The sequence below is a fragment of the Schistocerca serialis genome, chromosome 4, assembly GCF_023864345.2.
Source record: "Schistocerca serialis cubense isolate TAMUIC-IGC-003099 chromosome 4, iqSchSeri2.2, whole genome shotgun sequence".
Classification (NCBI taxonomy): domain Eukaryota; kingdom Metazoa; phylum Arthropoda; class Insecta; order Orthoptera; family Acrididae; genus Schistocerca; species Schistocerca serialis.
In genome coordinates this window covers 812,113,007-812,256,680 of record NC_064641.1, presented here as the reverse complement: position 1 = coordinate 812,256,680, position 143,674 = coordinate 812,113,007, and the positions used below count along the sequence as shown (strand labels likewise).

At 41.8% G+C, this 143,674-nt stretch overlaps 1 protein-coding gene and 1 non-coding gene across 2 annotated transcripts; both read left to right on the top strand.

Moving 5' to 3' along the window:
• The first annotated feature begins 24,672 nt into the window (after positions 1 to 24,672).
• On the top strand, positions 24,673 to 136,413 carry LOC126474789 (solute carrier family 22 member 7-like). The gene is made up of 9 exons (XM_050102264.1): positions 24,673 to 24,849; positions 29,035 to 29,294; positions 34,099 to 34,347; positions 52,576 to 52,733; positions 78,120 to 78,243; positions 81,498 to 81,719; positions 93,930 to 94,144; positions 119,659 to 119,846; positions 136,225 to 136,413. Exons 1-9 carry the CDS (start codon positions 24,673 to 24,675, stop codon positions 136,411 to 136,413), a joined length of 1,782 nt encoding a protein of 593 aa, XP_049958221.1.
• On the top strand, positions 120,746 to 120,820 carry Trnap-cgg (transfer RNA proline (anticodon CGG)). The gene has a single exon. It is a non-coding gene; the product is annotated as a tRNA-Pro (tRNA).
• Positions 136,414 to 143,674: the final 7,261 nt, after the last annotated feature.

Genomic DNA, 143,674 nt, shown 5'->3' with positions numbered 1-143,674 from the left:
CTTGCTTAAAACGTACATTCACAGCCTGTGTTTAGCCAGTGATTTTACATTTTTATGATTTTTATGATGTCCAGTGTGGGGACATGCACCATTTAACTAGTAATTATTCTTGACACGCATTTCATGTTGAAATGTCGATTGAGTGCTGTTGAGAGGTACTCAGTCGTTTCATAACTAGGCAAAACTGACTCTGCATTTGTGACGCAGTAATTGCTACATCTGTTCGACGATTAGAAAACATTTAGGCTAAAATACTCGTCAGACGATATTCCATACACATGCGTCGCTTACACTAAACCGTGTGCCGGATCCTATCGACACTTGATGACCACGGTCGAGGACTGTGTTATTTCACCGCGTCTGGTAAACTTCTCCACGGTTGTAACATCGCACGACGGACGGGGACAAGTTCTTGCTCGGCAGGTCTTCCACTGGATCTCTTTTTTGGTACACCACCTTGTGTGGAAGAGGAAAGACAAGCCACACACTGCAGTGGACAGTTGATACCGGCTGCTTACCAGGGTGCGAGGCGTATTAATGAGCGGTGTTACTGAACAGTTTCGTCCGGCAGTGTTTTGCGTCGCTTGCATTGAAGATTTCTGCCAGGAAAGGCTTTAAACCCGTCGACAGGTTGCGGAGACAGTTTCAGTGGTGATTTACGGCCATCTCGTGTACGAAGCAGGATTATGTTGAATCTGGAATGCCTTAATTTGTTAATATGATGCAGGTTGTCTTGCTCTTGGCGATACCTGGTTTAACTATTTTGACAATGTCAGCACTTGGGCGACAATTGAAATATTTCTGTTGAACATGGTTTCAATTGCCTTCCTTGCGGTGGAATCAGTTTGTGTTCTGGTTAGTTTCCAGAACTGTATTAACGTAAAGTACGAACCAGCTGCGTAAACTGGTAACATTTGTGCCTTCACATTATGATGTCCACTGTGGGGCAACGCACAACTTAGCTAATAATTACACCCACTGATTGGTTATTTCTCTCACATATCGAAGTGTATGCCACGTGCGTAACTTTCCTTTCTGTGTAATGTAGTCAAGTGAGACACTGGGGTTAGTAGCTCTTGTAACTTCTAAGGCACACGCATACCACCTGTATGGAGGGAGCTTACTTGGTGTATTAATTAGGCGCTCCTGCTATAAAGGAACAGATTGTGAATTGATATTACCTGTGACACGTGTCTGTCCGTCGTTCCTGCCAGTATCCATGTATTTAAAGCTGTTATCGAAATTCCATGTCGGCCGGGGTGGCCGAGCGGTTCTAGGCGCTACCCTCTGGAACCGCGCGACCGCTACTGTCGCAGGTTCGAATCATGCTTCGGGCGTGGATGTGTATGATGTCCTTAGGTTAGTTAGGTTTAAGTAGTTCTAAGTTCTAGGGGACTGATGACCTCGGAAGTTAAGTCTCATAGTGCTCAGAGCCATTTGAACCATTTGATTTGAAACTCCTCTTGCTGTAATCTTAATTGTCATGAACTGTACTTTAATTTCGATTGGCTGTTGATTCAGAGTGTTAAATTAACTGGAATCTATGTTTTAAAAAAAATTATACAAATTTTCCTCTTTGAACAGCTCTGGAAAATTAAAGCAATAATGGTATTAAAACTTTATTGTACTGCAGTTCAAGACCTTCCATTCCCCTTCTCCATGCAGGTGCTACCATTATAATTATCTTTGCTTGCATAATAGGAAATACGAAGGACGTTTGGCCAACTTTGGAAATTAGGTTCGTTGAGTTTTGTTGTTTGGTACTGTTCATTGGGTAGTGTTACAGATTATTCTGCTATGAAGCAAGGAGAACGCGCAAGTGATTGTCATCTCCTATTCAAAATAGGAATTTGTCCAACATCGAAGACTTTCAACTTTCAAATCTCTGAGGGGTGCGAGACGGAACTAGCACAGTGTTTGTGAAGCGTTTTGGACTGCCTGTTACAGCTGAGTAAACAGGACGTAAACGAGGTAGGTTCGGCTCCTCATCTGTGCTCAGAATACCTGTCCACTTTGCTAGCTAGTATTGAGTTTTTGCAGGACAACTGCTCTTGCTGTTAGCACGTTTTTCATATTTAAGCTCAGTTAGGCCTCTTGACTAATCATGTCCAATATCTGCTTCGTATTAATACGGCGTATGTGCGTATTCTCATTGGAGAGAAATAGTAGGGGGGAGAGAGACTGATGGAACTTCATAAATAGACCAATGGCTTGCTGGAAGCGTCGGTAAACGGTGTTAATCTAAATGTAGACAGCAGGGTTCTGGCGAAATGGGGTGATCAGGGAGTGGAGCATTGCTTTGACATGCTTCGAAACCTGACAGAGAGGAGTACGCTGTTTTTGTGGTTAACACTTAGGTCACAGCGTCAAGCTGACGTCTTTCAATTATCGCATCTGCTCATATTTCGAGTGATTTACGCTCTTGCTAGTGGTCGATCGAGCAGACTTGCTGAGTAAAGTATTCGCAAGCAGGGATCTCTGGACAGATTGCGTTGAATGATTTTTCACTGAAACCTCTCGAGCAGATGCAAGAATGAGTGAAATAATAAGTATTATATTAGAGTTATAGGAAGGAATGAAAATTTTATTCATTGGTTGGAAAATATCCGAGGACCTAGGCCTGCGCTGTGTTTAGCAATTGTAGAAAGTGATAACAAAATTGTGAGAGGCATGCAGCCAGAGTGCAGCTTACGAAGGTTTCGTGAGTCAGTGGTCTCTCTGGGGAGTTTTCGTGCGTAGGTGGACAGTGGATGACGATAGAGTTTGAATATGCAATGTCTAGGCCGGTGAATCTTGGGTGGAACGAAGCAGGCTAGGCCTTTTCGCACGGATAATTGTTGTCGATGCAGCTTTCGGAGGCATACACCTAACGATTGTAAATTTTGCAGAAGGCATCGGCAAAGCAGTGGGCCACCGATGTGTTGTAATAAGCTATTCGATTTGAATCCCGCCTTCCCTTGCTTTGCGCTACTATCAAATACGTCCATAGTTTATTGCATTCGGGGAATAGGTGTTCCTTAATGGATTATCATTCGTAATAAAGACAAAGGTCTATATGAAACTTCCAACTTTCGCAATCTGTTAATAAGAAATTAAAATAGGGGATGACATCAGAAAAAGACCCTAATCAGACCGTCTTAAATCGCAGAAGGCCCAGGAGACGTTAAATTTGTTGGATCAATTACCTGACGTTTACTGGCTAGCAGTCACAAACAAGAGTGAATATGACATTCAATTAACGGATCAGGTGTCAGTACGGCAGTCGCCTAAGAGTCTATCCCCACTGGAGTTGAAGCAGATTATCAACCAGGTATTAGGGAATGAAGTCATTAAATCACGTTCTTTGCTTTATGAGCCTTATACGCTTTTATTTCCTATAGGAGAAAGCCAGGCATACTGACCGGTAGTAGGTTATCGGGTATTGAATCAGTTGTATAGCCGGATTTACACAACTGCATTCCTTGGTTTATTTCATACTACTGGATTTGAATCAAGCTCCTCATCACACATCTATAACCCAAATATTTAATCCCCGAATAGCTTTCAGTACTGTCTAGTCTGTTAGAATTTACTAGACACATTTGACTTGACAAGTGCCTCTGCAGTGCTATCCTGTTTACTGGATTCCATCTTGGAAGATTGAAAATTTATTTCGATGACGTGGTATTTTAAACTCGGACATCTTCAGTGCATCCAAATCACTTAAGGCGGATTTGCGAGCTCCTAAGCGAGGCCAGTCTCACAGTAAAGCCAACTAGCACTGATTTAGCTCGTCTGTAAATTTCTTGCCTGGGAAATTTGGTTTCAAAACGAGACATTAAAATCACTGAAGAGTGAAATGCATGATAGAGCAGCCAAGAAAAATAAAGAGGGAGTAGCTCGATTTATCAGGATGATTAACGTCTTTCACAAATTCTTCACAGGGTGCACACAACCATCGGCACCGTCAGTGATATCTGTAGGAAAGGAAAGATTCTTTGTTTGTTTGAGAGCCGTCAGGCGGCGTTTGGAAAGATAAATCTGGCTTTAACAATGAGCCAGTCCTACTGGATTTTGGGAAGGAATTTGTTCTACAAACAGAAGCATTCGGTGCCTGGGTCGCTGCAATTCTGTTTCAGGATCAAGAGGGACAACGTCCGTCAATTGCGTATGGAGCTAGGTCCTTGTCCATTCATGAACTGCAATACTCCGTTTACGAACAGGAAGCTCTCAGTTATTTGGATTATAGAAATTTCAGTTTTGTCTCGAGCATCTTTGCTTCATATTTGAGACCGATAACCAAGTACGAGTGCTGGCGATACCCCAGAAAACAGGAACGGTAACCCATATGTTTGTTTTTGAGCTTTCAGTGAGAAAACCGAGAAGACAGTCCGTTTGTCAGATCTCATGTTTGCATTTAAGTTTTCATTTTGGCATATTAAAGGTTCTGATAATCAAGTGGCCGATGCTTGAAGTCGTATGATCGAAATTGTACGAACAGTTACTGACGTACCGGGAAAAAGAGAACAGGTTTCATCGAATTTTGTGAGCCTAACAGAGATCCACTCCTTGTTCGAAAATATATAGGAAAAACAGGATTAAGATGAGGTTTTAGGGGCATTTGGAGGCAATTGAAGGAAGGCAGCTCGTTAAGTGGATAATAACTCATTAGAAGATTCTTGTGCAAGCTGAAGATTTTTTTAACACAAGCAGCTTGTTGCAGCAGATTTAAGTATTTCTATCGGTCAATGTGTGGGGGACACTTACGGAACCATTACAAAAATTAAGTAGCGTCTGTTGTGGGCCACATTGAAACCTGATGTGGTACAATTAGTTGCTCAATGTTCGGAAAGTAAAGAGGCAAAAAGGAACCCAAACATCTTTAGAAGGTTCTTGAGTTCTAAGCGGGAACAGATATCCATAGAAAAGTTGTTCGTCGACTACTTCGGGCCGTTTCCCCAGACCAGGAATGGGAATCTGGGTCGTGGTAGACGCCTTTAGCCATGTTCTCCGTATTCCTCCTAACAGGGGAAAAACCACTGCTAAAATTATTTCCTGTTTTAGCCCACCAATGATGCCGGTGTGTGATAACGCCCCTACGTTTACTTCTAGGGAGTTCCCCAAATTTTGGATTGGCAATGTGATATGCATGTCACCACAATTCCCTACTACCCACAACCCTTGTCTGCAGAGTGGGTCAATCATAAATTAAAATCTCTACTGATCATATTCCACAGAAAGCTGGGAACTGCTTGGGATATGTCTTTGCCATGCATTCGGCGGTCTATGTGACCCACAAGACTATTCCATCAGGTCTGATGTTCACGAATCCGTTTAACTCTACGTTAAAATGTAAGTGGAATATGAATTATACGATTCCGAAGATCACTGATGCTGCAATATTACAACAACTGGTCTAGGCCAGTCAGAAACATTCGGCTTCCACTCTAGAGAGAGGCTCCATATTACAATCAGATGAGACAATCTGCCCCGGTATTATTCGGAGATTTACTTTGGATCAAAGTTCTTATGACCAAAGTAAGGGTGGCGAAAAAGTTCAAGCGAAACCACTTCCGAATATTGTTGGTTACTATTAAAATTTCAAGGTCGTTACAAGTATTACCTTTGGGTGTAAAGCACGGTTGTGGGAAAGATACAAAGAGTTCATTTAAGACTAGCTAAAGAAGGAAGAATTCAGACTTAGAAGGCGTTTATACTGATGTCGTCCCCCACGTATCACACTAGGATGGGAAGGCTGAGCCACGCACTGGCGCCTATCGATACCTGATGAGACAAAAATCGTGTTGAAACTTGCTGGCAGATTAAAACTGTGTTCCGGACCGAGACTCGAAAGTCTGAAAAGTAGGAGACGAGGTACTGGCGGAAGTAACGCTGTGAGGACGAGTCGTGAGTCATGCTTGGGTAGCTCAGTTGGTAGAGCATTTGCCCACGAAAGGGAAAGGTCCCAAGTTTGAGTCTCGGCCGGGCACACAGTTTCATTCTGCCAGGAAGTTTTATATCAGCGCACACTCCGCTGCAGAGTGAAAATCTCACTCTCAAAAGTCGTGTTGCTGAACAAGGCATGTTGGTATTCGACGCGGTTCCATACGAGAAGCTTGAAGAGGAAAAGTGTGAATTTAATGCTGCACAACAGAGGGAGAGAGAGGTAATGCTATCCGGGTTTTCAGCTACAGCTGTTGTTTGCTACGCTGCCTGGTGTGAAGGACAACACAGGCGACTCGCACTGCAGCGGAGGAGTTGTACCAGATGCTCATCGGGGAGTGATGCAGAGAGAGAAATGACGTCATCGAGCAGTTTCGTGCCACAGCGCGTTGCATCGTTTGCATTGAAGATTTCTGCCGGACAATTCTTCGAACTGGGCGGCATGTTGTGGAGACCTACTCGCTGGTGATTTACAGTGCTCTCAGCTGTCCACCAGGATTGTGTTGAATTTTGTGAACCTTCATTTGTTAATCTGGCCCAGTGCATTGTGTTCTGTAGGAGATCTGTTTGAATTTTACCGCCCGTGTCCGCATTTTGCCGATATTACAAGTATTTCTGTTGAACACTAAGTGGCTTTCTTGCATGAAACCAGTTTGCAACCTGTTTACCCTCTAGAAGTTTATTAATGTAAAAAACGACCCAACTAGGAATTGAAGTTACATAAATTGATGGTATTTGTGTCATCGGATTTTCAAGCATAGTGTCCTTCCATATATAGTGTAACTAGTGATTATTATTGACACACGTTTCATGTATTGATACCTAAGAGTGGTTATGTTTTTCACGGGCTGAAGTGTATAGCATGTGCGTAACAGTCTTCTCTTTATGCCCCAGTTAATGGCCCCATTGGTGATGGTGGATTTCGTAGCTAGTAAGGCAAACATGACACCTGTTGAGAGCCGAGTTTCTTTGGTGTATTAACTAGGTACTCTTGCTACAGAGGGGCTCATTAAAACTTGCTATTACCTTTAGACCCTGCGATCTATGAATGTTGACGCTAAACAAGTATTTTTAAGATATGAATGAAGAGCTTTACTTGGTCCTTTACTACAACAGTGCTTCGATGATTATAACAGCGTTGATAAATCTCCACACATAATGGTCGTGATGTTTAAAACTATTTTTACTTAATTTCAATGTGAATTTGATTCACAATGCTTTGTTTGAACTATATTAAATTAACTGGAATGTGTCATTTAAGAGACTGTGCCAGATTTCCTCAGTGAAGACCTCTGGAAAAGAAGGAGTATTGTTTGAAGTGCTTACTCTACTGTCGCTCACTACCTGTATCTCCGTACAGATACAGTTGCTACAATCGTAATTATCCTTCAGTAAATCATACACCCTACACTTTCATACCTTATCATCAAGTCACCTACATTCACCTGAAAGAACATTTCAAACCTGTGTTTATCTACTTCTTACAAGGTTGTTAGTGTGTCAAGAGATAAAGTTCCCTCATTTTAGCTGCTTACACCACAAGTTATGCGTACGATTCGTGCCGTAGTCGTGCGTTTCTGATATGTCTTTCACTTCAGCAACTGTGAGTGGTTCTCCCTGCGTCGAGGAGCACGAGATGGAGGTATGAACAAACATTAATATCAGAAACGGTGTCTATTTCCTTTATTTACGTATACTTCTGCTCATTAACTTTCGAATTCCACGGAGAATTTACAGTAACCAACTGTTACTTATTGTCAATATCCATACGACTATTATAAAGCAAAAGCAACTCTGTCTGTTACGATTTCAAGACCAAACCGCCCAGCCCATTTCTAGGAAATTTTGTGCAGAGTTAGCGTGAACCCAGTGGGAGAAGACAGACCACTTTATAAAGTGTTTAGTACAAGATATTTACTGCTTTGAAGAATATTGCGCCAATTAGGGATAAATATGTACATTTTGAAAATTCCATTTTATCTGTGGAATTGGAACTTAATGATTTTGGTCAAGCTTCTTTTGTTTATATGTTCTACGCAGAATGATTCGACATAAATAGCACAATTCTTATACAGTGCCGACCGTGTTTAAACCTTGTTTCCATAGTAATATTACTAAATGGGAACGAACCGTTCTGTGTTATGTTTTCACAACTAAACCGCTGAATCCATTTTTAAGAAAATTTATGTGGAGACAGATTGAAACATCAGAAAGAACTTAGGCTAGATTATAAAGTAAAGGAAAAAAATCGACCCCCGAGAGGGTCAAGTTTGGAATGGAATATTTTGTTTTAAATCAGTGAACATAACCCATGTTAAATGGTTATTAAGTGTCTTGCATAATGCGCACATTATGTAATGTGTAGGTGCTTCAATAACACGATGACAACCGAGCGCTTCTAACCCGCCGCCCCGCCTCCCCGCTCCCACACTATGAGTTATGCTCACCCCAGCAGGAAGATAGGAGCTGATGTTATTGCATATGCAGTAGCTTATTTACTGACCATCACTCATCATAACGTATCTAGATATATAAGAGCAAAGCGGGTAACAGCTAGTAGTAGTATAACTAGTAGGACGAAAACATTGCAGAATTTGTTGGTGGTCTGAGGGTATACAAGGTGCAAAATTGCAACTGTTACCTCTGTATCTACAGATCTACATAAATATTTCACTCGTCAATGTGTAGTTCATGGTGGAGGGTGCATCGCACCGTAGTTGCGAACTTCATATCCTATTCTGTTTGTGTACTGAGCGAGGGAAGAGTGACTGCGTAATATGTATGTAAGCGAACTAATACCGCGTATCTTTTGCTCACAATCACTACAGCATGTATACGTTGGTGACACTCTAATTGTAGCACATTCACAATGAAAACGTGCTTTTGAATTATTTCAAAGTCTGTTTCTGCGGCTACTCCAAAAAAGAGAACAATATTCTAGAAGTGGTTTCACTAGCTTCATTGATGCAATTTTCTTTACAGATTCACCATACATTCCAAGAAAACGTTCGTAAGAGTCTAACTCATCCGTTCTTTGCCCTAATATTGATTTACCGGTTTCATTTCATTTCATACCACTTCCTAGTCATACAATGTGACCAGCTCAAGACGTTCACCACTTAGCTATACCGTTCTATGTCTTTGTCATAGGCGTTATGTTACACATATCCCCCTTTATAAAGAGCTGCCATTAGTTAAATCAGGTGCAACTTCTGTCGAAGTTATTCCGCAATTCCTTACGACGGTGATAATTTTCCGGGTCACAACTCCATTGTCACCGGTACTTCAGTCTTACCGTGTGTTATACTCATATGCGACAGTAAGATGTGCTTACATTGCGCTAAGGACAGAACAGTATGTGTAAATGAATACATGAATGGAATCTATGATCTTTGAAACTCCAAGCAATTTTACGGTCTACTCGGAGAACATATAATCGACCTTTGTGATTTGTCATATGGAATGAGCATGCATGTCTGAATGGCAAGCACTTTACCACGCTAACTTGATATACACGGTGAACATTAATAAAACCAACAAGCGGCGAATCGAGTAAGAAAGGTTCTCTGAACATCTGTCGAGAAATGCATAGTTGCCACACTAGATGGAGCTTACCTACAACAGTTCCTCTGACCACGTGCCTTGGGTTCATCACGTGATAGCGGCTATGTGACTGACACACAGTACTGCATGCTGCACAATGGTCCGGCATTCACGTCGGGAACAAGACGAGGTGGTGTACGGCCAAGCAAATGGAAACGGTCGAGAGGCAGTATGGCTATTACAAAACAAGTACGCTCACAGATACCAGACACATCGCACAACAGTTCAAGCCTTTTTGTAGTTTGCGTGATCATGAGTCCTTTCAGACAAACGAACATGCAGGGAGATGGTGGACTGCATCCACACGATATTGAGACGAATTCTAGTACAAGCTCCAGACGAGTAGCCCACCAACATGGTGTAAGCCAATGTACGATTATCTGTATCCAGCATGACAACTGCAACTATCTGTATCACCTACAATCTCATGCAGGCCACCCTGAACATTTGTTGTCATGTGGATGAGATTCAGATCCCCACTGGGTTCCTCGACGATTTCTTGTTGTTGTTGAATGAACACATCCAATTGAAAACACACGTTCGTGTGACCTTTCTTCTCTATTTCCAGTCAGGAATCCGTCAGTGCAGTTTGTCGTATTTATTAATGTATAAGGTGTACAGCAATAACGTTAGACATAATATGACAGGCAGCAAGATGTATTGGAGTGTCCATTCCACTTTTCACCTGGCAAGCTATAATGCATGCGGCCAATGGTCTTGTCGCAGTGGTTAATCAGGTTCGCGTCAGATCACTGAAAATAAGCGATCTCGGGGTTGGTTATCACTTGGATGGGTGACCGTGTGTCCGTCGAGCGGTGTTGACAAGCCAGCTGAGAAGTTATTTTGTTGAAAAACAGCTGCTCCGGTCTCGAAAACAGATAAGACCAGGAGAGCGGTGATATGATTACTCGCCCCTCCATACTGAAATCCGGTTATCGGCTGAGGATGACACGGCGATGGGACGGTAAAACTGGGCCTTCTGAGGCGTATTGAGACGGAGTTTATATAGCATGAAGAAAATAGGAAAAAGTTTATGCAGTTTTGTAGAAACTTGTGCTTACGGAAGCTTTTCTTTTGACATTACCCATCGTTTCTGCTGAAAGCAGAATACTGGAATACTGATTAAAGCTCGTCGTTGAAACTACGTCCAGTTTAGAAACTGAACACAATGGCCTGTAAGTAGACGCGTCATTAGACAGGAATTTAAAAATAACACGGGAATTAAAACAATTTGTAGGTGCTACAATGAAGTTTGTGATAATTTTGACACAATCCAAAACAAATGAGTACAGTGGTCCCGGTGTGGACCTTGTGATGTACAAGCGGTCCATTAGAGAAAGAATTGAACAGTCAGAAACTCCAGATACATCAGAATATATGAACATATTTAAATAAACGAGAGTATGATATAGTCAGTATACATAATGTACCGATAAACTAATGAAAAATCGATACTGTACCATGCCCATCGATAGCTAACTGCTACACTGGATAATGGATGTTAAGTTTGAGCATGAGCAAAGGCTCATTTATCATTCTGGAAATTCTACAGGCATATTCATGCCTAGCTGCAAAATGCTGCTCTCACACTTGCCACACATTACTTTAGGTCGTTGCGTGAATAGCTAACAGAAAGTAACGTCAAAGGAAGCTGCCATAATAGTAGTCAATAGCAACAACGTGGAAGGACCAGCTAAGAATACCATCGATCCAGAGCAACTCACAGAAAGCTGACTGCAAACAGTTAGGAAGAGAAAGGTTAGTGACTGAATCGACAGGGCTCACGTACATAACGAGCGGCCCTCGCAGGCTCCAAAGCATAATGAACGATGTGTTCGCGATGTCCTGTCCCAGTGGGAGCCACAATGCAGTTTTATTCGCCATCGCTCCGTAGGGATAATATGGAACAGTAGCTAATGTAACGTTCAGTTTAAGCGCGCCTTACGTGATTCGATTAGAAACCTAAAATCCGCTGCTTTCTTTCCAGGTATGGCGCCTAACCATCTGGATCGTCTAAGGGGTACAAGGCGCCAAAAAATCCTGTTAGTTGCACACGAGTATTTTATTTAAAAGTGTAGTAAAACGTATGTCCATTTTCTACAGTTTCTCCAGAAAAAATTCGGGACAATGTTTTTAGACAAGGAGAGACCATTGACCCAGATAAGACAAGACCTGTTAAAACATTCTGCCCAGTGGACTGGGAAAATTAATTAAACAGGATCGAGACACTACGGGATGCATGTCCCGCCCCCTTCCCCAGCACAGGTGCTCTTATGTAAGGATTCGATTTATATTATGCACCGCCGCGCGTATTAACACTGTGAGTATGAGTCGCCAGCACAGATGATGGTGATGTTTAGTTTGTGGGGCACTCAACTGCGCGGTCATCAGCGTCCGTACAAAGTCCCAATTTTTACAGAGTCCTATCTAGCCACTGTCACAGGTAATGATGATGATGGTGATCTAATGTAAGACAAACACCCGGGCAGAGGAAATCTCCAAATCGGCCGGGAATGGAACCAGGGATCCAGTGATCCAGCCATTAGACCACGAGATGCGGCCCTAACACAAATGCAACTAGAGCCTGAGAGTATGAGTCATGGCAGTACGTCGATCGTCAACAGACTTCGAGTGACCTGTGCAGACGTTTCTACAACTCAGATGACGTTAGGATGTACAGGAGATCGCCTGTCTCTGGATTAAGCGATTTTCAGTTAATTTATCGCGAAGCAGAAAGTGTTGCGTGGGCAGCTGCACGAATTTATAGAGGACGCTTCCTGATGTGTTGGCAAATGTGCCAACACCTTGTAGATATAGGAGGCCGAAATGCACGCTATCTAACGCAGACGGGCGTGAAATCTGGAACAGGATAAGGAGTGAATGCTAATAAGAAAAGTATGCAGCTCCTCGAATACTTAACTTTATATCGTCCTTGTGGTGGCGCTCGGTCTGCGATCACACATTGGCGACACGCGGGTCCGACATGTGCTAAATGGACCGCGGCCGATTTAAGCTACCACCTAGCACGTGTGGTGTCTGGCGGTGACACCACACTTCCAACAGTTCGCACGATCGACATTTGTTTCTGTTTCCCAAAGTTTCTGGTTTCACTCGATTATTTTTCAATTCATTTGTTACTAAGTACATTAGTTATCTTTATCTTTTTACATTTAATTCTGTATGCGAAATATATTGTCTATTCTGATATGCTTTTATTTTATTATGAAATAAAATCACCATGGATTACAACTTGCGACTTCGTATTTAACTCGCATACATTCAGAGATATTGACTGTTTACTGCCCTACGCAGAAGACAGAGGCGCATTACGTGAAGAACATACCATGGAAGCTGAGAAAACAATTCCGGACAGCATCACGAAAGTACCACGCACAGTCATCACCCGCCAAGTGAGTGCCTCGGACACTGTGGTTTATCGCCCTTTGAGAGAGAACTGTCTGCGGCCTTACCACTTTCAATTTATTTATTTTATTTATCGTATGGCAATATAGACACATAAGAAACAAACAGACAAATCACTAATATAACAAACGTTAATAATTGCCAACCAACATTACTAATATAACAAAGTTTACGGATTACAAAGAAACATCAAGTCTATTAATAAAATCTATCGACTCTGGAGTTGCGAGCAGGAAGTCGTCGGGGCTCCCATTATAGGCTCTTCTGGAACACTCTTCAACAATGTGGCTGATGGTCTGACTTTCTCCGCAGTCACACTGAGGGGATGGTATTTTACCCCATTTATACAGGGAGTAAGCACATCTGCCATGACGAGTTCTAATCCTATTTAGAGTGGACCACGTTTTGCGTGGTAGGTCAAAACCAGGTGGCTTTTGTGTGATGCAAGTATGTTATGATTTTTCCATGCGTTCCATTTTTCAGACCATGCGTTTGTGGTACAGAAACCTTCTTGTACACAGGTCCTTGCTGTTCTGGTTGGCGGGTTCCTAGATCGAAGCCTATTAGTGTTTGCAACCTCAATGTCTTGGTGGATTGGCAGGCCTCGATTTCCCATGATGTTTTTTTATTCACGTACAAGGGCGTCAGTATGTCGCAGGTGTGGCGGCGGGATGTGGCTTAATATTGGGAGCCATTGCGTTGGAGTGGGTTTAATTACTCCAGAAATCATCCTTAGGGAGTTATGCAACTGGACATCCACCTTTTTTACATGTGGGCTATTTAGCCAAATCGGAGCACAGTATTCGGCAGCCGAGAATACAATTGCTAAAGCGGAGGTGCGGAGAGTGGAGGCCGTTGCTCCCCAGGTAGTACCACAGAGCTTTTGAATAATGTTGTTTCTTGTCTTTAATTTTTCGGCAGTCTTTGTTAGGTGCTCTTTAAAAGATAGTGTTCTGTCCAGCGTCATGCCCAAGTACTTCGGAGTTTTATTATGCCTGAGAACGGTGTTTTCAAAACGAATATTGAGTTCCTTTCCAGCGAGTTTGTTGTTGAGACGGAAGCAACTAACCTCTGTTTTGGAAGCATTTGGTTGAAGTCTCCACTTACGGAAATATTCACCCAATATCTTCAGGTCTTTCGTTAGGATATCCTCAGATGCTTCAATTGAGCTACATCTTGTAGCGAGGGCCCAATCGTAAGCATACCCGATCTTTCTTGATTGTGTTTCTGGCAGTTCTGCAATGTAGAGGCTAAACAGCAGTGGTGCAAGCACTGATCCTTGTGGTTAGCCATTCTTTAGTTTTTTGATGGAGCTGTAGTCAGTGCCCATACTTATTTGGAACACCCTATCTTTGATTATGCTGTCTATTAAGCGTTCTATAGATTTGCAAGAAATTACTCGCAGAATTTTGTACATGATGCCTTCTCTCCACACAGTGTCGTAAGCTGCTGAGAGGTCAATAAAGGCGACTGATGTTTTCAATTTTCTCAGGAATCCCGCTTCAATGTAAGTACTGAGTGACAACACCTGGTCAGTACAACTTCTTCCTGGCTGAAAGCCTGCCTGTTCAACTGGGATCGCCCTGAACACTTCTGGGCTAATTCTGTTGTATATAAGCCTCTCTAGTAATTTGTAAATTACAGACAGCAGGGCAATTGGTCTTTAGCTTTTTAGGTTGTCAGGTGGCTTCTCAGGCTTTAGAATAGCTATTACCTTAGATCGTTTGAGTTCTTGTGGGATGTTGCCAGTTTGCATTATGATTGTGAAAAATCGAGCCAGCCATACTTTTGTATACTTGCCACAGTTTATTATGAATTCAGAGTGAACGTTGTCGAACCCTCGTGCCTTTGTTGGTTTGACATCTTTCAGAGCTTTTTCTATGACTTCTCTAGAGAAAGGGCGAGAGAGTTCAGTTTCTGTGGCTTCATGTTTTAAGATTTTGAGTTCTCTCTTCACTTGGATTGTATGAGTTTTATCCTTTGGTGTCCTAGACGTGTTAACTAGATGTGCAGCTATAGAATTTGGTCTTACAGCTGCTTTTTGTCGTTGTGCTAATGGTCTGCTACCTAGTTTTCTCAGCAGTGACCATGCTTGCCTGCTAGATGTTTGGAAATTGAGGCTTTCAGCAGTTTCCGTCCACTTTCGTCTTCTGGCAGCATCCGAGCTGTGAAGCAGTTCATCCGCTATTTCCTGATCCCCGGATTCAAGGTAGCTCTGGTTTAGTTCTTCGCAGGATTGGGACCATCCAGGGATGTATTCTTTGCGGTAACCTCTTTGTATGTGCTTCTTGGCAGTGCTTCTCATGGCACCAACAAATCTTTGGTAATTTTTGATAGTAGTTTGTATCCATCCCAAACATTTGTCCAGATCTGTGGAGAACCCAGTCCAGTTGGCTTCTTTAAAATTCCATCGTGGGCGAGGAACAGAGGTAATTAGGGGAATTTGAGTTCCTACCTCTACTATTATTGGACGGTGTTGACTGTGCGGAAAGTCGGACAGAGCTCTTCGCAAGACCTTGAGAGGTTTGTCTCTGTTGTTGGACGAGACGAAACACAGGTCAGGGTTGTATTCCTGTCTCCAGGCAGCTGATCTAAACGTAAATCGATCCTTAGCATCGAATGCATGGTATAAGTATTCGTCTTCTGACATTTTGCTAGTGCTTCACCATTTGCATCGCTGTCTTTATACTTCCACTGTTCATGATGACTATTGAAATCCCCAACGTATGCAGCAGGATGTGGCTGAGTTTGAAGGGCGTGGGCTGGCCAAGGTGTAGCAGGTTGCTTATAAATTTTGGAGACAGTAATGCTTCCGATTTTTGTGACAACGTTATGAATGTCTTCGTTTGTGGATGTAGAAATTAGGAAAGTGTTTTCAATATCTTGTTTGACATATGTGGCTACTCCATAAGACGTATGATAGGTCGCTCCCAACATTTCATAGCCTGGTATTTTGCCCCTTTTATTTAGTTGTTGCACTGTATCACAATGGGTTTCCTGTATAGCAACCAAGTCAATGTTGTCATTTTTTAATTGTTTTGATAGAAACTGGCACTTAGAATAGCTTATGCCTTCTATGTTTATGTGACAAATTCGAACCACAGGTCCGAGTTTCCTGGTCAGAGGGACCTGAGAAGGGCCGTTTGGTCTAACTGGTTACATAACTCTTACTGAAAGTGTCTTATAGTCAGGAGATCCTCAGATTATCTGACTGCCAGTTTGTGCTAGTTCATTTACCGTTACCCAGGGTGCACGTGTAGTGTTACATTACGGACACGAACTAGTTTTACACCCCACCACTTTCAATGCATGCAACCGTTGGAAGAGCCTAATCTCCATCCGCAACGAGGATTCTCACAGTGATTTTATTGCAAAGTGCGCAGCAGGATTTTGTAAGCAAAATACTCATCACAGATGAAGCGTGTTTCACTCGCACTGGAATAACTAATTTCCATTACATGCCCTCATGGAATGTACACAATTAGAGACAACACATTTTCAGCACCGCTTTTCTGAGAATATCATGGAGTGGTATAATTGTTGATTACATTATTGCGCCTCGTGTTACCTGCACGAGTGACTTGTCACAATTACCGAACATAACTAGAGACTACATTGTTATAATTTTTTTTAGAAAATATTCCGTTGTCTGTGCGTCATAACATGTGATTCCCCTATGATGATCAAAGATTATGAAGATGTTTGAACAGACAATTTCCAGGACGATGAATAGGACGCTATGGACCACGTCGGCGGTCAGCAACCAGTCTTGATTAAAACCAATGGATTTTTACTTTTGGAGCAATATGAAGGATTTATTTGCTCTCATCACGTAAGAAAATAATGGACAAACTTACGCAGAGGATTTTCGATGCTCCCATTCAAAACAAATGTGTATGTGTGAACTAGTGCGATGAAATTGGATTCGCCGTAAATTCGGTTCGACCCTTTGCTGTACTATTGTATAAACACAGTATTGCCTCGTAGCGTAGCGGTAGCGTTACTGCATACCAAGCAGGGGACTGGGTGCTGTGTGTCCTTCATCATCATTTTCAGCATCATTGACTTGCAAGTCGACGAAGTGGCGTCAACTAAAGAGGACTTGCAATACGGCGGCCGAACTCCCCCGAATGGGGCCTCCCGGCCAACAATGCAATACGAACATTTCGTTTCATATTTCTTACAAAAGGAAAATAATCTCAATTCAGTTTTGTTATGGTATGTTGTAATAAGAGAAAAATGTTGGTTATAGTTAATGTACAACGAATTACGAAGTATTTGGTTGATTTTCTGCCCCTCATGATATCAAAAACACAGCATCATACAAATGAAAATTGCTTTTGTTATATAAGACTTAAAATTAATAGGCTCGGTTGGATACTTACCGTATGTCGTTGCTACAGTAATTGACACAGTAACCGAGCGGTTCTAGCCGCTACAGTCTGGAACCGCACGACTGTTACGGTCGCAGGTTCGAATCCAGCTTCGGGCATGGATGTTTGTGATGTCCTTAGGTTAGTTAGGTTTAAGTAGTTTTAAGTTCTAGGGGTTGATGACCTCAGCAGTTAAGTCCCATAGTGCTCAGACCCCTTTTTTGACACAGTTGCAGAACCTATATCGTCACACCTAGTAGACACGTCTTTACTTGAGTAATCAAAGAGAGTGACACATTAATGTGGAGTGTCAAGATTCAGAACCCGCGGAATAAGGCGAATTTAAAAGTGGACATTTTAACGAACACCTTTCACAGTTTTATAGTGCTCATGAACATGTCGTATATTGAAAAATCGTGGGCCTACTAAGCTACGATTTAGTACACCGTACGTTACTATCGTTTACGTGAAATATTCGCCGCCAACTGAAGCGTACTGCCTTTTGTTAAGAACATAATATTTTCGGGGCTTAGATTAGGTTTTATCATCCTGAACTTCATGCACATCAGTGATATTTGCCTATAACTCTTTGCATCGCTCCTACTTCAGTTTCAGATGCCAAGAATGAGTGTACTTTTTCAGTCACACATGCACCGATCAGCCAAAGCAGTAGGATCCTGGATACAGCCTGGTGGCGTCTGGAGCACGTGACGCTGTAACAAAATTATGTAAGCTGAGCGGACAAGGACGGGGGTCACACTAGAGAGGACGTGGGTTTCAAATAAGGAAATTCATTAAGATAAGCGATTTTTGCAAAGGGAAGTTTTTACTACGCAGTCCTGTGAACGAATATCTCTAAAACGGCCAAGGTGGTCGAATGTTCATCCGCTACTGTCGTAAGCATCTACGGCAAGAGGTAGAAGGACAGTGAAAATGCCACTGTGCGCTAAATGGTTGGACGCCCACGGATCTTCACTGAAGGAAGGGTTTGGATGCATATCTGCTCTGAAGAGTGGGCTCAATGGTCATCTGTGGCATCTCTTCCTAAAGAGCACAGTACTGGTGCACTCACAAGTATTTCGGTGCGAACTATTTATCGTACATTGGCGAACATGGAGCTCTGAAGCAAGCCACTCCTATGTGTTCATATGTTGACCCCAGGACGTCGTCAGTTACAATTGCAGTGGGCACCGGACCATCGGGGTTCGACCGTCGATCAGCGGAAACCTCTCAACGCTTAGGGTGAATCAGATTTTATCTGCAGTAGGTCGATGGTCGTCAGAACAAACACCATCGCCGACCGGTGTGGCCGTGCGGTTAAAGGCGCTTCAGTCTGGAACCGCGTGACCGCTACGGTCGCAGGTTCGAATCCTGCCTCGGGCATGGATGTGTGTGATGTCCTTAGGTTAGTTAGGTTTAATTAGTTCTAAGTTCTAGGCGACTGATGACTTCAGAAGTTAAGTCGCATAGTGCTCAGAGCCATTTGAACAAACACCATCATCGATGTGAACGGCTGCTCGAAACGTGCAACGCGCTACAGACGCAGGCTGGTGGGAGCAATTATCATGTTATGTGGGACATTCTGCTACACTTGCGTTGGACCTGTGAAGGAGTAATCGAAGACACAGCTGCTAACCATCTGATGTCTTCCCCGACGTCATCTTTCAGCAGCATGAAAGTCCATGTCTCGGAGCCAAGTGGTTTGAGCAGCATTATAGCGAACTCACGTTGATGTCTCGGTGACCCAGTTCGCCTGGTGTAAATCCTACGGAACCCATCTGGGTCGCTATCGGGTGCCATCATCGCCTACGCAAATCAGTGGCTCGTTATTTACGCGAATTATATGACCTGTGCGTAGACATCTAATGTTACATACCTACACAAACCTATCAACAAACTGTCGGATCCCTGATACGCTGAATCAGTGAAGTATTTCGTTACCAAGACTGACAAACAAACTACCAAGCAAGTGGTCATCATAATTAGGGTCATCAGTGTAGCTGTTAGTTGCGCAAGCGTTTCTCGATAATTATGAGCTACGAAAGGAGCCAGTTCTGTCGTGTATTTTGTGAAAGATATAACCATAAATCCATCACAATCACGTGCCTTTTTCGCTTTCAGTTTTTTGATTGTCTTTCAATGCCAGGTGCTAATATCGATATGGCTAGTTTGAGGGTCTGTGAGGCGGTCGAATATTGCTACTATAGTATCGTCTTGCATGTATATGTTTTTAAAGGTGGAATCTAAAACTTACACTTTCTGTGTTTAGTTTCAACGTCTGATCGATCCACGAGATATTAAAGGAACGGTTTAATCCTATTTACTGACTTCACATACAACCTGAATTTTTTAGAACTTCTTCACTGTCGAAATTATTGTAGTCTTCGTGCCTGACAGACTTCACGGAGGAATGAGCTGCTATTAGCATTCCTTCTGTCGGCATTCTTACAATGTCTCTTACAGCAAGAGTATAGTAGCGTCTGGTTTCAAAACACGTTCTAATCCTACCACGGAATCAGTGTGGTTCTTCACCGTCTTTTATTAATTTACGTGGAACTCACCCATGGCGTGACTTATTCTGTCTTTCCACTTTGAGCACAGTTTTTCTGAATTTACCAAATCTGTAATAAATGTTGCTATTTATGCAAAATAGTTTGATTATAAATCTCCGTCATATCGACCAAAGGCAAATACCGATTTCGCTCTTTTGCTCAGCTTTCTCCCTTTCGCAGTCATTGTTCCTATGAAAGCATCATTGTCGTTGATTTATCTCTCTTTGATGATATTCTCGAAAAGGACGGGTCTCTTGGTAACTGGTAAGTATAGAACATTTCTTGCACTCATGGGTTGTAGGGAACGTTGTTCAAGGCAGCTGATGGACAGGACTCTATACAGATGACATACGTACAGTTTTCCAAGTCATTAACGCACAAGATATAGTTATCACCAACTGCTGTCGTATGCACGGGATATTTCAGTGCTCATGTGACTGCAACTCGTGTCTCTAGAAACACACAATCATTAACCCAAGTGAACTCAAGTCAAAGAACCACGGTGTTTCTCGCGCTTACTTATTCTCAATCGGACATCACTAGAATTAATGCTTCTCCTTGTCGCCAAAAAATGTTTCAATTCATTAAAATGTTTCTCTATTTAGTGCTGCGACATCTTATAAAATACTTAAAAAGTTAAAATACTAAAACGAATCGACGTTTCATCATTGTTGCAGTGCTCATCCTCAGGAAAGAGGCTAATTTGCTGATGAGCGGGTGCTTCATTACAGCACAAACGGTGTTACTAGACTAACGACAATACATATGTGATACTTTACACAGGTGCATTTGTGGGTGCTAGAAAAGAGACACAGAAAGAGAGATAAGGGATTGCTGGCAGTTGGTAACTCGCGACGAATCAACGAGAAGCGCATGCAAGCCCTGTTTTACTAAGGTTAATAGAGCAGAAACGACGCCAGTTGCTCATATGCCCCGCGGTCACTAGAGGATTTGATTTCTGAGAGCCAGGACGGAGGGACGCCGAATCAGTTTTTCTTGTTGATGTGATCAGCCTGATTCAGGATTTCGATTGCCTCTCCTGTTTTGCGTGCCTTCCGGTTTCCTCAGTGAAGGCGGCGCATCACGCACACTGGATATTGTGTACGACAGCGGCGTTGGCAACATTTTCTGTATCATTAGTGGTCCCTACCGAATCCTGTATTCTGCCAACACTGTCCTAAACTTTTCATTCGTACCAGACCACTGTTGCCCTTAACGTAAGGTAAGTGCACCACCAGTAGCTGATGGATTTGTTTAGTACCTCTTCTTGTGGAAATCTCAGTTTGGAAACCTCTTCTTGTTGTTCTGTTGTGTCTGTGGCCTCGGAAAATGTTATTTTCCTTTTGAAATTCTTATTTGATACATTGTTCATAATTGATTTAGTGGGCTCGAGAGGTCAGCGTGTGATTGACTGAAAACTTCTGGGTCGGGTGGTGGCGGGTTGGTTTCCTGCAGGAATTTTGTCCCACATTTCTGTTGGAAGTTCTCCAGATTTCCGCATCCAGGAATGGAACTGCGCACTTACTGTTGGTTCAAGATTGAACTGGTTCATCTTAGGAAAGCTCTGCTACTTCAAGTAAATAAGGGAAGTGTCATTTACACGTCGCAACCAACAGCGTTGGTGGAACCGCACGGAGCCAAAGGTAGTTGACCCAATGCTTGCTTGAAGATGTCTCATGCATTTGGAGAGAGGTGGGATCACATTTCTATTTCGCTGTTTGCACATTTATTTAGAACGTCAGGTGAAATAACTTAACTATGAGCGTAACAGCACCGGATGACAGATATCAGGTGGTATTCGTTCCTGAATGAGTCCGCAGCTCGTGGTTGTGCGGTAGCGTTCTCACTTCCCGCGCCCTGGTTCCCGGGTTCGATTCCCGGCGCGGTCAGGGATTTTCTCTGCCTCGGGATGACTGGGTGTTGTGTGCTGTCCTTAGGTTAGTTAGGTTTAAGTAGTTCTAAGTTCTAGGGGACTGATGACCATAGCTGTTAAGTCCCATAGTGCTCAGAGCCATTTGAAACCTTTTCGTTCCTGAATGACGCCGATTGTATCACGACAGAGTTGAAAAATATATTAATCTACTGTACATGCTGCTCCTGCATAAGTGAAACGAAATAAATAGGAGCCTTCGCATATGATTCCCATGTGTCCCATTTTGATCGAAATTATCTAGCAAGACACTTCTCCAGATAGCGGCTACGTGCGTCGGTCCCCTTAACAATAGGCTTGAGGGGTCAGCTTCCGTTATGAATCGTTGGTGGCTTAGAAATTATTGAAGACACTGCGACTGTGGTGATAAGTCTACTACTGTATCATGAACGTTGCTGGAGTGCTAGATTAAGGTTCGTGTCTTCTTAAAAATCTGTGTCGTTCTATCACTCCCACAATCCGATAAATAATTTCGCCAGATTACAACATACCCTTATAGGATACGCAAGAAATTTTGCTTCGTACTAGGCTCCGAAGTACAAAGACAAACCATGTGGCACTGTATGAGATGGTCGACATTACGAGCAGATGCTAAAAAAAATGGACTTAGTTCTTTAACAGCCAATAGCGCGGAAACTGTGTCCTTCGTGCATTGTCTATAATGCAACAGTTTACTTTGAAGAGACGTTAGTGCAGCTTATGCGTCGCATTTTGAGGCTCTGTTTCTCTGTAGCCGTCACCAAAGGACCGAAAATTAGTCATGCCGCGATGTCTAAATTAATGGGGAGATCAATGTCATTTGTATAAATGTGAATGACACGCTAAATTGGTTAAAAACGTGGTCGACTTTAACAATGCGCTGCACTCACGTCGCTTCTTGTGTAACTTAGTGAAAAATTAAAAGAAAAGGAATGCTTTATGGATATTGCATGAAGGACAACGGTTCTCTGTATTCGGATGTGAAAGAACTAAGGCCAATTCTTTTACAGTATCTGTGTTACCTATCACGCTTTCACTTAGCAGACTGTACTTATCCTACTGAAATCAGAAGAAAACTATCGACAATCAACGAAAATGAAAAATACGAGCGGCAACTCCTTTGTTAGCATACATAGAGACACTGTTGTCATTAATTCCTTACTGAACGAGGTGGCAAGATGGCGCAGTGGCTAGCGCACTGGAGTCGCATTCGGGAGGACGACGGCTAAATCCCGCTTCCGGCCATCCTGATATAGGTTTTTCGTGATTTCCCTAAATCGCTCCAGACAAATGTCCTGATGATTCCTTCGAAAGGGCACGGCCGACTTCTTTTCCGGTCCTTCCCTGAGCCGATGAGACCGATGATCTCACTGTCTGGTCTCCTCCCCCAAACAACCCAACACCAACCCAACTAATTCCTTGAAAGCAATATTCCCTCGATAGTTCAGAACTGATATGCTACTTTAACATCAGAGAAGGATAGAAGAAGATGTGGAGCACCCCTAAACATGTGAAGGATTGCCACACGCGAAGCCTCAGCCAATAAGGATGAGGCATTCAACTTTTGCAGAAATCTTGAATGGCCGTGAGACAGCTGAGAGTAGAAACGTGCCGATAACATTGAGATGTAAAGAGTACATCAGAATCCCCTGTAAAGGTGTGGAGAGGTGGAGTAACCTGTACTGAAGAGAATCATATAATATATATCATAAAAATATGGTAGATGCGTCCACTTCTGAGTATGTAATCTCGGTTGCACGAGTGCAGGGATAGGTAGGGTAAGGGTGTCATAAAGTCATTGAATCCTCTGCTGAGATAAGCTGGCCCTTAGTTATTGCAACTGCCTTTGATATGCTGTAGACTGAGCCTGGGACGAAGATAGCGTGTGAGCTCGTCCCACAGGTGTTCTGTCGGGGACACATCTGATCTTGTTGGCCGTTGGAGCACCTCATAACACGCAGACAGTTCATAGACACACTTATCACGTGTGAATGAGCATTGTTCTGTTGAAAAATGTCTCCAAGAAACAGACTCTTGGCAGTTCACGCCGGAGTATGTTCGTGACAAACAGCTATACCCAAGGAATAACATCGCTATGCCTCTTCACATCATTGAAAGACTGAAACTTCTTCCTAGGTCACCGCAATACTCTCAGGATTAGTGTAGAAAGATGATTCATCGCTGATCAAAACACGACACCATTCATCAGCATGTCCGTACACTCCCTTCGCGGGATTACTCCGAACACAGCCATCTGCCTTGTAGTGTTATTTGAGGCCTATGGATGAGACAGTAAAACAGACTAGTCCGACCAATGGCGCGGCATGACAGGGAATGTTGCGGGAAGTCCGCTACTTGTTATCGGTGGTGCATATTAGAACAATAGTCTTCTCTTGTGGTCAGACGTGCCTGATCAGGAACTTCAGAAAGACTGTGCCAGCCCTCGCATTCCCATGCAGCCTAACATCAGGTCACTGCCACAACTAACTACTCGACAAGTCTGGATATTGTATCATTTAACCAGCCTGTCAACTGGAATCCCACAAAAACGGCTCTTTCAAACAAAACACGTTGTCTCTCACAGGTATGCGATACATACGTGTGCTTCACAGAGATCACTCAACATCTGACGCTATTAACGCCACCAAGAGGTCTGGTGACAACACCAACAACACCAATGCACCTTTGGTGGACATTTTACTCGCCAAAGAGTGTTTCAACTCAAATCATTCACGTATGCGCCGCTGGTTTGTATGTGAACAATGTTACGTTTGAGCCGTAGTTGTGTCCGGCTCTTCGAAAAGCGCGCCAGGCAGAGTGCTTTCTCTTTGCGTCTAGTGTTTGCGGTGGCGCTTTCGGTCTGGCGCGCTGTTTGGATCGCTACCGCCCTATGGCGGGACGGGTTGAGCAAGTGTACGGTCGCGTGACGATCGAGGAGCTCGTACTGGGCGGTGACCGAGAGAGGTGGTGGCGCGAGCGGGGCCCTGTTGTTGGGGGTCGTCAACTGCTCGTCACGTGCTTTGCCCGACCACTTGGTTGTCAGGGGCTAAGTCTGCCTTACCCGCATGTACGTGGCTTGCGAAGCTTAGAAGCCGTGGTGCATGAGATCAGCGCGTGAGACCGTATGTCTTCTTATCGGCCGTTGAAACCACTGGCAGCGGTTGGCTCTGACGAGCATTTGGAAGTGCAACGTGTTCCCGGCGCTGTGGTGGAGTGTGAGAAGTTGAGTACTGGTTTTAGGTAAAAGGGGTTTTTCAAGTTCTAGTAAAGTGTATGAGTTTCTTCACCAGTGGTTTTGTTGGGGTCTTCCCACCACAGTTTTCGTTTGCCTGTCCGCGGGATTGTAATTGCTTCTTAGTCGGGCCGTTTCATTCACACTTCGATTTGGTGGTTTATGGTCGGTGTCGCGTGTCTCTGTGCTTCGGAGCCTGTGCAGGCACCGCCCTTGCTGCATCTTCTGGTTTTGGGTAACTCGCGGAGGTGGTGGTTTGTGTTGGAAGTTTTGGGGCTGATCTGCTGTGGCCCTGTAGACCACAAATAACTATTCCGCGTATTGTGACTTGGGCCCCTTTACACGTGTCACTCCCTCACCGAGCTGCCTATAACGTGAAGCTTTGTGTGCTGGCTTATTCACATTTATCTTGTAACAACTGACAGGTGTAATACAAGTTACTTAACTGTCGAGATACAACTTGTGGTGTCACCGCCAGACACCACACTTGCTAGGTGGTAGTTTTAAATCGGCCGCGGTCCATTAGTACATGTCGGACCCGCGTGTCGCCACTGTGTGATCGCAGACCGAGCGCCACCACAAGGCAGGTCTCGAGATACGGACTAGCACTCGCCCCAGTTGTAAGGACGACGTAGCTAGCGATGCACACTGACGAAGCCTCGCTCATTTGCCGAGCAGATAGTTAGAATAGCCTTCAGCTAAGTCAATGGCTACGACCTAGCAAGGCGCCATTAGTAACATTGCATGTATCTAAAGAGTCTCACTTGTATCGCCACAATCTCCAGATGTACCAAAAGGACGGATTCAAGTTAAGTATTCCAGAAGCTACGTAATTTTCTTTATAGCATTCATTACGTATCCTGTTTCAGACCTCCCGCCATCCTGTTTTAACTTAGCGCGTGCCTTTCGGCTTCCTCTCATTGTGTCTAGGCTGTCTTTTCTAGACACAACACAACTATTTTAGCTTTAGTACAAACTAGCTACGTAAAGGTGTTTTTTAAGGGAATTGCTCTCTTCCATATATATATGTGAAAAGTGTAAAATCGTATTATTGGGAAGTTGTTAACGTCATACATTGCAATATCCTTTACATAGAAAAAATTTGCCAGCTATTTTAAAGAGTTTTTTTTTAAACTTTTGTCTTTTATATATATGTCAAGCTTAAAATCTTATTACTGGGAGGTTGTTAATGTCATACCTTGCAATCTTCTTTTCACAAAGAAAATTTGTCAGCTATTGGAAATTGTTTTGAAATCGTTTTCTTAAAAAATTCCTGACTTTAAAATTTATTATTGAGAATGTCTTTTAAAATAAAAGGGTATGATCAGCCGTGTGTGTTATTTCACCAGCACTTCCTGGCCCCTACTTCCACGGTAACGTTTTGGTATAACATGTGTACCTGAGTTGTTGTTTGTGAACCGCCCTAATTAATGGTTCAAGGTTGATATCCCACCACGTCTGCCGGATGCTTCATTTTCGTGACAACCATTTTATGAACAGTAAATTTTGCGATGACAGTGTTTACAGTGCGTTTAAAATAAGTTACGACTTTTACAGGGGAGCGTAGTTGCCAGCGTGTGCTGGATGCGTTAGCAGACGACCAAAATAGAATGGTAGGCCTACTCGGCACGGAATCTGGCTAACTAGCTTGACTGCGTAAACAGCAAGCCCCACGATCTTTCTCAAGCGATGTTAGAGAAACGAGTTGGTTATAAACTTTCTACCTCGCACATCGTATAGCTGAATTCGTTACCTTCACGATGAACGACCAATCGTTACAAATGGTTCAAATGGCTCTAAGCACTATAGGACTTAACATCTGAGGTCATCAGTCCCCTAGATTTAGAACCACTTAAACCTAACTAACCTAAGGACATAACACTCATCCATGCCCGAGGCCGTATTCGAACCGGCGACCGTAGCAGCAGCGCGCTTCCGGACTGAAGCGCCTAGAACCACTCGGCCACAGTGGCCGGCGCCCATCGATTCGTAAATGGTCGTAGTTACTGTGATATTTTGATAGTAGGTAACATCTCAGTTTGCAGTGAAAAACATGTGTCGCTTTGGATTTGTATTTCGTGCGTGTTAGGTTACATGTTGCTGGGAATTAAATGTAGATAATATATTAAAGTAGTCTTTAAACTTGGAACGGTATCGCTGCCTGTTTTCAGTCTCGAGAAAATGGAATTTGTGAAACCTCTCCGTCAAGAATTCGTGCGTGAGTGAAAAAACTAGGATGAAATATTCATAAATTCCTCGTCTCTCATTAATGATATGAGATATCGAAACGAGATTCTGGTAAATGATAGCGCGCCGAGACGAGAGTGTTTTGCCATATGATTAATAAGCGAAACTTCCTGATCTACAACGATGTTCAAGAGACTACAGATTTTTTCAGGTAAATAATGTAATTATTGAAGACCATCAGTAGCTGTTGAAACGAGAACTGCTCTGGGTCTCGTAACAATATACGTGAAGAAGTGAAGAAGTTACAAGTTTATTTTTGAGCTGAGAATGTACTGCATCATAAATTATTGACTTGACTTGCACTCAGTTCTTAGCTTAATAATGCACTGTTTTAGAATTTTGTCACAACTTCAACTGCATTAGAACATTAGGGAGATGAATAGTTCTAAGGTCTTCTATGTTTTGACAAAAGAAGCGGATTTTAACATACGAACAAGAGAAGTTACGTATTCGTCAAGACTCGTCACAGTCTACGAATCAAAGTCTTCTTAACTAAGCTGTTGGTATGGCCGACAACTCGAGACCAGTGCCGTTAAGTAACATTTGCAGTGGCGTCTTATGTCAGCATTTCTGCCTCAATGAGTGTAAACTTCAGTTTCTTTTTGTTGTTGTCACATTACCTTTCACTTGGGTGTATATATTCTAGGTCGGATTTAATGAGCATCATACGTAGGAAGCCTGATAAAAATATGCCCTTTACCATTAGGCAGTTCGTCGACCTGGTATAATGAAATGTTGGCTTGTACAGCACTACACTTTCCATTAACTTCGTCTTATACGTGCTAGGCTCAACTTCTTCTTAAGGAATATTTCATTGTATCCAGAGCAAAATATCCGCTTTCCCGCACTGTATTGTAAGAGCTTTATGCATCACAGCACAGTCGTTTGGAGTTCTATCCATTACTAGATTCCGGAGAATAAAACTTTTATCCGTTCTGGATTCATGTTTGGCAGCAGAACGAACATTCGCACGCGCCTATTTCAGTTCCTTAGCACTGAAAAGCAAGCCCCTCGGAAATGCTTAAGAGTTGCTCGGGATAGGAAGCAAATAGGTCGCGATATATCGTTATTTAAATGCAGAAATAATAAATATTGTGACGGCACAAATAGGGCCATTACTGAAAGTAAACTACTTGGAGTCTGAGTTTTGACTCGAAATCAGGCGTTATGTAATTCTAAACTACAGTTTCTACGACGGGAGGAGTAAATCGAAAGGGTGTGTAGCAATTCTCGACACGTACATGCGATTCCGAATTTACTTACGTACTTCACGTATTAGGTTGGCACCTGAACGGATAGAAATGTAAGGTGAACAGGAACGTTGCTAACTACAATACATTCTGAAATTTTAAACATATATCACTGCAGATACTGATATTGACGTCAGATTTATATGGCTTTATACAACGATCTGCACAATACTGACAGACGTGTGAAACAAAATGCGAAGCTTAGTTCTATTCGAGCAGTTGTTGGCCATTTACTATAACGACTTTGTAACTGGTAAGTAGGAGGATAATTTTATTTCTTATTCGTATAACAGGTCAGCCTCAGTGGTTGAACTGGAATAACGGAGTCTTTTAAAATGATGAGTGCAAACTCACTTCTTTCCAGTGTTTGGTGAGGCAATGGAGGTAAAGCTTGAAACTTTTTTGTCATCAGCTTTGAATCTTTCTTCATGTTAGTAGGTATATTTACACATTATAAAACTGACAAATATATAACTAATAAACATTATTATTGTGAGTCTATAGACGTGCTGTTTGATTACAGGAAAACGGGGAAATTTCCTCGAACAGAAGGAACCCCAAAGTCGCGCCAGCATTTGAGGAAGTGCTGGACTCCATCGGGTCGAGAGGAAAATTTCAGACAAGGCTCAATATTGTTTTCAACTGCGTCGGCCCATGTCTCAATATGTTGAGTGTAAATATTTTCTTTCTAGCAATGCAGACGCCCGATCACTGGTGCCATGTTCCTGGCAGGGAACGTACCAACCTGTCGCTGGAGGAGTGGAAGAATTTTACAATTCCGAGGTGAGACTCACTTCAAAATGTGCGTCATAGCATTATAAACACCACATATATCACACTCTGTACTGCAATAGTAATGGAGGTTTAACTTGCCATTCTTTCTGAGCGTTCCAATCACTTCTCTCCTTCCTAAAAATACGACTCTCATTCCTGTCTCTTTCTTATTTCTGGTAACTCCATGTATTTTCCCAAGTCGACACTTCCGCACATCAGGTAGCACATACTCATAGTTTCCATATCTCTGTGACCCAGGATTAAGGAGGGAAAATGATTACCATTCTGGTGATGATCACTCTTTCCACGTGAACTGTCATATCAAAACTCCTGTAATAAGCTTCGGAACTCTTCGAGATTATCTTTAGTCGTTCAGCAAGAATGGTTTCATGCAGCTACATGAACGATATTTCATAACACAAATGCCAATAAGTTTAGTAGTACCGTAGGAATTGCACCAGAACAGATCCTTCAGCACCATACACACATAAAAGTGTCCAGGATTTCTAAAGTTGGTCTGGCTAAAATTTTTCGTGATTAGTCTACTGTACTTTTAATCACATTATTCTACTTCAAACAATTACGCTGGTATAAATAGACGTCGAATTTCTTAAGATATTTTGCATGTATGACGTGAGGCACACATTTGCGATACATTTCACTATCAAAATAACCACACAGATTCAAGCTTAAAATTACAAGCCCTCATTGGGGGAAGTTGAGATTGCTCTAGTCAAGTCTGAGGATGAATGCCGTTAGTTAAATTTCTAAATACTTGAACTTTCTTGAGAGATAGGAAATGACTGTCATCAAAATGTCATAATTCCTCAAGAATGTAAATACCACCACCATTAACCCCAAAAGTTCTCTTAACGTCTTCCTTAATGTCTAATCATCCTTCTCAATATTGACCATAATCTCTTCGAAATTCTTTTGTATGCCCAGTAGTAATGTAGCATGACTTGAAACTGGTGCATTGATTTAAGTAACCTCCTCCTGACGAGTTATCACTTCTAGCGCTTCTGAGAAAGTTTTATTCCACTCACATTCTTCCCTTAAATGCTGAAAATTATTTTGCAAATTGATTATCTCATAAAAAAAACTTATACTGACTCTTCCCTCTCTCAACAGTAGTAAATTTATCTTCAACAGTAGGCAGTATGTTATAAGACTCCCCAGTTAACTCTGCACTTAACTGTGTACACATTTCAGTAAGGTTCCCGCTTAACGTCTTTGCTAGTAGACTTTAGGCTCTGTGTCTGCACTTGTCTTGCACTAATATTGGATTGCTGCTCCTATGAAACACTTTCGCCCCGTTCCCCCAACTTACATGTACATGCTTTCTCTTACACTCTCTTTTCTTTTGTAAATCCTTAATCAATTCATTATTACCGTTTACTAATTTTACAAATTACGCTTGTTGATTTGCTATGAGATTGAAAGAGCATCAGTTTCTCTTGGGATATTCCTTAGTTGCATGTCACAGTCCGGCTGTTTCCATTGAGAATAAGATAAATTTGTACTAATAGAAATTAATGTTCCACACTAAGACAGACTAAGGCAGAAGTCAGCTGATCATGTTACACGTGTAGCGGTCTAATAAAGGAATACTGAAGTCACCCAATTTCATTGTATAGGCTTCAATGTAACCATCGCAGACGATGTTTCTACCCTATTAATAATGCATCGCATTACTATCCTACAGGATTATGCTTATTTCTTCCACATGTAGTTATTTATTTACGAGGGTTGAATGAAAAGTAATGCCTCCATCTTCGTTAACTGGGTATGGGTGGGAACAGTTTCATAAATCAAACAAAGAAATAATCCTTAGAATGTGATCTTTAATTACCAATATTGACTTTTCCACGTAATCACCTGCTAACTGAATACATTTCTGCCAACGATGAACAAGTTTTTTGAAGTCGTCACGGAAGAAGTCGACACTCTGTTTCCGCAACCACAGTCTCACAGTCTTCATCAGAAGCATAGTCATGTTATCACAGATCGTCTTTCAATATCGGGAAGAGATGGAAGTCAGACAGTTCTAGATCTGGACTGTTTGGATGATGCCGTACAGTGGTGAGAATGAGTCTATGAAGTTCTGCTGTGGTGGCACGTGAAGTGTGTGGTTTGGTATTGTCATGCAGTAGTGTGACCCACACGTTCTTGTGAAATGCCGATTGTGCTTCCAGTTTCTCTCTGAGTGATACGACGATCGTCCTGAATCAACCTGCCAACATTTTGCTTGTCAAACTCAGTGGTTGCCGTCACAGGACGTCCAACTCTTTATTTGTCATGCAGGTTGTTGCCTCAACATCTTTAAACTTACTCGCCCAACGACGCACAGGACTCACATCAACACAATCACCATAAACTGCTTTCATTCTCTGATGAATCTCCTTTGCGGTGACACCCTCAGCTGTCAAGAATTCAATGACTGCACGTCGCTTAAATCGCATTGACCGACCGTCTGCGCTGGGTACCACTTTGTAAGAACACAGCTGTTCACGACAACTGGAGCTGTAGAGAAGACGCTACGTAAGATGCCAGTACCTGCCACATACCAATGCTGCCAACTGTTGAAGAGTTACGAAGGTGGAGACATTACTTTTCAGTGAACCATCGTATTTCATACTTTGATTTCATCAACTTGTTCTTCCATATGAATGTTTGATGAATACCTGTTATGAGATGTGGGATTCAAAGCGACGGCCCACTGCCATTCCCGAATGGCTTCAGCGGGCTATGCTGAAATTTGAGTTACCCACACCAACGTCTCACAATAACTACTACTGCTATTCATTATTACTCTAATTTTGAAAAAAAGGATACTTATGCCATCAACTGTACAATTGTATGATTTTTCTCTAACGGTTTCATTGTTACAACCATCTTCACTGGAGAAAAACTGTTCATCAGTGGTTCAAAATGAAAAATAGACATGACTGTTCAATTACTCTAGTTGTCCTACGGTACAGAACTCTTATATCGAGTGTGTTCAGACAGACCCTTACGACAGTTCGTAAATTCTACTCTAGATTGGGTGATATTTGACAAAAATGTATTTTTAACCCATTGATACACACTGTCTCTCTTGTGTGAAGATACTTGTAATAACTGCAGGTAGAGGATAGATGTACAGTTGTGCAGCTGATGGCACAAATATGCTTCTCTTTTTAATTAATAGCCATAGACAGTCACCAACGAAAAGTTTAATGTCATAATTATGTTGCTTCTACTAATTACTACTTCCTGCAGGAATGCAGCATCGAAATTATGATCATTTAAGAACTTTCCCTAAGACTTATCATTTGGACGAGGTGGTGATAACCAAGATACGATCGTAAAAAGTCTATCGATCTTTATATGTGAATTGATTTTTTAAGCAGGGACTAAATTTCCAGTTACAAAGGAAGCAATCATTTGCTCCGCAGCCGCTTGTAGCATGTCACTGAAGTTTTCTGGCATACAAAAAAAAAATAAATCCGTATGAGTTCATAATACTCTCCTTTTTATGTTTTCTGATATTCGGTACAGATGTTTGCATTTCGTTTCTCAGCTTTCACTCGTTTTGAATTGTCCGTTTTGAATGCGGTAGTGTTGTTGTTTTGTAATTTGCAGTGAAGAGGTTGAAGACTGTCGTAGAGAAGTAGAGGTTTTCTTATTGCCACCATCTTCGAAGGATTTTTACAGTATGGTGATTACATATGGCATTCTCAAAACAGCATGTTCTAATCTCCCTGACATTTTATTCGCTTTCATGAACGCTTGCTGCAATTTCTTCATGCCCTTCCACTTTCGTAAGCTTCTTCTGACGCGCCTCTTCACGTGCGTCATCAGTGATACAAGTTCATCGATTAATTAATTGTGAGAATCATCGTCCTCCGTTCCACTCGCTGGCTCTTCGGTGATAATTTCATTAACATCTTCATTCACATTTTTCTTCCGACAGGGCTCTGATGCTCGTATCTAATGTGGGGTCAGTCAACCTTACACAACAGCTGCATACATGTGTATGTTAGTAATACTGTGCTAACCGTAAGTATGATTAAATTTTGAATAATCGTTAGTGTTCCTCACTATTCCCTCAAACACTTGGTTCTCTGTACATTTAGCATATACACAATTCGCAGTATATTACATTTGGGGACCTGTCACTTCTTTATTAAGCAACTTAACAGCGCAGCGAGGCGAGTAGGCTCTCCTTTGAGAACCAAATTTTTAAATTTTTCTCCTCAAGGAAAACATGTTACTTACAGTTCACGTGACATTGCACATCAACCTAAATAACATTCCGCAGTAAACACATGCTCGAATTCACAAAGCCCCTATCACTCCTAGAATAACTTCGCTCAATCACGTCATTCAACTCTGACAATGTACACTAACGAAAAAAAAAGTATCATCGTGGTTCATTACCCACGTTGAACTGTCGGTCCTCTACAGCTGGCTATGTTAAGTCATCTCCACAGTCTGATGAAGGCAACGGCATACCGACTCCAGTAGAACGATGCCTAGTAAATCACATACAATCCAAAATGATGTACGAGCTGATGATAGTTTCGCGTTTTTTATGGTTGGTTTTGTGTAACAGTTTGTACGAATTCATAGATTCATATGTAAGTGGATTCTGTTAGCCCACAGTTGGTACTAGGAAATTGCCTGATTCATAGGAAATATTTGTTTAGAAATTTTATGCTTCAGTTATCATTCGCTAAGATTTCATTTTAACTGTTTTCGCTTTGATTGCAGTGTTGTTATTTTAGAGCCTTCTACACTACTTGATTCAAAAATATCTGACGTCACACAGGGCAGGCAATTCGTTCAGCAAGTGCCTGATGTACAACCAGAGCGATGGTATCAATGGCGTCAACTGGAACAGTTCAGAACCCGTCAAGTGTCAGCACGGCTGGGATTACGACGACACGTGGTTCTCTCTGACCGTCCCCTCCCAGATGAACTGGGTCTGCGACAACGAGCAGTCCGCCAATGACGTCTTGTTCTACGCACAAAACATCGGAGTGGCTCTGAGCCTGCTATTCGGATACATAGGCGACATGTAAGCAATCAGTCTATGAGATTATAGCCGTCTTATTCATTTTACCTTTATAATGCAATATACCAGCAACGGACAAATATTTTAAGTTCATCACTTTGTGGGTATTAAGTTATTAATGATTTTCGCTGTGTTATGTATGCCTCAGAAATTAATGACGAAAGAATTTTATATTAACGTAAGTTATATCTGTATATAAAATAAAAGTTAGATGATAGTAAATTATAGATTACGGTAACGTATTTGTCAGTCTCAGATCAAACAGATACTTCAGTAACCGGATGAAGTCATTTTACATATTTTTATTACGTCTGGTTCCGTAGGACCAAACATAGGGGCATATCTCCATGTACAGGTAACGCCTCTGCACCTGTGATTAATATAAATAAAATATATTGCAGATAAACCCAATTCAGATCAGAAGTTGCGTGTGTGCTGGATGTTGACTAATGTCTGGGAAATCTCTGTGGAATAGGCAGAGTACGTAAAAAGAAGCAGATATACATATAGTCAATTATCTGTATTTTATTATTTAGAGGCACTTTTTCTCTTCTTTCATGATTGTTTCGTTTCTGGCTTTTCAGTTTTCCAGTGTTGTCCGGTAAAATATCTACTAGGAAATGTTTCAGCATACAGCTGCCTGGCTTCAGACTCACTGCCATTCCATAGATCAGGTGCCTGCCCGTCATGTACATATCAGAATGAATTTTAGTTAGAAATATACAGTACACACCAGTCCGATAAGAATGTGGCCGAGCAGGCGTCACGCCAATGACTGGAAATCAGGCTCAACAAGTTTCTCTCCAGCTGAGGTCGCTAACACAGGCTTATTCGGTTGTGCGTCTCTCGGAAATAGTCCGTTAGAGTAGGAATAATATTCAGTATACACTAAAAACTATCCAATAATAACAACAGAGCAAGTTTCGACTACTGATTGTGTTCTCAATACTAAACGGATTTGCGTAATTACTAGTACCATGGCAACTAAGGGGATAACGTGAAAACCTCAAAACAAACAACATTTAAAAATTATTAATACATGTTAAAGGACGCTAAAATTTAGAAAACATGAAGGATACAAACGAGGCAAACATGCAAAAATGTGTCTCTCATTAAGAAAAAAAAAAGAGTATTTATCTGTATTTTTCTGCTCCACTGTAAATCTTCTACCCATTCCCACATAATGGTGAACGCCCAGTATATTGTCATAATCAATTATGTAATACAGGAATTAGATAAATTTATCTATAAACTCTCCCACAGAGCAGAATAAGTGATCCTGAGGAAATTCTTCAAAATTGGTTCAAATGGCTCTGAGCACTATGGGACTTAACATCTAAAGGTCATCAGTCCCCTAGAACTTAGAACTACTTAAACTTAACTAACCTAAGAACATCAACACGCATCCATGCCCGAGGAAGGATTAGAACCTGCGACCGTAGCAGTCGTGGGGTTCCGGACTGAAGCGCCTAGAACCGCACGGCCACCACGGCCGGCAGGAAATTCTTCACCTTAGCATTTAATGTGCGAGATTTGCTCCTAAGACTTATTAATTCCTGTTGTAAGCTACTGAAGAGGGATGCTGCAGAATACTGCTCGCCTGTCTGTACAAGAATCAAGGAAGTGCGACCCGAATGTAGACTGGTTTCCTGCCTTGCGTTAACTGAGTGGAAGCTACTAAATCTTGGGAAGAAGGTTTTATAGTCAACAGCTAACCACACAAAATAAAATGCATTTTGAGGGGCCAGTATCAGAATTCCTAGACTACTGAACAGAGGTCGACAAGTGTTTGACGAACTGAGGCCACATTTTGCTGAAACTGCGTGTTTTTGAGCCAAAAATTCCTTTTGTGAATAGGAACATTTACCAGGTACTATAACGCAATATGAAATAAGCAAATGATAATATGCAAAGTAGACTAAATTTCGTGTTGCACGACCACTTACCGCAGAAAATGCTCCAACGGTAAATATACAAGCAATCAGTCCTTGAACAAAGTCCTGTTCATTGGCTTCCATGACAGTTTACTATGCATCTAGGAAACTGAACTGTTCGGAATTACTAGTCGTACGTCCGTTCTGTTTAATGAAAATGTCAGTTTTAGTTGAGCTGTAGAAACTGATTCCTGCCGAGACTGAGCAAAAGTTTATTTTCCACAAGCCATCAACGTATATCTTGAACTTCATTATGTCATTCATTGCCTATGTTGTACTCAATAGCATTCACAGCCAACCTTGTATCACCAGAAAACAGAATTATTATAGAAGCAACTGTCTCATCAGAAATCATAACGTTTGGATACAGGAGTTAGTGTCATCAGCAAACAGTATTAATTTAGAAGATATCATATTAGAAGGCATAACATTTATATGAAAAACAAACCGCAGCTGTCTCAGTATCGATACTTGGCGAGCCGTCCATTGAACAGTTCTCCAATCAGATGCCACCTCACTGATGTTCTTATAAAACTGGAGAGTGATGTTTTGCTGCTTGTTCTTCATGTATGAGAAGGACCAGTTGTGAGCTACTCCTCTTATTCCATTATACTCTGTGGTAACGTTTTGTAATCCACGCTTTGAAAAAGAACGTGCCTTTTCTACGCAACTTTTTGTCGAATTCGTTCGACGTCTAACTGATAAAAGGGTATATATCGTTTCCAGTGGTTAAGCCTCTTCTGAAGCTAGACTGTCCTTTTGATAGTAAACTGAGTGAACTGTGATGATAAATTACCCTTACTTATTCAGCCTTTTCAAAACCGTTTTCGAACACTAATGGCATAGAAATAGGTCTAAAGGTACCTATATTATCCATTTCTCATTTGTATAAATTGTTTTTGCTATCCGGTGGTTCAAGAAACTGAGCATTCTTAAAGAAAAAAAGAATACTAATGTAACTGCCATATGCAGCACAGTACTTTACTATTCCTCTAAATACCACATTATACGCATTTGAATTCTTGATCTTCAACACCGTAAATATTGACTCAGTCTCATCGTTTCCAGTATCACAGAGTTGTATTTCAGACTGTGGTCTTGGAAATCCATTCTCTCTGATAGTTACAGAGGGTGAGTCACTAACTATTGTCAACAAGAATAATTCCGAAATTACGATAGGAACTTAGAAGTTTCTGCGACAAAAGTTGCGTAGGACAACGGTGGGCATAATATGGCATTGGTTTTTTGTTGCTAGGTGGGGTTGCTTCAGAGATATGAAGGTTTACTTTGTTTTCTTTTTTTTAAATGGTATGCTATAATTTGGTACTTATTTTCTGATAGTGGCTATTGAGACGAATAAAATAAGCCCACTCTAGGTCAACGAAGGTCAACGAAGGTCACAAAGGTGGCATTAACGTCCGTTATTCAAGGTGTTCGAAGTGATCACCATTGGTAACAATGTAGTGCTGAAATCTTGTTATCATGGACTGAGTGGTATTTCATATCAGTTCACCACTTATCGAAGCACATGCTCTGACAATTCTCGCTCGTATATAGTGCTAATAATAAATATTCGCCGAATTCGGCGTATCCATCTAATGTGCCATTGACATGTAAACACCATTGGATGGTTTCGCAATACAACACTAATAGGACCGGTAAGACTAGCATCTTCGAATCAGGCGAATGTGAATGACGTATTCCTTCGAAGAACAAGTCGAAGTTCTTCTCATTTTCGGAGAATGCCAACAAAATTCGGTGAGAGCTGCAGACTTATACGCTGAAAGATATCCTCAACGTACTCACTGAACACGTCGTACATTTAAATATGTGTATGATAAACTGACAACAACTTGACCTTTAATGCATCGGAAACATATCCAGCTAATAAAAGTACTGTGTACTTTACACTTTGATCTGAAAATCCTGTTTAGTTTATACAAATAAGTACAGTTCTGTGTTTTTCATTACATTTGCAATAAGTTAAAATTCAATTGTGGTCACGTTACAGACTAGAAAAGTACTATAAGGGCAAACAATAATCAATTTGCTGAGACAGATTTCATTCCACAGCTTCACAAAGCTATAAAATACATCTCACACGTGCATCACGTAATTCAGCAAAAGAGGAAACAAATCTTTGTAAAGCCATTCATGCTAATTACTCAACAAATATAACCACATAATCACTCTCATGTCCTAATATTTGAAAACAATTGTGTTATCTGTAGTTGCTGATATTTCATACAGGCAAAAGTTCATTGTTATCTAGTGTTTGCAATGTACATAGCAGGTATGATTGGTATCAGAACTGCAGTTCGTATTCTTTCCATAAAAGATAGCTCCATAAATTCATCATTTGCATGCACAACTCTGAAATTATCTCTCATCAAGATACTTTATAAATAGCATGACAGGCACTATTCAGAATCGTTCTTAGTTAAGTTACTGTCCATCAGATATAGCTTCCTCAATTCATAACTTTTACACAAGCGCTTACCCAAATTACAATTAGCAGCTACCTATATCCCTAAAATTCATAATGTACTTCACAAAATACGTACCTGCAGAAAAAAACATCTCATGCAGTTTCCTGAAAAATAGCACAGTATTCTGTCTGGCGAAGGTAAGCAAAAATACACTCCACAAACATCACATGAAATTTCATTATATGGGCAAACTATCTTCCCAGATAAATGATTATCTTAGAACCTCCTTCATAAACACCCAAAATCCTAAATCCGATACCTGGTCCAGATTCCTTGATGACACCTTTGCGATCTGAATCGAGGGTGATAAACGCTAGAACTGAAAAACTTCTGCCTCATTTGCTTGACTTGGTCCTTCCTACTCAACCTAGCAAGCCACCTTCCTAGATGTTGATCTACACCTCAGTGATGGCTTCATCAGTACCTCCATCAATATTAACTACCAGCAATATCTCCACTTCGACAGCTGCCACCCATTCCATACCAAGAACTCCCTTCCACGCAGGTTAGGCACCCATGGTCGTTTCATTTAGAGTGATTAGCAGTCCCTCTCGAAATACACCGAGGTCTCACTGAAGACTTCAAAGGCCATAATTATTTTCCCACCCTTGTACACGACCATATCTCTCATGCCTTATCTTCCCTGTCTCCCACCATCTCCCAAAGCTTCACTGTCCCGCCACGGAGGAGCATTCCCTTCGTCACTCATTACGACACAGAACTGAGCAACTGAATTACGTTATCCCCCAGGGTTTTGACTACCTCTCGTTGTGCCCTTAAATGAGAAATGGCCTACCCACTCTTCTTCCCACCCCTTCCATAGTGGTATTCCGCTGTCCACCGAACGTACATAACACACTCGCCCGTCGCTAGCCAACCCCTGCTCCCGACCCCTTATCTCATGGCTCATACCCCCGCAATATACCTTGATGCAATACCTGCCCCATGCATCCTCCCTCGACCGCTACTCCAGTCTGGTCACAGACATTATTTATTAAAGGTATTGCTGTCTGTGAAACCAGTCATGTGAACTACAGGCTTAGCTGCAACCACTGTGCTGCATTCTCTGTCAGTATGATAACCAAAAAGCTCTTGGGTCATGCATTCCGCATGAATGGCCTCCAAGAAACTGAGACCACAAAACAAGTGGACCACCCTTTTGATGAGCACGCTGCCAAACATACGTCCTTCATTTCAATGACTGCTTCATAGCTCGTGCCAATGGATCCTTTCAAAACACCAGCGTTTCTGAATTACACAACTGGGAACATTCCATGCTGTATATCCTACTTTCTCGTAGCACTTCTGGCCTCAGGCATCGTTGGCCATTGTCACCAATCTAGCCCCTTCCCTGTTCCCATTCCAGCATTACATAGCCCTCATTTCAATATCGTACCCAGTATTCTTACTTCTCTCCTTTACCGCTACTGTACTCATTCCCACCTCTCCCCAACCCTACGCCTTACATCGTGACGGCACATAGCTGCCCACCCCTCTCCCCACGTCGTCCGTGCCCACTCCACAGCAACAGTGCACGGTCTGCCACCCCAACCCAAACATCCCTCCTGATCCTCTCTCCAGCCTCCTCACCACCACCACCACTCAGTCGCTACTGCCCTCATGCACTTGTGCTGCTGCTATCAGTGTGGCTTCAGTTATCTCAGACAGCTGTCATATTGAGAATTATCCATTAAGTTTTTACTTACTTGTACAGAAATAACTGAGAAGGTGAAACTTCTAAATTTAATTCTGAAACTGCTCAGTGAAATTGTATCAAGCGAATGTGCTTAAACTGCTGAGTGAATGTACTTGTGTTTATTATTTAATATGTGACCTACAGAAATATACCTGACAAATACAACTCAAACGCAATCTGACTGCTCAAAAAATTAACACAAATGGATATCCCTGCATCAGCAGAAGCCCTAACAATAACCGACATATTTCATAAAACACTTAACTCACAAAAAATCTTCATTACACGAACTACAGCGATACAGCGAGCATCAATACAGCCAGCTAAATAAAAGATTCTGACTACGGTAGGCTCTACCTACTAATAGGCATGTGGCTAGCTAATGTTACCTTAATAATGTAACATCCAGTTCAAAAAATTGTATAATCGTCCATGACATCCAGTTCCAAAAAATTATGTAATCATCAACAATCTTACATTTCAATGATGAACAGACGTCCATACCTACTGCTCACGCTATCACTTTAAACTTCTAACCTCCATCACTGCTAATTATTAGCTTCCAACCTCCATCATTGCTGATTATACACTCCCAACTGCGAGTTTGACCAGCCACAGAGAGACTCTTACAGAGAATGCACAGTTCTGTCAGAGTTATTAATGAAGTCTATCGCTCTGCCAACAACAAAATTTATAAATTGGCTACTCACAAAGCCCCCCCCCCCCACCTGCTCCTCTCTAAAAATTATACAAAGTTTTCTGGGCAGTGGCTAAGACTATTTTCTTAAATTTTATATTAACAATATCAAACAGATCAGATGCACACAATTAGTAATTTACTGTTGGTCAATAAAGCAAAAATTTTCCTCACTCTCCATAAAGGCGGTCTTAATCATTCATCCAAAGAGTAGTATATGACAGTATTATGCATAGAGTCTAAGCAATAAAAGGAATTGCACACGTAAGTAGTGGACATCCATGCACTCTTGAGGAAACAGTGTTGTCCTCCCAACAGAGACACAGTAATGACTCTTGACATGAAAACATGAGGATTGGTAATGGGCGACAACGGAGCACACCCACAGCAGAGTCTGTAGAAGTCTTGAAGAATATTGGTAGAATTGGTAGGTCACCAGAGAGCAGACCCACAGTATTCCTTGTAGAGATTGAGGTAGTAATGGGTCACCAAAGGTGCAGACCCACTGTACTCCTTGTACAGATGATCAGCAGCCATCCGTTGCAATGGTGCGGGTGCACAATCACAATTCAATAGTTTTGATGACAGTATAGCAAGTCCACAAACCAGCACTTGTGGCTCACTAAGTGCTTTGCAGTATCTTTATATCCAGCAATGGTGTTAACCAGTCCCTTGCTGAATTATCAGCACTCATGCAAGTACTAGCTCAGTCATATATCCTCTGACTTATCCATATACTATGACCAACACACAAATGTGGTCAGTAAAATGTATCCTCACTATTTACTTAACTTGGAGAACAGATGTGTACACAATTTCAGTTTTACAGCAAACAAATTCAGTCACAAATGTAAAGAAAACATCAGTAAAGCAAAGGACATGATAATACAGATAACATTTGTAGTAATACAGGCTTCACAAGAAGAATAGAAATAAAAACATACATGAGTATCACAAGAATTATGACGTAAGTAACTAAATGAAAAATGAGAATGCCTTAAGAAATATTAACTTGACACATGAGCATTAAAGAAAACAGAACAGAATAAATAATGTGTGAACGTCTTTTCAAAGAAAAAAACAGGTTAGATTTGAGGATGACAGTATTCGTCATCATCGTGAACGCAGCTTAGTATTAGAAAAAAATTTTGCAAATTTATCTTGTCAGGTAAACACACAGACAGTAAAAACACAAACACACAAGGGTACGCATAAACACCTAGCGGCATAAAAGAAAATGAAAGGACAGGGTCTGTTTCAGTGTAACATCTGATACTGCAGTACTTGTGGTTACACCATTTCCAACCAAAACTTCACTTTATTCTTGGAAAACTCGCTAAGTTTAACATTTGTTCCCAAAAAAATCCTGTCTGTCTCTATTTATACTTTAATATATTTCTTACCTCATCACTTGCTTCCAAGAAAATCATACTTAACAAAATAATTGTTCCTCATTATACAATACTCTTTGGCCAAACCTTTTCCTTATAGCTTCTCAATGCATTTCTTCCCAACTCACCACAGCTCATTTTCTTATACGGCATACCTCCTCTTAAACTAAATTAAATCTATTGAGCTCAGATACATAAACTAGAGAATGAGGCAATGCAGCAGCACAAAACAGTTCACAGAAAAATATTCAAATGTGTGTGAAATCTTATGGGACTACACTGCTAAGGTCATCAGTCCCTAAGCTTACACACTACTTAACCTAACTAGGACAAACACACACACACCCATGCACGAGGGAGGACTCGAACCTCCGCCGGGATCAGCCGCCCAGTCCATGACAGTTGACACCAACAACAACAACATAAAATGCAAACTGGCAAAGCAAGCAGCAGTATACTTAAATTAGCAAAAATAATGCAACAATATAACTAATATAAGGCAATATGCAGCATACAAGAAAAACAAATCAGTGGTAAAACTGGGTTATCAGTGTAATACAATGTAAAATTTAGTAGGACAATGCCAGACAAATAGTAGCAGCAAATGCAATAACTTGCACCTAAGCATGACAAAGCATAAGGAGGAAAAAATATTACAGTAAAGTAAGCAACGCAGATAAGGGAAATGCCTATTCACATCCTAATGTCTACGTCACATCTTAACACTAGAGTGGTGCACCACAACAACTTATTCTATAAAAAAAATAATCAAGTCCTTGGAAAGAAGATTATGTATGCTATTCCTGGTACTAGTCACTTTGCCTTTTTTAATATACTTTGCATCTTTCCTTTGCTAGTGCTCTTTTTTTAACAATGTGGATCATAAAATTATTATTTAATAGATCTGTAAACAGAAATAATTTACAATAGCATATGTATTAAATTTTTTTTTATTTTGTAAAACCAATACTGCAGGGCAACTAGACACTACATATTAAATAAAATGAGCAAATAAGCCGGTCGCAGTGGCCGAGCGGTTCTAGGCGTTTCAGTCTGGCACTGCGCTGTTGCTACAGACACAGGTTCGAATCCTGCCTCAGGCATGGATGTGTGTGATGTCTTAGGTTAGTTAGGTTTAAGTAGTTCTAAATGTAGGGGACTGATGACCTCAGACGTTAATTCCCATAGTGCTTAGAGCCGTTTGAAGTAAGCAAATAAGTAAAAAGCAAAGTATAAAAACATCATTCACTAGCCACATGGCATTTCGTAAGTCAGTAAAAATTCTCGCAATTCTTGTCATAATCGGGTATGTAGAGCCAAGAATATTTTTCATCACTTCATAAACATTTCAGTAAGTAGCACAAAGTACAAACTCCAAAGTGTAATAATATGTTTACAAGTCATAGTGGGTCGTGTTTATAGTGCGTTCTGCATAGAAATGTTAGTACCGAGGTCAACGGCCACTCTTTTCTAGAGCTTTGCGAGCACTTGCAGGAATGCAGCGAGCTTCAAAGTCGGTGAAGAGACACCAGTAAAGTTGAAAGGCAATACAACAATGGGTATATTTCAAAGATGCTAGCTCACAGCCCAGCACAACAGAGCATTACCTCAAGGTCACATAGACTGTCTACGAAAATATTTACGATAATAGCTGCAGCTACAATGACAGTTTCACACAAATAAAAAAAATTCACAGTTTGAAAATTTGTGTTGGAAGTGTATAGAAACAGAAGCTTATAAATAATAGTGTCCAAAAATTTCTGTCAGCATTGTGGTACTAACAGTCACATATATACTCACTTTTCATAGTGATCATAATCATATGTCGATTTCAAAATATACATCGTCGTCGTAAAAAAAAAATCGTCCTAACATATTAATCAAATTTCAAAATCGTCAGAGCTTCCTCTAATAACTTCAAAATCTCTAAAAATTGCTCTCTTGCTGGTTTCAATAGTGTCATCTACCTCAAACATACTTCAAAAATCATGATCACATACAAAATACATCTCTCAAGGCGATTGCAGTATCACAATTGTTCCAAAAATATATGTGAGCAGTTCACAAAATGCAGACAAAATACAATTTCATAAGTGTGAAGTAATCCAACTGCGTAGTTTGCTAGACATGTGTCAGCCATGTAGTAAAAAAATTTCCATTTCCCACTGCTAAATGACCAGATAGCTGTGTAATTCTGCAATAGAGAAATGTGGTACCGACGTGTGAAACTGTATAAGCAAATACCATATTAGCTAGCGCTCCTTGTGCTTGCCACATGCATGGTACACAAACTAGGCATACCCTCATTAGGGAAGATGTAATTATACCTTCAGATGCTACAGATTAAAATTTCGGAATGAAATGAATCACCGAAAACCTTCTCTGTATCATAATCATAATCTAAAATATTTCCTAAAACTGTTCCAAGTATAAAGAGTAACAATTGAAATGCGTGTCATATAGCACTAAACTATAGTTCTTGCTGAATTTCTGTCGTAGCTTAGCGGCAAAAATGTGCCAAGTGTCGTAGTTATCGTCGTCCTTAAGCATACTTCTCCATAAAGTAAAGTGTTATGCGTATACATGTCGTAGTTACTACGTTCATTGCCGTCACCTTGAATGTACTGTACTGTAACGTATTGTTGTGTTACGAAAATAACTGTGTTACTGTAGACATGCCATAAAAGTGATTACTAAAACATGTTTTACTTTTTAGAAGTCCGCAGAAATACTTTGCAGACATAAAACAGATACAGAGCAAAAGATATGATAAAAATATGTCACTCATAAGTAGCGTCGTAGTATAATCGTGTAGATGTCAAACATACCAAATACTGTGTCGTCTGTGACCTCTCAGAAAGTACTTCAAATAAAAATTTCTCTTCATGTAAATCAAAATGTTGCAGCAACACTTCATTAGTATTATTTGATTCAAGAATGTGGAATTTATAGTCATGACGTAATGGTGCAACTAACAAGTGAAAATGTACACACAATGAGACTGTAAGGTCTGTTCCCCATGAAAGTGAACTCGTAATATTACTGTCTTTATAAGTTCCATAGGTTGTTGACTAGATAGGTGAATTCAAAACATTGCTGCATTAGAATGTGACAAAACGTACTAATAACTTGAAATGAAAAATTTAATGTCAAAGAATAAGTCAGAAAGCAAACTATTTCTCAATAAGCGGTTTTACATGAGATATGTGGTGTAATCCTTTACTTTTCGTACTGCTCAGAGTTTAAACATCAACGCAATTATCATGTGGTATATGTCAGATCCTGTAACATCCATTGTAAAACAGAAAGAATTTGTGACTCAAATGTTTCTTCTTATGTGACAATGAATGGGCTTTAATGAGAAGTTTTTGACCAATGTGTAGTTTCTTTGCATTTGTCTTACCATGTAGTTATCTACTTTTGTATGCAGCAGAATTTATATCTTTAATAGCTAAATCAATTACGTCTTTATGTCGAAGTTTACGTTTATTCTGAAAAGGTACAAGCTCTCTGATTCTGTTCGGTGGTTCCTCATTCTTCAGTATAAGAATAGTTGCTAAAGCAGTGGAGTCACGAGCCATTTCATTCAGTACATTTAGAAATAAGTGTAAGTATCTGTCCCAGTAGTGATGCTTTCTGTGACAACAAAGTCTGCAAAGCTTATTGATTTATTTCAGACGGGTTACAATGTGGAGAGTGGAACGAAATAAAAAACAGACATGCTTTTTCGATTCTGAAGCATGAGTGAGGAAACAGCAGATCTGAAATTTGGTCTGTTATCTGAAATGATTTTGGCAACGTGTCCAACTTAACGCAAGAAATTTTTAACAGAGGTGTTGGATACAAACCGTCCAGTGGCTTTGCGTAACGGTGTGAAGGAAACAAATTTTGAAGTAAGTTCATCAGCTACTAGAACGTATGAAAATCCCTTCAATTTTTTGACAAGGGTCTCAAGAAGAGAAACTGTAGCAAATTCTTTTAAGTTAGTAGCAATGATAGGAAACAATGGAGTACGGGTGTGAGATAGTAGATGGTTTAGCTTTTTGACAAAGTTTACAAATAAACAAGACTCTCCTAAACCTCTTTTCCATGTTGTTAAAATAACAAGTCGTCTGAGGAACGTGATACCATTTTCGTGGACGAAAATATGCGTAGCTGAAATGAGTGTACCAGATGAGCTTATTAAGAAAATCGTCCGGAATACAAAGTACCTATAGCTCCTCATCAAACAGTAAAACGTTTGAAGAGTATGTTGTTTCTAACCAGACCATAATAACGAAACAGCCTGTGTTCCTTCATGCCATTTGCTTTTGCTATCTTTCGAAATCAGATCCTTGCTTTGTTCATAAGCGATGTCATTTAAAGATGTAGTAACGAAGTTTTCAAAGCCTTCTTTTTGAATGTAAAGAATACTGAAATTTTTCTCACGGTTTGCTTCTGTGTCGCTTTTCACAACGCCAGCCGGTGCGCGTGACAGTGCGTCCGCAACATTGTTTTCCTTGCTGGGAATGTACACTGATAGCTAAGGCTTCCAGTTCAGTGACGGAATAATTTATTTCAGATTTCGTTAGCACACGGCTAGCAAACGCGATGGTTTTCTAAACAGTAATGTCATTTTCTATGGCTTCTTGAAATAAATAGGCACCAAGTCCACCTTCAGAGGAATCTGTGCTAAGGCAGAAATCTTGTGACAGATCTGGGTGAGCTAAGATTGGCGCGTGAACTAGCGCTTCTCTCAAAGAATCAAATTCCAAATGTGCCTATTCGTCCCAGTTCCTAATAGTGTTTTTGACACTGAGAGAACAAAATTTTGGTGATACAAGAATTTTCATATTCAGGAAACGACGGTATGTTTTCGAGAGACCTAGAAAACTGACAAATTGTTTTTTTGTGGATGGAACTGGAATGGCTCTCACTGCTTCCAACTTTTCTGGATCTGGCTGAATGTCATCAGAAGAAATAATGTGTCCCAAAAACTTCACCTTTGTCCTACAGAATTTAGATTTTTCCAAGTAAACTGTAATTCCAGATTCTGCGAAAAGACATAACACGCTGTTGAGGATAGGATTATGTTGTTCCCAAGAGGCTTGTACTATTAAAATATAGTCCCCATATGACGTGAACTGTCGTTTTAAGAACTCAGGTAATATGGAATTTAGTCCACGAATGAATGCTATGGAAGAAATTTTCAAACCAAAAGAAAGTTTCCAAAATTGGTAACAAACACAGTTACAAAGAAAAGCCGCATATTTTCTACATTCTGTATGAAGTCCAATTTGATAAAGCTGGATATGCGATCAATAGAGGACAACAGTTTTACGGCATTGAAATTCTGAAGAAGTTCTTCCAAGTTTTGCGGTCTGTCGGCTTCAGGATTGATGATAGTGTTTAATTGTCTCAAATCTAAGACAAGCCTTATCGATCCATTATTCTTCTCAACAATGTATAATAGATTATAGGATGAGCTTACTGCTGGTTCAGTAATGACCTCGTCAAGCATAGGTTGTACTTCTGTTCTAACATGGCCTCTGTAATGTCCCGGAATTACATATGGTCTGAAGCAAAATTTAGTATGCTCAAGAACACGAAACTGGTAATGAAATCCTTTGATTGTTTCTGTTTTGTATTAGAAAACAGTGGAATGTGCTTGTAAAACGTAAAAAATATCCTGCCTATCAGTATCATTACAGTTCTCAACTGTTCCAATTTTTTCTCTGAATTAAAACTTTAATATTTAATACGTCATCAATATCATCTCACTCAGTACTTGCAAAGTGATTATTAGTGTCAAGTTGCGTCGAAGGTTCCAAACAAAAGGTAAGGCCGATTGATTTCCTAGTCATAATTGTTCTGGTTCCTATATTGTCTGTTTCTACAGTTATCTCTGCCATAATCATTACCACGGAGTGGTGACCATTCCTTGTAACTATTGGTATTCTGCCAACTGTTGTCATACGGGATTGTCTGTTTTGGTCACGATTTACGTTATAATAATAGCCTTTTCATGTTGGGTTATTATTTCTGTCGTCTAGGAAATGTGATGGATGTGAACTGCAATTGTTGTTGTTTTCCTGTTTTTGCATCATGCAACTCTCTGTATCAATATCCAGTTTTTGCAACAGTCCCTCAAAAGTTTCTATGTTATCTTTACAGAGTCCCACTAAAGTAATAGGTCTTTAATGTTCGGCAATTTAATTAAGCAAATGTGGATGAGTTCCAAGGGTCTGTAAAGGTTTGACAAATACTGGTTCTTGTACAACATATCGTCAGAATATTTTACCGAGCTAAAAAATTCAGACTTTCCGAAATGTTTCATCATTATAATGCTGTGTTTTACTTGATCTTGAGTAGCCTGAGAACAGTATATAGAGAGGAAGGCATGGCAGAAATCTTCTTCACTGTGACAGTCGCGAATAACCGATCTCATTCTTACAGCTGGTTCATTCCCTAAACAGCCACACATAGATTCTAATCTATATTCTGATGACCAATTAGGAGGAAATCAATGAGCAAACTGATGAAACCAAGCTTGTGGATTCTTCAATGTTTTAAATTTACGCATAGTGACGAAGAGCTTATAGTCAAAGCCTTCATGACGGCGAGTTGCAAATTGCTCATTGTTACGTCGTGTCGGCGGTTCCATCTCAAGGCTCGGTGCACCTTGCCAACTCCTTTCAAAATCTCCGTAATACCCAGTGTCTTTAGTTTGTTACTCTTCAGTATTTCTAAATCCCACTTCCCCTGTCGTAGCGCGAGTATCCTCGGAAATATGAAACTCCCGTATCATGTGTGCCAACTGATCTCATACTTCCTGCATTTCTCTTTTATGTTGCATATTGATTTTTTTCTGACTTAGTTTCAATATCCCAATTTCTTCATACTCCTCTGTATCAGTAAGGGCTACCGGTCTTGTATCATTCAGGTCATCATCTACCTTCGTATATAAATTTGTTAACTGATCCGAAAGTTCGGCTCCTTTTCCCAATATTGAGCTAATTTACTCCGTTAGTTTTTCTGAACCAAATTTTAGATTGTTCATTTGTGTCGAAATCGTATCTACTGTGTCCTTTAAGTATTCCTGATTATTCGCAGGTTGATAACCATATCGATAAATGAAACTAAGTCAGTTTTGGTCTACAAGGTGTCATGATTTTTGTGAACAATGACTCCAGTTCTTCTATGGCTGCTTCATGATTCTCTAATGTGTTTTCATGTTGCGAAAAAATAGGCTGAAAATGTTCGCAAAAATTCTGTTAGTACACCTTCAGAAATCTTTTGATGTTTCGATTCGATTCTGAGTAGCTCAGCAGTAAAATCTTCACGTATTTGTTCAAGCGTTGTGTCTAACTTTTGAAGCTTTAGTTCCATTGAGTCTAACTTTTGAAGCTGTAGCTGTGTTCGCTCCTCATTTTGTTCCATTGCGTCTAACGTTTGAAGATTTTGTTTCATTGTGTCTAACTTTTGAAGCTTTTGCTTCATTTGTCGCATTAATTGGAATAACATTGTATTAGTGACTGAAACATGTTTCTCCCTGCTTTTCGGCAGTGCATTTGCGGTGGCAATATTCGTATTTTTAAAAGCAGAGAAGGTGCCTTGGCTTAATTGAGAAAAGAGTGATGACTCAAAACCTGAATCAACGATATTTGCAAGATTTTGTTCTGTCATTTCCCATTCTAGACGCGATCTGTTACTGACCGATCGATCGACAATACTTTCCTGTTCACAGATTGTTTCAATGTATATACCGTGATTACTGAGTGGTCCTGTCCTTATGGACTATTACCAAATTACTGTCTTGAACATTTGTCAGTTCGTAACTAGGCGGTGCTAACAAAATACGATATTCACTGCCATTTCACAGTTTGCTGTGGAGCCTAGTTTTGAGTTTTTCACACGCCATTATTATCACAGTGTTTCATATGATAACACACTACAAACAATTTGAAAGGCAAAAATGAGGACACACTAAAAGAACACTGAAAATAATATATATCTAATTAATATCAAAAGCGAAACCTCCTGGCAGATTAAAACTGTGTGCCGGACCGAGACTCGAAATCGGGACCTTTGCCATTCACGGGCAAGTGCTCTACCAACTGAGCTAGCCAAGCACGACTCACGCTCCGTCCTCACAGCTTTACTTCTGCCAGTACCTCGTCTCCTACCTCCCAAACTTAACAGAAGCTCTCCTGCGAACCATGCAGAACTAGCACTCCTGATACAAATGATATTGCGGAGACATGGCTTAGTCACAGCCTGGGGGATGTTTTTAGAATGAAATTTTCCCTCTACAGCGGAGTGTGCGCTGATATGAAACTTCCTGGCAGATTACAACTGTGTGCCGGACCGAGACTCGAACTCGGGACTTTTGCGCCCCCATTCCCCCAACTCACCATATCAGAACTAGGTCGAACACGTCTTGGATGTGACTGAACGTGGCATCAGAGCTACAGCTTCCAGGAATTTAAGGGAATTTTGAGACTTGTGGGTGCAGATATGATGCCACTTCCCTCCAGCGTCCTACGAAGGCCTCACTGCTTCCATGCCACGACGCGTTGCCGCTGTTATGCGTGCCAGAGGTGGACGTACCGGCTACTAGGTAATTTGCCATAACGTTCTGGCTGGTCAGTGTATATCTTTCTCCGCCATGCATGAAAACTAATAACATTATTACAGAATCACAAACTGTATTCAGTGCATGTAATAATAATTAATTTAAAATCGTTTAATATTCAAGTAGTTAAGCATTTAAACGCACCTTTATGTTTTACATAAACTTTTCTCTATTTCTGAACAACGTATGTTCATCATTGTTGTAAACATCATACTCAAGACTCACACATAATTGAATTACGGTTTAACAATACCGCTATTAAATAAATCCAACATTGAGGTTATATGTTAATTACAAAAATTATTACAAACATTAAGCTTTTTTTAAATTGCACACTTGCCCAGCCCTTATCAGTCTTCTGCAGCACGTCTGCTTGTATTATCTTCTCAGCATATTCGCTTCTCAGCGCGGATACCAAGTGAGCAATGGAAATAATTACGCCATTTACCGTTCTATTAATCAAAGTTAATTAAATATCTTCTATTAAAATTATCTTGAGATGACGTGTTGCAGTTGGAATTACCAGTTATCTGTTATGGCATGACTGAGTGCAGCTATATAATTAAATGCTAAGCTGAAACCCGGCCGTCTGCTTTTATGTAATTCGTTATTTATCCTTTAACAACGTAGTACTGTCAAGTCATCCTTGTCACTCCGTATAGCGTTGTTAGCTCCATGCAGCACCTGCTGCGATGTAGGGATGTCTACTGAGGAACTCCATTCGACGCACGCTACCCGCAGAGTACCTGTACGTCAAACAAATATTGTAACATAAAACAAATATTTAGACATTTGCAAGGTATCACCTGTCAATATCTTTCTGTACTATTTGATTATTATACATGTGATAAGAAAATTATCTGTACATGGGCTTGCTCATGTAAAGATGAGGAGGATACAGAGAATTTCGCACCTGTAACGCTTATGGGACAATTTCCGAATTTAATTGAGCCAAATTCTGCAACTTCACAGTTACTGCTCTCTTTAATCTTGACTCTGCTACGCGGTTTTTACATATCAGTTCATGTTAATTCATATCTCGCAATAGCTCGCCAATATCAGAGCAGGTTCAGCAGAACCTTACTTACGCGACCCATTGGCCATCAGCAACTTATGCCGGGGATGCTGACACGAAGCGTTAGCGTGTCAAAGATACTTGCGAACTGAGGCAAGTTACTGAGATTACTAGGCCTCTGTAACCCCATAGTATGGTCCTTCCTCCGTAGCTAGAATCCTTAATCGACAATGGAGCTGCTCGCAGTGCAATACACCCTGATAGAACAGCAGAATGGTAATTACTTATCCTGAATCCCTTGAAGGGATTAGTAATCACAGTATGAGTGCCTTAATAAGTACGAAATCACCCTCCTGATGCTGAACAACGTCGTTCACTTTCGTTTACGATTGTAGGTACGGACGGCAGCTCCTGCAGTTCCTCTGCCTGGTGGCCCACGCGATCAGCAGACTGCTGCTTGTCCTCACACTAGACTTCCTGGTGCTGTTCATCCTGGCACAGTCCCTCGTATCAGCAGCGGCCGGACCTATGCATGAATCTGCCTTGTCTGTTGGTAAGTGCATCAATACACGCAGCTGCTGTCATAACATTAACGTTGTAGCACTATGGTTTACATACTAACTGTTCTCAGAACTTCAGGAGATAGAAATAACACCAAAAAGTCACCGTAATGGCACCCGCAAATTTATGGAAGACGTATGAGGATAGGTCTCGTCAACAAATGAAGTTATATGTTATCCCATCAGCACATTCAAAGGCAACAAAATGGAGATATCGTAGCTCCTATAAGTTTCGAAATCGAACTGCCCATGTTGTGATCCTGACGTTCGCTTGCGTGGAGTCTCACACTCAGTCCAATGCTATATCCGTAAGTGTTTCCTAGGAGACTTGATGGGCCTTCCAAACGGAGTAGAATATCAGGACAGGAAACACGAGTGTCAAGACCAGGGAGCAGCTGACATAAAACGTTCCTATTACAGAAACAAGATATTTGCGATCAGAATGTCGTAGCTTCTCAATTTACGGCTGGAAGATTGCAATATTTATTTCTGAAAAATTAATAAACCGTTTACGTTCCAGACAGTAATAAATGCTGTATAATTGTCAACCCTTTTGTCAGCTTCCGAGTTTATAACTCCACAGGATGCGCTATTTTGGAATATTCGAAAATGTCGAAAATGCTCAGTCATTCCTATTTAGAATAAAATTTACGTTGTACCTACACTGAGAACTATCTGCGTTCTTGTCGGCTGTCTTCGAAATGTAGGGAAATCGGCAGTAGACCGTAATTAAACGTATTTAGGAATCCCTAGGTAATGCACAGTTTACAAGTTGTCACGAGAATCTACCTCGCCAGTATAAAAGGAGGTGGGGCGTATTATATTGGCAGTTGGACGGCAGTAATGGGAAATGGGATTGGTCAGGATATCTCAGTGACTTCGAACATGGCCTGATCATTGGATTTATCCCATTCATCAACGTATCTGGGATATTACAAGTGCTTTAAAACAGGCCACATCGACTGTTTGTGATGTGACTGTGATGTAGGAACGCGAAGATCAACCACAGCTAACCCAAAATCGCGCCAACATCGCGTACAGATGCACACGAGAATTAAGCATTGCGGTGGGAGGCTACAAATAACCGAAAGGGAATCGCCCATGGGTTGAATGGTGCTACCAGAAGCCCAGCTAACACAGTGAGTAGTGGGTACAGTGGCCAAGCACCTCCTCATAAGCCAAATATTTCTGAAGCAGTGCCTTGCTGATCTTATAGTGCTATAAAGAGTGATAACACTGGACAGCGGATGACTAGAATCGAGTGGTTAGGAGCCACTAATCAGGTGCAAATCTGATGGAAGTGTTTGGGTATGGCAATGCCTGGCGAACGTTATCTTATAATGACAAGAGCGAAGTATGCATGAGGGTGTGTTACAGAGTGGGTCCCCATATCATGCTAAGAAAATGGTAACTGATTAAGATATAAGCACATTTTACTCAATATAGTGTTCTGCATTCGTTAGAGAAACAGTTCGGAGACGTTGTTGGTATGAGCATGACATTTCAACCAGTCGTAAAGCAGCGTCTGTGAATCAACGATTTGTGAAAACCAGCATTCCTGTAATGGACTGACCTGCCCCGATAACTGATTCGAACACAATGGATCATCTTTGGGATGAGACAGAACGTCGGCAAGTTGACCTAAATTTTGAGAAAAAATTATAAACTATATGGAAATACGTGTATTAATAAATATGTACACAAGTGCTCGGATTAGAAGATTGTAAGACGAGGATGAAGTGTTTCGCTCCTGTTTTTCAATTCATACATCGAAGAAGCAATGTCGAAAATAAATGAAAGGTACTAGATTGGGATTAAAATTCAAGGTGAACGGATATCAATGTTAAATTTCGCTGATGACGTTGCTATCCTCACTGAAAGTAAAGAAGTCTAATAACTACGGAATAGTAACTGAGAGTGAACTGGAGAAAGACAAGAGTAGTTACAAGTAATGTAAATGAGAACTGTGTGACACTAAACATCAATCTTGGTGATAATAGGGTAGAGTAGACGAGGTTAAAGATTTGTTGTTTCTTGGAAGCAAATAACCTATGACGTTAGATGCAAAGGAGGACATAGTAAACAGATTGATGCAACGAGGATGTAGAAAACATGGTACTACAAACAAGAAGGTATTCCTGTACAAATTGTAGTTTCGTTCATAAAACGTAACGTTTCTTCACTAATTCACCAGCAACCTCAAGATTGTGTGTTAGTTGAACATTAAGAATTCTATTAATAATTCATCAGTAACTTGGGTTATTTCGGTTTTTGGTGAAATATCTAGGTAACCTATATCAATAAAATTTTAGCTGCCTTATTATTTTGTAGTCCTAAGCCTGATGCAGCTACTATTATGTTCACAAACAACAACAGAAATATCATCATTCAAATAGAATTAAAATTAATATACTACATAAAGTTTGTTTTGTTTACAATTTAATTTAATCATGAATACAAACTACGAACTTGAGGTACTATTAATTTTTTGTGAAACTAATATAAAATATTTCTCTTAAATGGAAACAATTGTAGATCTGTTCAACAACAAGGTTATATGCAACAACAAACAAGTTTTCACGATTAATAATGAAGAAAGTAATCCATGGTTTAAAGCAAAAGATGTGGCACAGATATTAGAGAATAATGACACAGATGATGCAATTAGAAAACACGTTGATATTGATGACAAAGTAACATATGAAAATGTATCTAAACTAGTTAAATTACCAGGGTTAAAAGGTAATGAAAAATCTTCCATATTTATCAATGAATCTGGATTATATTCATTAATCGTATCTTCTAAGAAAGAAGGAGCTGAACAATTTACAAGCATGGTTACTCATGAAATTTTACCATCAATTAGAAAACATGGTGAATATAAGATTAGAAAAGATACGATTGATGCGTATAAATATCAAATAAAAGACAAAGATAATTATATACAACAACTACCAGAATTGAATAAATTAAACACAAAAATAATATAATTAATGCATGATAGAATTAAAATAAAAGATGATCATATTCAAAATTTTTAGAGAATCAGTTAATATTGCTTCAGAAATAATAGGTATAAGAAATGATGAAAGAAATAAAACTTCCTGGCAGATTAAAACTGTGTGCCCAACCGAAACTCGAACTCGGGACCTTTGCCTTTCGTGGGCAAGTGCTCCACCAACTGAGCTACCGAAGCACTACTCACGCCCGGTACTCACAGCTTTACTTCTGCCAGTACCTCGTCTCCTACCTTCCAAACTTTACAGAAGCTCTCCTGCGAACCTTGCAGAACTAGCACTCCTGAAAGAAAGGATATTGCGGAGACATGGCTTAGCCACAGCCTGGGGGATGTTTCCAGAATAAGATTTTCACTCTGCAGCGGAGTGTGCGCTGATATGAAACTTCCTGGCAGATTAAAACTGTGTGCCCGACCGAGACTCGAACTCGGGACCTTTGCCTTTCGCGGGCAAAAGCTCTACCAACTGTGCTATCGAAGCACGACTCACGCCCGGTACTCACAGCTTTACTTCTGCCAGTACCTCGTCTCCTACCTTCCAAACTTTACAGAAGCTCTCCTGCGAACCTTGCAGAACTAGCACTCCTGAAAGAAAGGATATTGCGGAGACATGGCTTAGCCACAGCCTGAGGGATGTTTCCAGAATGAGATTTTCACTCTGCAGCGGAGTGTGCGCTGATATGAAACTTCCTGGCAGATTAAAACTGTGTGCCCGACCGAGACTCGAACTCGGGACCTTTGCCTTTCGCGGGCAAGTGCTCTACCAACTGAGCTACCGAAGCACGACTCACGCCCGGTACTCACAGCTTTACTTCTGCCAGTACCTCGTCTCCTACCTTCCAAACTTTACAGAAGCTCTCCTGCGAACCTTGCAGAACTGGCACTCCTGAAAGAAAGGATATTGCGGAGACATGGCTTAGCCACAGCCTGGGGGATGTTTCCAGAATGAGATTTTCACTCTGCAGCGGAGTGTGCGCTGATATGAAACTTCCTGGCAGATTAAAACTGTGTGCCCGACCGAGACTCGAACTCGGGACCTTTGCCTATCGCGGGCAAGTGCTCTACCAACTGAGCTACCGAAGCACGACTCACGCCCGGTACTCACAGCTTTACTTCTGCCAGTCCCGAGTTCGAGTCTCGGTCGGGCACACAGTTTTAATCTGCCAGGAAGTTTCATATCAGCGCACACTCCGCTGCAGAGTGAAAATCTCATTCTGGAAACATCCCCCAGGCTGTGGCTAAGCCATGTCTCCGCAATATCCTTCCTTTCAGGAGTGCTAGTTCTGCAAGGTTCGCAGGAGAGCTTCTGTAAAGTTTGGAAGGTAGGAGACGAGGTACTGGCAGAAGTAAAGCTGTGAGTACCAGGCGTGAGTCGTGCTTCGGTAGCTCAGTTGGTAGAGCACTTGCCCGCGAAAGGCAAAGGTCCCGAGTTCGAGTCTCGGTCGGGTACACAGTTTTAATCTGCCAGGAAGTTTCATATCAGCGCACACTCCGATGCAGAGTGAAAATCTCATTCTGGAAACATCCACCAGGCTGTGGCTAAGCCATGTCTCCGCAATATCCTTTCTTTCAGGAGTGCTAGTTCTGCAAGGTTCGCAGGAGAGCTTCTGTAAAGTTTGGAAGGTAGGAGACGAGGCACTGGCAGAAGTAAAGCTGTGAGTAACGGGCGTGAGTCGTGCTTCGGTAGCTCAGTTGGTAGAGCACTTGCCCGCGAAAGGCAAAGGTCCCGAGTTCGAGTCTCGGTCGGGCACACAGTTTTAATCTGCCAGGAAGTTTCATATCAGCGCACACTCCGCTGCAGAGTGAAAATCTCATTCTGGAAACATCCCCCAGGCTGTGGCTAAGCCATGTCTCCGCAATATCCTTTCTTTCAGGAGTGGTAGTTCTGCAAGGTTCGCAGGAGAGCTTCTGCAAAGTTTGGAAGGTAGGAGACGAGGTACTGGCAGAAGTAAAGCTGTGAGTACCGGGCGTGAGTCGTGCTTCGGTAGCTCAGTTGGTAGAGCACTTGCCCACGAAAGGCAAAGGTCCCGAGTTCGAGTCTCGGTCGGGCACACAGTTTTAATCTGCCAGGAACTTTCATATCAGCGCACACTCCGCTGCAGAGTGAAAATCTCATTCTGGAAACATCCCCCAGGCTGTGGCTAAGCCATGTCTCCGCAATATCCTTTCTTTCAGGAGTGGTAGTTCTGCAAGGTTCGCAGGAGAGCTTCTGTAAAGTTTGGAAGGTAGGAGACGAGGTACTGGCAGAAGTAAAGCTGTGAGTACCGGGCGTGAGTCGTGCTTCGGTAGCTCAGTTGGTAGAGCACTTGCCCGCGAAAGGCAAAGGTCCCGAGTTCGTGTCTCGGTCGGGCACACAGTTTTAATCTGCCAGGAAGTTTCATATCAGCGCACACTCCGCTGCAGAGTGAAAATCTCATTCTGGAAACATCCCCCAGGCTGTGGCTAAGCCATGTCTCCGCAATATCCTTTCTTTCAGGAGTGCTAGTTCTGCAAGGTTCGCAGGAGAGCTTCTGTAAAGTTTGGAAGGTAGGAGACGAGGTACTGGCAGAAGTAAAGCTGTGAGTACCAGGCGTGAGTCGTGCTTCGGTAGCTCAGTTGGTAGAGCACTTGCCCGCGAAAGGCAAAGGTCCCGAGTTCGTGTCTCGGTCGGGCACACAGTTTTAATCTGCCAGGAAGTTTCATATCAGCGCACACTCCGCTGCAGAGTGAAAATCTCATTCATGAAAGAAATAGTTTCGTACCACATGTAGTAAAACAAATGATGAGGTTTAAGACCAACATATATTCTTTTAAAATTATTTGATGATATATGTTAATATAACTATTATGTCAATAGAATGCAACAAAAAAATTACCCAAGCACCTATATAAAAACCGAAGATAGACATCCAAATTATGAAGAAATGTTAAGATTGGACTATAGTCCTAATTCAATAATTCTATATCAATGAATGAAACAAAATTTAAGTATTGTCTGTCATCTGGTCATTTTCACTATTTTGAATAATTATACACAAGAACAATTGATTAATGACTTAATTAGTCTTCATCATAAAACTGAAATTTTATAATATAACTTTATCTTTATTTACCCAACTGTAATGTGATTATAGAAACCAAACCATTTAACATAAACTTTATTACCTTTTTTTAATTATTTTTCAACTAAGTATACATCTGGATATTTCGTTGTTGTAATTCTTGTTCATAAAAATGTCCTTTTATATCTTTTTATTTATATGTAATTGGATTAGAATAAATAACATCTTCAATATCAACTATTTCAGTTGTTCAATTAGCTGCATAGCCTTTTTCAAAAAGACCGTTAAATTTACTAATTTTCACTTTATCACCTTTTTTATATTAAGCATCATCTTAAGCAGACTTTAGTCTCTGACTAGATACAGTGTTAATTATTTTTAAGTTTCTTTCATTTACTTCTTTTGGTTTCGTTCTTATTGTAGAATGTTTTGTATTATTATATTCATCTCCTATATACTTAACTAAGTTTAACCATTTATAATTCCCTTGTAAAGAAAATGACTTCCACATTTCACTTTAAGTGTTCTGTTAAATCGTTCAACAAATGACAATTTTAATTCTGAAAAATTAGAATCATGATTAATGATATATTTTTCATTAATTCTTTAAATTCTTTGTTATAGAATTCTTTACCATTATCTGTTTGTAAATTATATAGTTTTCTATAAAATTATTTTGAAAAGCATGAACTATATTTTTATGTTCATCTTTAATAAGAACAGCAATTGCAAATTTTGAAAAAACATCTATTATGGTCAATAAATATTTATAACCTTTGTTTATTCAAGAAATTCCTTTTAAATTACCTAAAGCCATTCCAACTAAATCAGCTTACTGCAAATCATCTATACCAAAAGAAACCAAATTTCTTGTTATAAAATTTTTTCTCAATGGTTTATGTAATTAATTAATTAGTTCTTCACGAATATCATTACATAATTATGTAACAAATTTTCTCTTTTCATGTTTTCATATTGTACAGAGACCTTCGATACTTCTTTCATTTTTACTTGTTACTCTATGTGAATTATGTCTATCAGTAAACTTTTTGCACTTTAAACAATAAATATGATAATCATATGAAGTAAGATTTTCCAATTATACATATAAAAAAATTTAATAAAGTTAAAATTAATCTGACTTTTCCAATACTTCTAGATCTTTAGCTACTTTTTCGTCTAAGCTACTTTTAATTTCTGATTCTAATGATTTAACATAAATTTATACTGAACCAATTTCATTCAATGCATTAATAAGATTTCTTTTTGTGTCGTTTATTTCTTTATTATTATGTTCCAAAATACCATCTATAATACAATTTCTTTGGTTTGACTCTGAAAGAATCTTGTTATAATCTTCTTTATTAACATAGTTATGCAAAGATATTTCTGTTTCCTATTTTGTAAAAAAATTCTTAATTGTGTTGTTATCTTGATGAATATGATTAATTTCTTCATTAAACTGTGTATTGTTGACATAGTTATTAAATTGGGTTAAAATGCTTGTGTATTCAGGTTTTGTAATATATTCCTTTTCTAAGTATTGTTTAGTTACAGCATCATAACCACTAATTGGAACTTTTAAATCTACTAATCATTTACTTTGAAAATCAACATATGATTTAGTTACTTTAAAAACTGCATGTAATTCTTTCTTAAGTTGTTTCATAACACTTTCTATTTTGTGATCAAGTTTTGCATATATTTGTTTATTAATAACACTCTCTAGTGGTCCAGTGAAGTCTGACAATACATTTCCATCACTTTTAGGCCACAGCTAGTTTCCAAAATCTCCAGTTCTTCTGTATCAAAAATACTTAATGCATCAATTACTTATTGGAAATTTTTTCTTTGTTTCCTTTATTCCATTACCAGCAGTTTTTTTCTTAATTTCTAAGTTATGTCTTTTTTGTTCTTCTAATTCTTTATCAGCTTTCTTTTATTTAATAATATGTTTGCTATAGCTGCAGATCCCACAACTAAAGAACAAACTGTTGCTATATAAAGCAATGCAGCTAATAATAATGGTAAACATTGGCCTTCATGTTGTGTCAATCCTTTACAATCTCTCTTTTTTTTAGATATTCAATAATTTTTTTGACTTCAGGAACAGCTAATGTAATAAGTAAAATTCCGTCAACTTTCTTTCCCTTCTTCCTTTTTTGAAAATCTGTAAAATGGTTCAATTGCATTTAATTGTTCATTATTTAACTTTAATTTAATTGACTTTGGTTTAGTTTTACCATTAGGTACAAAGTATAATCAATTGCAAAGTTTCTCATGTATAAAATTGAAATTAAAATTTTAATAAGGATTTTTTATATAGTTAAAAATGTATGAAGACTTTTAAAATTTATAATCCCCAACCATTTTCATCAACTTTAATTCCCATACCTAATTTTTGTTTTCCGTACATTATTCCTCTAACTCCTGTTGCTGATACTTTTTGACAAAATGAAGCATAATTTGCTTACATTCTTCCTTTTGCAGCTTATTGAAGTTATTTGTCAGCTAAATGTCCTTTTTCTAAATCTCTATTTTCTCTATAAGAAATATAATGTTTTACACATGCTTCATCTAATGGATATATACCTTTATCACCTTTAAAGTTTTGAAAGGCCAAAGGTCTTATCTTAAAACAGTTCTTGTAATTAGGTAAAAGGCCCAAACAATCTCACACCATAAGGGCAAAAGAATCTTACTATAAAAATTGGCTAGAAGCCATACAAATACAAACAAAAAGAACAAATAAGAAAAGGCAGTACACCCAATGGCGGCCAGAAGTTTCCGAGGGTCTGCCTGGAATTCAAACACTAATGCTCGCTTAGGTGAGACAGGCAGTCAGACCAACCATTCCCGATCTGACAACAGCCCTACTCATAGACAGTCAACATACCAACCGACAAGAAAACTTCTGCTCCACCCGACCAGCACACAACAGGGAGTTCAATAGAACACCGTAGAAAGTAATGGAGCCTACAATCAATTGCACATTGAGCTGTCAAACTACACACCATGCTGGACAGTGACTACATGATGAGGACTGTACAATGCCTGAATTCGCGTCAACAGCCAGCGTAGGTAATGTTGGAATGTTAACGGCCACAAGACAGATGATTCCGCTGGTGCACTTGAATTCAAAATAACCAAGTACAGTTAAACTCCACTGGAGGTTGGCTAAAATTTGCCAACTTGAAAACACACATTGTGTGTCCAGGATCGGTGAGCCACAGACCTCGTAGCAATTGGAACAGCATCACACACTCTAACCGCATGTAGACGCTACCAGTGGCCCTTGCCTAACAACGGGCTGCTGAGATTTCCTCACTGCTCCACGCCAACAGACCAACAACTCAGCCCTGGAAGCGGTGAAATAACCAAATATACGTCGGTGATGAGATGACCAACTGAACAACCAACCAACGGTCGTCCGACTCCAATCTCCCTCGGTAGTCGGACCGTTCATGTGTGTCATCAGCGGTCGGCGATCACTGGCTGTCGGCGCCTCACCAGTGCTCCGTCCCCGACGTCACTGCTGCTGTGTCGCGACTGCACTGCTGGTTTGTCCCATACTGACTGCCAGATACTTGACGACCTGGAAATACTATGGGGCGCTGCAGAGGTGATACGACAGCGCACTTATTGATACGCGCTGCTGCTGCCGCTCACGGGCAAGTAAGGCAGGAAGTTAGTGACGCCAGTAAATGGAATAAGAAAACGAGGCTTCAGTACCGCAATAGAAGGTGATAAACAATGAATGGGATAAACGCGAGTCGTGCGTGACTCAATAAGGAGGTAAGAGAAAGGCACAGTACTGGGAGAAACATCAATAATTATTATATTTCAGTATTTGGGCATGCTGATGACTCTGTTGTTTTCTGTGAAAATGAAGTAGAATGCCAGAACTTGAATGGAATGATCTATTAAGTGCTGAATGTAGCTTGAGAGTAAGCAGAAAAAGGAGCAACAGAAATGGTGGTTGTGAATATCTGTATGTTAAAATAGGTGATCACTTTGTTGCTGCAGCGAAAGCAAAACAAATATTGGCAGGCGAAACAACAACATAAAAATTTGAAGGGCAAAGAGAGCGCTCGTCGCTAAAAGTTGTCTACAGTGATTAAATGTGGACCTACTACTGAGGAAGGTACTTCTAAGAATTCACCCTTAGAGGATACCATTGTTGCAACTATGTCATAGGTCGTAAAGACACCTGAAAATTGTATAATATATGTGTCTGACACGCTGATGTTACACGAAAAGGTGCATCGGATCAAATGGACTGACAAGTCTGATAAATTCCCTCCCGCACTTGTGAAAGAAGAACAATGTGGAAAACTGTAACTAGAAGAGAGTAATGAATACACTCGTCAACTACTTCCATTCAGTTAGTGGATGCTACAAGGAGTATAAGCTTTGGCTGCCAGTGACACCAAAGCAGTCAGGAGACGCATGAGCAAATAAATGGAACCATAAACGATCTCATATCGTAAGGCTCTTACCACCACACTACTACTGGGAAACACACGCACACACACACACACACACACACACACACACACACACATATATATATATATATATATATATATATATATATATATATATATATATATATATATGCCAGGTGATCAAAAAGTCGGTATAAATTTGAAAACTGAATAATTCACGTAATAATGTTGATACAGAGTACAAATGTACACACGTGCTTGGGATGACATGGGGTTTTATTAGAACCACAAAAATATGAAAGTTCAAAAAATGTCCGACAGATGGCGCTTCATCTGATCAGGATAGCAGTAATTAGCATAACAAAGTAAGCCAAAGCAAAGATGATGCTCTTTACAGGAAATGGTCAATATATGCACCATCATTACTTAACAATAGCTGTAGTCGAGGAGGTATGTTGTGAACAGCACTGTAAAGCATGTCCGGAGTTAAGGTGAGGCATTGGCGTCGGATGTTGTCTTTCAGCATTCCTAGAGATGTCGGTCGATCACGATACACTTGCGACTTCAGGTTTCCCCAAAGTCAATAATCGCACGGACTGAGGTCTGGGGACCTGGGAGGCTAAGCATGACGAAAGAGGCGGCTGAGCACACGACTATCACCAAACGACGCGCGCAAGAGATCTGTCACGCGTCTAGCAATATGGGGTGGAGCGCCATCCTTCATAAACATCGTACGTTCAAGCAGGTGTTTATCAGCCAGGCTGGGGATGATGCGATTCTGTAACGTATCGGCGTACCTCTCACCTATCACAGTAGCAGTCACTGACGTTTTACTCTCCAGCGCCATCTGTCGGACATCCTGTGAACTTGGTTTCTTTTTTTTTTTTGTTCTAATAGAACCCCATGTCATTCCAGGCATGTGTGTCAATTATTACCTCTCTATCTACATTATTCCGTGGTTTATTAAGTTTTACAATTTATACTGACTTTTTGATCACCCTGTATATCATGAAATCAGCGACAAGCGAAGAATACTACAAAGAACGAAACTCGTCTAGCTTGAAGGGGGAAACCAGATGGCTCTATGTTTTGCCCGCTAGATGGCGCTGCCATAGGTCAAACGGATATCAACTGCGTTTTTTTTTTTTTTTTTAAATAGGAACCCCCATTTTTATTACATATTCGTGTAGTACGTATGAATGTTTTCGTTGGACCAATTTTTTCGCTTTCTGATAGATGGCACTGTAATAGTCACAAACGTATAAGTACGTGGTATCACGTAACATTCCGCCAGTGCGGACGGTATTTGCTTCGTGATACATTACTCGTGTTAAAATGGACCGTTTACCAATTTTACAAAAAGTCGATATCGTGTTGTTGTCTGGCTATTGTGATCAAAATGCCCAACGGGCATGTGCTATGTATGCAGCTCGGTACACTGGACGACATCGGCCAAGAGTCCCGACCGTTCGACGGATGGTTACGTTATTTAAGGAAACAGGAAGTGTTCAGCCACATGTGAAACGTCGATCACGACCTGCAACAAATGATTATGCACAAGTAGGTGTTTTAGCTGCTGTCGCGGCTAATCCGCATATCAGTAGCAGGCAAATTGAGCGAGAATCGGGAATCTCAAAAACGTCGTTGTTGAGAATGCTACATCAACATCGATTGTATCCGTACCATATTTCTATGCACCAGGAATTGCATGGTGACGACTTTGAACGTTGTGTACAGTTCCGCCACTGAGCACAAGAGATATCACGGAACAATGACAAATTTTTTGCACGCGTTCTATTTAGTGACTAGGCGTCATTCACCAACAGCGGTAACGTAAACCAGCATAATATGCACTATTGGGCAACGGAAAATCCACGATGGCTGCACCAAGTGGAACATCAGCACCCTTGGTGGGTTAATGTATGGTGCGGCGTAGTGGGAATAAGGATAATTGCCCCCATTTTATCGATGCCAATCTAAATGGTGTAATTTATGCTGATTTCCTACGTAATGTTCTACCAATCTTATTCCAAGATGTTTCACTGCATGACAGAATGGCGATGTACTTCCAACATGATGGATGTCCGGCATATAGCTCGCGTGCGGTTGAAGCAGTATTGAATAGCATATTTCATGACAGGTGGATTGGTCGTCGAAGCACCATACGATGCCCCCACTCTCACTGGGTCTGACGTCCCCAGATTTCTTTCTGTGGGGAGAGTTGAAGGATATTTGCTATCGTGATCCACTGACAACGCCTGACAACATGCGCCAGCTCATTGTCAATGCATGTGCGAACATTACGGAAGGCGAACTACTCGCTGTTGAGAGGAATGTCGTTACAAGTATTGCCAAATGCATTGAGGTTGACGGACATCATTTTGAGGACTTATTGTAACAGCATGCGTTCTCAGAAATGATAAGTTCACAAAGGTACATGTATCAAAAGGGCCCAACCGAAATAAAATGTTCAAACGTACCTACGTTCTGTATATTAATTTAAAAAACCTACCTGTTACCAACTGTTCGTCTAAAATTGTGAGCCATATGTTTGTGACTATTACAGCGCCATCTATCACAAAGCGAAAAAAGTGGTCCAACTAAAACATTCATACCTCTTTACGTACTGCAAGAATATGTGATAAAAATGGGGATTCTTATTTAAATAAACGTAGCTGATATCCGTTTGACCTATGGCAGCGCTATCTAGTGGGCCAACCGTAGCGCCATCTGGTTTCCCCCTTCAAGCTAGATAAGTTTCGTTCTGTGCAGTTTTTTCGTTTGACACTTATTTTTTGAGATATTTGGCCTGGTCACACTCAATGGACCACCCTGTATATTGATCTGAGTCTACATCTGCTCCTAGGTGCGCCTTACAATCCAATATCTGATTGAATCTCTGTCTGATCATGACGTAATGTAACTGAAATCTTTCCAAATCCCCCGGTCTATTCCAAGTATAACTCGTTTTCTTGTGATTCTTGAACAGATTATTCGCTATTGCCAGCTGAAATTTATTGCAGATCTCAATTAGTCTTTCATTTCTCTCATTCATTGTCACAAGCCCATATTCTCCTGCAACCCTTTCTTCTAGTCCTTCCCCTACAACTGCTTTCAAGTCCCCATTCACTACGTGATTTTCAACTCATGTTAAATAGCGTGTTACCGTTTCAGTATCCTCATATCCTTTCTCTATCTCTTCGTCTACAGGTTTCGACGTCGGCATGTACACGTGAACTGTTGTTGTTGGTGTTGGCTTGCTGTCTATCGTGATAAGAACAACCCTATCACTAAACTGTTTACAGTAACACACCCTCTGTTCCAAACGAATCCCACTCCCATTATATCATTTTCAGCTACTGCTGGCAAGAGGTCCTTGTCTTCTTTCCATTTCACTTATCCCTATTATATCTGGACTGAGCGTCTACATTTCTGTTTTCAGATTTCCTAGTTTCCCTACAATGTTAAAGCCTCTGACATTCCGCGTCCCCAACTGTAGAAAGTTATCCTTTCGTTGATTATGCAATCTTTGTCTCATCGTCACCTTCCCCTTGGTAGTCCTCTCCCAAAAATCCGTATAGGGGACTATTGAGGAATCTTTTGCCAATGGAGAGATCATGAAGACACTTTTTCAATTACAGGCCACATGTCCTGAGGATACACGTTACGTGTCTTTAATTCAGTGGGTTCCATTTACTTTTGTATCTTCATGCCGTTGATCATGGCTGATTCTTCCGACCTTAGGAGCAGTTTTCCACGTCTAGGGCAAGAGAGCGCCCTGAAACTCTGCCCGCCCTTCCGCCCTCTTGACAAGGCCGTTGGCAGAGTGAGGGTGACTTCTTATGCCTGAAGTCGTCTGCCGACACACACACAGAGTGCCTGATATGTGTCCTCTACAGACGTCCTAAGGTAAAACCATTTGCCGGCTTCAAAATTGCTTTCAAATATCGAATAGTCATACGAGCAAATACTAATAGCTGGTGACTGAAACTTCAATTTCGCGCGAAGTTGTCCCTGCTGTGTAAATTGAAACCCATGCTTTCTTCTTGAAATGTGTCAATACTTCGCTTACTCCTGCCCACCATACGACCACCCTTCACTCACTTATTGATGTATTTTCCATGATAGTCACAAATAGAGAATGACGTACCTCTCAAAATATGCACCTAACCTATGTGTCCATGTCGTAATTTTAATGATGCATTCCCTAGAATGTACCAGAAAGATACAACTACTGAATAAATACACAGTCTACGAACGCATTAAATTATATGAACCTGCTACTTAGCCGCAAGAATTAGTTTTGGGAATGTCTTCTCTTCCTTACTAAGGCATAGACGAAGAAGGCACGATTTTACTAAAAATGTAATCAATTATAAAACAAATATGTTACCCCACAGAAGGATATGTAAGAAAAAAACATGCACATTGGCTAACTAAGAATTAAACAGCTCATGAACTTCAGAGAAGCTGCATTAATCATGAAGGTTGCATACCTCATGCGCGACTTCGAGTCGCATTTGTAATATAACCTTTTATTCTCCCTGAAGCATTGGAAACAGGGACTAGTTAAGCCACAATCGACAGATGACGTAGTCACTGCACTCTCCAATTTCTGGCGTATTTACGTTCTTCCTCCACTGTCCAAAGCCACAGAATATGTAGTCCACGACCACCTAACATACTAGCTACCTACAAACAATCTACTAGACAAATATGGACAATATGCAGTCGACGACCACCTAACAGTCTACCTAACAAGAAACAACCTATTAGACAAATACCGATCAGGCTTCCGTAAACACGTAAGCACAATAGCAGCTTAGTGAAGGAAACGGATGACAACTGCTTGAGAGAATTGATCAAAGCCTTTGACACTGTCAACTTCCACACTTGATTTGCAGAGTTTCTTTTTTTACCCTCTACAGCTTCTTGCAATACGACGGAAGCTAATCCCTCGTACCTTAACAGATGTCCTGTTATCGTGTTCCTTCTTCTTGTCAGTGTTTTCCGTATATTCCTTTGCCCTCGGATTCTGCGCAGAACCTGGTCATTCCTTACCTTATCAACGCACCTAATTTTCAACATTCGTTTGTAATACCACATTTCAAATGTTTCTATTCACTTCTGTGGCGGTTTCCTCACAGTTTATATTTCACTACCATGCAATGCTGTGTTTCATACGTACCTGTCTTCCTCACATTAAGGTTTATATTTTATACTAGTCGACTTCTTCTGGCCAGGGATGCACTTCCTTCCAGTGCTAGTCTGCTTTTGACGTCCTCCTCGCTCCATCAGTCACGGGCGATTTTACTGTCTAGGTAATACGATTCCTTAACTTCATCTAATTCTTGACTATCAATCCTGATGTTATGTCTCTCTTTGCGGCTGATCACTACTTTTGTCTTTCTTCGATTGACTAAATCCTTATTCTGTTCTCATTAGGCTGTTCATTCCATTCAGCAGATCATGTAATTCCATTTCGTTTTCACTAACGATTACAATAACATCATATAATTGAATCACTGATATCCTTTCGAAATTTGATTCCACTCCTAAACCTTGCATTTATTTCCATCAGTGCTTATCCGATGTACAGACTCAAAACTAGGGAGGGAAAATAGCGATCTTGTCTTACACCCTTATTAATCCGAACACTTCGTTCTCAGTCTTCCATTCTCTTGGCTCTTGCATGTTGTATGTCCCAGAATGAGATTTACACACTGCAGCGGAGTGTGCGCTGATATGAAACATCCAGGCAGATTACAACTGTGTGCCGGACCGTGACTCAAACTCGGGACCTTTGCCTTTCGAGGGCAAGCACTCTACCTTCAGAGCTACCCCGTTCTCACACTTACAAAGAAGGAGACGAGGTACTGGCGGACGTAAGGCTGTGAGGATGGGGCGTGAGTTGTGCTTGGCTAGCTCAGATGGTAGAACACTTGCCCGCGAAAGGCAAAGGTCCCGAGTTCGAGACTCGGTCCGGCACATAGTTTTAATCTACCAGGTAGTTTCATGTTGTATATTATCCGTCTCTCCCTACAGCTGGCACCTACGTGCCATAGAATTTTAGATACCTTGCTCCTTTTAACATAGTGAAACGTTTTTTTCAGGCTGACAAATCCTATGAACGTGGTCTGACTTTTCTTTACTGTTGCTCCAATTATCAACCGCAAAGCCATAATTTCCTGTCTGGCGCCTTTACGTTTCCAAAAGCCAAACCGAACGTCAAGTAACACATCCTTAATTTTATTTTCCGTTGTTATGTTCATTGCGCCAATCAGCGGCATTGATGCATGTGCTGTTAGACTGATTGAGCGATAGTAGTTGCATTTGTAACTCTCGCGGCTGTCGGAACAGAGCGAATGGTAATTTTCCGAAAGTCAGGTGGTATATCGCCAGATTCATACATTCTACAATAAGTGTGTGCGTGCGTGCGTGTGTGTGTGTGTGTGTGTGTGTGTGTGTGTGTGTGTGTGCGAGAGAGAGAGGGAGAGAGAATTCCTAGGAACCAAAGGGCTGAGGTCGTCGTTCCGTACACTTACACACTAGTTGAACTTAAAGTAATTTATGCTAAGAACAAAACACACACCCATGACCGAGGGAGGACTCGAACCTCCGGCGGGAGGGGCCAAGCAGTCCGTGACAGGCTGCCTTTAGGAGCGCGACCATACCGCGCGGCCCGTTGGTAGTCGCTTGTTGCCACTTCCCCCCATGATTTTAGAATTTCTGATCTAATATTATATATCATTTCTGTCTTAATTGATCTTAAGTCTTCAAAAGCTGTTTTAAATTCTAATATTGGATTATCTAACTCTTTTAAATCTACATTTGTATCTTATTCTATCACATCAGACATATCTTTCCCCTCACAGAGGCCTTCTGTGTACCCTTCTTACTTATCCTTTCTCTTTCTGTACCTAACAATGGCATTTCTATTGCACTCTTGATGTTACCAGCGTTGCTTGTAATATCACCGAAGGCTGTTCCGACTCTTGTATATGCTGAGTCGGTCCTTCCAACAAGCATTTCTTTTTCGATTTCTTTATATTTTTCATACAGCCTTTTTGTCTTAGCTTCCCTACACTTCCTGTTTACTTAGTTCCTATGTGATTTGTATTGCTGTATTCCTGAATATCCGTGAATATTTTTGTACTACCTTCTTTCATTTATTCTGTTACCCCTGGTTTCTTCGCAGCTACCTTCTTTATACCTATTTGTTCCTTTCCAGTTTCTGTGATTCTGAATGATTTCACATACAGTAGTGTCTGAAATGTTTCTTTAACGAAAGTTACCCATGACCCCAACAGTAAACGCATGTATATAAAACAATAAATTTGCAGCCCTTACCCTCGCGGGATTAGCCGAGCGGTCTGAGGCGCTACAGTAATGGACTGAGCGGCTGGTCCCGGCGGAGGTTCGAGTCCTCCCTTGGGCATGGGTGTGTGCCTTTATCTTTAGGATAATTTAGGTTAAGTAGTGTGCAAGCTTAGGGACTGATGACCTTAGCAGTTAAGTCCCATAAGATTTCACACCCATTTGAACTTTTTTTTTTTCGGCCCTGAAGCCCTGAGGCTCCTCAACAAACGCAAACGTTAAATAACAAAATATTCCATCTGTTAAGTGTAAACTGGTAATTCACAAAAGATCATCAGATGATAATCGGCAAATTTACACAAGGTCCTCCCTTAAAATGACTTTGCGACCTCTGTATAATCTTACGTAATAGGACAACAAAACGTGACAGAGGAGTAGTTCCCCTAGGCTACAGACACCCACTGTTTATGTCCTGTCAATGATACCTTTAACGGCACTACATAAAAGAATAGTTTATAAGTATGTTGCATAAAATCAGTTCCTAAAGTTCGCTTTGAGAACCTGCTTTGAGGACAATATATGCTTGCGGTAGTTAATATAGAAATTACTATTGTAACTGATTGCTAATGTGTTACATCTGTGCGGAAGTGCTGCATGTGGTATACATGACTAGTATATGTTTGGCTATTTAGCTGTGCAGCCACCTTTAGCATCTCGGAATTGATGTTGTTTCTGTAGGTATTCTCTTCAATGTCTTATCACTCGTTTCAGCTGTCTGTTTCTGACTTCTTTGGGCGCGTTTTCGTTATGCTCACCATTACAAAATACTGCACTATCCAAATAACGGATATGTGTGGCTTCAGAAACGGTGTATATTACGGTAATATATGGCAGAATGAAATTGATGAATAAAAACAAATACGCCTTTACCTGTAATCGAACACTCGTCCTCCTGCACGCTAGCTCAAAACGCTACCCACTGCACCAAATGCACAGTGCTACGGACTTGGCGCTGACAGGGCTAGTAACCGTAAGTGTGGCGAAAGACGAAATTTTGTGAGACATATTTGTGTTGCTAGTATGTGAGGAATCGCGCTCCGAATCTGAGTACACGAAATTTCTTCGCTCTGTATAAACAAAGATTGTACTACAAGTACTGACGAAGTAAGGCAACGTGTGTTGCTATGGAGTCATACGACGTCAATGCTTTCTCTCGGTTCCTGCTCCTTCCGCCAAAAATAGCCCTCACATACACGTCTGTTTTAATGCTTGCGGAACAACACAGTGAAATAAAATGACATCTTTAACAAACTTGAGTTACTAACTTGCAGGGAAAATGCGGAAACCTCCACTGTAATCCACAAAGCCAGCTCCTAAGAAGCACGATAAGCAGTGCAAATGCTTTACTATGATACCGCGACCAATGTAAGTCTCCGATACCAGAAACAGCATCCTCGGCGGCATTTCGTATCTCCTTGAACGTAATCACATCTTGGACACATAATCCACAGTGTACGTTCCAAACAAGTTGCTGTCAAACATATACAGTACGAAGCTTCCTGGATGATTAAAACTGTGTTCCAGAACGAGACGCGAACTCGCGACCCTTGCAAAGGTCCCGAGTTCGAGCACACAGTTTTAATCTATCAGGAAGTTTCATATCAGCGCACATTCCGCTGCAAAGTGAAAATCTCATTCTGGAAACATCCCCCAGGCTGTGGCTAAAGCATATCTCCGCAGAATCCTTTCTTCCAGGAGTTCTAGTTCTACAAGGTTCGCAGAAGAGCTTCTGTAAAGTTTTTAAGGTAGGAGACGAGGTACTGCAAAGTGAAAATCTCATTCTGGAAACATCCCCCAGGCTGTGGCTAAAGCATATCTTCGCAGTATCCTTTCTTCCAGGAGTTCTAGTTCTACAAGGTTCGCAGAAGAGCTTCTGTAAAGTTTTTAAGGTAGGAGACTTACAATCAACTTACCTTATATCGAAACCTGGGAGATGACTTCATTCTCTGTCTCCATTGTGAGGAAATGGTGCAGGACATGACACACTGCTGGACAGATGTCACGTAAGAGCGGAAATATTGCACTGCACTTTGCAAGATATCTTGGCTACCAACTTCACTTGTGGTCTGGGAATAGGGTTTTTATTGGTAACCAAAAAGTCCTCTGTCCTGGATTCTAACCTATCTACCACTCAAATTTTGAATAATAATTAGCATTTGCTGTAGAAAACTGAGGCATAAAAGTCACCCTCATTCAGCCAACGGTCATGTCAAAATGGTAGAGGATCAGACAGAGGTTCCTGCCCACAGGATGGAAAACAGCCCCTGAATAGGAAGAATTAGCGATGACTAACGGCACGAAACAACGAAACCGCTGCATTAAAGACCAAGATGTGACGATCGGTCGTGAGTAGATCTTGGGTAGCTCAGATGGCAGAGTACTTGGCCGCGAAAGGTAAAAATCCCGAGTTCGAGTCTAAGTCCGGCACACAGTTTTAATCTGCCAGGAAGTTTCGTATCAGCACACTCTCCGCTGCAGAGTGATACAGTACGAATTCATCCAAAGCGCCACGGTAACAGATGTGGAGGCGCATCGTCTCTCCACCCTCCTCGCCTTGTTTCATGCTTCGCGCGCCACCTCGAACGCGTCAACGAGACTCCTGCCAGCGAGTAGCCGCGTCCTCTGTCGGCGTCGGACACGAAACCGATTCCCGCCGGAAGTGAAGTAGCGAGCCGCGGCACAATTCCCATTTTTAAAGGTGTCCATTCCTCTTCAACTGCAATGCCTACTAAGCTATTCCAGTGTCTGTAGCCTTAGAGGAGTTCAAGCGTATCTCTTCATTCCTTACTACCTCCGATCCCAAATCTTCACTAGTTGATTCTTCCTGATATTGATACCTCTTGACTAATCTCGTAAAGTTCAGCATACTCTTCATCACTAGGAAATTGCCGTGTGAGTGCTACACTTTACACTCCAGTATCTGATTTCGGTATGCTGTCTGACCACGATGTAAGTCAATTAAAATCTTCCCGTATCTCACGGCCTTTTCCAAGTATAGCCCCCCACGATTGTGATTCTTGAACAGAATATTCGCTATTCCTAGCATAATTTGTTACAGATCTCAATTAATCTTGCTTTTCTCTCACTCCTAGTACCAATCCCACATTCTTCCGTGACTCTCTCTCCTATTCCTCCCCCTGCCACAGCTTTGCTTTCTCCGTTTAGCAATTAATTTCAGTATCCTCATATACTTCCTCTATCTCCCCAAATTCAGGTTGTGAAGTCGGCATGCATATCTGAACCGTAGTAGATCGATTCTGATGACAACAACCCTACCACAGAATTGTTCACAGTAGCACACTCTCTGCCCAACCTTTCTATTCGTAACGATTGTTATTGCCAGTATGACATTTTCTGACGTTGTTGATATTACCCCATACTCGTCTGATCTGAAATCCTTTTGTCTTCTTTCCATTTCACTTCACTGAGCCACACTAAGTACAGATTGAGCCTTTGTATTCCCATTTTCAGATTTTCTAGCCGCCCTAACACTTTCATGCTTCTCATATTCCTAGACAACACGTTCAGGCTTCTGATATTCCATGCCCCGAATTATCTATTAGTTGGTTTTTCAGTCTTTTTCTCGTGGTCTCCTCCCTGTTGGCAGTCCCAACCCTAGATGTGACTGGGGGATGATTCCGAAATTTGTCGCCAGTTGAGGGATCATCATGACACTTCTCAACTGCAGGCCACTTGTCCTGTGAATACATATTATTTGTCTTTAATGCAGCGGTTTCATTCTTTCGTGCCGTTAGTCATCGCTAATTCTTCCTATTCAGGGGCTGTTTCCCATCCCGTGGTCAGGAACCTCTGTCTGATCCTCTACCACCTTGACATGACCGTTGGCTGAATGAGGGTGACTTTTATGCCTCAGTTTTCTACAGCAAATGCTAATTATTATTCAAAATTTGAGTGGTAGATAGGTTAGAATCCAGGACAGAGGACTTTTTGGTTACCAATAAAAACCCTATTCCCAGACCACAAGTGAAGTTGGTAGCCAAGATATCTTGCAAAGTGCAGTTCAATATTTCCGCTTTCACGTGACATCTGTCCAGCAGTGTGTCATGTCCTGCACCATTTCCTCACAATGGAGACTAAGAATGAAGTCATCTCCCAGGTTTCGATATAAGGTAAGTTGATTGTAAGTCAATGATGTGTCAACGCCTTCGCAAATACCACATGTACACTGATGACCTCAAGTTATGCCGACGTGCAAAATCAGTAAACTTGAGATCAGCCCAATGGCTCTAAGCGCTATGGGACTTAACTTCTGAGGTCATCAGTCCCCTAGAACTACTTAAATCTAACTAACCTAAGGACATCACACACATCCATTCCCGAGGCAGGATTCGAACCTGCGACCGTAGCGGTCGCGCGGTTCCAGAGTGTAGCACCTAGAACCACTCGGCCACTCCGGCCGGCAGATCAGCCCAATACCAGGATGTATTCACTGTCGTAATCGTCATATGATATTGGGTTAAAGCTCAACCAATAAAAAACCTATGCGCTACTCGTCGGTCATTCTAGGATCATGCGCCCGAGTTATCGGGATTCTTCACAATCTTAAGCCCTAAATGGTACAAAAATCAACTTCTCTCCTTAATGAGTCTAGCAGTAATAGCAGACGAAAATCTGAATTTAATTGAGCACATGCCATACAAGATTACTGAACGCGCTTTCGTCTTGACAAGAAGAAGAAGTATGTGCAAACACTTGTACTTCCACATATTGATTAACGGAATGCTATCCCGCAAGGCCTATCTCAGAAATACACGCGGCAACTGGAACTGGTTACGAGTGCCTGTTTCCTGTATATTAATGATGTTCGACTCTTTGATTACAATTCACCATCATTGGCACTGCTACCTTGGCTGCCTGCACACCATTACAGACGTTACCATACACTCTGTCTTCTGTACGGTCTTATATCTCTCCTCGACCTTAATGCTCTTCCTCATACCGCGAGAGAAACAACAGAGTAAAATCCGTTGTGTCTCTTTTCAACCCTCAGCCACAATCTCGTAGTATATTTCAGTAGCATTAATCTTGACTCTGGAATAACCTCCTGTATTATGTTTGAGAACCGAATAATATCTCCACCTTCAGAAGACAGCTAATGACATATCTACTTGAGCAAGAATAAAGATTACCATTGACCCCCATACATTCTTCTTTGCAACCATATCTCGTCCCAGTACTCTTAGCTGGTGCAGTCTCCTTAAATTTACTTTCCCCTAATCGCCTACAGATGCTTTTTATGTCTACCACTGTTTTTGCCTTTATTACTATCATTCTATTTGTTATTAATGCTATCATAACTTTGATTGTATTTTAGTGGCAGCAGCAGTCGTAGTAGACGTACTACCAGTACTGACTTCTTTACTCACTTTGGAAGTATAGACATTCAGCTCTTTTTAATACTATTCATCATACTAAAATTATTATTTCTTTGGTAAGTACGACGTAAAAATGTACTGCATTCATGATTATTGATGGCCAAATCAGATCAGTTTAAGTAAATAAAGCAAATTTATAAAATAAAATAAATCGTAAGATAGAAAATTTAATGTCGATGAATAGCCAAACATGATGTAGATTGCTTGTAAAACCCTAGTTCGACCAATAACTGAATTTAGTTCGTCTGTCTATAACCGTTACCAGGCAGCATTGACAGACTGAAAGAAGACAATAGAAAGAAGAGCTATGCCTTTCGTCATATATACGTTTAATAAGCGATACCTCACCAGGTAGATGCTAATCCACCTCCGGTGTTAGACGACACAAGAAAGTCCATATGCATTAGCTAATGTTTTTCTATTACTGTACCTCTATACCTCTTTTGTTAACGATAACCTTCCCTTTTACAATAACCTATGTAACCTTCCCTTAGGATGTCTGTCTCTTGCTTAATAATAATAAATGAAATCTTCCCTTTGTAATTTATTCTATTTCTGAATCTTCGCATACAAATTTAAGTGTTGCTTATTAAAAGTGATTTTCTGATTATTTCGACGAAACATAGAATGTGTCGTCGTCGTGGCCCTCAGTCGTTATCTGCAATAACCCAAAACTGTTCCTTACCTTTTTTTACTGTTTCTGGATCGCCATCTGACTGCTACTTCGAACTGCGACATGAATATACTTACTCTGGTTTACTATACTCTATTAACTGCTGGTGGGATGTCGTAATAAGTGGCTGTATTTATTATCAAAGCTGACGTTATTCTTTATTAGGAAAGCTGACGTCATTCCTTAATTAATTTGACTGAAGTTACGTAATTGATAGTTACACTTTTTCTTGACAACAACAAAATTTTTACGATGTTCTACGTTGATGGTTTTTGGGATGGATTATAATCAGCAATGCAACATTGCTGGCAAAAATTAATTATATTCTGAAAACGTTTCTTCAGATATTTACTGCTGGTAATGAAATGATTTTACAAACGTTCAAATGGGACTTACTTTTTACAATAATCTTACGATTAGCATTGTGCAAACATACCTTCAGTAGTCCTGAGTTTCTCAAAAAGTAATTGAATAATATTAGTTCCTCTAATGATGATAGTTATCTGATGTCTTTGTACATCCGTTTATTATCTCTTGTAAATCATAGCTGGTGGCTGGCAAGCACACGGCTTCTCTCTACCTTCCGCTTCAGACCTGCTACCGACTCTCTTCACTTCTCGCATACTGCTGACTTCCTACGAACGCTCCTGTCAGCAATGCTTTCTGGTGCAGACAATCCCTGCTACCATTACAAATTAATGTATCAATTGTGCGGTCTTTCCCGCTCTTTTCATAATATTATATCAATTAGCGGTCTCTCTTGTCAACAGACTTTCCCTGCTACCACAATTATTTCCAAAATGACAAATATTAGTTATTCCTACTTAATTCTATTAATAAAATATAAACATCTTTCATAAATTGTGATTTGACAATAGGCAATAGAAATATACACGTCTTAAATTTTGCGTTATTGCAGATAACGACTGAGAGCCACACGACGACGACACATTCTGTGTTTAATAAGCGATAACTCACCAGTAGATGATAATGCACCTCCGGTGTTAGACGACACAAGAAAGTCCATATGCGTTAGCTAATGGTTTGCTCTTACTGTGCGGAGTATGTATGTTTCCCAGAGGGGTCAACCACTATATGGCATCTTCTTACTAGCAAAAAGACATTGATGGCTAAATCAGATTGATACAGTTCCGGCTGTATTCTTAGCAAGAATATCCCATACATCACACCATTCAGAAGAGAACGGCGAGTGCAGTGGAACGCGAAGTCGTCCTTCACCGCTCCTCCGCCCTCCCCCCCTCCCCACCCCCTGGCACATTAAACGCTGCAAGATGGTTTGTGGAGAAAAGAGGCATATGTAGATGTAGCATGTATGATTTATGAAAACCATTTCCTTTACTCATGCTACTACTTTATTAGATGAAAACAAATTCAATTAAAATTTTATGTTGTTCCTCTGTGCTTCAGGTTTGGAACTGGCAGACGTCAGACATCGCACGACCCTGAACTACTTGTCAAGCTTTTGCTTGGGGGCTGGCGTTATGGCTACTGGCTTCTTAGGTTGGGGTCTGCGCAACTGGAATTACTCAATGTATTGTACTGCAGCGCTTTTCATCGCACTGATTTCGTTTTTCAGGTAATATGAACAGTGGAAATATTACGAAAACCGTTATGTATTCCAAATACACTTTATCGTGAAGATTATATACTTGCAGTTTCACTTCTTAATCTCACATTCCATTAGGAAACTTCAAGGTTTCGTCATATATATCTCTTATGTCTCATGAATTATTAATACTATTATTAGAGTGTAATTTTCTCTCTTCATATGTCCTATAGAAAACATGTAGTGCTCTTCACATCCTTCAATCGACAAAACAATATAGGAAACTACTATTATGAAGACAATGAGGTATATACAGCTGTATGTAATATATAGATGGCTAATAACGTTGGAAAATGTTTGATTTCGTATTTTTCGCTATTTTCAACTTATGTTTTTGACAATGGCAACACAAAAATTATTTAGAAAAATTTTAGCCCAAAAGGATTCGTCGGGCTGTGTCTTTTCTTACATTTGTTTTCCTTGTCGGGAGAGAACGTGAAATTAATCTCATTCGCATAGCATGAAACTTATTTATTGTGTCTTTTTATAGTCGATACTTCGTGTTTTCCTTTCGGGAGCACGGATGAATAATTTTTATGGTTGTTCAGCACAAATCTGGTTCATATGGCTCTGAGCACTATGCGACTCAACTTCTGAGGTCATCAGTTGCCTAGAACTTCGAACTAATTAAACCTAACTAATCTAAGGACATCACACACATTCATGCCCGAGGCATGATTCGAATCTGCGACCGTAGCGGTCTCTCGGCTCCAGACTGCAGCGCCTAGAACCGCAAGGCCACTCCGGCCGGCTGTTCAGCACATGAACACGCTACGCATAGCTGTCCATCCGGCAACACAATCCTTTTAAACTTACTTCGCAACAATGGAAAGTGTTACCTTGCCATTTATGCATGGAACTGGAATATAATACCATTTAATGCTGAATTGCACGATAGCTAAATGAAGCTGAATTCATGTTGTGACTTCTGAGAAACATTTTTCTCTTCCGGGTACAGTTTTCGCTTGTGTGAGGTTGTTCAGAAGTCTTCTCAGAGGGCACTCTGGAAACATTAACGAATTTACGAGATTTGTTGGGAAGTTCACGTTTTTGTCTTCGTTCCGATTGTGTCAATGAATTTAAATATTTTTCTTTCCCTGTATCATATTGCGTATTCGCTAATTTCTTGATAGAACTACGACATTCTTTATTGCTAAAATTGCTCTCTCTCTTATCCTCTGTTCGTCTACATCTAGATACATCACGGTACTTCGCGAAGGTTACCTCGAACCACTACTAGTCAGTGCCTTCGTTGTTCCACTCGCAAATGAGGGAAAGCGGCTGCCTGTGTGCTTCGTACTAACCACAGTTTCCCTTATCAGCGGGGAAAAGTGAGCCCTTGTTTCCAGTATCATATCTTCACAATGGAAATATACAGACGTTTGCGAGTGGCACAGGAGAGGTAATGATAATTTGTGGTACACCTTACCACCCGCGATGCACAATCTGTTAGCTTGCAGATTACATATGTAGATATACGTATGTAAAGGTTGTGTGAGAGAGCAACGCGCTGACTTGCATTGGAGTGCGCCACGTATATTTTTAATAAACAATATGTAGTCGCTCAGCACTTGTTGATGCCAATCTAAATTACAATGCTGGAAAAAACAGCAACAACAAAAAGTAATTTCGTAGAGTAATAAAATTTCGGGAAAACCTTTTTGTTGGTTAAATATTTAAGGGATTAACATTCCGAGATTACAGTTAATGTAAGCACGATAAGCTATTGCAAATGTGAAATACTGGTACGTTAAAAGCAGGTGTAACTGTCAGAATGTTTAAGGCTAGAAAGGATTTAAGGCAAGAAAGGAAAAGAGAGTGCATTGTATTCTACAGGTGCCAGATGTCAGTTTGTGGGATAGATATCTATGTTTGTGGCGTGTGGTCGATCAATACAGGGACGGTTAATGCTGCTCGTAGATTATGCTAGAGTTGTTATTCGATGAAGCCCCATGTGTGCTCTACTGGAGACAGATATGGTAATCGAGCAGGCCAAGGCAACGTGTCGAAACATGATGGGTTACATCAGTAGAATGCGGATGAGCGTTATATTGTTGGGAACACCGCCTGGAATGCTTTCAGCAAGTCCCGTCACCAAACTTGCACACAGATTAGCGGTCAGGGTGCATCGGATAACTAGGAGAGTGCTTCTGCTGCTATACTAAATAGCACCTCAGACCATTACTCCACATGTAGTCCAGTGTGTCTAGCACGGAGACAGGTTGGTTGGATGCACTCAAATGGAATCCTTCTAATCAAAAGACAGGCATCAATGGGACCGAGCCAAAACACAACAAACCTCAACCGTGCCTCAAGTGAGCTCTCGCTCGACACCACTGAAGTCAGTAGAGTGCACGCTATAGGACGCCTGTCTTGGAGTTGTCCTTGAAGTAAGCGAAATGTACCAGTTCGTTGTGTCACTGTGGTGCCAACTGCCGGTCAAATCGCTGCTGCAGATGCAGGACGATGTGCCAGAGCCTCACGCCGAAGACGATAGTCGGACCTCTCGATAGCGCCACGTGACCGTCCGGAATCCGGTCTCCTTCCGGTCTTACATTACCGTAACCTCCGCTGACACGAATCATGTACAGTGGGTACATTCCTCACAAGTTTCTCTGCAGTATCGCAGAATGAACGTCCAGCACCTCGTAGTCTTATTACACTACATCGTTAAAACTCACTGGGATGTTGATAATGAGGTCGTTTTCGCCTTAAAGACATCAAATCACCACGTCCAGTCTTAAATAACGTTGACGACTGTTACAACGTGTATTTTCATCCTAGTAGTGGCACTACTAGCGCCACTATTATGTATTTGTCGCAAAATTTTAAATGATTTTGTTTTCATATGTCGAATCACACCTACCTACTTTTATTTGTCACACATCGCCTTCTTGGTATTGCAACTGTTTTCCTCAGTGTGTATGACGCCCTCGTAGCAACGTGTGTACCATTGAGTCTATATACTGATATGACGGTTGGCGATAAAATTCTACCTTCTGCTACTGTGAAATAACGATATGAAAACTGTTCGATAAGGTTGACTGTTGTGAGTATGACCATGAATTATTTCCTGTCCCATATGACCGACTGTATTCACAACTTCTTTAGCAAACGTAAGACCGACACGATCTCTTTCATGGAGAGATTTTTCAGGTGAGTGGTTCTGGTGCTCGCAGGTGGTTCCCGGAGTCTCCTCGGTGGTTGGCGTGCAGAGGTCGCGAGGAGGACGCCCTGAGGCTGCTGAGACGCATCGCCACCACCAACGGCGGGCGGCTGCCTCCGTTCGCTCCGAGGGTGATGCGGACCGTGGCCAAGGCCCAGAGGGACAGGAAGGGCTTCCTCAGCCTCTTCTCCAGCTGGAACGTCTTCAAGAATACGGTGCTGCTCATCACTGCCAGGTATGTGAGGGCGGGAACAATGCATCCAGAGAACTTCTTTGACGTACATGCATAACCGCGCAATGGTATTGTTGACAGTGCTCTCCTCTTGCTGTTGGAACAGAAGTTGAGCTGGTAACACGAGTTCACTGTAGTGAAAAATTTTACGGTTCGCTGAATCAATTCCCTTAAAACTTAGGTATATGGACGAAGTACAGATGAAAGATTTCGAGTTGTACACTACCGGCCATTAAAATTGCTACACCAAGAAGAAAGGCAGATGATAACGGGTATTCATTGGACCAATATATTATACTAGAACTGACATGTGTTTACATTTTCACGCAATTAGGGTGCATATATCCTGAGAAATCAGCGCACAGAACAACCACCTCTGGCCGTAATAACGGCCTTGATACGCCTGGACATTGAGTCAAACAGAGCTTGGATGGCGTGTACAGGTACAGCTGCCCATGCACCTTCAACACAATACCACAGTTCATCAGGTGTAGTGACTGGCGTATTGTGACGAGCCAGTTGCTCGGCCACCATTTACCAGACGTTTTCAATTAGTGAGAGATCTGGAAAATGTGCTGTCCAGGGCAGCAGTCGAACATTTTCTCTATCCAGATAGGCCCGTACAGGACTTGCAGCATGCAGTCCTACATTATCCTGCTGAAATGTAGGTTTTTGCAGGGATCGAATGAAGGGTAGAGCCACAGGTCGTAACACATCTGACGTGTAACGTTCCCTGTTCAAAGTGACTTCAATGCGAACAGCAGGTGACCGAGAAGTGTAACCAATGGCACCCCATACCATGACGCCTGGTGATACGCCAGTATGGCGATGACGAATACACGCATCCAATGTGCGTTCACCGCGATGTCGCCCAACACGGATGCGACCATCATTATGCTGTAAACTGAACCTAGATTCATCCGAAAAAAATCACGTTTTGCCATTCGTGCACCCAGGTTCGTCGCTGCGTACACCATCGTAGGTGCTCCTGTCTGTGATGCAGCGTCAAGGGTAACCACACCAATGGTCTCCGAGCTGATGGTCCATGTTGCCGCAAACGTCTTCGAACTGTTCGTGCAGATGGTTGTTGTCTTGCAAACGTCCCCTTCTGTTGACTCAGGGATCGAGACATGGCTGGACGATCCGTTACAGTCATGCAGATAAGACGCCTGTCATCTCGACTGCTAGTGATACGACGCCGTTGGGATCCAGCACGGCGTTCCATATTCTGCTAATAGTCATTGGATCTCGACCAACGCGAGCAGCAATGTCGCGATATGATAAACCGCAATCGCTATTGTCTACAATCCGACGTTTATCAAAGTGATGGTACGCATTTCTCTTCCTTAGACGAGGCATCACAACAACGTTTCACTAGGCAACGTCGGTCACCTACTGTTTGTGTATGAGAAATCGGTTGCAAACTTTCCCCATGTCAGCACGTTGTAGGTGTCGCCACCGGCGCCAGCCTTATGTGAATTCTCTGAAACGCTAATCATTTGCATCTCCTTCCTGTGGGTTACATTGCGCGTCTGTAGCACGTCATCTTCGTGGTGTAGCAATTTTAATGGCCTGAAGTGTATTTGATAATCCTGTGAATGAAATCAAACAATTCTACTGGTCACATTTTGCAAAATGTACAGTAGACACCTCTAATCTTGTGTTCCGTACAGTTTTAATGGAATCTGGAGATCGTTTATACAGGGATATTTCAACAGCAGAATAGCTTTCAGAAACGTTTAAAAAATATTTCTTCACTGCTGGCAATAAATGCTTGCCCTAATGGCGTGGTGAAAAGAAGAGTGCGTTTCCATTCAAAAAGGACATGGGAGGCAATGTGGTGGCAACTGCTAATACTGAAACAAAGTAGATTGACATAAATAGTGCTCTACGTTAAAAATTAAGAATCACTTTTCATTTCTCTCTGGCTACAGTCGTTGTTAAATTTCTCCGTCAGAACACTGCAGGCATGTGAGTGTAATTAAATTTCAATGTCCAATATTATAATTTCGACTTTGAGGCCTGTCTCAAGTGCGATATTTCGTCCCTCAGGATACGTTAAAGATGATACACACAAAGGTGCAAACATATGTCGTCATTAGATATAAGCTACCGGAAATGACTTCCTCATAAGGCGCAGTAGTGTAAAAACAAGACTGCTGTACGTGAGCGAAAATGCTCAGGCAAGAAATAACAAATGTCTGCATCCATATTGCGCAAGCACCTTAGGATGTGTGGTCTAGGCCGTCATTTATTAAGCTTCCTGTTTCAGTCGGGAATACTTTGCGGGTGGAATGATTGCTGATAGTCATTCCTTTTTTTTTTTTTTTCTTTGTCATGAGTCTCCCGTCACGAATTCCTCACCTGTGGCAACCTCTTCATCTCAGAGTAACACCTCCAACCTACGTCTTCAATTATTTGCAGATTTGCAGGATGTATTCCAGTCTCTGTCTTCCTCTACAGTTTTTGCCCTTCGAAGTCATTCCCTCATGATTTAAACGGTGTTCTATCATTCCTGCCGCTACTTCTTGTCAGTGTTATCCACATATTCCTTTCCCCTCCGATTCTGTGCAGAATCCCCTCATTCCTTACCATATCAGTAACTCCAATTTTGAACATTCGCCATATCTCAAACGTTTCGATTCCTTTCTGTTCGATTTTCCCACAGTCCATGTTTCACTTCCATATAGTACTTTACTCCAAACGTACATTCTGAGAAATTTCTTCTTCAAATTATGCCTGTGTTTGATACCAGTAAACCCCCTTCGTCAGGAATGTCCTTTTTGCCATTGGTACTCTGCATTTGATGTCCTCCTTTTCCATCCGTCATTAATTATTTTTCTTCATAGGTAACAGAATTCCTTAATTTCATCTACTTTCCTCGCTGTTCTTATTTCTGCTACTTCTCATTACTTTCGTCTTGCATTTACTCTAAGACCAAATCTTGTACTCATTCCCTTCGGCACAGCATTAATTCATCTTTACTTTCTCTCAGGATAGCAACGTTATCGCAAATCGTATTATTTATATCCTTCAACCTTGAATTTTATTCCAGCTCTTAAACTTTTATTTCTTTTTAAATTTCCATCATTGGTCCTCCGGTATACAGATTGAACAGTAGGGTGGAAGATAACCTCCCTGTCTTACACCCTCTTTAATCTCAGCGCTTCGTTGTTGGCCGCCCATTCTTATTATCTCTCTTGACTCCTCTCTCCCTATAGCATACTCCGATATTTCTCAGAATTTCGATAGCCTTGCTCCATATTTCACTGTCGAATGCGTTTTCCAGGCGGACAAATCGTAGGAATGTATCTTGATTTTCCTTTAGTCTTGCTTCCATTACCAACATCAGTGTCAGAATTGCTTGTCTCGTAAATTTACCTTTCCTAAATCCAAACTGATCGCCATCTAACATATCATCAACTTTCCTTTCCGTTTTCCTGTACATTATTCTTGTCACAAACCTGGATACATGAACTGTGTAGCTTTTTGAGCGATGACTCACGCACTTATCAGCTCTTCTACACTTCGGAGCTGTGTGAATGATATTTTGGCGAAAGTCAGATGGTATGTCGCCAGAGTCGTACATTCTGCACAATGTGAACAGTCGTTTTGTCGTCACTTCCTCGCCCCCCCACCCCCACCCCTTCATTGATTAAAAACTTCTGATGGAATGTTATCAATCCCTTCCGCCTTATTTGATCTTAAGTCCTCCAAAACTCTTTCAAATTCCATCTCTTCTAAATCGATTCCTGTTTCTTCTTCTGTCACATCAGACAAATCTTCGCGCTCATAGATGCCTTATATGTAACCTCACCATGTACCCGCTCTTTGCTCTGCATTTAACAATGGTATTTCCTTTGCACTATTAATGTTAACACCCTTGCTTTAAATTTCACCGAAGGTTGTTTTGACTTGCTGTGTCAGTCCTTTACGACCACAATTTTTTTTAGATTTCTTCACATTTTTCGCTCATCCATTTCGTCCTAGCTTCTCTGCACTTCCTGTTTATTTCATTTCTCGGTGACTTGTATTTCTGTATTCCTGACTTTCCCTAAACATTTTTGTACATCCTTCTTTCATCGAACAACGGAAGTATCTCTTCTGTTACCCATGGTTCATTCGCAGTAATCTTCTTTGCACATACGTTTTCCTTTGCAGCTTCTGTGATTGCCCTTTCTAGAGACGTCTACTCCACTTCAGCTGTACTGCCTACTTAGCTATTCCTTATCGCTGTATTTATATAGTTCGTGTTCAAGCGTATCTCGTCATTCCTTAACACTTCTATACCTCCTCCTCCTCCTGTGGTTTTTGAACAGAGTTTTCGCAACTACTAGCTGAAATTTATTACAGAACTCAGTCTTTCTCCTCTCTCATTCCTTATCCCCAGTCCATATTCTCCTGTAACCATTTCTTGCTCTCCTTCCGCTACAACTGCATTCCCATCTCTCATGTCCATGTCTATTAGTTTTTCGTTTCCCTTTACGTACTGTATTACCCTTTCAATACCTTCATATATTTTCTCTACCTCTTCAGCTTGCGATGTTGGTATATATACCTGAGCTATAGCTGCTGGTGTTGGTTTGCTGTCGATTCTGATAAGAACAAAGTTATCACTAAACTGTTCACCGTAGCACACTCTCTTCCCTACCTTCCTATTCATAACGAATCCAACATCCGTTAAACTATTTTCTGCTGTTGTTGATATTACTCATCTGAACACAAATCTTTGTCTTCTTTCCATTTCACTTCACTGACCCCTCCTATATCTAGATTGGGCCTTTGCATTTCCCTTTTCAGGTTTGTTAGCTTCGCTACCACGTTTAAGCTTCTGACGCACCACTCCACCACTCGTGGGTCGTTAACCTTCCTTTCGTTATTCAATCTTTTTCTCATGGTCCCCCTTGGCAGTCTCCTCACGGAGATACGAATGAGGCACTGTATCAGTGCCTTTCGCCGATGGAGTGATCGCCGTGACGCTTTTTCAAATACAGGCCACGTGTCCTGTGGATTCACGTTATGTATGTCTAATGCAGTGGTTTCCATTTCCTTCTACATCTTCACGTCATTGATCATTGATAATTCTTCCGCCTGTAGGGGTAGTTCCCCACCTAAACCTGTGTCCGCTTCTCCGCCCTCTTTGACAAGACCGTTAACATAATGAGGGTGACTAAATATGCCAGAAGTCTTCGACCGCTAATGCTGATTATTAATCAAAATTTAAGCGGTGGCGGTTGTCGAACACGGAAGCTAGGAGGTTTTGATTACTAATCAAAGACGCTACCCCATGTCGACTCAAATACCTTTAGTTTTGCCTTTATATACTTTGGCGGTGTATGGGTGGATTCTTCTACGAAAGTACACTCTCGGAACGTCTATAGTAAACCACACCGGGGTGCAGAACACCTCTCTTGCAGACTATGGCAGTAGAGTTGGCTGAACATCTCCGTGATGCTTTCGCAATTGGTAAATGAATGTACAATGAAACGCGCTGTTTTTAAATGAACCTATAGTGAAATGGACTGTTCTTCTTTGGATCATCTCTATTTCCTTCATCCTTTATTCCTGGAATAGGTCATTGACAAGCAACATTCAACTGTAAGTCTAAATAGAGTTTTGTAAGCTACCTCCGTTATGGGTGGACTTCTGGACCACACTTCCTGAGGATTATTCCAAAGAATCTCAGTCTTGTATATGCCTTACCTGCTATTAATTATATGCGGCCATTGCACTAGAAATCACTCCTTACTTGGACTCCTACATATTTTATGTGACTCCTTCCAGAGAATGCTCTGCAATCGGGTAATCAGACAATAACAGGGATTTCTGCCTATTTGCGAGCAGTACGTTATTTATTTCCTTTTGAGAGCCAGATTCCAGTCACTGCCCCAAGCGTCGATACTCTCCAGTTCTTCTTACGTTTCGCTACAAATTGCTGTCCTCTCTTCGCAAGTGTCACGGAAATTCTAACGTTATCCGATACGCCACCTACATACATATCGAAAAGTTATGGTCCTCAACATTGGCTTGGGGTAGGACTCATGATAGATTTGAGTCAAAAAATTTACCTTCGTTGAAAGTGAGGTCTTGTATTCTGTCTACTAAGAATTCTTTTACTTTGACAGTTCTTTCACTAATATTTTGCTCATTAGGCAGTAATAACAACAGTGTTGAACATCTCTCAAAATTCATTGTACACAGCATCAACCTGGTAGCTTTCTGGGTCACGTGGACTAACAGAGATAGCTCAAATTCGCCGGCTGGGGTGGCCGAGCGGTTCTAGGCGCTACAGTCTGGAGCCGCGCGACCGCTGCGGTGGCAGGTTCGAATCCTGCCTTGGGCATAGATGTGTGTGATGTCCTTAGGTTGGTTAAGGTTTAAATAGTTCTAAGTTCTAGGGGACTGATGACCTCAGAAGTTAAGTCCCATAGTGCTCAGAGCCATTTGAACCATTTTTTTAAAACTGTATTCCAAAATACTACAACTGACCGACGTCAGGAGTATATGTACCAGGGTCATTTTTGAAGTAAGAAAACGATTTGTAATGGAGTAAAAGGAATTTGTACATTGTATCACAGGCTACAACATGCATATTTTTTTCACTCTTCAACGTAGACAAGATGAACATTTAAACATTTGCCAAGTCGTGGCACCAGCTTTTGGATCCCAGCTTCAAATAATTTTGTGACTGACCTATAACGAATTATTAAAACTTTCTTTCAACATTTTATCATTTTCACCAAGAAATTCCTTGAGTTTAGGAAGGAGATGAAAATCTGACGATGCTAAGCCAGAGGTGCAAGGCAGATGACCCAGTAAATCCCAATGATACTTGTCCATTTACGTCTTTGTGTTTCGCGCAATGTGAGACCGAGCATTCTCACGAAGCACAACGACGCCGCTAGAGAGCTGTCCCCGCAGGCGATTTTGAATAGTGCTTATGAGCTCTAGTACCTCTCACCATTTACTATCATTCCCCTTGGCAAAAGGGCTCTCAGAAGAACGACTTTCGTCCCAAAACACCGATTGTCCGTGTTGCAGGTTCGTGTTTGAGTTTTGGTGGTTTCGTCGGGGACTTTGAATGATGTCACTCACTCGACGCAATCTACGTTACATCACTGGTCAGTATGCGACTCAAGAACGAGTCACCATTCTTGTGACGCCGCGTCAAAACAGACAACGATTGTGCCATTCGCTTTGTTTTGTGTTCTTCATTCAACATTTTCGGCACCCATCACGAACATAACTTTTATAGTGAAGTTTTCCAGTAACAATGGCCAAAACTACTGATCTTGAAGCTTGTGGAAATTTTTCACGCAGATCGTCAATAGTGAAGCGGCCGGTTTGAGGAATTACCTCATCATCCTTTTATGCCAAGCCTTCATTCAGGACAGTAGGCCATCCAAGTCGTTCTTCGTCATGAACATTTGTCTATCCTTCGTCAAACAGCCTACATCATTTATGTACATTTCCATCATACTTTAACCTGAACATAAAAATCAACACGCAGATGTGAATTTCAGTACGACGAACTTGTTTCGCATTTAAGAACGGATTAACGATGGCACTTCACAAACGGCGGGTTTACTGATCGACATGGCGACAAACGAAGCAGTATAACCATACAGCCAACACCGGCAGAGAGGTGAAATGTAATGGCGACGTAGGGAGAGTCTGGCCAAGAGTGGTCGATCGTGAACGGACGTCACTTGACAGGATGTGAACGGATGTCACGTGACACAATGCGCCGGCAAGGTGCGCTATGGGTTACTGCTTTAGAAATGACCCTCGTGTATAGTCTTATGCGTCTGCTCGAGGAACCTTCTTGAACACTAGTATGACCTGGGCTTTTTTCCAGTCACTAGGAGCGCTTCGCTTCTCCAGCGTCCGATGTGCTCTACAAAGATCGAGAAAAACGATGCCAATCTTCTCCGTTTGAGGTATCACGAGTTAGTCTGAGTCCTTTATGTTCAAAAATATACGTAAAGCCCTTGAAGCGTTGGTGCAAAATGTGGAGTCTCGGACGACAAGGTAAGCATGGCAGAAGTTCTCTCTCGCTCGGAGGCGCAATAGCTCAGGCTCATGAAAGGGGTCTGCTGAACCACTGCAGTACAGGAAATGTGGAACTTGTTTCAGGATAGTGTACATTTTTAACTGATTAATATACTCGGAGATATCAAGATGATCCCATTGCAAAGAGGCACACCAACCAGTGGAAACAAGACGGATGGTTCACCAACGCTGAAAAGGCGAGGACTCACACATCATATGCCAAAGGCGTTTGCTCGTAAGACAAACGGAGACCAACGAACGACAGCTAACCTCTCCGTTGACCGAAATTTGCTTATCCTGTACGGGCGACAAATTGGAACCAACGAAGCGGTTGGCCATCGTAGGAGTTCGGTCTACTGGCGATAACATCAAATAATTGGCGTTTGGCTGGCCTCGTGCCTTTTGTCTTTTTACTGTATGTGCTAAGTCGAATGTTCGTTGGTTCTGTAGCGATTTGCTGTTTCTCTGGAACGAGTGTGTACTTATGATTTTGAGGACAGCCAACAGGTGCGGTTCATTTGATTTATTCCACTGTTTCACTCTTAAATTTGACAAGACCATCATCAGAAACTCTACAGCTTACGTGTTAAACTTCAGTAGTTGACTGTTAAATTACAGAGCCAACCGGGTAATAAAACATTCAGTTCGATTTGTGCCTCTCATGAGAAACTCAATTTCAGCCGTTTCTGTTTACCCTGTACGCAATGCCCGCTCTCGCCAAGAGTGTGTGTGTTTCCTGTGATAAAAAGTAATGAATTATGGAGTGGATTATGGAGAGAGCGTTGACGTTGATATAGTTTTATCGTGAACGGTCACTTGTGTGGTCCTCTACGAACAGTTATTAAGCAAGGAAATGGAAAAGATCAAACACTTGGAGGGGAGCAAGTGAACCGTAAGAAATAAACGTGCAGGGCGTGAGAAAGAAGATGATGCCTTTACTTACATCTTCTCGCAGTGAACGACAGAGAGAAACGAACAAAATCCGGAGTGACCGTTAATGTTTGTGCAGCAGGTACATCTCTCCTAAAACAAGAGTCAAGTTTGGAAATTTTACGGCAACACAAGTCAAACACAATTTGAAATCTGTAGCTTCCCTTCGGAAAAAAAAGTTATGAAGTAGGCTAATTCCGATTTAGCATTCAGGTAGACATTAATTTTGACCCACCACACTGCTCCCTGCTTTTAGAAGAGTGATCGTCCACCAGTGTCGTTTCTTCTTCTACATTTCTTCTGATGATGAGCTTCTTGCACTGAAATAAATGCTGCAGATGTAACTGCTATTCCTACAACTCCCTTATAACATCTGCCGTAGGAATTGTAACTAAAACGCTGCTTTATAACAATAACGACAGCTACGTCAGCCACATTGCTGAATCCCTTGGCCCAAAGACCTTTGATTTGGTGAGGATGAGAAGCCGAACGCCAATGCACTGGCGACTAAGTTTCGACGAAATCTTGTGTCTGTCGTTTGTTGGGCTTCGTTGGCCTGGAGCGGGCGTAACATAGTTTTTGGGAATCTCTTGATCTGATGGTAGCAGATTATGTTCGTGAGGGGCACACCATCACAAGTGCATACTATGGAAATCTGGTGACAGTGTTATTGGAGACTGTCAAGAGATAGCTGTGCGATGAGCTGCCCCTGAAGGTTTTGCTGCCAGACAACGCCATAGCTCGTTCTACATAGGACACGATTGTATATGCTGGGAATGCAGAATAGACAGGTGAAAATGCATAGGAACACACTGAAGTGATTTAAGTTATGTGATAGGGATACGCACATATACAGATGCCGGTAGTATCGCGTACACCAGGTATAAAAGGGCAGTGCATTTGCGGAGCTGTCATTTCTACTCACGTGAAAAGGTTTCCGAAATGATGTTAGTCGTACAACGGGAATCCACACACTTTCAACGAGGAATGGTTGTTAGAGTTGGAAGCATGGGACAATCCATTTCGGATGCCATTTAGGAAATCGTTAGGGAATTGAGTATTCAGAGTTCTACATTATCAGGAATTTGCCGAGAATACCAAAGAAATGGCTCTGAGCACTATGGGACTCAACTGCTGTGGTTATCAGTCCCCTAGAACTTAGAACTACTGAAACCTAACTAATCTAAGGACATCACACACATCCATGCCCGAGGCAGGATTCGAACCTGCTACCGTAGCAGTCGCACGGTTCCGGACTGCGCGCCGAGAATACCACATTTCGGGCAGTGCCCCTCATCACCTACAAAGCAAAAGCCGACGGCCTTCACTTAAGGACCGAGAGCAGCGGCGTTCGCGTAGAGTTGTCAGTGGTAACAGGTAAGAAAATTGCTTGGAAGAAACACAGAAATCAATCTGGGACGTATGACGAACGTATCCATAAGGAGAGTGCCGCGCAATTTAACGGTAATGGGCTATGGCAACTGACGACCGTGAAGATTGTCTTTGCTAACAGCACATCTACAGCACCTCTCTAGTGCTTGTGACCATGTCCGTTGGACCCTGTTCCAAGAGGGAACCGTGGCCTGCTCAGATGTGTCTCGATTTCGGTTGGTAAGAGCTGATGAGAGAGTGAGACGCAGAACCCACGAAACCTTGGACCCAGGTTGTCAAAAAGGCATTATTCAGGCTGAGGGTGGATACACAATAGTGAGTGCTGTGTTTACATGAAATTTAGTGGATCCTCTGGTCCAAGTTAACCAATCATTGATTGGAAATTGTTATGCTTGGATACTTGCACACCATTTGCTGCTATTAATGGACTTCATGTTCCCAAACAACGAGGAAGATTTGAAACGTCCCCTTTAAACAATTATACAAGACTGTGCTTAAACTGACACACAATATTTTGTTAGCGCAACGCAATCTGACTTTCAAAATTCCCTACAAAAGAATGGCCCTGACTAACATTAAACTGTACCTTCACAAATCGCTTACCTCACAAAAATCTTCGCTGCTCAAGCTACTGCAATACAGCAGGGGCCACTACTACCAGCTAAATAAAAGATTCAAACTATGGAAGGCACTAACTACTGATAGGGATAGTTAGCAAATGAAAGACATTAATAGAGAACAAACAATGTATTTACCTTGATATCATCATATATAAATATAGCAGTTCATAACAAATTACAAACCTCCGCCATCTCTCTCCCCACATCCACCACTGCTGGCGGCTCACCTCCAACTGCGCAACGCTACGCGCTGTTCACATCCTGCTGCCGCTGCCCAACACTACAATGGCAGACAACAATGCAAACTAGCCACAGACTGCACACAGCACAGCCAGTGATTTTCATATTGAGCGCTACGTAACGTTGCCAATAAGAAAACATAAGCAGCCTACTTACATAGAGAAAACGTAAACAGCCTACTTACATAGAGAAAACATAAACAGCCTACTTACAGATTTTACTCATCCTAGCCACCGGGCAACAATTGTTCCCGATTTGTTTGAAGAACATTCAGGATGATTCGAGCAAATTATATTTGCACCCAGATCGCTTGACATCAATCCCACCGAACATTTGTGGGACATAAGCTGGAGGTCACTTTGTGCTCAAAATCCTATACCGGGAAAATATTCAGAGTTATGGAGGGCTACGGAGCATCGCAGAACACTTCTGCCGGTTATTTCCAACGAACTGGCACGTAGATTTGCTGCCCTACGAGCAAAAGGAGGTGCAACACCTAATTAGGAGGTATCACGTGACGTTTGTCACCTCTGTGCAAAATAATAATTGTTTTATTGAGATGAGAATTAAATTCAAATGGTTCAAATGGCTCTGAGCACTATGGGACTTAACTTCAGAGGTCATCAGTCCCCTAGAACTTGGAACTACTTAAACCTAGCTAACCTAAGGACATTACACACATCCATGCCCAAAGCAGGATTCGAACCTGCGACCGTATCGGTCGCGCGGTTCCAGACTGTAGTGCCTAGAACCGCTCGGCCACCTCGGCTGGCTGAGAATTAAGTCTTTCTTGCTAACCCTGGTACTAAGAAATTAAATCCTCTTATCTATAGTGCAAAAGACAGTCAAGTACATAGATATTACACAGAAAAATTGTAACACAATTGAAATTCATATGATAGCTAGAGATGGAAGATATGACCAGGAGAGCAAGCAGACGACTTACTATTTACCTCAAATTATTTACTGCTTCGAGCAGGTCTGCGCACGTACTGACGCAGTACTCGCTGGTATTGCTGGCTGGTGGTGTGGGCGTGAATCCCTTCCTGACGCTGGTGGCGCAGGGCGCGGTGCAGCTGCCCTCTGTCTGCACCGTCCACGTCTGCGCGGCGCGCTTCGGCCGCCGCTGGATCGGTGTGGGCTGTGCTCTGCTGGCAGGGGTCACCTGCGCGGCCACCGCCTGCATGCTGCATGGTAAGCCGTAGGTAGACTGTAAACATTCCTCTGGAAGCTCTGTTGTGTCGTGCAGTATTTCTCCCACGTTGTATGACATTCTGCGTTCCCTTCCTGTCACTTAGCTGTTCTTTCGTAATCGTTGAAGCCACTCATTAGCATCTCATACTTTATCGGAAGCATAGCGTACTGAATTTCAGAACGATATGTTTAGAACTGCGACTCTGTTAGTCTCGTTCTGGTGACGTAAAGCGCCTGTGGTTAAACCTGTAACCAACACAAATTCAACGAAAGAATTCACTTCAGTGCAAACTCTGATGCGTTGTACCCCACCCTGCTTTCGGGATGTATCAGTCACTGAATTCTTGGAGTGATTAATGAAAGTGCTATGGATGAAATTGACTGACTGTACCACAATCAGGCCATTTCCAAGAGCCAAATGGTCGGTGGATAACAGATATGTATGTGCACTTAATGTTAACATGTAGAGCTACATTTTGACAGAAATCAAATGAAATCGTTTTTATCATCAGATTTCACAACCTGAAAAACATCGGCGTAGAAAGACAGTGACAAAACGAATACCTTCTGGCACTCAAACATTCACAGATCGATCTAAACATTAGAGGGAAAACTTCAGCAATTACAAGTTAAGCATTTCTTAAGTAATATTTTATTCACTAAACAGATATCCGAATTATGTCTTCAGTTCCAAATGTACTGAAATTTCAACGATTTTGTTGACACTCTGCAGGTGGCACATTGTGTGTAGTAACAATGGAATTGTATAGTGATGTATAGTCTTGCAGGTGTGACGCAGGAAATGGTAGCTGCGGAAAGTGGCTGAGGACTGTATGGGTGTAGTTGCTCAACAAATTTGAAACACATTTATTAATGACATAATGCAACAAAACAGAGAGCATGAGAAAAATTGTTATACAAGAAAGGTGACCAGCACCCAATCCAAGAAATACACTTTACGACGGTCTTGTCTGTATGCAGGTCCACCTCCTCGATAAATTATCTGAAACTGCCCATCATTCGAATCGATCAGCCTACAACAGACAAGGTTTTCATCTGAGAAAAAAAATACACATTAACTTAATATGTAACAAAATAATCCAAGCCAGTAAAATTCTTGCTCCTCAGACAGACGTAGATTTGCAATAACAGACAACACTGACAGCAAAAGGCACTGAAAACAAGCTAGAATTAATGCCAGGAAAAGCATAATAACTGAGTAGACACCATAGTCAAGAAAATAAAGCCCCAAACTACCACAGATTCCTCTAATTAACAATAAACAATAGACGTTAGAGAAACAGAACACTTGGAGACAGCCTACTCTTATACTGACAAAAGAACCACATAAATCCGACCAGTAATTCGAACTAGGCCTGCTATTATGTATCCAAAATTAAATCAGTTAAACAAAATCGAAAAGAGTGAGGACTGGCCGGAGTGGCCGAGCGGTTCTAGGCGCTACAGTCTGGAACCGCGCGACCGCTACGGTCGCAAGTTCGAATCCTGCACCGGGCATGGATGTGTGCGATGTCTTTAGGTTAGTGAGGTTTAAGTAGTTCTAAGTTATAGGGGACTGATGACCTCAGAAGTTGAGTCCCATAGTGCTAAGAGCCATTTTTGAAAAACGTGAGGTACGCTCTGGGATACAGTTCACCTAGAATCCTTTACTGAAACCTATTTTCGATACCAGTAATAGGCATTGCAGTGATCCCTTCTTAATGATAATACAACAGTGACACACAAACTCTGAAACAGAACCTGACACAATCACCTGCACGTAGGTGTTTTTTTTTTTTTTCAACCACAACCAGTTCACCTCTCGTGCAACACTGATAAAGAGCTCATGGCACATTTCACCTCAGGTTATGTCTCGTCAGCATGACTTTTCCTCGTGCCAGAACAGGAGATGATGCCTCGTATTTTAACAAGTCCCAGCTGACTCTAGCCCATACTCTTTTACTTTTTTGTTTCATTTGCCACTTTCTTTCAATCTGCATAAAAGAACAGACTGAATGTTGCACACGAATTGGCATGAATATTGCACTTATGATTTGGGTACTTTCAAATGTGATAGTTGTAACTAAACGTAATGTTATTTAAGAGGGAATATCTACATAGTGAAATGTCATACAAAGTGAGAAAAGAAAAGCTCTATGTGCTATCATTTGGCCATCTGGTGCACAGATATCTGTTTACCCGGAATCCGGAATGTATCGGCTACTGGTCCGTATTCTGGACTTCACTACATCACGCAGCAATACACTAAACAACATTACAATGCACTTGGTATCGGAACCAAACAACATATCTGTCGGGATGGTTAGCCCCAGGTGCACTAAGACAGGATTCACAGGGCTGTGCTGCTGTGCCATATAAGGTGACGAGATTGCGAGATGGCATCAGGGTCTCACGAAGTCCTTCCAGGTCCTTCCAAAGGCTCGTCTTCTCATTGCTTTCTGAACATTAAGTGGATGTCAGGCAATGTTTGGTCTATTCGTCGTTTTCTCCCAGCTATGTAGGCTTGTAGTTCATTATTATTTTATATGTCTGCGGTTTCAGGTTGTGCCACAGTTCGTTATTCCTTATTAAATAATGAAGAGCAAAAGATACTAGTACATCTGCCCAGTATCGTAGATGGCCCCTACGAGCACTTCGAAGTGCCGCAACACGATGTGGCATGAGCTTAAAATGTCTCACGTAGTGCTGGGGGGTATCTACACAACGATCCTTCAAAGCTGTCCATAAATCAGTTTGAGGGCGTGGAGATCTCTTCTGAACAGCACGCTGCAAGGCATTCCAAACATGCTCAATAACGCTCATGTCCGCCGACTTTGGTGGCCAGCCGATGTTTTTAAACTCAGAAGAATGTTCTTGCAGCCACACTGTAGTAATTCTGGACGTGCTGGGCACCGCATTGTCCTGCTGGAGTTGCCCAAGTCCGTCTGATTACACAATGGACACGAATGGATGTAGGTGATCAGACAGGATATTTAAGTACGTGTCACATGTCAGAGTCGTATTTAGACATGTCAGGTGACCCATATCCCTCCAACTGCTCACTTCCGACACTGTTATAAAGCCTCCACCAGTTTCAACAGTCCCATGCTGACTTGCAGGGTCCATGGATTCATGAGGTTGTCTCCATACTTGTACACGTTCATCCGCTCGATACAATTTGAAACGAGGCTAGTCCGACTAGGCAACTCGTTTCCAGTCACCAACAGTCCAATGTCGGTGTCGAGGGGCCCAGGTGACGCGTAAAGCTTTGTGTCGTGCTGTCATCAATGGTTCACGGCTGGGCCTCCAACTCCGAAAGCCCATATCGATGATATTCCGTAGAATGGTTCGCACGCTAACACTTTCTGATGGTCCAGCATTTAAATTGGCTGCAATTTGCGGAAGGGTTGCGCTTCTGTGACGGTTGAACGATTCTCTTCAGTCGTCGTTGTTCCCGTTCTTGCAGGATCTTTTTCCTTTCGCAACGATGTCAGAGATTAGATGTATTATCGGATTCCTGACATTCATGGTACACTGGTGAAATGGTCGTAAGGGAAAATGCCCACTTCATCGCTACCACGGAGATACTGAGTCCCATCGCTCATGCGCCGACTATAAACACTACGCTCAAACTTACTTACATCTTCATCAAAATATCCACGGGTATGCTGCCGGTCTATAGTGTCTAACGGGCACAATATTTCGGCGATCAAACATGTCGCCATCATCAGGTGAACTGACGGACTGAGCTCCTGTGAACGTGCCGGCACGGAGATCCGTACGCTATGGCTGCTCAGAGGGAACTGGGTTCGGTCGCGGTGGCGGCCGATTTAAATACCCTCCGCCCGCGGCGCGCTCCCTCCGCCGTCCGCGCCCAGCGCCACGGTCGTGCGGTGGAACAGATTGCGGCGGCGTCTGAGATGACGTCGGTGTGATGGCTCTGTCCGCCGTGGTCGTCACAACTATACGTCTGCTCGATTTACTCTTGATTAACCCGATCGCTGGTTCCCAAGCCTTGCTAAGATTATAGCCACAGTCACGGTTTATGAGGTCGTCATTGGTGCGTATTTCGATGGCCTCTCTAACAACGCTGTTCCAGTATCTCGACGTCTGTACCAGAATCCTCGTGCGGTCATACTCCATGGCGTGATTTTCCGACAAACAATGTTCAGCGACCGCCGACTTGCTCGGATACATCAGTCGAGTGTGCCTCTGGTGTTCACGGCATCGATCCTCGACGGTACGCATCGTCTGACCAATATACGACTTGCCACATTGACACGGAATCAGGTACACGCCGGCCTTCCTCAAACCGAGGTCATCTTTGGCGCTCCCCACCAGTGCACGAGTTTTATTTGGAGGATAAAACACAGTTCCGACCCGGTGTTTCTTCAGAATGCGGGCGATTTTTCCCGAAAGTGCGCCTGTGTATGGAATAAATGCAGCGCCTACCTCCTCCCTCGTGACTTCATCCATCTCAACAGGTTGTGCAGCAGTGGTTGGGCGGAGAGCACGTTGAATCTGCCACTCTGAGTACCCATTTTTTCGAAATACAGTTCTCAGATGTTCCAATTCCTGGGGTAGACTCTCTGCGTCAGAGATAGTGCGCACCCTATGTACTAGAGTTTTAAGTACCCCATTCCTCTGTGAAGGGTGGTGGCAGCTGTCTGCGTGCAAATACAGATCAGTGTGTGTAGCCTTCCGATACACCCCATGACCTAGGGTGCCGTCAGCCCTTCTCTTGACCAAGACGTCAAGGAAAGGTAATTTACCCTCCGTTTCGGTCTCCATAGTGAATTTGATGTTGGGGTGTATGGAGTTTAGATGTGTAAGGAAGTCAAGGAGTTTATCCATACCATGTGGCCAGATGACGAACGTGTCGTCAACGTAACGGTAAAAGCAAGCAGGTTTCCATACGGATGACTACAGGGCTTCCTGCTCGAAGTTCTCCATGTACAAATTCGCTACCACCGGTGAGAGTGGGCTACCCATGGCGACTCCCTCCGTTTGTTCGTAGTATTCTCCATTAAAAAGAAAATACGTGGAAGTCAAGACATGCCTAAAAAGTTCAGTGGTCTTCTCGTCAAACTTCTGACTAATCAATTCTAGTGACTCTCGCAGGGGTACCCCCGTAAACAAGGAAACGACGTCAAAACTCACCATGATATCTGACTCATCCAACCTGAAGCTATCAAGGCGTTTAACAAAATCCACGGAATTACGGATATGATGAGGGCATTTACCCACCTAAGTACTTAATATTCCCGTCAGGTATTTGGCCAACAAATATGTAGGTGCCCTGATGTTGCTGACAATGGGGCGTAATGGTACCCCCTCTTTGTGAACCTTCGGGAGTCCATATAGTCTAGGCGGTACCGGACCTTGGGGTAACAATTTCTTAGCGTCACCCTCCGGTAAATCTGCGTCCTTGAGAAGCGGCCTCGTCTTGTTCTCCACCTTCTTTTTAGGGTCAACGCTGATCTTCCGGTAGGAATCGTCATTTAGCAGGCTCTGCAACTTATCAGTGTAGACCTTATGGGAGACAACAACTGTAGCATTGCCTTTGTCAGCCGGTAAGACAACAATTTCAGAGCGCTCCCTCAGATCACGAATGGCCGCCCTCTCTTTACTGCTGATATTTGACTTCATCGGCTTGGATTTCGTCAACGCACGACAAGTTTCACGGCGTATTTCCTCGGCTGATTCTAGCGGAAGTCGAGCTCCAACCTGTTCAACAGCACTAAATACGTCGTGAAACTTGTCGTGCGTTCACGAACTCCAAGCCGATGAAGTCAAATATCAGCAGTAAAGAGAGGGCGGCCATTCGTGATCTGAGGGAGCGCTCTGAAATTGTTGTCTTACCGGCTGACAAAGGCAATGCTACAGTTGTTGTCTCCCATAAGGACTACACTGATAAGATGCAGAGCCTGCTAAATGACGATTCCTACCGGAAGATCAGCGTTGACCCTACAAAGAAGGTGGAGAACAAGACGAGGGCGCTTCTCAAGGACGCAGATTTACCGGAGGGTGACGCTAAGAAATTGTTACCCCAAGGTCCGGTACCGCCTAGACTATATGGACTCCCGAAGGTTCACAAAGAGGGGGTACCATTACGCCCCATTGTCAGCAACATCAGGGCACCTACATATTTGTTGGCCAAATACCTGACGGGAATATTAAGTCCTTATGTGGGTAAATGCCCTCATCATATCCGTAATTCCGTGGATTTTGTTAAACGCCTTGATAGCTTCAGGTTGGATGAGTCAGATATCATGGTGAGTTTTGACGTCGTTTCCTTGTTTACGAGGGTACCCCTGCGAGAGTCACTAGAATTGATTAGTCAGAAGTTTGACGAGAAGACCACTGAACTTTTTAGGCATGTCTTGACTTCCACGTATTTTCTTTTTAATGGAGAATACTACGAACAAACGGAGGGAGTCGCCATGGGTAGCCCACTCTCACCGGTGGTAGCGAATTTGTACATGGAGAACTTCGAGGAGGAAGCCCTGTCGTCATCCGTATGGAAACCTACTTGCTTTTTCCGTTACGTTGACGACACGTTCGTCATCTGGCCACATGGTATGGATAAACTCCTTGACTTCCTTGCACATCTAAACTCCATACACCCCAACATCAAATTCACTATGGAGACCGAAACGGAGGGTAAATTACCTTTCCTTGACGTCTTGGTCAAGAGAAGGGCTGACGGCACCCTAGGTCATGGGGTGTATCGGAAGGCTACACACACTGATCTGTATTTGCATGCAGACAGCTGCCACCACCCTTCACAGAGGAATGGGGTACTTAAAACTCTAGTACATAGGGCGCACACTATCTCTGACGCAGACAGTGTACCCCAGGAATTGGAACATCTGAGAACTGTATTTCGAAAAAATGGGTATTCAGAGTGGCAGATTCAACGTGCTCTCTGCCCAACCACTGCAGCACAACCTGTTGAGATGGATGAAGTCACGAGGGAGGAGGTAGGCGCTGCATTTATTCCATACACAGGCGCACTTTCGGGAAAAATCGCCCGCATTCTGAAGAAACACCGGGTCGGAACTGTGTTTTATCCTCCAAATAAAACTCGTGCACTGGTGGGGAGCGCCAAAGATGACCTCGGTTTGAGGAAGACCGGCGTGTACCAGATTCCGTGTCAATGTGGCAAGTCGTATATTGGTCAGACGATGCGTACTGTCGAGGATCGATGCCGTGAACACCAGAGGCACACTCGACTGATGTATCCGAGCAAGTCGGCGGTCGCTGAACATTGTTTGTCGGAAAATCACGCCATGGAGTATGACCGCACGAGGATTCTGGTACAGACGTCGAGATACTGGGACAGCGTTGTTAGAGAAGCCATCGAAATTCGCACCAATGACGACCTCATAAACCGTGACTGTGGCTATAATCTTAGCAAGGCTTGGGAACCAGCGATCGGGTTAATCAAGAGTAAATCGAGCAGACGTATAGTTGTGACGACCACGGCGGACAGAGCCATCACACCGACGTCATCTCAGACGCCGTCGCAATCTGTTCCACCGCACGACCGTGGCGCTGGGCGCGGACGGCGGAGGGAGCGCGCCGCGGGCGGAGGGTATTTAAATCGGCCGCCGCCGCGACCGAACCCAGTTCCCTCTGAGCAGCCATAGCGTACGGATCTCCGTGCCGGCACGTTCACAGGAGCTCAGTCCGTCAGTTCGCCTGATGATGGCGACATGTTTGATCGCCGAATTATTGTGCCCGTTGGACACTATAGACCGGCAGCATACCCGTGGATATTTTGATTATCAAATACGCCGGGAGAAACTCAAGAATCACATTACTTACATCTTGATAACCTGCAATTCTAGCGCAGTAACCGATCTAACTACTCCGCCAGGCACTTGTTTTCTTGTGGAGGTCTTGCCGAACGCTGTGCCATAATCAGCTTGTTTACATCTCTCTGTAATTGAATACGCAAGCCTATACCAGTTTCTTTGGCGGTTCTCTGCATTACAGACTGCTGTACTAGCTCCTGATCTGATTTGTATCATCTTGTGCATTGGCACATCTCCAGACGATGTGTTCCAGGGTGCCGATTACTCCACATTCACAAGTGTCTGTAGTTTTAAGTATCTGGGATACGGACCATGACCTGACAGGTAGCGTACAGCACCCTTGGTTAGAAGCAAGTATGTCATTCTTGTTTCTTTACGTTAAGTGAAACTTCTTTGTGTTTACTTAAACTGCAGAGTGCCACAGAACCTATTGTCTCGTTACTTATATTTATCATTTCAACACTGACCAATGGAATTTTCCCTGACAAAGACAACACAAACTTAACCTATTTATTTATTACCCACAATATTCAAGCCGAACGCAATCTGACTGCTCTCCAACGACAACATGACTTCAATTAATGAACGGAAAAGAATGGCCCTGAATTGGAAGAAATCCTTACAATAACCCATACTTTTCATAAGTCACTTACCTAACAGAAATCTTCATAACACGAACTAAGAAAGTACAGCAAGCAACAACTACAGCCAGTTAAATAAAAGGATTCAAACTACTATATGCTCATACTGAAAGGAGGCGTATGATTAGAACAGGAAAGATTCTGTTGAAGAGCAAACAATGTATTTAGCAGATTTTACCATATTCATGCTGTGGTGTCACCGCCAGATACTACACTTGCTAGGTGGTAGCTTAAATCGGCCGCGGTCCATTTAGTACATGTCGGACCCGCGTGTCGCCACTGTGTGATCGCAGACCGAGCACCACCACAAGGCAGGTCTCGAGATACGGAATAGGACTCGCCCCAGTTGTACGACGACTTTGCTAGCGACTACACTGACGAAGCCTTTCTCTCATTTGCCGAGAGACAGTTAGAATAGCCTTCAGCTAAGTCCATGGCTACGACCTAGCAAGGCGCCATTAGCCTTACATAGTTTGATAGTGATCGTATGAAATGTCTCATCAAGAACGTTGTATTCACAACAAGGATAAATAAAAGTTAAGTATTCGAAGAGCTGCATACTTTTCTTATTAGAATTCACTACTTATCCTGTTCCAGAATTCACGCCCGTCTGCGTTAGATAGCGTGCATTTCGGCCTCCACTATCTACAAGGTGTTGCACATTTACCAACACATCACATGCGACATCCAGTTCCAAAAATTATATAGTCGGCAATAATTCCACTACCCAAACATTACCATCTACATCCGTCATCATTTTACCATTCATCTCCTACCAACGCTGAGTCTCCATGAAGGACGCATGTCATTGCCGTCTGTTCGTTAGGTGCTGACTGCTAGTCCGTCCAACTACAGGGTCTATTACCGAGGGCGGAGAGCGCTGTCAGCGATACTAATTACAGTCTATAGCGCTGCCAAAATACAACCATATAAACAGGCTACTTACATACTGAGCCGTGCGCTTTGGCTTCTCTATCAGAGTAATGCCTCGCTGGTTACCGATGGTCGTCCATAGTTTAGTCTTCCGATGAGAGACGCTGGTCTGAGGGTCTTTGACTGGAAGACTGTTTAATCGTGCGCAGCGTGTCGCTTGCTCTCGAGTCCTTCAAGCTTTTCCCGTAGTGGTTTCGAAGATACTCCGCGAAGTGTCGGGTCACTCGCCTGCTAGCAGAGTGATGGAGCGAGCGCACGGTGCATTGAGTGGTATGTTGTCCGCTGTGTTCATGCGGAGCCGGAGTGGTCGCTGAGTGCGAGTCCTATGAGAGCGCTGTACTCGAGCCTGGGAGAACCAATCTGCACTATGTTCACAAACAGCGGTGTCCGTTTGTTTCTTTTGTTGGTTTGGTGGCTAAACGGCAGTTTAAAACATTTATGCGTCCCACAGCCTGGTTACAGCAGAAGTATGAGTACAGTTACGCTATTATATAGTGTTTTGGGGAAACTAACACTAATACTGTGGCGCTACGCCCCCCCCCCCCCCCCCCCGTCACCATAGTTGCCAATGGACTTGCAAAAATTGTATTTGTGTATCTGTTGTCTAATTGATTGTCTTGAGTAATTTCTCGAGTAAAACGTTTGTTTTAAGAAGGAAAAAACATACCTAAAGATTCTTCGGATTCTTTCTACATATTGTTTATTGTCAGTATTACTCTACAATCAGCAGTCGGATTTGTAAAGCTAACAATGTTCCTTAATGCTGGTTATCACAGTTTGCTTAAAGTTTTCTGAACTGACGGTCTGTGTTCTGAAGAGCCAACAATAAATCTATTTTCAAGGTACATTTGTAAAGTGGCTTCGCACCTTACGATTCCCCTCACGCTCCTACGATTCGAGTTAGGAAGGAACTGGTAGTTTCTTATCCCTGTGTTTCCCCAGTACCAGATACCTTGGCATAATCTATTAATGTGTGCTTTTATTCCCTTTTTCGAACGGCTCTTGTGCCCAGTATCTCCTGTACCTTATCAAAAATGGTTCAAATGGCTCTGAGCACTATGGGACTCAACTGCTGAGGTCATTAGTCCCCTAGAACTTAGAACTAGTTAAACCTAACTAACCTAAGGACATCACAAACATCCATGCCCGAGGCAGGATTCGAACCTGCGACCGTAGCGGTCTTGCGGTTCCAGACTGCAGCGCCTTTAACCGCACGGCCACTTCGGCCGGCTGTACCTTATCATAGCCATTGTTTACCTCTTTTGCTTAGTTCTGTGTCTAGAGCTAGAAAACCCAATATCAGCTCCTCAGTCAGTGTTGTTCCATACCCTCCTGTCAGGCGTAAGTGTACACTTATCTGTGCTCGCCGTAGAGCCTGTACTGTCCTTACTTTTCTTGATGTATGAGTTCAACACTCGACCAGTAGCACATAATAGCAAACATGATTGCGATGTGGTACCTTCTTGTGCCACTTAGTGGCAGCTAAAAGATTTTTCGGCCAGTTGTTGCTATGCTAATTGGAATTTTAATGCCTCTCTGTTACACAATTTCTACATTTGCATGAAAATTTTGCTTTTCTTCGATGTTAATTCCAGAGATACTTAAATACTGCTTTTCTTTTTAAAGGTTGGTCATTTATTCTGATTTCGGGCTTTTTCATTGTTCATAATGTTCGTTTTAGTAACACAGAAACTGCTTCATGAGATGCTATCGTTAGTTTCTCTTCCACGAACCAGTTATTCAAGCTCTCAAGAACTACTCCAGTATTTCGTCTAATTTAGCATGTGTATTAGCTAATACTATAATGAGCATATCGTCAGCGTAAGCGATGCTGCCTCTATAGTTTATTATACTCTGAAGCTGGTTCAGTTATGACCCTATTCCCACATCCCACAACTCTGGACCACGTACAGAGCCCTGTGGTCAGCGTTTTGTGATATCTTTCACAAATTTCTGTCCGGTAATTTCTAACTGCTCGTGCCTCTCTGTGCAGTAATCTCGTAGACTGGTACAGAGACATCTGAGACAGTATATGTGTTTCACTCTCTTAAAAAGACCACATCGCCGTAAATGATCAAACGGCCCAGCTATATCATTTGATATGCCTATAACTTGCCTGTCATCTGACGTGTTCCCAATATTCATTGCATGATTTATCGCATCCTCTGCGGATTTCCCTTACCTGAAGCGGTACTGCAGGGGTTCATGCCTACTAACTCTCTGTGGTCCCTCAGGAGGCAGCACATAACTTTTTCCCTCTTCTTTGGCTAAATCATTCACCGAACTAATGGGGCTGTAAGTTTTCGGTTCCTTTGGATCTGGCCTTCCCGTTTTTACTAGTACAATAGTACAGGAGGTTTTCCAGATTATGGGCACCTGACACTGCAGAATGTATTCTGTTAATAACACTGTTATATATGACGCAATTTGGTCCACTAGCTGAAGCAGTACTTATGCCAGTATTGTATCAGATCCTGGTGCTTTTTTTTTAAACTTCATTATAGCCATTCGCACTTCCTCCAAAGATAATAGAACATTGTTAGTCACATGCGGATCTAGTAATTCAGAGCGAAGATGCTGATGGTACTCGGTGTTCCATAATTGTGTTGTCCAGCACCCATGTACTGAGTTGGAACCGCCAAAATGTCTTCGAGTCTTTCGTCATCGTGTCGTCGGGTACTCTCAGGGGTGGCCCAGACTCCATCCGGCTAACACCACTGAATGTAGATTGAACTTGCTTCTCTGTCTTCGCAGCTGACTTTGCTTTCAATTACTCGCTTGTCGTGCTTCCTCTACGACTTTCTGCAGACTCTGTGTGTCTTTTCGCTTCCACCCTCCATGGTGGCAGTGATCGCCCAAGCCTCCAGACACACAGAGCCACTATCATTATCTACCAGCAGGTAACCTCTATCTACATTCGCAGGAGGAGACAACTCCCTGAACGTGCCGCTTTGGGCAGTGAAGACGGTCAAATGGCACGCCGTCCACGGCCCAGTGCTCTTCACGCTCTCACGCCACTCCTGTCGAAGCCCCCCTGCGCTGTCTCTGAGTTGTTCATGATTCTGTGCGGCACACCAGACTGCTCAGAGTCTTCACGGCTGTCACTCACAGCCAAGCCTCCCATTGTCGTGCTTCCTGTTGTGCAAAGCCATGCACGCTCAGTTGGGCCAGGGACGCATCATCAGTGCTGCTGCTAAACTGCTAAGTAGGGCAATAATTCCGCTGCGCTCTCGGTCACTGTTTCATTGGGCACGTATATATCGCTGCTTTGCTTGACGAAATCTGTATTACGTTAACATAAATTTCTTGTCTGAAAAATATTTTTTTTTTTCATACTGCTTCTGTTAAGAGATTTTCAAGGTGCATTAAGTATAAAATTTATTGCTCTCTTGGATGCTTTAGTTAAAACATTTCATGAGCACCATCTTCTCACATCCTCCACTGGCTACTATCCAGTAGCTACTCATCCCTTAATCAAAAAACCATCTGTAACGCCAGAGTTTCTACAACACTGACATCCCTGTTAACTAGTTGTAAGAGGTGTTCTAAAGATATAGTTCGAGATAATAGATTAGTAGAAAACTTGTGGTCCACTCTCTGTATGTTTCTTAGTAATGTGGTAAATGCTCAAACGTTATTACGTCCTTTTGTCGACCTGCTCGTATGATCGTACACAAAGCTATGTAAAAATTAACTTAAAAATTAAACCAGTACTAAAAAACTCCCGAAAACAAGAAAATAAAAAAAATACCTGTTGTCCGTTTAGTATAAGTAGTAATATTTTGGTCTTAGCGTCGTACCGTCGGTGAAACGCTATATAAATTTAAAAAATAACAAGTTAACAGCATTTACCCTTTCTAGAAGTACATACCGTCACTACTGATGGGTAAAGCCTCTTCTACTTCAGTTTTTGTGTATCCATCTTTGATTGCGATTGGAGGTTTGAGGGAGTTCGGCCGTTCACTTATGTAATGAAATGAAACACCTACAGCCTTCCATCCGACGTTATTTATTATGCAGCTACCATCTTCAATGCACCATCTTCAGACCATAACTGACGCTGAGGGCGTTAACTCTAATCATATACACGATTCCATCAGTGGTAAACAACATTTATGAACTGGTTTCAGTAGACTGTAACAATGATGTTTTGTCATGGAGACACAACATCGTTGTTACAGTCCACAGAAACCAGTTCATAGATTTTGGCCACTGATGGCCAGTTAATGCCTGAAGACTGTCTACTGAATCACCGAAACTGGTTGCCATATAATAAATGGCATGGAAATGGGGGCTGCAGGTTATTACATATTCTGTTTGACGTCATCCCTTCCAGTCCTGCGTGCCCCGCACCCAAACCTCAAAATAGCTAGTGAACTTTCAATTACTTATTATACAAAACATGAAAACTAATCTGTCTTTAACTAGCCTAAAATTGTTAAATAATAGAGCTACCTATTTATTTTACATCACATTCTTATATAATTACATAAGAACTTACAGTAATGCGTTAATCTGTCTTACAAGGCCAACATCCTGCAGTGACATGATGGTGGTTTTCTAACTCACGCTTCAAACTACGAGCGCGAGTCGCGTGGCGCGCGGTATGCAGCGAGCCACGAAGAAGAAGGGGGGGGGGGGAGGAGGCTTAACAAATGTGGCGACCTGAACGGGCAGTTGCGGGAGGGCAGGTATCGCTGACGGTAGTGTCCTTATTTCGTAATAGATTAAGTAAGACTTAGACTCAACGATTTGATACTGTTTTCTCAATATTTACCCACGTTGCCGAGATAGATTACTTATATTAAAATTTCAAATTTTATCAGTTTTAGATGTAGTCGATTTTTAATCTATATATTTAGTGGTCCGCCGACGCGATGATGCTTTAATCGAAATATTACGACTCACACTGAATTTAAAGGGGCAATACGTATTATTTTTTCACTTTTAATTGTTTTTGTATCGGCTTTCTTTCATTTGTACTTTATTTCATACTTTTTCATCTGTATTGTTTACTAGTAGACACGGTACGAGCGACATTGTATCGACGTATTCACACAAATAATGTCTGGGGTGAAACACGAAATGGCGACGAGCGTTCTTTTTCACTTACGTGATTTCAATGTTTCTTTTTTAATTCACACAGTTATTCATTAAATATGTTTTATGTATATTTAGCTTGTTTAGATAACATAACAAAAGGAAGTATCGATAATATTACACCAACTTGGAAGAAAGTGTGCTTCCACTGCGCTCTCGTGTTATGGGCTGCCTAAACTATTTAGGCAAAACCATTTGATTTAATACTGAATTGTGGACGTCAGAAAGGAATAGAAAAATGCCCGCCAACTCATGCGTTTATCTTTAACAGCTAAGTCTCAATCTCCATTCTTCTGCTCTGTGGGTACTGGAAGGGCAACTTTAAAAGACCAAAATCAACAGTGTGTCAAGCGATGAAGGTTAACGGATGCTCTTGTGGTCTGTTATTTAGATCTCTTTGAGCTCTACAATCTGATACCACTAACATAGACGTAGCTCTTGTGTATTATGCAGCGTATACCAGCGTATACCAAGCGTGCTGGCAGAAAACAGTTCTACTTAAATTAACTGATGAAATCCGAACGGCTAACCTTCATGGAACATTGATAAGATCCATTACGATTCAAGCAACTTTCAAGTAAATAATTAAATAAATAAAAACAGCATTAAAATCAGAAATTTTAAACATTGTTATAGGCTGAAGTCCAGCCACCGTGCGTTAATTACTGAATGTACCTGTTGCCACCTCGGCTGCATAAAATTGTTGTCAATTTGACCATGGTTTCTACAGCTCTAAGACTTCTTCATCAGAATAAAAATAGCATAGAATTACCTAGAAAATATAACGACACGGGTCAAAAATGAAATACAGAGGTGTCCAACAAAATGTATCCACTGTTTAAAATCCATAACTATCAAACTAGTTGACGGAATTGTCTCATTTTTGGTGAAAGTGTAGCTTAAAGTAAAACTTAAAGATATTACTATAGGTGTTCGAAATGGTCACCATTAACATCCACACACAAACGATGCCGCCGAACTGCAGCACGAACAACTGACTGCAACGTGTTCAGTTTGATATTTGCTCATGAATGAACGACGGATTCTCGAAGTTCATCCAATGTGCGTGGCTTTTGTCGATAAACGACGTCTTTTTGTGTTGTCCTTAGGCAAAAGTCCAGAGGAGTTAGGTCTGGGGAACGTGGTGGATACTCCACAGCACCTCTTTGGCCTATACATCTTCCTGGTAGATTTTCGTCGAGATACGCCCTAACACGTTTTCGGTAACGTGCTGTGGCACCATCTTGTTGAAAGTAAACCCTTTCGTTTCCATAGAAGTCTCGGATGGCAGGCAAAATGAATGTCTGAAGCTTCTGAAGGTACACCTCACCAGTAACTGTGCCGTCAAAGAAGAATGGCCCAATCAAGCCCCGATAAGACAACCCACACCACACATTTACCGCTGGCAAATTGAACGCTTTGTCTACATGGATGTTCGGATGTCCCGCGGCCCAGTAGATGAAACTGTACCGATTTACTGTACCGTTGAGTTGGAACTGTGCCTAAACAGACCACACAATTATCTCTGCAAACTCTTCATCGTTGCGCACCATGTTAGTAAACCACCCGCAATACTACGATCTGGGTAGACCTCGTTCATTGCGTGTAGCAATCGTGTAGCACTTCCACTTTGCTGTCTTCAATATTCGCTGAACACTTTCACGGGCACATTTTCTCACAGACCTCTGTGGTGAGCGAGTGAATTGTTGTAACACACGACGGGAGTTCGTTAGACTTGTTACTATTACAGGTCGTCCAGGTCGTCGTTTGTGTACATCTTTCACACACCCTTCGGCTTCAAATTTGTCTCGAATGCGACAAATCGTTAAACATGTCGGTGGCTCTGTTTGATACTCATTTCGCCATTGCCGTTGAACCTCATTAATGTTTTCGTACTTAAAATACCACTTCAAAACTGACTTCCTTTCATCGAATGTAAGCCTTTCGTCAGCCATGTTTACTCGAGTAACTAGGTGCAACTAAGAACAAGACACTGACTATCTGGCGACTGTCATCTGACAAAACAAAATAAAGCAATACACTACCAAAGATGAGACAACTCCGTCAGTGAGTTTGCCAGTTCCGGACTTTTAAACAGTAGATACGTTTTTTGGACCCCTCTGTATAATAAATAAGATTAATCCATATACTGTTACAGTGTACTTAGATGTAATCACATCATCGGTGAAAAACATCTGAGCAAAAATGCTCTTGTCAAACTGAAGTAATCACAAGAATAAAAATTAAACTGTAAAAATATGACATGCTTGTCAATTGGAATAAAATGTTCCATCGAAATACAGTGGCAGTCCCGAGGTCGCTTAGAGCGAAACAACTGCATCAAACCGCCGCTACCGTCAGACTAGACGGCTAAGAGGCCAAGGCAGCCACGAGTTGGACACGAAAACAGATTCACGCCGTCTAGCAGGATCTGATCGAACTGCAGACAAGTGCAAATGAGTGACTGTGTGGAGAATTTAAGATTACAGGCAACAACAGGAATCGGTGGACGAAAATTACAGCTTACCGTAAAAGGTCTTATCTTATAAATGAAATATAGTTCAAATGTACATAAAAAATGTAAAATTGGAAAGGAAACCGATGTTTAAGAGTCTACATTGAGGAGACTATCTCTATTCAGACCATTTTTAACTATCGTCTCTATACCTTGAAAAAAGTTTTAATTGCGTAACTGCAGCTGTTCGTTCAATATGAGATCGTCCTTCAGAGATAGATGCTGAAAAATCTCTAGCTCTTCCAAGAAGTTAAGCCTAGAGCCTTTTTTTCCGAGTACAGGATCTGGACGTCTTTCACATCTTTAGGATTATGTACCGTGATTAACAACTGTTAGCGAAAGTTGAACTGGGAACATTGGTGCCTTTTTTGCCGAGAAGGTGTTCCTTAAATCTTGTCGAAATAGCTCGGCCTCTTTCGCCTGTGTAATAGGCAGGACAAATGACGCAAATAATTTTATAGACACCAGAATTATGCAGAGTGGAAAGCATAGATATGAAGTTATGTATGATGTTACTTTTTAAAGAATTATAAGCGGAGAAGGCTCATGTTTTAAGGCTCATTATAATATTCAAGTCGATAAATTTCGTAGTAAGAAAATTCAGAATGACATACGATGTTTGTCACAGAGTGAACAATTTCCTGCGGCAGAAGCACTATACTTGTACACATCCCACTTATAAGGGGACCAGTTAAGGTCAATTTAACACCTCTCGAGGACAGCAAATCACTTCGGAAACATGTTATTGTGGAAATATGCATCCAATTAGAATGGCGAAAACCACAAGAAAAGAAGAAACAAACATTTCCGAAAGTAATAGACGTCGGGAAAGTGGAAGCAAAATCACACACCGAAAAACAATTTGAAACGTTAATAAACAACGCGCAACTACAGGAAGCAACGGATGGACTGGTATAAGTCCTAAGACAAGCTAACAAACCCTAGTAATAAAAGAATAAAGAAATAATGAGTCGATACACACATCAAAAAGACGTATTAGGTGTAGCGATGCATGGGGTATCAAATTTGTTACAAAAATCAGTAAATTACTCAACGGACAGTACTTTTCAGTATAGGTATTTCGTTCATTCCAAGCAAGTATCGATTCGTGACGTCATTGTCTAGAAACGAGTTGACCGCAATCTGAATCCGTTTTAACAAACTAATCGTTTCTTTCAGGTGACAAAATTTTATTGATTATAAAATACAAGATTTTGATGTTTATTCGGAATGGGAAATGTTAATCAGTAATTGCAGGCATAATTTATCTCTTTAATATAATGGTGTTTTGAAATTTGTGAGCATGAAAAAGCATGAATTAATGCGCTGCTTTTACTCTGAGACGAGCTATCACTTAGAGTGCTAAAAGTGCGCATATACAGTTTGCTGACCTGTGCGGTGAATTTTACTTTTTGTTGTTTTGACCCGAATGGAAACAACTCCAGTTTCATCTAGACTTTACGTGAGCTTAGAAAAGAGTCGTTTAGCCCATTAGGGAAAACTGAAACCTGCGCGCTCAATTTGAAATACGTTACACGCTAGTACGTGATCGAGCTGCCCATTGAATTGCGTGCGATAGTTGCACACGCGCTCTGACTTAATGCACAAAGTTAGAAATTAATTTTGACGCAAGTGCTGATTTGAACGAAATGAACCGAAAGTTTATTCCAAATATCGAGGTTCTGTTTTAATTGAGACACATATCACCTTGTTGATCACGTTGCATAGCAACATTGTGATGCAGATTAACTTATTCATTAGAACGATTTGCGACATAATAAGTCCCATTACACATTTATAATGTTACACGAAATTTGACCGCGTGAGAGTATGAGAGTGATTCTATATCCAGACATTCCAATAAACCGGCGGTTTGAAAAGTTAAATTAATAACTGTTGTGTAGCTTCACTGATTGTCCCAAGCCACTACTGAACGTGTTGTATCGTGTCTCTTCACGAGAAATCTCAAGAAGCCGGGATAAATAATAAAAAAGAAGAAGACTAAAGAAGAGGCATCGGTATATAGGAACACAACACGAACTAAAGAAGTTGTGTTGGAAAACCTACATTTCTCTGAATTTAAGCGTACAATCGATATATCTATCGAGAAACCCTAAAAGAAAATAAGAGAATATTCTGGGACAGAGAAGGAGAGAAACTAGTGGAAGAAGCCACAAACATTGGCGCACGCTCATGAAATGCACCACTAAATGGTATGAAAGAATGGGAGACACCCTTAGAAAACATACTTAAAAAAGTGGCACTAAAAGGCTACCAGTAAGGAAAAAAGAAGGCACCATTTACTATAGAGAAGGTCGTGTATCCCATTAACAGCACCAAGAACAAGAAATCCGTAGGCCTTGAAAGCTTGTACAGCGAGCGTATTAGAGACACAGCACTAATAATGTCACCCTCGTGAACAGAACTGTAGAGTAAGTGCACAGAAATAGCCTCCAGTTCAGGACACTTGAGACAATAATAAACGTGCTATATGAAGGGAAAGGACACCCCAAAGACCTCACAAAATACAGAGGCATAGCAATGGAATACCTGCCTTTAAAAATACTCCAAAACTGTGAGTAATAGCGTAAAAAATGGAAGAAATAATCAACGAACGCCTCCCCAGAAACCAAACTGGATTTAGGACAAGTAGATCTTGTCTGATCGCAGTAGAATTCCTGCTAAAGTGTGTATGGGAATCTCCTGAAGAGAGAGAAGATTTCACTTAGTATTTATAGACTTCAGAAGTCTTTGAGCTTATATACATAAAGCTAGTGACAAAAAAATTAAAGGAAGCCCTATGCAAAATCAAGATAAAACACGAATCATAAGTGCAGTACAATGATGAAAGGAAATACGAAGCTAAGAAAAGTAATCAAATGGAGCCAGAGGAATAAATTGTATAATGACCCAAAAGGATGGGCGTAATCTCGCACGGATTTTCAGGCGATATTGTGATACGCTCAAAAGATATTACAAGGCTACAAGAAGTAATAAACGATACGGAAAGTCTATGCGTTAAATGTGACTTCGAAATAAGCACAGTAACAACAGAACCGATTGGGCTCATAAATGTAGGAGAAACACTTGCAGCGGCAATGATCTTCGTACGGGAGGGAGCAAACGTTGGTGTCACAATACAAAGAAGTGCAAAATGTTTCACAAAACATTTAAAAGGGAAAGCACTGCAAGCAGTAATGATCGTTCACGGAATTCAGCATATCAGATTCCTTTGCCAAGAGCGAAAATCTTGCAGTACTGTTGTACGGTATTCATACTGGCGGACCACTTCTCACAGTCAAAAAACTGACATCACAAGAGAAAGACGACCCATATAATGGAAGCAATCACGTGTCATGAACCATGCATTCCAGTCTCATATAATTCTTCTTTGAAGACCTACGGACAAACATAATACTATCCAACACCAACACTTCGGAAACATTTTCATAAATAATTAAGGAAAAAAGGGAAGGTAGTCCAAGAGAACATTATGGCACAGGGGCGATGGTTGACCGATCAATGGCGAAGGAAAACTTAACGATGAGACACCTTATTACCAGAATGGCAGTCTATGGTTTCCGCCACCTTGTCTGCTACAACACAGCATATCAGGAACCTAGAGCAACGTGTGCGTCTAAACAGAGTAACGTAATAGGCGAGCGTTACCACATACCGCAGAACCCTGCACCTAAGAACATACGCTGAGTAAGCGGCTGTGTAAACCACAATCCGTAATATTTCCACTTTATTATTATAACTGTACTTTGGATAACTGTGGTTATTTGGCTGTTATAAATGTTTTATTATATAATTTTAGTGCATGAGTTCGTAGTGTTTTCTTTCCTCATGTTGTCGTTCCGTTTCCTATTGGTTTATTTATCAGTTGTCACATTTGTGTTTGAAGTTCACTTTTGCTATTTAAGTTTACATATTACCAATTAGAAACGATGAGTGCAGCAGTGAGGGCTACAAATTATCGTTCCGGGTTGAGAAATCGATAGATTTCTGTATTTTTCTGTTTGACATCAATAGATGAGTGACTGCAGTGCAGATAGTCACCTACATTTGCGCCGTGTATGATGATAATGCCATTGGGCAGAGCATGACATGAAAATGTTACCCTATTTTTAAGGAGGATCGTTTTGGTTTTCGTGACTCTCCAAGTTCAGAAAGACCTTCAGGGTTCGGTAAGGAACTTTGAATGCATTAATCCACAACGATCCGTGTCTGTGTACTCGAGAGCTGTCAAATGTGAGGAACTACGATCGTTCGACCATCTGCATCATTGAATTCATATTGTCCTCAGTTAACTGTGTACTGAAGGTAGCGGTACTTCTTTGTGTCTGCCTGATAAGTTCTTTTCATCCATCACTGAACGGTCGCCCAGTTCGCTCAATACAACGTGAAGTGACATATTGAATTCTGCAGACAACGTAACCTGTTAACTGGTTGGTTGTACCCGTGTTGTGTCGGATTCTCCTTTGGAACGTGTTGTGTGTTTTAACACTGATACGTACGGTATATTTCTTGAACAATTGTACGGTTTTGACTGGGACTGCCACCGAGTAGGATAGATTGGCGATCTTAGACTCATTGTACTTCAAACTTTCTCTTTCTAATGTAACTTCATCAGTTACAACTCCTATGAGTGTTTTACCTGTGTGACCAGTTATTTTTATGACGGTTCCGCTATGAAACCGTTTGTGGCAGCCGCTTCTAGTAAGATCTCTAATTCTTTCTAAATTTCATCGTCTTGTAGTGACATGTCCTTAAGGTTTCGTATCACATAGGCTCGCTTGTGGCACTTGGACAGCAGGAATCATTAGTGATTGTACAGTCTGTAGTAGTCGGATTATGAAGTAGGTAGAGGTGTGGGATATTTATGTAACTGATATTTATTTCATGAATTTGATGTTAGATGTAAGAAGAAGCTTCTGAGAAGAAACAAGTCAATGATACTGATTCAACATTTAAACTTCTGCACTTATTGCGTGAAAATAGGATTAAGAACTTTCTTGAAGAAACTGACATTTACAGTGACCGCAATCATCTATACGATCTGCTTGATGGTGAGATTTCAGAGATTCATTTAGAAAGTTCTGCTATTCTAAATGCAAAACGTAACAGGCATGACCATCCACAATTAGTCCCATTTGACTTAAATTTCCTGAATTAACAATTTCCACAGATATGCATGTATCTTGGTTTCATAATGTTTTCGTTCCTTCATGAGCCACGATTAGCAGCCTGATGTACCCAGTGCGCTCAACTGCTGCCAACACAGCCTCCGACGTGACAGCCTTCAAGCAAACAGAGTAGACATTGCACTTCCGTTACCTAATGGGTTCCATTACACCCCTAACGATGGAATTCATAATTACAGCTAATTCTACTCTCTGCACTTTATTAGACCTGCCAGGATGATCGGAACCACTGCCTGCTGAGTATGCAACCTGTGCTGGCACAGATGGACCTTCAGCTGCTGCTGATTCCTGCAACCTGCTTTTAATGCAAAAGTGGATGACCCAAAAAGTAGTACCCAGTTTTACCTTTCGACCAAAAACGGGCATACGCCACTCATCGCTACAAACCGTCAGGTGTGTGTCGATTGGCAAGGACGAGCAAATATGCAGGCACTGCGACATCAGACAACCCACTCGACAGTTTAGGCACTGGACGTTCAAAGGCATTGGTCTCAGATGCTGAAGAACGCCGTCTGTGGTAATCACAGATTGATACTGTTTAGAGGCAGTGGCCAAGGTTCCCCTCAGTTTGTACACAACAGGTGCTGTGAAATCAATGATCATTCAAACCAAAAGGAGTATAACGGTGACCTAAGCAGTCTCTGGACTCAGTCGAAGAGTTGTTTCGAATTCTCTCTTCACTTAATTCAAACAATGAAAGAGTAGCAGATTTTACGGAAAAACTGGCAGTAAGGTAGCACACATGAGTAACAGAGTGAAATACACATAAGTAATTCAGTATTTCACAGAAGGCCCTGAGAGCAAAAACTAAATTGAATCCCGTATAAAAAACGATATACCGTTGCTGACGCTATTGGTCCACTAGGTTGCCCAGTTTCGGTTATCAGTAATATATTATGCTTAATTCTGTAGATCTAATTATAATTAACGTTTCGAGCTCCATACTTCTTCGTTACAAGAGTCACCTATAAAGATTCAACGTACATAATAAAACGAATCTACACTGATCACTGAGAAACTATGTCCATAAAGCCTCGCTGTCACTCTAAAATAGCATAACTTGGAAATTATTAGAGGATCGTCGTTCTTTGCAAAACGTATAACAGATCTCAACGTTTTTCACTTTAATCCTTTGCTGCATGACTTGGGTAACAACGGAGTGGTGACAGACCAGAACATGATGCACTGTGACAGGGTATACATAATCCAAATCAGTAGCAACATACTGCGGAACTATCGATACCAGTCTGGGAGGACATTGTGAAGAGGAAGCATAATGGTTTGAACAGTTCCTCCTGCCACAGATTAAGAGGCTACATTCGCCCATCATCTGACAACACGATGGAGTACATTCAGTTCCACCGCGGTATGTGCCGAATGACATTTTCACCGAGGAGGCTGGGTCTTCATGGCCTCATTACATGACCCCTCAGCCCTTCGGAATACAAGCTGGTAGACCTATGTTGCAGGGCTATGTTAACGACCGCCTGTACACCACACTATGCTACGTACTTGCGGGAATCAATAAGTATTTAGCACTACTGATGCTGCAATGCTGACATCTACAAGAGTAGATCGACACCACCTTGATTTCTACGACCGCCGAGTGAGGCAAGGCTGAGCTTTTTTACTTTCATTTTTTTGGCTCTCTTACACGAGATATCTTCATAAAGACTAAATTACAATATTCTTTGTCTGGAAACATATGTTAAGTTTCAACATTCCTTACTATCTTTAACAGTTGTGAATACGTTTCTTATCTGAATACATGTTACCAATACCTGTTATTGCATAGCGGTTTCTTCGGTATGTAGGATAATGCTTTTTGTGTTGCCTCTTGGTAATCATTGTAGAAGGTGTACCTGACCAGCTGAGTCACCGACGCAAGGTCTTCAGGTACAATGGGTACAAAAGACACCAAATAAATTAAATGATGTCAAGTGAGAATCGTAATAACACCACAGACGATAACAACGAAAATTACATTGATTTTTGGGCGTTCTGCTGCTCCGAGATGAATAAGATAAGCGGCCTGCTGGAAAGATGGGAAGTAAAATCGATCTTCAGACTTCCGTCAAGAATTTCACAATAAATGAGACCCAAGAAAGATGCAGCAGTTCTTAGAGCACCTAAGTTATACAAAACGTCTTATGAGAGTGGCCAAACTTACGTTCTACAAACATTTCGTACTGTTGAACAATACGTTATAGGTTCTATCGCAAACGGTACACCGGAATATTCTATTTCATTGGGAATGATCTTGTAAGTGGTCAGCGGATCGAACATGATGAATCTTCTATTGCGGATTACACTAAAAGCCGCTTGGAGAGTGTAAATAAGAAAGCCATAGAAATAAAAAATCATTACCAGCTGGTTCAGTAGTAACGGAAGGACGCCCTCAGCAGGGCAGATGCCTACAACTCTGTGCTGCGTGGCATCCATCCATCGTGAAAAGGGGTGCATCGATCGAGGAGTCAACCTGTTGCTATATACAAAGATAAAGTTGGTACCAGTGGCGTGATAGTGTAAGATCCCATTGGCAGTCATTTCACTTGTCAGTGGCCAAGGGGCTCATCGTCAAAAGTTCGTGGCATGTCAACGCGGTTGTAAGGCGGAGAATATTTTAAAAAGCGTTATCTCAGCGGGACTCTGTGTTCTTATCCAATATGATCACTTGCGGTGATCCTGTGAGGCGGTCAGCGCGTATGGGAACATTGTCTGTGCGATCCTGGAGATACAGGAATAACATGTCGATCTCATCAGGCTTTAATTCATGTCCAATGTCTCATATAGTATAAACAACTCGTCTCGCACCGATGGTCATCCCATAGAAAAAAGTAGTTTAAATATCGTGATCAAATGGTTCAAATGGCTCTGAGCACTATGGGACTTAACTACTGTGGTCATCAGTCCCCTAGAACTGAGAACTACTTAAACCTAACTAACCTAAGGACATCACACACATCCATGACCGAGGCAGGATTCGAACATGCGACCGTAGCGGTCATGCGGTTCCAGACTGTAGCGCCTATAACCGCACGGCCACGCCGGCCGGCAAATATCGTGATCACTGCACCCCCTCCTGTAACAGGCTCTTCAGACGCTGATCCCATGGTCACACCAAACGCAACATTTGGCTGTCATAAATGGTAAATAACAAAATGGGACAGCCATTCATATCACTTTTGGCCGCTCAGCTGACATAATGAACGATAACATATGGGTTATAGTGTGCGTGTGTCCTACTGTCATTATCTAACTATTTCTCGTAACTGCTGTGATACATGTTTTGATTCAGCTGGCATCATCGGACTGCCTATCACGGTGGCGGCTGTGATAACGCAATTCTTTTCGACGGGCACAATCTCCATGGCCAACCTGCAGAGTGTGGAGGTCCACCCCACATGTCTGCGCCAGATCGCGGCCTGCGTCGAGTGGACCGCAGCTGCCATCGTCATGTCTGCTCTGCCATACGTGGCCCTCATGGTAAGCAAAGGGAAATGACCGTGGAATCTATACGCCTATTTTCATTGTCTGTTACATGAGTGACTCCCAAATGATGTCAGTTATGAATATGCTATCGAAAGACACAGTAGGAGAAGGGTGAGGCGTAGAGGAAAGTACAGGAAAAGAAGGGAAACGAGAGTAAGAACAACACAACCTAGAATGATTTACCAGGTTTTCCTGAGCAAATACTTCACGAAAACCGTACTTACTGCGTACCTCTCTGTAATTTAAAGTCTTTTATACTGGTATCGTGTCATACTTGTTGCATTTTTGCGCTTCTGTTTCGACCTTCCTGCTACGTTGGTAGTCAGTTGCCATAGGAATGTATCAGCAAGAATGAAGAAACAGTGGTTCACAAGACGCTACGGGTATCCGACGGAAACATCTCAGCCACGAGAGCTTACATTCTTATGCTCATCAACCCTCTATGTCCTCTGCATTACTTACTCCCAATAAATCGGGCGTTGTTTTCTAGAGATATCAGAAAACACGTGCGTTCCTCCAGTAATAGATCAGGAGCAATACTGAAGATTAAGTGAGAGTCCCATATCAGCTAACACTGAAGACAGAGTCATTTTATGTTAATTACATGTAAAGTATCGTACATACAAGTGATGCCAGATATTCCCTCCTTGCCACCGCCACAATTCTTTAGGGAAACCTCTTCCATATTTCGTGGCTTCGTAGAGAACCAGTGACGATGAAACTTCCTGACAGATTAAAACTATGTGCCGGACCGAGACTCGTACTCCGGACCTTAGCCTTTCGCGGGCAAGTGCTCTACAAACTGAGCTACCCAAGCACGACTTCTGTAAAGTTTGAAAGGTAGGAGACGAGGTACTGGCAGAAGTAAAGCTGATAGGACGCGGCGTGAGTCGTGCTTGGGTAGCTCAGTTGGTAGAGCGCTTGCCCGCGGAAGGCAAAGGTCCCGAGTTCGAGTCTCGGTCCGGCACACCGTTTTAATCTTCCACGAAGTTTCATATCAGCGCACACTCCGCTGCAGAGTGAAAATCTCAATCTGGAACCAGTGAGGAGTTGATAATAAAAACCACAATGCATACGATCGAACCCACTGCCCCAACCTGGAAGGAACTTACATTAGAGAAAGAAGACATCGAAACGTCTCTAAGGCTGCAATTAATGTTCTCTATAAGCTCGCAGAGTTAATTCTATGAAATAATCTGCTGTTTCGATGAGTTCGTCAGAAAAAGCAATGACTGACTGAGAAGTACCTTAACCATTATGACGTTAACGATGTGTTAGTGTTCACTACGAACAACGATTACATCTGAACCAGCGAAGTAAGTCTCTAGTGCTTAGTTTCCAGCAATGTGTATACTGGGATACTGTCCGAGCATTTCGGTATAAGGTTGTCACCGTCGCAAATGTCTGCGTGTAGTTTGCTATGCCCTTGATCTCTGTATGTGGGTCGCACTGGTGAGATCTGCAAATATCGGAGATAAGCGTTACGTGTCTAGTTTGGAAACAAACTTGTTCCATTCACCCATTGTAGATGATGTTGAAATCAGGAACGCCCACTTTGCATTTCGCCCTTAAGCTCTCATTCAGTACTCTCCAGTTCAGTCACGGGTTTGTTTTTGTGGTGGGATTACTTTCCCATTATCAGCGATACACAGGAGTGTGGATAGATTTACTGATTACGACTTGGCGAGTACGCACTTAGAGTATGACGTCAAACAACACAATGGACGAGCCAAACCATGACACTATGCGGAACGTTCCCAACAGTTACGGGGTCACATCACAGTACTCTCGCGTCAGTCCAAGAGTGTCACTCTGTGTTGTACGTGTTACCGACTGGTTGCAATAGGCTTACTCTCTGTTGTGCGGGTAGTTTCACAGAAACAAAGGAAAGTCGGTTAACAAATTGATGAAATCATTGCATCATTATCACTCTGGAACCAGCCACCGGTGACTTCAGGACCCATACACCATAATACTGAACAATATCCCTGAACAACGCGAGAAATTTTGGCAGTGTGACTTGGGGTCTCTTTGTACTAAGTACCCGTTTTCAAGCATATCTGAATGCGTTCCCTACATCTCTGTTCATGTTGTTGATACACATTCAATTCCCAAAGATGCATTGACTATACTCGTATAATCCCAGCAGTTCTAACCACGGTATACAATCCGTGTCAGCTCTGGTATGATCTTGTGCTTATTCGTATGTTTTTAGTTTGGAACAGAACGTATTTATGTTTTTGGTATATCATTATGTTCCTTTCAACGGAGGAGGAGGAGGAGATTAATGTTTAACGCCCCTGCGACAACGAGGTCATTAGACACGGAGAACAAGCTCTGATTAGGGAGGAATGGTGAAGGAAAGCGGTCTTGCCCTTTAGAAGGAAGCATCCTAGCACTTTCCTTAAGGGATTTAGGAAAATAACGGAAGACCTAAACCTGTATGGCCGGACGTGGGTTTGAACCGTTGTCATCCCGAAAGCGAGTCCAGTGTGCTAACCACCGCCCTACCCCGTTCAGTTCGTTACAGCATTACATAGAGCTAAAACTGTCTTCTTTTTTCTTCTTTTCTTCTTCTTCTCCTTCTTCTTCTTCATTTCAAAGAGTTGACTTATAGCCTGTTCCGTCTTCACAAAAACCACCTTAGCTTATATCTTTCCATATCTCTCTTTCCATTATGTTAGCCGTCTATGACATGTCTGGTTACACTCTCTGCTTAATTTGCTATCAATACGCTTCTTCCATTTTGTTATCTCGTATTCTATTCTTGCATTCATGTAAAATATAAGTCATTCTTTCCTTATTTCAAAATATTTTTCTTGATCTCTCACAGAACATCTTTTTGCGTTCCTTGAAAATTTCACTTAAACTGACTGTATCCTTATTTGTTCTTTCTTAGTTATTGTCCAGCTCTCACTTCCGGATGTGAGCACAGGTGTTGCTAATAGTTTGTAGACTTTGGTATTTCTATGTTTCCTGGATTTATTGGCTTATGTGCTGTGTATAGTGCAACATATCATTTCAATTTTCTTTAACTTATTGTCGATACCGATTCCATATTCACAATTATATAACAGCCTAATACCTAAAATTGAGACACCTGTTCAGCTTATTTTCCATATATTATTGTGTTAGAAAGTACTGGACATTTTCCTGTGAAATCTACAAATTTGCACTTATTTTTTGTGAGCCATCCCCAAACTTTTTCGAGATTATTTGGTCTAGCAAAGAGTACAGTATTTAAGTGTGTGTAATTAATTTTATTTCTAGCATACATTCTTGTTTCCATAGTGTCTTTCATGTATACGGTAAATCAGGTGGGTTAGCGACTGCACTCTTCTCGTACTTATATTTCAAATCTTACTCAACTATTATGAGAAAACAAAGCAATAATATCATCAATTCGAAGTTGTTACTCAAGCTCGATAACTGTTTCTGATAAAAAGTTTAAAATGCCGGAGGCTATTTCAAGATGCTTGTGGTAACCTTTAAATAAATTCATAACAACAAAGTGACACCTCGTCCGCGTATTGGTGCCTGCTGTTTTTCTCCAGCCCAAGTAATGAAGATTATGGCTGGTAACCACGGTGCAACAGTTTAATACTTGACATGCCCAAACTTTGACATGCAATAGTGCAGTGTCATTCGCTTCTGAAGAAGGCCAAATTATTTTGGCTAAACCCTGGGTTAAGTTTGGTTTCTATTTGCAACTGAGGCCGACGTGTTACTTGTTCAAAACGCTTTTCTTTGTCGCCATTATTGAGCTTCTGTACCAGCTCCAACTTGAATGGTTTCATAGACATATTCTGTCGCAGAACTTTCCGTAGTGTCATTGAAGCCATTTCTAGTTCACGGATGCAGGACGCACTGAATAATTTGGACTCCTTATGAATGTCTCTCGTACACGCTCCAAATTCACTTCACTCATACTGGGATGTCCGCTTCTCTTTGCCGGGCACAAGCAACCCGTCGTAAGGAATTTTTTGTGCCAGTGGTAAATGGCCTTCCTTGTTAGTGGCTTATTACTGTACTTGGTTCTAAATATCCGTTACCAGCAGTAGCACAGTTGTTTTTGTCGAACTCCAACATACAGAAAGCTCGTTCCTCACCTTAACTCGTCATGTTTGAGACTAGCGCTGACTATCGGCAAATTACCAAACTACGCTGAGGCAGTATATGTGAAAAAAAAACTTCCAGAGCTTCTCTTCAAAATGACATATGTACGACATCTGTACGATGTTTCATCCTTGTGCAATAAATAATTGAATGTGTTCCCAGGCTTAATGTACACCCGTATAATAAGGAACGAGGAACTGCAGAGCAAACCGAACTCTTTCGCAACTATTGTATCATCTTAAGAACTGAAAACTTACATGCCAGAGAGACAAACAGAAAGAGGCCTTACATCATGACAACGCGAAATACTCACCTGCAACGACCTTCAGGAAACAGGGAGCTAATGTGCCTTGGGGAGTCCCAGGGAGGACTTCCTGAGATCCTAACAGCTATGTCCCAGTCTCTAAGCCCTGGGTGGCACAGCAGAGCAGACCCTGCTATTTCTGAATTGCACTTCAGCACGTAGGGACTAACCATCCTGACAAATGAGAGATCCAGTTTGGTTCTAATACCGAGTGTGGTGTAGAGTTGTGTTGTGTAGTACAGCGTTGACGAAGTGTAGTCCAGAATTATAAATTACGAAATTTGTTAAAAAATGTTTCAAATGGCTCTGAGCACTATGGGACTTAACATCTGCGGGCATCAGTCCCCTAGAACTTAGAACTACTTAAACCTAACTAACCTAAGGACATCACACAACACCCAGTCATCACGAGGCAGAGAAATACGAAATTTGTGATCTACCAATGCTGTATACTGTAAAAGGCCAGTGACGTGTGCCTTCTGATACGTTTGTGACGGATGGACAAACAGTAGTACGCTGACTTTTTTTCAAGTTTTTATTATTTTATTTAAATTAAGTTATTTTATGTAGGTTTTCCGCCTTAAATAGCATAATTCTTATTCACTGCTAACACATTTGAAAGTGTGTTAAAATATTATCTGATTTAGTCATGGAATTTCATGTCAAGGTTAGGTCCCTTGTTTTAAGTAGATAGGGGACTAAAGAAGTAGCAAATATACAAACAACACCAATGACGTCAAATGGACCGCATTTACCTCATGTATCATACAATGGAATATCAGGAATACCGCCGACATGTGGAGATATTATGGTTAATAAACTAATATCGACGTCAGAGAGTAGTAAATGAGATTTTGGGTCCTAAGGAACAAATTGGATGTATGACTGCTGAAGCAGAAACAAAAAAGAAGTAATTGTCAAATGTGAGTTGCGTGAGTTAGTAGAATTATCCGTTGATTCATGGCTAAAAATGTACGAAGGTGCCCATTTCTTCAGTTTTGTTTCCGTTTTAATGAATATAAATTTCAGTTTTTTGTGTTCGGAACACACAAATGAATTGCTCACTGCGTAGCATCGAATAATTAGTAGGCTGTACTAACAAAATGTCCATCTGGATTTTTCCAGAAAGACTTTTCAACAGGAAATTCTATATATCCTTTCGCTGATCAAATATTAAATGCGCTGAATAACCGAACATGAATTGCATTAAAGATATTACTCATTACTGGTATCGACGAGATGTCAAACGGAATCTTTGTTCCTTGTATGTGGGCGAAGATGCTTCTGTGGAAGTTTCTTTGCAACAAATGCTTAAATCCTTTCACAAAGATTTTCCAAGAGATCGTTTGAAAGTAAATAATGAGCTCATGAACTCTCGAAATTACTTATAACCCGAATAAATAATGTAACGGTATAAATTCGAAAGGAATTCAGCCTGACTGTTAGGATCGATTATATCCGGCCTTTCCTGGATATTTATTTATAGCTGTACCCGTGACGTCGTATACGTGGGATTTATTTTCCTTGTATAGCTTTATGTGACTGAGTAAAAGATGAAGCACTTGTCAGCTTCACTAACATGGAAGAGAACCACGCAGAGCTGGGCACTGTGAACCGCAACTGACACTGAGGTCCATGCAGCATCTGGTCTGTGATTTGTTTACGGTCTTATGCGCTCACCTGCAATTACACACTCTTAAAGCGATATGGTAAATTGTGAGGAATAAGTTGTATTCCGCCAGGCCACATAGCGTCGCAATTTCGTCTTCTTTGCAGTTATGTTGGAGGGAAGTGACTTTCATCCTCTGTTAGTGAATGGTTCTCAACTGTGTGATAATGGATGACGTTCTCGATTACAGTTACGGCACAGCTCGCTTTCGCCAGGAGTTTCCACAGAGCCAGTTAAAGCCTGATGTTCTGGAGCTGCAGCAACCCTGCCTCACGATATTCCTTCGATTCTAGAGATCGGAGAGTTCTCAGTTCCTTAGCCGTTGTGATTTATTCAAAAACCCAATCAACTTCAAGGCGCTTTTACTCCTAAACAAAAGAAAATCAGTATGTAATGAGTAGGCACCCAAATAACAAAAAAAACTTCATATATCTGTTTGCCTAGCAAGGAAAGTAAATAAAAACCTAACAAAAGAAGAAAAGCAACGTTATGAGTTACTTATATACAAAGCGAAACCAATAAATCCGTATGGAGAAATAAAGTTAACACTCTTGTATTTATACGAAAATGCCTCTGTCTCAGAGACAAATAAACTGTTGTAGAAAGAGAGTCAAATGTTACTACACTACTGGACATTAATATTGCTACACCTGGAAGAAATGCAGATGATAAACGGGTATTCATTGGACAGATTATTATACTAGAATTGGCACGTGATTTCATTTTCACGCAATTTGGGTTCATAGATCCTGCTAAATCAGTACCCAGAACAACCACATATGGCCGTAATAACGGCCTTGATATGCCGAGGCATTGAGTCAGACAGAGCTTGAATGGCGTGTACAGGTACAGTTGCCCATGCAGCTTCAACACGATACCACAGTTCATCAAGAGTAGTAACTGGCGTATTGTGACGAGCCAGTTGTTCGGCCACCATTTACCAAACGTTTTCAGTTGGTGAGAGATCTGGGGAATGTGCTGGCCAGAGCAGCAGTCGAACATTTTCTGTATCCAGAAAGACCTGTACCGAACCTCCAACATGCGGTCGTGCATTTGCCTGCTGAAATGTAGGATTTCGCAGGGATCGAATGAAGGGTAGAGCCACGGGTCGTAACTCATCTGAAATGTAACGTCCATTGTTCAAAGTGCTGTCAATGCGAACAACAGGTGACTGAGACGTGTAACCAATGGCACCCCATACCATCAAGCCAGTATGGCGATGACGAATACAGGCTTCCAATGTGCGTTCACTGCCATGTCACAAAGCACGGATGGGACCATCATGATGCTGTAAACAGAACTAGGATTCTTCCGAAAAAATGACGTTTTGCCATTCGTGCGCCCAGGTTCGTCGTTGAGTACACCATTGCCGGCGCTCTGTCTGTGATGCAGCGTCAAGGATAACTGCAGCCATGGTCTCCAACCTGATAGTCCATGCTGTTGCAAACGTCGTGAACTGTTCGTGCACATGGTTGTTGTCTTACAAACGTCCCCATCTGTTGACTCAGGGATCGAGACGTGGCTGCACGATCCGTCACAGCTATGCGGATAAGATGCCTATCATCTCGACTGCTAGTGATACGAGGCCGTTGGCATCCAGCACGGCGTTCCGTATTACCCTCGTGAACCCACCTACTCCGTATTCTGATAACAGTCATTGGATCTATACCAACGCGAGTAGAAATGTCGCGATACGATAAACCGCAATCGTGATAGGCTACGATCCGACCTTTATCAAAGTCGGAAACGTGATGGTACACATTTCTCCTCCTTACACGAGGCATCACAACAACATTTTACTAGGCAACGTCGGTCAACTGCTGTTTGTGTATGAGAAATCGGTTGGAAACTTTCCTCATGTCAGCACGTTGTAGGTGTCGCTACCTGCGCCGTCCTTGTGTGAATGCTCTGAAAAGCTAATCATTAGCATATCACAGCATCTTCTTCCTGTCGGTTTAATTTCGCGTCTGTGCACGTCATCCTTCTTTTTTCTTCCTTAATTGATTTTCATTCCCCCTGAAGGGGGCGGGCTGGCAGCAGCTTAGTACGCTGCTCTACAGCCTACAGACTTTTAATTTAAAAAACGGAAGAAGAAAAGAAACAAGAAAAGTAGGCGATAAAACGATGACGTCAAGTGTAAAATGGAGGAAAATGCGGAAAGTTAAAACAGAAAGCAGAAGGGGTTAGCAACGTTAATAAAAGACACAGGAATCAGACAAGTAACATAGTACACACACAATTAAAAAAACACGGCGACAGTCTGGTTTCTGTTCGCAAGAGATAAAAGGCACACCCAGCGATAGTATGATGGCCGTTCGCAACACTTCCCAAAAAACACAACACGGAACACTCACTGTAGAACACTCACTGTATAACACTCACTGTAGAACACTCAATGTAGAACACTGCATGAGAGTGGCGGCACAAAGATGACACTCACGAGCAAAAGGGAGATGGGGGGAAGGGACCTGGAGGATGGGGAAGAACAAGGACGGAGGAAGGAAAAAAACGAAAAAGAGGGCGGGGACCAAGGAGGGAGAGGACTAATAAAGGGGGAGAAGGCAGATGCAGGTGGGAATGAGAGAAGGCAGAGGAGGGAAATGTAAAAGAACTTGGGGGAGAGAAGGGGGCAAAGAGAGGGGAGGTGGGGAAGAAAGAGGATGGAAGGGGGGGAGAGGGAGCCCGGGAAAAGGACAGAGGAAAGGAGGGGGAGTGAGGATCAGAGTTGATAGGAGGGATTAATGGAGGGAGGGAGGGCATCATCCAGGAGGGGAAGTTGATGGAAGCCACCTTGGGAAAAGAGATGTAGGGTGTAGAGATGGAAGGTAGGGAGGATACAACTGTGAAGACGTGGCAGGGGGCGGGGATTTTCGTGGAATAGGAGCAGATGGGGCAAGGAATGAGATCATAGAGGATCCGCGTGGGGGACGGGAGGCGTATACGGAAGGAGAGGCGGAGTGCATGACGCTCAAGGATCTGGAAGGACTTTTAGAATTTGAGGGGCAGATATCCAGGCAGGACTGGCATAACAGAGGATGGGACGGATTAAGGATTTGTAAGTGTGGGGGATGGTAGAGGGGTGCAACCCCCATGTCCAGCCAGAGAGGAGTTTGAGGAGTCAGAGCCAGTTGTGGACTTTGGATTGGATGGAGCAGAGATGAGGGATCCAGGTGAGGTGATGGTCAATGGTGAGGCCAAGGTAGGTGAGGGTCGGGGTGAGGCGGACAGGCTGGGCACAGGTAGTAAGGGAGAAATCCAGGAGCCGGAAGGAGCGAGTGGTACGACCTACGATGATTGCCTGGGTCTTGGAAGGATTTAGTGTCAGGAGCCATTGGTTACACCATGCAGCAAAAAGGTCAAGGTGATTCTGGAGAAGGCGTTGGGACTGTTGGAGGGTAGGAGCAAGGTCGAGGAATCAGCATATTGCAAGAGGTGTACTGGAGGGGGGAGGGGGGGTTGGGGCATATCTGCCATGTACAGGAGGTAGAGGAGAGGGGAAAAGACATAGCCCTGGGTCACACCTGCAGGGGCTAGAAGGTGTGGGAATTGGCATTATGGATGGTGACATAGGAGGGGCAGTGGGAGAGGAAGGAGGCCATCAGATGGATGTAGTTGATAGGAAGGGCGTAGTTTTGGAGTTTAAACAGGAGAGCGGAATGCTAGACATGGTCGTAGGCCTTTTCGAGGTCAAGGGAGACAAAAATGGCGGAGCAACTGGAGTTAAGCTGGAGGGAGAGGAGATGAGTGAGTCAGAGGAGTTGGTCATCTGCAGAGAACGTTGAAAGCCACATTGGGTGTTTGGGAGGAGGTGGTTTTGGCGGAGGTGGTGATGGATGCGCAGGGAAACGATGGATTCCAAGAGCTTGCTTAACACTGATGTGAGACAGATTGGACGATAGGAAGAGGAATTAGATGGAGGCTTGTTGGGTTAGGAGAACATCAGGATATGGGAGGTTTTCCACAGGTCAGGATAGAAGCCAGTGGCAAGGATGACATTGTAGAGGGTGGCAAGGATTGAAAGGAAGGAGGGAGGGCAGTGTTTGAGGTGGTGGTAGGTAATATAGTCGTGGCTGGGAGCAGTGTTGGGTTTAGTGCAGGGTGTGAGGCTGATGTCCTGTGTAGTGATGTGAGTGTTAAGTTCAGATGGTGCTCTGGGGCCCAAGTACTGGAAGCTAGGAACAAGGGGAGGAACAGAGGTATTTGTACGGTCCATGATGTCAGGGAACAGGGAATAATCAAAGTGGGGATCATTTGGGACGGAGAAAACATCAGAGAGGTGAGAGTAAAAGTGGTTGGACTTACTGAGGTTGTCAGGAAAGGGATGGTCATTAACGAGGAAAGGGTACTGAGGGGTGGGGCGGTTCCCAGTAAGGCGGTGGAAAGCAGACCAATACTTGGAAGAGTTTATGGGGAGCATGGTGTTGAGTTATGTACATGTCTGGCGCCAGGCACGGCGTTTCTTCGCAGTAAACAAGTTGCGGATGTGTCGTTGTAATTGCCGGTGGCGGGTAAGTGTAACCCGGTCTCGAGTGCAGAGAAAAGAGCGGTAGAGGTGGCAGGACTCTCGAAAGAGGAGGATGGCCTGTGGAGGCAGGGCGGTGCAGTGAGGGTGGATGGCTTTGGTGGGTATATGGGTGGCGACAGCGTGAGACAAGGTCTGGTGCAGGAAGGCAGCAGTGCAAGAGATGTCATTAGGAGATTTGAGGGTAAGGTCTTGGCCGTCAACCTGGGTGTGAATGGAGTCCCAGTAGGCATCCCAATTGGCACAGGAGTAATCATGGACAAGTTTAGGAGGGACGTTAGGATGAGGAGCATTGCGGGGATAGCGACCATCAGAGATAGTGAGGAGAACAGGAGCACGGTCACTGCCAATGAGTTCAAGGACATCTGTGGTGATGTGCCCAAAGGTGTTGGGAGGGGCAAGGACCACATCAGGAGTGATATTGGATTTGGGTCAGGTGTGCTGAGGCAGGGGAACCAGGTCGCCCTGGAGGGTGGTGAGAAACTGATGCCACCGCTGGAGGTCGGCAGGATCATGGATGTGGATATTGAGGTTGGCGGCAATCACATAGGTGGAGAAGGTGCGCTCAATGTAGGCCAGGAAATCGAACGGGATGGGGGTGCGAGTGCGGAAATAAATGGTGACACAGGTGATGGTAAGGGTGGGGAAGAAGAGGCTGAGGGTGAGATGCTCGGCAGGATTGTTAAGGAGAGGTTGGGGCCAGACAGGGAGGTGCTCGATGTGGCCTATAGCAACTCCACCACCTGCCAGAGGGTACGGGTTATCGGTGCATTGAAGGGTGTAAGGCGTCATGGAGATGGAGATACGGGGTTGAAGGAAGGTTTCATTTAGGAAGAAGGCATCCACGCAGTGCTGACGGAGGGTGTGGAGGAAGAGGAGCTTGTGGGTGGGCAGGGAACGAATGATGTGGTACAGGAGAGGGTAGGGTTGTTGCACCATGGGAGGGGAGAGTTAGATAAGGGTGGTGAGGGGGGTGAAGGTGAAGTGGGCCTGGTTGTGGGAGTATGTGGCATAGGTGGTAAGATGGAATGTGCAACAAGGGCGATTTGAGAAAGAATGTGGGAGCGCTGGAAGGGGTGGATGTTTTGGAGCACAATGGTGATGAAACAGATGATGTCCTCGGCAGTAGGTGGAGGGTGGTGCGAGTTGTTGGGGTGGATGGGGTCATCAACAGGACGGACAGGGACGGTGAGCTCAGGGGTGACTGGTGAAAGTTTTGCTTTACACTTCGAGGAGTAGGTTGGATGTGGTTCGTTGCAAGTGTTGCAGGAGCGTGGGGAGGTGAGGTTGGGGAAATTCTTGAGGAAGTGTGAAGCTTTGCAGTGGGGAGAACTACGGTGGTTCTTGCAGGCAGAGGTAACGTGGTCGTTGTATGTGAGACAGCATTGGCAGCGGTAGGATTGGACTGGGGAACGGAAGGGGTCTACCTTATGACGGCAATTGTAGATGAGGGCTCCCTCAGTCAGGAGGCGGTCAATGGAGGAGGAGGATTCAATGAATATCTGCATGAGAAAAATAAGCCCGGCATCATTCAGGATGAGACGGGAAGTGGGTTTCAATGTCGGGTCGGGAGTTGCGTTCCGCCAACACCTCAGCCTCCGTGATCACGGGGCTAAGCTTCGTGATCACAGCGGTGAAGGTTGGCGGACGTCAGGGAGGTTGAGGCTGACGAGGAGAGGTCGGGGTGTGGTTGGGGGTGAGGGTTGCCCATTGGCCAAATTGGATATGGGGGATGCGGGAGAGGAAATCGGTGTGGAAGGAAGCATTGGGGGATCTAATGAGGACTGAGTTCTTGCGAGGAATGAGAAGGGAGATGGGGGCATTGGGGTAGTATTTCCGGATGGCGAGGGTGAGGGAGCGGGCATCAAGGAATTGAGGGTCGGGATTGGAGAGGAATAAGGTGTGGGTGGCTGGCGTGGCGGAGGTGGAGGTCGGGGTCGCGTCAATGGGGGTGTGTGGGTCACACGAATTGGCGGTTTTTTTGGAGGAGATATCGGGGGAATGGTCAACATTCGGGGACTTTGGAGGTTTCGTGGTCACGACCGGATGGAGAGGGGGCTGGGGAACGGGTTTCAGGGGGAGGTCGCGGGGGGCAGGACCACCCTGAGCAGCGGATGACGCAGACGGGGGGGGCCGTCGGCACGTCATCTTCGTGGTGTAGTAATTTTAATGGCCAGTAGTTTATAACCTATCGAAAGAAGAAAGTGATGTCGTAATGTTTCTGACATGCTAGGCGAAATCAATAAGTCTGTATGTCGTATCCAAGTAAATTTGCTGTTCATTAATATTCCTAAAGGTAAGAATGGAGTGCTTAATACTGTCACTTTCGTAAACTTCCGAAAATACATTTGTCACTCAGTCAGAAACAGCTACCAGCCCCATTTGTTGGCTATTAAACTAATAGCGCTATGTATCAGTTATTTAAAGTTCTCCACAAGGATTAAACGTTTGAACTACCAAGCTGAGAGGAGAATTTTAGGTAAAACTTCGAAGTAAAATGCCTTTCCTCCATGATCCCATGTTTTTTTTTTTTTTTTTTTTTTTAATTAGTGGTTTGAGGCAGACAGACACAATAGATTGACGCAAATTCTTACATCTCAGTGTCTTTCTTCTCCTTGATCCTATAAATATCCCATGAAACTTCCACTATCTGTTCTGGAATTAGCGTGTTAAATAGACAAGACACGCATGTCGGTTTTTACAGTTTTATAATTAGTCTAGATATAGCATGTGTATGTCTAAAGGGGAAAAAACTATTTTCACTGTACGTTACCTAACTACAATTCAGTGTTTGCTATTTCTCTACAGTTATTGTAAATGTCGGAATTTACGTGTGCAATAAATGATTTTACGTTTTCGTTGCTAATCTCAGTCGGTAATTCGCAGCTGCAAATCGTGATAAGCACGTTTTCTGTTTGTACGTTTCACCTGTCCCGAATATGAATAAGAGTGGAAAATTTTCACTGACACTATGCCACAAATAATCCTCTAGTAGCTCTGTAGTTAGGTCATTTTACTCTTGCGTACGTTGTATAGTTGTTGTTATTGTGGTCTTCAGCCCTGAGACCAGTTTGATGCAACTCTCCAAGCTACTCTATCCTGTGCAAGCTTCTTCATCTCCCAGTACCTACTGCAACCTACATCCTTCTGTATCTGTTTAGTGTATTCATCTCTTCATCTCCCTCTACGATTTTTACCCTTCACGCTGCCCTCCAATACCAAATTGGGGATCCCTTGATGCCTCAGAACATGTCCTACCAACCGATCCCTTCTTCTAGTCAAGTTGTGCCACAAACTTCTCTTCTCCCCAGTCCTACTCAGTACCTCCTCATCAGTTAAATGATCTACCCATATAATCTTCAGCATTCATCTGTTGCACCACATTTCGAAATCTTCAATTCTCTACTTCTCCAAACTAGTTATCGTCCATGTTTCACTTCCATACATGGCTACACTCCATACAAATACTTTCAGAAACGACTCCCTGAACTTAAATCTATACTCTATGTTAACAAATTTCTCTTCTTCAGAAACGCTTTCCTTGCCTTTGCTAGTCTACATTATATATCCTCTCTACTTCGACCATCAACAGTTATTTTGCTCCACAAACTGCAAAACTTCTTTACTACTTTAAGTGTCTCATTTTCTAATCTACTTCCCTCAGCATCACCCGACTTAATTCGACTACATTCCATTCTCCTAGTTTCGATTTTGTTGATGTTCATCTTATATCCTCCTTTCAAGCACTGAACGTTCCCTTCAACTGCTCTTGCAAGTCCTTTGCTGTCTCTGACGGAATTACAATCTCCTCAGCGAATCTCAAATTTTTATTTTTAATTTCTTCCCCATATATTTTAATACTTACTTTGAATTTTTCTTTATTTACGTTTACTGCTTGCTCAATTACACAGATTGAATAACATCAGGGGTAGAGGCTACAACACTGTCTCACTCCCTTCCCAACCACTGCTTCCCTATCATGACCCTCGACTCTTATAACTGCCATCTGGTTTCGGTACAAATTGTAAATGGCCTTTCGCTCCCTGTATTTTACCCTTTCCAACTTAAGAATTTGAAAGAGAATATTTTAGTCACCATTATCAGAAGCTTTCTCTAAGGCTACAAATGCTAGAAACGTAGTTTTGCGTTTCCTTAAGCTATTTTCTGAGATAAGTACCAGGGTCAGTTCTGTCTTACGTGTTCCAATATTTCACCGGAATCCAAACTGATCTTCGCCGACGTCGGCTTCCACCAGTTTTTCCATTCGTCTGCAAAAAAACGTGTTAATATTTTCCAGCTGCGAATTATTAAACTGATAGTTCGGTAATTTTATATGTCAACACCTGCTTGGAATTATTATATTCTTCTTGAAGTCTGAGGGTATTTTGCCTGTCTCATACAACATGCTCATCAGATAGTAGAGTTTGGTCAGGATTGGCTCTCCCAAGGCTGTCGGTAATTCTAATGGAATGTTGTCTACTGCCGGCCTATGTGGCCGAGAGGTTCTAGGCGCTTCAGTCTGGAATTGCGCGACCGCTACGGTCGAAGATTCCAATCCTGCCTCGTGCATGAATGTGTGAGATATCCTTAGGTTCGTTAGTTTTAAGTAGTTCTAAGTTCTGTGTGACTAATGACTCAGAAGTTGAGTCCCATAGTGCTCAGAGCCATTTATGAAAAAAGTGTAGGATAGAATGTTATCTGTATATAGTCTATAGCCAAAAATACAATAATTTTGACTTCGACATATTGAATAACTGCGAATGTTCGTAATATCTTCTTGAAAGGGCATACATTTCTCATGTGATTTAGAGACACGTGTATAATCATCAAGTTTAAAACATATGTGTTCATTGATTGAGACAGTATGTAAGAAGTAAATCTAGCAATATTTTTGAGAGACCAAGAATGGTTCATGGTAATCACATAACATGTACTGAGACACCGCCAACGGCCTTGCGGCAGTTGCAACCCCCATTCCGGTCTCATCACTGAAGTGAAGCGCTGTAGGCTTGTCTGGCAGTTGGATGGGTGACCATCCGGTCCGCCGAGCGCCGTTGGCTAGCGGCGTGCACTGAGCCCTTGTGAGGCCAAATGAGAAGCTACCTGGTGATGAAGTAGAGGCTCCGCTCACGGAAACTGACAACTGCGGTGTGCTGACCACATGCTCTACCATATTCGCATAGAGTGTCGACGGCGGTGACACGGCGATCGGTCGGTACCGTTGGGTCTTCCAGGTCTGTTCGTACCATGATTAGTTTTATATAGTGAGAGGTCAATGATTATTTCATAGAAATCGTAAAACGATTTGTATGAACATAAAACTTACCTCTGTTTCCTTTCGTGCTGCCAACATCAAAAACTTATTCAGACAGGATTTAAAACTTCACCTATGCAGAGACATAACCCGGTATATTACCTTTTGGAAGACAAGTGACAAATTTCAAATCATGGTCCGACTGTCGTCCTTTGTCAGTCGAAAAGTTTTTAACTGCTTACATTCCCCTGCAGAGTGGAAGATCAGTTGCAGAATTTCAGAATTGTCACTTTTTAATACAGAAAAGCAGTAAAGACGATTAATATAAGAGCACAGCACTGTAGACATTCGTGACAGAACTGATAATTAATGTTACGAAATTGGAAATGTTTCAGAGTCTGTTCTTGTTCAAGTAAACAAGTTTTCTTTCTTTTTCTGTCCTTGTTATGAGTATTGTCTTGACTCGAAACTATGATTTGCTTCGCTAACGCTCTTTTTCTTTTTCAGAGTGATAGACGGACCCCCTACGCCATTCTCGCAGCTCTAAACTTGGGAACAGCGTTTGCAGTATCGTTCCTTCCAGAATCGGCGTTGCAGAGGCTACCAGAATCATTACAGGATGCTGCCGTCTTCGGAAAAGACCAGAAGTATTGGAGCTGGAAGCCAAAGCCAGCTCCACAGTGTGCCATGGAGTAAACCCATTTAGGGAGTTCGTTAAACGAATCTGTCGTTTATATACTTTTTCTGAAGAAAAGTGCAAATTTTTACCCTGTTTGTTACCATAGCTGAAGACTACGCCAACATAGTGGAAGAATGTGGGAAGACAGTTGTCTCTAGGTCTACATGATTCATTAAAGGTGTCGCGAAATATTTCTTTAGACTGCACACATTCTTCATAATTTCATGTATAAGGTGTTACTGAGTAAAATAGTTACTAGTTTTAGCAAATACGTAGTGTCAGTCAAGAACAGTTCCAGTTGAGAATATTGCAATAGTTTTTCGATATTTTGAATAGCTCGAAGTTTCCCCTGTGTTCTGAAATGCAGTACTACGAGTTGTCGTAAGAAGTAAAGTTTATTTATGATACTTGGGAGGAACCAGAGTGATATAACGTATTTATTGAAACGTTTTCATTCAATATTATTGGTGGATATGTCACATAATATACGATTACGAAAGAATGTCGTTCATTATGTACAAAACTATTTGAGATCCAACGTCACTACCCTCAAGTGTTATGTTAAAATTCCTTGCCAAATAAATTTAGTCTACACAACACTTTAAATTTGAAGACATGATATTGGTGGTCCAGGTTTTGTGTCTCCTTATTTTGGTATTTATTATTTATTTTATTATTTACACGAATTGGCCAACTAAGGACAGCGTTACAAATTCTATTTCATTTCTACTTTTTTCTTTCTCTTCTCTCAGGCTGCTGTTCTGCCTGCTGCCATTTTTGATAGATGTTCTGCTGTTAGTTTCCTGTTGGTCTTCGGTTTTGGAGCCTCCAGCAAAACCTCGAATTCAGTTGTTGCCTTTCTGTACTTGTCCCTGTTCATTGCGTCCATTTCTGTAAGTCCAAGTTCTCCGATGTCTTTCTTTATTCCTTGCAGCCAAGAGTAGGCTGTTTTCCTCTGTTGAATTGTACTGAAGATTTTCTTCGTTAATTTGCCATCATCCATTCTCACCAGATGACGAAAGAACATCAGCCTTCTCTTTCTAATTTCCGTTGTGACTGATTTAATAGATTGTTTTTCATGGCTCATCTTTACCCATTCTTCAACAATTCTTTGTGCCCACCAACAATCTTCCTCATAATTAATCTTACCTTCTTCTTTAGCTCATCTATTAGTCCTTTGTTCTTGAGGGAGAGTGTTTCTTCAGCATTTTGAACTTGTGTTCTCGTCACTGTATTGCAGTGTAATAACTTTGCATTTCGGGACAGGTATTTTCTGTTGTACAGCTTCTGTGTCAAAATGTATGCCCTCCTAAGTTTAGGTACTCGAAGTTTGACACCTTTTCTATGCCAGTATCGTTTGTTGTTTCTCCCACATATTTAAAGTATTAGACGCTTCTATATATGCAGAAATTGTGTGCAATTCTTTGATTTCCTTATATTTGTAAGACATGAATTTAGTTTTTTCTTGTGACATCTGTAAACCAAATTTGACTGCACGCTTTGCTAAGATTTCTATTTGCTTACTTGAATCTGCTAAATTTTGTGGATAGAAGAACAATATCATCTGCAAAAACTAGTGCATGTATAGTGAGGTTTTTGACTGATCCTCCAAAGAATCCTTTACTTTTTGTTGTGTGTTCCTCCAATGTCTCCCTCATAATCTTTTCCAAATATGTTGAATATAATTGGGGAGAGTCCATCCCCTTGTCTCAAACCCGTTTGGATTTTAAAAGGTTCAGAAATCTTGCCTCGAAAATTGACTTTGGACTTGATATCTGTCAGTGTTTACTTTAGTACCCTTTAGTTTTTCTATCAATTGCAAATTCCGCCAGAGGTCCAATGAGGAATTCTCTGTCTATGGAGTCATGCGCTTTTCTAAAATCAGTAAACGTCGTAACATGTGGTTGATCGGCACGAGTTCTAATTATATTTTTTAAGTTAAATAATTTGCTCCGAACAGTTCCTCCCTTTTGTAAACCGACATTGGTATTCTCCTACCTGTGCGTCGAGAATTCTATTTAGTAATATCGTGGAAAGGACCTTGTATGGAACGGATAGAAGGAAAATTCCCCTGTATTTGTTCACTTCTGATCTGTCACCATTTTGTGAAGTGTAGGTATAAGTGCCGTCCTCCAATCATCTTGATCATGTCGGTTCTCCAAACTTCCTTAACGGTTGTACCGAGCTGCAGTGCTACGTTTCGCTCAGCTAGTCTCAAAAATTCAGCTGTGATTCCATCTACACCAGATGATTTGTTATTCTTGAGGGATTTTATAGCTTGCCGGACTTAATTTAGATGTGATTCTGCAGGGATTTCTTCTGGAGTTTTGAATTCCGGTTTCTCGGGAGGCGCTTCACAGTTGAGAAGGTCTTCGAAATAATATGCTAAAATGTTGCAGTTTTCTTGTTCATTAGTAATTAATTTCCCTGATTTGTCATGAAAATTTCACCTTGGTGGTGTGTAACATTTCAGGTATCTTCTGAAAGATTCGTAATAGTCTCTGGATTTATTTTGAGTGAAGTAGACATGTATTTGTTGAAGGGATAGTCTTTAATACACTCTCTTGTCGTTTCTGATTGTGTAGAAGGCTATTTTTCTACCTTCCGTGAACCTTTTGATGTTGTTTTGTCTTCCATTTGATTTAAATTTTTCCCAAAGCATTTGTCTGTTTTTGCAAAGCTTCATTGCACTTTTCATTCTTCTGTTTGGTTTTGGTTGGAAGAGATTTTTCTGCAGCGTTCATTATTTGAGACTTAATTTCTTCCCATGTCTCACCTCACTATTTCGATTTGAAATAATTTTGACTATCTGCCGCTAGATTCTTGGTTTAAAAATGCTTTCTCATATGTTTATTATTATTTCTTCCTGAATTTGGGTGAATTTAATTTTATACTTAACAAGATAGCAAGATAGCAATCCGTATGTATTTTCTGTACCTTAATATTTTGAATTGTCTTAAATTCTCTTCCATAAATGGCTATGTGGTCAATTTGGAACTCTCAAAGGAGTTGATTTGGTGCTTTCCAAGTCGTCATCTTCTTAGGATGATTCTTGAAGTGTGTAGTCATAATTTTGACGTTGAAAATTTGGCAGAGATCCACAAGTTTTATTCCATTCCTGTTTGACCCCTTATGCACTGGGTATTCTCCTATTACATCTTTGTATTCCTTCTCCTTGCGAGCTGTGCATTAAAATATCCGTGCAGAATAATGATATTTTTCTTTCAAATCTTCTGAATCGTGTGGTCTAGTTCTTCCCAGAAAATCTGTACGTTGTTCGGATCTTTTTGCTATCAATATTTGTTGGAGCATGGGCATTCATTAGCGTATACATTTGGTTTTTACACTTGATCTTCAATGTTGAGAGCCTGTTGGACGTAGAGCTGAAGATTGTTATGGGCGCCATTATATTTCTTCTTTTCCAAAGATAAGCTCTGCTGGTTTTCCTGTACAAATTCTGTAATTGCCCATTTGAAAAGAATTTTCATGAGTACAGCGAGTTTCTTATAATGCCAGAAGTTGGATATTGTGGCGGTCAAGTGCTTGAGTCAGTTCTTGATGTTTTCCTATTTTGATCAGTGAATTAATGTTCAGTGTTCCTATATTATATTTCTCCTTGAATTTCAGTTTTTCAGATTCTTTCGATAAAACAAGAGCGGAAAGTGCAGCCTCCCCAGAATCCGAAATGCCTGCTTGCGACCGGAGGTTGAGAGAATTTACTCCCTCGGTAATTTGTTTTCCACTTATATTCGATTAAATTTTGTAAAGTTGGAGTGATGGAGTTTTCCGTAGATTGCTCGAGATACAACTGGAGTCTTACTCCAAAGGGTTCTTGTTTGGTCCGCGACAGCTATTATTATTTCGCTCAACTCCGCTTGCAGACCAGTGAGGGCCAACCCCCCCTCCCTTCCCACACACATCCCCCCCCATTCGCCATGTCGTAGTTGAACCTCCCCGCCCGTTATAACAGCGTAACAGCTTCATGGGATTTCGATGCTTAGTGTCACTGAAAAAGATTCTGTAGACCACGGGATAGTCAGACACGGAGCACATTCCTACACAGGTAGGTAGGAGTAACAATATAGAACTTGAGTTTTCGATTGGAATTGTCGAGGCAGTCGTCTTAACTGAAAAAAGGAGGAAAAAAGAACTACATCGCAATGGCTGGGTGGTATGTTTCTTTCGAGAGTTAGTTCAATTTTGCATGCAATGTGCCACCACCTTTGTTCTTAGATTTACAAGAGATTAATTTGCTTGAAAATTCTCTATTTATTCCCGAAATGTCGGTGATTAGTATTGTAAACGATCAGGAGAACGCCTGTTTTGTGTACTTTACACTAGTGAGACAGGACCAAGAGTCGATATCCACGACGACTGTCCTACGGCACGATTGGAAACTTCGTCTTCAGCCAATAATTACCTTCGTGCAACTCCATTTCGTAATAAATAGTACATATTCTATAAAGTTCTTTAAGCTGCTGTAAGAGATAAAAACCTGAAACAATTAATTAAATATCTATTTTGTTTTTTGTCGATGTTATGATATTTTAAAGCTAGATCATTAAACCACAATTCTATAAGGAAATTTCAGATACTTCTGTTGTCGCCTGTATCTGCAAAGAAACGTATACTACAACGCTGGAACAGGTAACAGATAAAGAATACAAATTTGTGCTGGCTAATATGTATGTGATTACATCTGCATTCAATAAAAGAAAATTAGAGAGATGTGGGAAGTTGCGTAAGATTCGATTCATGATACCAATGAATAAATGATAACGAAAACATACTGCCTGTTGTGTATATGACTTCATTTACAATGTTATCGTGGTTCTTGGTTTGCATCAAACCGCGTAGAGGTCTAGGACATAAAGCTGAACGTGGGGGAACTATGTACATGGGAAGGACTAAATTTCTGTAATTGCTCAATATGCAAAGCGAAATAGGGAACAAACGTTTAGTGAACCGTATTTTAAAAGTCATAGGCTAAATACAGGCTGTGAATGTAAGTTCTAAGCAAGATTACACAAGTGACTTAATATGATACACGACAAGTTAGTTTCAATAGAAGTTAATGTACGTAATATTACGCTGTCTATCTTTGATATTAAATTACGCTATTTGTCTATGACACATCTACTCCATCAACTAAGACATCCATTCACGTTCTTGTAAATTATCGGATCACGCTTCTACTGATAAGAACACAACAATAATATTATCGTTATCTGTAAGTGATATAGAATAAAATCAACGTACTTACTTAAATTGATTTCGTATCCTACATCTCGAGTTAGGATCTAATCAAATGACGTAAGCTGTTGTAAATGGCCGGCCGTAGTGGCCGTGCGGTTCTAGGCGCTACAGTCTGGAGCCGAGCGACCGCTACGGCCGCAGGTTCGAATCCAGCCTCGGGCATGGATGTGTGTGATGTCCTTAGGCTCGTTAGGTTTAAGTAGTTCTAAGTTGTAGGTGACTGATGACCTCAGAAGTTAAGTCGCATTGTGCTCAGAGCCATTTGAACCATTTTTGTTGTAAATGAGATGCTACTGCTGTAAAACTGAAGATTTCTGGTAGCTACCGAAACTGATAATGATAGTGGTAATTGTCTGATGTTGGTATATGAAAGTACCTTCCAAATATGTTAGCCTTATGTTCTCTCAGTGATAGATGAAAAACTATACTAGATACTGTATTGTGGATTGTCCTGTTATATAGGATGACTCATTAACTATTGCCACCAAGAGTAACTCCGAAAGTATGATCGGAGCTGAAACGTTTGTGCGACAAAGTTGCATGAGACAATGGTGTCCATAATATTACGTTGGTTTTTTGTTGCTAGGTGGGGTCGCTTCAGAGATATGGTGTTTAACATTGTTTTTTTAATAGGATGCTGTATTTTGGTCCTTATTGTCTGATAGCGGCTATCGAGACAAATCCAATCATGTCTAACAATAAGGTCTCTGGATGTCAAAGAAGGTCGAAAAGGTGGCATGAACGTCTAGTTTCAGAGGGTGTTCGAAGTGATGACAATTAGTATCAATACAGTGCTGCAATCTTCTTATCATGGAGTGAATGGTATTCCTTATCAAATTGGTACTTACCGAAACACATTCTCTGACAATTCTCTCTCGTACATCGTGCCAATAGTAAATATTCATCGTTGTTGAAGGAAAATGGAAGAAATATCAGAGATCGATCTGACAAACGGACGTACATGCTAGCCATAGGGCTAGCACAAGTGAAGTTCCCGATTTAAATTTCAAAAAGTAAGCTATAAGTTAACTGTGACTGTTTGCTAACATTACTTATTTCGAAAGGTACTAGGTGACTCTCCACACTCTCTAAGTAATTCAGTAACGTAATTGAAATAATACAGCTAGCGAGGAGCTCAGAGTCATACAGCGCCTGGCTATAAAAGCGAATCAATTAACCCTGAAACGATAATTAATCAAACTTTTTCTGCACAGTTCTTATGAAATTCTTATTAGACGTGAAAATGGACGAATTCAAGTAGATGAAAGAAAATTATCAATCAAAGATTAATATTGAAAAGTAAAACAAGTTTCACTGATGTTTCAAAACGTGGCATTGCTTCGTATATCTGTCAACTTAATTCCAACAATTATTAATCCCTTACTAGAACACACAGAAAACTGGCAGTCCCCCACATGCAAATGAGTCTGAGAGATGGTCAAAGTACCGTCTTTGACTCACAGAAGTCAGGGCACCCTTGCCGCTGTATGGGAAAATGCAATATTGGAGAGCTGCAGCGTTGATGTGTTGACAATCGATAAGCCTCCGAAAATATTTCGACCGTGTATTCCAAACAGAAGTACATCAATAGCCAACACAGTTCACAGTGGCTAGCTCAGAATTTTCTTAAAATCTACAAGCCGCGATCGTCACCAAGACAGCCCAACAGGAGTCAGTGACTATGATTCAGTTATTCCACTTTGCCCGTATGTTCGTGCCAATTGCCTCTGCAGTTGACGAAGAGATTGAAGAAATATAAAATGTTCAAATAGTTAAATGAGGCGAAAATTTAATTGGGGTGTGGGACTTGAATTCGATAGTATGGAAGGAAAAAGGAGGAAAAGTGGTGGTTGAATCTGGAGTGAGAGAAGGAGGAAAGAATGAGAGAGGAAGTCGTCTGATAGAGTTTTGCACAGGGCATAATCAAATTATTGTTAACAGTAGGTTTAAAGGAATATGAAAGTAGGTTGTATGCGTGGAGGAGACCTGATTAAACTGGATTGCTTCAGACTGCTTATATAA

What these genes read in the sequence shown, in the direction of transcription:
- LOC126474789 (XM_050102264.1), top strand. Translation starts at nt 24,673, where the DNA reads ATGGCGGGACGGGTTGAGCAAGTGTACGGTCGCGTGACGATCGAGGAG. An exon ending in TGAATCTGCCTTGTCTGTTG is followed by an intron (nt 52,734 to 78,119) that starts GTAAGTGCATCA and finishes TCTGTGCTTCAG; the next exon opens with GTTTGGAACTGGCAGACGTC. An exon ending in CACCGCCTGCATGCTGCATG is followed by an intron (nt 94,145 to 119,658) that starts GTAAGCCGTAGG and finishes GTTTTGATTCAG; the next exon opens with CTGGCATCATCGGACTGCCT.